The 141,793-nt window shown below is 42.1% G+C and overlaps 4 protein-coding genes across 4 annotated transcripts; 1 reads left to right on the top strand and 3 right to left on the bottom strand.

The window, feature by feature from the left end:
* Positions 1-8,074: 8,074 nt before the first annotated feature.
* On the top strand, positions 8,075-17,243 carry MFSD9 (major facilitator superfamily domain containing 9; the record flags this gene model as incomplete). The annotated part of the gene is made up of 6 exons (XM_082014464.1): positions 8,075-8,238; positions 10,566-10,653; positions 11,952-11,995; positions 13,306-13,435; positions 15,703-15,912; positions 16,465-17,243. Exons 1-6 carry the CDS (start codon positions 8,134-8,136, stop codon positions 17,241-17,243), a joined length of 1,356 nt encoding a protein of 451 aa, XP_081870590.1. The 5' UTR covers positions 8,075-8,133.
* Positions 17,244-25,218: 7,975 nt separating this feature from the next.
* On the bottom strand, positions 25,219-60,669 carry SLC9A2 (solute carrier family 9 member A2). The gene is made up of 12 exons (XM_081996418.1): positions 60,352-60,669; positions 54,257-54,720; positions 47,782-48,032; positions 39,976-40,193; positions 38,436-38,638; positions 35,090-35,179; positions 33,700-33,770; positions 32,083-32,244; positions 31,396-31,492; positions 30,356-30,487; positions 28,217-28,307; positions 25,219-26,106 (listed from the first exon to the last, which is right to left on the bottom strand). The coding sequence occupies exons 1-12, from the start codon at positions 60,617-60,619 to the stop codon at positions 25,736-25,738; spliced, it is 2,418 nt and encodes an 805-aa protein (XP_081852544.1). The 5' UTR covers positions 60,620-60,669; the 3' UTR covers positions 25,219-25,735.
* Positions 60,670-82,914: 22,245 nt separating this feature from the next.
* Positions 82,915-119,474, bottom strand: SLC9A4 (solute carrier family 9 member A4; the record flags this gene model as incomplete). Its single annotated transcript, XM_081996396.1, has 12 exons — positions 119,234-119,474; positions 115,731-116,194; positions 110,223-110,482; positions 106,852-107,069; positions 102,371-102,573; positions 101,484-101,570; positions 100,080-100,150; positions 96,163-96,324; positions 90,442-90,538; positions 88,291-88,422; positions 87,433-87,520; positions 82,915-83,216 (listed from the first exon to the last, which is right to left on the bottom strand). The coding sequence occupies exons 2-12, from the start codon at positions 116,160-116,162 to the stop codon at positions 82,915-82,917; spliced, it is 2,052 nt and encodes a 683-aa protein (XP_081852522.1). The 5' UTR covers positions 116,163-116,194; positions 119,234-119,474.
* Positions 119,475-122,041: 2,567 nt separating this feature from the next.
* IL18RAP (interleukin 18 receptor accessory protein) lies at positions 122,042-135,846 on the bottom strand (the record flags this gene model as incomplete). Its single annotated transcript, XM_082014420.1, has 10 exons — positions 122,042-122,412; positions 123,059-123,229; positions 127,070-127,207; positions 128,071-128,225; positions 129,958-130,078; positions 130,338-130,406; positions 132,613-132,787; positions 134,122-134,296; positions 134,392-134,659; positions 135,777-135,846. 10 exons carry the CDS (start codon positions 135,844-135,846, stop codon positions 122,042-122,044), a joined length of 1,713 nt encoding a protein of 570 aa, XP_081870546.1.
* Between the last annotated feature and the right edge of the window lie 5,947 nt (positions 135,847-141,793).

Genomic DNA, 141,793 nt, shown 5'->3' with positions numbered 1-141,793 from the left:
TTATGTATCTAAATAGTTCCAGCTTCAGCATAGTATCTGAGCCCCTCCTTGTACTTAAAAATAGAAAAGAAGAAAAAAAAAAAATCAAAACAATAGCAGGCTGTTTCTCTCTTCCTTTTCTCTCTTCCTTCTCTAGAGGAGAAAAAGCTTGATTAGTTTGTGGGAGGGGGAGGTTGTTTATTTGCTTGTTTATGTTTGTGTGTGATTGAGTAAATGTCGTGTGTGTATGTTTGGAATTGGCAGGCAGCCCCTTATCTGTGCTGGCAGATATGTCCGTGATCTAAAAACAGCCTTTTAGAACTGGCTGCATGTCTCACCATCCACCAAGAAACAATTTCAGCAGCTGCCTCAGAGCTGAATCTTTCCGAGACCTCATTGCTCATTTACTGTTGAAAAAAACCATTTTGAACAGCGATGGGGTATCTTACTTGCTGATTCAGATCCTCATCCTGTCCAACCTCCCCAGCTGGGCAGGACGTTATCCCATTGCACCTACCTATCAGCCGTCAGCAGCGTGCTGGGCTGACATACAGAGTATAGTACACCTTGTCCATTAAATCTTCGGCTGGGATTCATCTTGCCTAACACTAGACAGCTGCAGGGTAGCTGTCTCCAATTAAGCTGGTCACCTCAGGTTTCTTTTACAGTCGTATTGGCACTTTTATGGCACAGTCCATCTGACCTATTTTTGGATGACTACTTCAATCTGCAATGAATCACGCCCTAAAAGCGCAATTACTTTCTTTTCTTTTTTTTTCCTTCACTGACTAAAAGGGGGCCTGGAATACCTAGTTTGAGATATGACCACTTTAATCTTAATACTATAGTAAATCAAGCTACAAATCACAGAATCGCAGAATGACTGAAGTTAGAAGGGACCTGTGGAGGTCACCTTGTCCAACCCCTCTGCCCAAGCAGGACCACCCAGAGCTGACTGCCCAGGACCATGTCCAGGAGGCTTTTGGGTATCTTCAAGGCTGGAGACTCAAGAATCTCCATGGGCAACCCATGCCAGTGTTTGGTCACCCTCACAGTAAAAAAGTGTTTCCTGACATTCAGAGGGAACCTCCTGTATTTCAGGTTGTGCCCATTGCCTCTGGTCCTGTCACTAGGTACCACTGAAAAGAGCCTGGCTTTGTCCTCTTTATACCCTCCCTTCAGGTATTTATATACATTTAAAAGATCACCCTGAGCCTTCTCTTCTCCAGGCTGAGCAGTGCCAGCTCTGCCAGCTTTTCCTCATAGGAGAGATTCTCTAGCCCATTCATCATCTTAGTGGCCCTTTATTGGACTCTGTTCAGTACGTTCATGTCTCTTTTGTACTGGGGAGCCCAAAACTGGATCCAGCACTGCAAGTGTGGCCTCACCAGTGCTGAGTAGAGAGGAAGGACCACCTCCCTCAACTTGCTGGCAATGCTTTGCCTATTGCAGACCAGGATACCATTCACCTTCTTTGCAGCAAGGGCGCATTGTTGTCTCATGTAAAACCTGAGTAGAGATTGTAGAGGGTACAAATCCTCTACACATGGATGAAATCAAGCCACTCTGGACACAGGTATCACTAAGTCATTCATTTCGCATGAGGTATACTAAGCTTATGAAGAGACAGATGATGGTAACTACCCTTCTGACCAAAGGACAGAAACAGCCCATATTCCAGCATCAGCTTCAACAGGAACTCTAGTAAACCACCAAGAACAATCTTCTTTATGAGCCATTATATCTACACATTTTATGTATCCAGGGATTATATCATACACTCTGCCTAATTACTGTGTGGGAGGTAATGAATACTACAGCCTCTCCCTCCCATTTCTAGTAGCGCAACCTGGTGCAACACGTATCTGCAGGAACACGTGATAGATTTGCAGCCACCCAGATGAACAAAGCTGCAGGGTGTATATCCCATTTGGACCCTGCCTCATACCCTCTCTGTGTTCAGGACTTTGACACTCTACAAAGCATCACAGAAAGGAAGAGAAAAGTTTAGTATGACTGTGCATGGGTCACTGTTTCATGTATCCCATTCAGCAATATCTTACATTAGATCTACATTGGATAAAATAGGTAAAAAAATATGGAAAGGTACAATATTTTTAAATCGAGTCATGATACTGATTCAAGTTGTGATGAATCCATGTCCCTGCAAGTAGTGCAAGATAACTAGAACCATCAGAGGTTCAAGAAGGTGCATCCGAGTTCCTCACATCCTTGATGAGTTCTCTCAACTTTTCTTACAATTGTTAAGAAAGTCAGGCCAATACCATTAATGTTTCCTGCAGTGCTTTAAAGGAATGACTCATCCCTGCGTGCAATTTACGCAGGAATTAATGAGTTGCCTAATTTTAGGAGGCGTCTCAGGCAGTTTCCAATGAAAGCAGTTATGCGCCTGCACCCCAGAAATAGTCGGAAATTAAAAGTTGCACGCTTGTGCAACATTTCTATTGCTGTTTTACGTGTCCTTTCACAGCAAGAAGCTATGATGAATCTCACTCTGAGGCAGTAACTCCTCCCATCTACTGCACAGACACTTTAGTACATATTTTAGGATTTTATTCAGGAAGACGTAGGAACTAGCCTCCAGTCCTTCCTGTACACTTCCAGCTTCTACAGAGCTCCTGCAGTTAAAAAAAAATTAAAATCCTAGGTTCTGTGTGTGTGTGTGTGAAATAACTCATCCTGCAGTATGACAGGAAATGGACTGCAGTCAAGACGAGTCATCCAGGCCATCCTCTGCTCCAAAGCAGGATTATTAGTATCTAAACCAGTCCTGGAATATTTATCAGTTAAACATTAGTTGAAAGACACGGAAAGCGACCCAGTCTTAAGTTATACTACCATAGAAAACTCCAGAAGGGGAGAATTAGGCCCAATGCCTGAAATAATTCCTTCAACAAGATTTTTAGAAATGCTTTCTAAGTCACTCTGTCATGCCCACCAGCACTTACAGCTCTGAGGGTGGAGTCAATTAAAAGGTTTTTTCCTACATTCCTTAAATTTGCAGATCTTTTCAGAGATATTGCACTTTAAATGTCTTTAAGATTAACAGCAGTTCCCAAACTCAAGTTCATTTGCAGTACCTCTTAAAATGTTCTGAACCACTGGATTGTAACTTTTTCTGCTGGGCTAAATTTGTATATGAAAAGTTGAAATGACTGTTAAATGTTACCCTAATGATCTGAAGCAGTAAACCAGAATGAAATAAGTCATTGTTAGATTCACTAAATTTGATGACAAATTGTACATTTGAGGGTCTTGACCTTACCTATTTGTAATGCAGGAATCCAAGAATATGTTCCATTTAACTGCAATAAATTGCTGTAGTTGTCTTACATGTCTTACAAAAGTATTTTACAAATGTTATTTAAGAATTTATAAGGTTTAAAATTTTCTCCCCTGTTGAGGGAATTAAAGGATCTTTTTTTCAAAACTTGGTCACATTTCAGATGAGTTCCATCAGTGCCTTCACTTTGTCGTGGCTTGGAGCACGCACAGCCACAGAGCTGGCTGAGGAAGGGCAGCTGCAGACTGCCTCAACCCCTTGCTTGGCAGGTGACACTGATGTAGAGACATAACTATCTGCTTTTAAACACTTAGATATTGGTATTTGTCAAGGACTGACTTGCTAAACAAAGGAAGTGATAACAGGAACTACAATGATAGCCTTACCACAGAACCCACTAGAACTCGTTTAACAACTGTTGAAACCATCGAGTAAGAAGAGAGCCATGTGTAAATGACTAAAGTTCATCTAAAAGACAAAGGAGGAAGATAAGACCCCTGAAGAAGTAAACGACCACCGGAGACAGATCATTGATAACATAAACTACTGACACAAACCTTTGGAACTACTCCGCCTCACTTCATATGTTTGCTTTGCATTGCGTAATCATATGAATATGTATGCTTTTGTGTAATAAATATTTGCCTGCTCGCCGAAAGGGTGTGCAAGTTAGGAGGAGTGATCCCCCTTGCACCCGGCTCCGTAGTAAACATACGTGCTTTATAACTCTTTTGAGTTGTGAAGCTTCTTTCGCATGTCAACACGAAGCATTTGCCACAGTGGATACTTTTAGTAAAGGGCTGCAGATCCCTCAGCCCTTCTCCTCATTAGCAAACTGAACCTCAGGTATTCTCCCCTGGAATAGTTCTCCTCCCATTCATAATTTGAGGCAAGAACAGCTCACTAGGAAGGCTGAGAACAGTCCAGTCTCTGGTAGCCCGACACTGTAAGAAATGTTCTTTCTCCCAGTAAAGTATCTTTCTTTTTTTTTTTTTTAAAACTCTCTCCATTTATTCAACGTTGATCTTCAATTAGGACAGCAGAACTAGACATAATGTTGCATTAGTATTCATACCAAATAACTGATATGAAAGTAATAAAGTCTTCCTGCTTTTCTACATCAGGTTCCTCTATTTCTTATCAAAAGATGGAGTTTGCTTTTTGGGCCACCAAATAGCAATACAGTCGCTGGTTATTTACTATGACTACCAAGTTCATCTGATAATCACCAACTGCCACAACAGAGAGGTGAACCCCTTAGTGTGCATCGTGCTTTCTTTCTAGCTGTGCCTTTACACTTAGAATACTTACATATCATGAAAGCTGTATACTCAGACTGTGTTGTATCAGTAGTCTCCATCATTTTCCTGGTCCTAGCATTATCCATAAAATCAGTAATTTTTACTCTATCTTCTTCCAGGTCATGGAAAAAGGGTTAGAAATGACAGGACCAACTAGACATACACCTTCTTTGGGGAAGATTATCCATGCACAAATACAGGCTGGCAACATGTCAAACAATTCTGAATCCACGTGCTGTTTGCCATTTCTGAGTATGTATCTCAGGCTCTACTGCCTTTAAGAATCATCCAGTAACAAGTCAAACACCTTAAAGTTGTGTAAGTGTACTGCATTGATAGCATCATTTTAATCAACCAATGATGTAATTCTGCCCCCAAAGATATTAGATTGGCTGTTTTCCTTAAGACTGTGATAAATGGTCTTCATTGTATTTCATTCCTCAAACTGTTAGTCAATGCCCTTATTAGTAATACCATCACTTTAGTTGGGAACCTTTATTTTAAGATTCCTTTATTTGGGAGCCTTTATCTTAAATTTTGGAATTGCAATGACAGAACATGAGTGGAAACCTTTGAGGTAGCAGGAACCATCTGCCTTCGGTTCAAAGGCAACAGAGATATTTGCCATGTTACAATATATTAATGCCTTTTTCTTTTATATTATGCAAAAGTAAGCATGTAATATGCACAATTCTTTAATATTCAAATCAGGTTTGCCAGGAAAAAAGCAGTATGAGATCTGTTAAAGGAAGAGACACCTATATGTTTTCCAAAGTTTTGGGGTTTTTTTTTTGCTCCATGAACAGTTTGGACCAATAACGTTATTGAAGCATCAAAAACCTTGGTGATTCTCTGCTTTACAAGCCATTCTGCATGGCGACAGCTTAAAATAGTGAAACCTAAGAAAGAGTTTTCATTGTCATGGAATTCAATATTCCTGCCTACAATATTTTGTCCCCATTATATTAGATAATTTTGATCTGCAGAATCTGAGAAGAATGCAGAATTGCTAACTCTGGTTTCTGAGACATAGCAGAGACTGACATTTACATAGAACCTCAAAAATTTCACTTGGGCTCAGTGTTTGCACAAAAGTCAATCTGTCTTATACCCCAGAAACAGTATCCAAACCTTTGCAACGTCTTTTAATCATCCACCTCTAATACTTTCCTCTGAAAAATCTTCAAGTCTTTTCCATTTCTTCTATCAGAGTTAAAATGACCAAGGGTAAAATTAGTGCAATATTGAGCATAAAATGTAGTGTCAATTCCCATGATGCTCTAATATTTCACTACCTTGTAACCGTTTTGTCCATTTCAGAGGAACTATATGCAACTGTGATCTCCATTAATGTTATATTCAGAATTTTAAAAATCTCACTGAGGGGATTTGTTATTCAAAGTAGCCGCAGAGACCTAAATTAATAGGATGTATTGGTTAAGCCAACTATAAAATATCACAGCCACTGGGATATTAAACAACGGAGTTATTCTGGAGACTCTGATAACATCTTTGTCCCGATGCATATACTAGGCTAAGCTTTGCCTCGGTATCTTACAAATAAGCTGCGTATCCAGGAATATGTCTTGCTTTACAGGTTTTTTTGGGGGGGGGGGGTTGAGCTTAATTCTTCATATCCATAAGGAAACCTACATTTCCCTTCTCCTTTTTTGTGACCTAAATCTGTTGAAGACCCTCGATCCTGTGATATTTATTTCTTCTGAAAACACAAAGATAGAACTGAAGTTATCATGTTGTCCGTTATTGATTGATCAAACTTTATCAACTGGTGCTAACTTTTAAAATTTAAAAGTCATCATTATTTTTCAAAAGCTTCTTCTTACTGATGATTAAAAAAAACCTTAAAGCATCTCCTGTTCCCTCATGCATTTTGGGTTTTTTTAAAGAAAGTATTTAAAACTGCAGCCCTTTCACTGCTCCCTGGCCTAGCAGCTATACATTAAAAAAAAAAAAAAAAAAAAAAAAAAAAATCCCTGTGCCACCAACGTAAAGGTATTTTGCATCTGGCAATCGCTTCCACCTGTGCACCTCAGAGATTTAAGAACGCTGTTTTACTTCTTTGGATGCAAATACATTATAACATAACAGTCGTCCACAATTCCAGCTACCCCTGACTATAATGGACACGCAGCGCAGCAGCGCACATGCCGAGCAGAAAGAGGGATGCCCTTCTTCCCCGGCTCTGTACCGCAACCACTGGCTGCGTAACGAGGCAGGAAAACACTTCCTCACCAGAAACACTTGACGAAGGCACTGGGCTGAGCCCCGTGAGAGGGCCAAGCAACAGCAGTAGCGGTGCCACACGGCCACTCTTCCCCGTGAAGGAGGCAGGAGCAGGCTCGGAGGTGCACAGGCGCCAAGTCATCCTTCTACAGCAGCCGAGAGAACGGTGCAGGGGACCCGTTACCACGCTCCTATGGCGTATTTCTGCCTCCAAAGCCCCTCCACCCCACCTAGCTCTTCCTGCTTTCCTTTGGGCCTCGGGCCCCGAGGTGACAGGCTGCAAAACTCTCCACATGCGAACACGCAAGGAGAGACAGGAAGGGCAAAGTCCTACAGGTGCGTGTGATGGTGTGACGGTGAGAGACTTCACTGTACGGCTCAAATTAACGATTTAGTTGAACTTCACTTACAGGTCTAATAACAATATATTTCAACTTCACTCACAGATCCAATACGCCACTAGTGCAGGTTTTTATGAATACAACGGAGGAATGCACTATGGCAATTCTAAACCACAGGCACGCTAGATATTAATACCTTGAAAAGAGTGCACTAATCACAATCTTAAAGCATGCCAAATACCATACGTATGTTTCTTAATCACTTACCCTCTCTCAGGTAAGGCCTTTCAATCCCTGGGAAGTTACCTTGTACAGCGTCCTGCACAAGGGGGGAGAGACTCTCCTACAGGCCAGCTGTATCCTTGGAAAGACTGCTCAATTTCTGCCCAAACCTTACGGGTTTTGCCTCTTGATTTGATGGGTGGGGGCAGGACTCGGCTGAGTGTATGATTTTGTTTAGCCTGGTGGTGTGATGGCCCATGTCTACGCTGACACAAAGTTACCGAACAGTGGCGGAACGGTGCTCGAGGCATTTGTTAAAGGATTACTGAAGGCGCCGCTCAGGCCTCGGTTCTTACCATGATGCAGTGTTAACCCCGGGCTGAGCCATTTGTGCAGCTCTCCCCAAGTCATCTTCTGCAGAGCTGTTAAGGTGAGACGAAGCTGAGTCGATTCACAACTCCCTGCATCTCGCCTTTGTGCTCCGAAACCGGTCTAGCCAGCTGATCCCTTAGAGGGGGAGGCAGGGATCTCGACGGCCTGCGCACCCTGCGGGGATCCTTGTTCCTCCTCGGCTGAAAAAGAGGAAACACGAAGAATACACTCAACACAAACAAAACACCAGGGTTTGCCCTCGCTCCCTGCCGCACCGCCTCCATGTTCCCGCCGCACGGCCGGCACTGCGCATGCCCAGCGCCGCGCCACCGGCCGCTACGGGGCAGGGCCCGCGGCCGCCGCCGACCGGATGGAGGAGGAGGAGGAGGAGGATGGAGGCCGGGGAGCTGCAAGGAGCCCGTCAGCGGCGGCGTCTGGCCGCTTCGTGCGGTGCCTTTACGCGGTGGGCTTCCTGGTAAGCGGGAAGGCGGGGTGCGGCGGCGATAGCGCCCTTCCGGCGCGGCCTGGGACGGGCGGCCCTGCCTGAGAAGGGGAGTCTTCCCCGCCCCATACGACCTGCTGCCCGGCCCCACGGCTCCGGGGCAGGCGCTGGAGCGGCCGTGCCGGAGGCAGAAGAGGGGAGACGGCTCCGGAGCCGTGAGGTCCTCTCAGGCCTGTCAGGAGATGCTGCAAAGCCCGACGTCGGGCAGACACCCCCCACCAGCGCCCTCCTCCTCGCCTTTTCCGCTGCCCGGTGGGCGCCCCCGGGTCCCGGCTTGTAGCGGGCTCCCCCGTTACGCCCCGGATAAAGCTGCTGGGTTTCGAGGTACATCAGTTCAGCGGCTTTTTTGGAGTTAGAATGTTGGTAGCGGTAGTGGTTTGTAAGCGGCTGTGGTGTTTTTAACATGCAAACAGTCGTGCGGTCGGATACAGAAGTACGATTTTTATCCGGCGAGGGAAATGGAGTAGCGCAGCGCCCTTAAAGCTAAGTTTTGCCGTGTGCTTATCAGAGAGCTGTTTCTTCTTTCCTTGGAATACCAGTGCTTAGTGTAAACTAGCCCCCCCCCCCCCCAAAACCAACACAAAAAAACCCCCACAAAACCCTGTGCTTTAAAAAAAAACCAAAACAACCAACAACTAAACCAACAAACCCTTACTGAAAGAACATAGCATAGGCTTGTATTCTGTAGTGGTTTGTGAGCCTTGGGAAAAAGTCATTGAATTAATTTAAAACTAAAAGGGATAACTTGGAAAAGTAATACAAAATGAGTACAAATTTGCACTGTGAAATGTAGGTATATTCTGTCACTTGCCTTTAGGTTGGGCAGTTAGTAACAATCTAGCTGGTTTGGGTCCTGGAGGAAATATTCCAGGAAAAGGTGCGTTAGAAGAAGCTTTGCTTCATAGGTCGTTTTTAAACACTATGGTTCTCCGACCCTGTAATACCTTGCGGACGCCAAGCTGGGGTACACACTGAAATCAGCCAAGATGTGGGTGCCCTTTTACAGGGTGTAGAGTGTGGTGAAATATCATAATAAAGAGGTGTTGCCTGTGATGCACGCTTCCCGGAACAGCTGAGTTATCACTTGAGGTAAGAAATTATAGGTGAAATAAGAAATAACCACCCATCTAGGATAGTGGTTAATGGGTCTTGCTCCATTTGCATGCCTATGACAAGTCCAGTACTGCCAGACTATATTCTGAGACTTGCCCATTTTAGTGTCTCTATCAATGACCTGGACAAGGTTATTGCACTGCTCTTCAGGTTTGCAGATGACACCTAGGATTGTGTTGTTGAAGATATTCATAAGTCGTGTGCTCTGTTTGCTTATGCTAATTTATTTAATAATGATTCTAACCTTGTAATTCTCAATTTCAACCGTCAAAAGATATTTAATGACAGACGGTGAGAATTTACTTAGTTATACACATTGTTACAGTTATTCAGGCTTTGGGCATACTGTGCAGGTCTAGTCTAGTTCAGCTCAAGCAGTCACTGATAAAAGGTGATCTTGCTCCAACAGATCTTCTATAAGGTTCTGCTCTGATATAGGACACTGTATGCTATGCCAGATAGTAGTAGTGAAAGAACTACTGGGTCAATGTGGGTAGCTTAACAAAAAATAAAAAAAAAGCAAAAGGAATGGGTAGGAGATCCTTGATCCCTGTTCAGGATGGGCAGTGTCTTTTGCCCTCCCTAGGCAAAACGTTTTCCACATATGCTTTGCTTTTTTAAATTTTTTTTTCACGTTTCTCTCTTTTTGCTACATTTCTGAAGTTATACTCGAAGACAGTCTATAGGTAGGTTTAGATCTACCATAGCTTCTTCCCCACTGTGGTTGTGAGTTAAGATACTGTAGATTTTTGAGATAGATTCTTTTTGTGTAAGTAAGAAGTATTTTTAAGTGACTGAAATTACAGACCACTTCAAATTTAAAACACTAGTACCATGTACTCGTCTTTATAAACAGATAAATTTAATATATATTAAAGGAATATTTAATATTTAAATGTATGTCTTCAGAATGATTGTATCTGGACGGGAAAGAGGATTGCGGTTTTCGTAGTTTTAACTCCTCTGTGAGGCAATCCTTTATCTTTCAGTTTATGTGTTTTTGTAATTTTGTACATACTGGATGTATTGTAGAGGTTACAACATACCACACTGGCCATGAAAAATTTTCTTTTAATCTTCTATTAATATGTAAATAATTTTTTTTTAATAGTGACTGTTATTAAGCCAAGTTGCCATCATTTTGTAAAAGTGATCAGTTATTAAAACTTTTCCTGCCTTCTTTTCAGGATTTATTTGGTGTGAGCATGGTTGTTCCTTTAATGAACCATCATATCAAATCTCTAGGAGCAAGTCATACAGTAGCTGGAATAATAGGTGAGTTGCAGCACTTGACTGATTTAACAAAGAATGAGATAATGTGAACTGGATTATGCCTTACTGCAAATTGGACATTGTAACATAATGCTTCCTTGCTAGTAGCATAATAAAGAGTAAGGCAAATTTCCAAGTAAAACTGTGTGGGCAGCTATACTGTGTTAGACCCACAGACCTGTCCAAACTTGCATACTGACAGTAGCCAGAAGAAGGTGCTTGGGAAAGAGCATTCTTGGAAAGAACAAGGAAGTCTTGCAGTAATACTTGTACAGATGCTTTTCAAGCATCCAGAAATTCTCAGCTCAGCAATTTTGGGAGTCCGAGGTGTCAGTTTTAGTTTTATTGTTATTTACAGGCTTTGCAAACAGTACTTTTGCAGCTGGTTCCCCTGATCTTTCCAAAGCCCATGATTGCTCCCAGTTTGATTAAATTCCTTGCAGCTGTCTTTTGGCAAAATATTTATTGTCTTTAAGGAGTGTTTACAAGTAAATTCTGAAGGTTTGGAACTTGATGTTAAAAATGAAGTAAGATGAAGTTCTGTGGTTCTAAAGTTCTTATTTATATCTTACGGTACTGTTTATGGTTTGTAATGATACAAGAACAATAGTCTTTATAACTACGTGTGGTTGACATGGGCTCTGTTATTCAGTTTTTTATTACCTTGCTTTTTTGATGAAATTTAGCACTTTTCATTAAATAATTCTGGTTCTGCTCTGAGTTGTCCGAGTATTATTTTAAGCAGCAATTAATCAAAAATATGTTTTCATCTCAACAGTCTGCTTTGACTTTTAACTTCAAAAGAAACTGTGTTTTGAGGTGTGTTCTTATAAATGAAAGAGCCTGGCAGATGTTTCTTTCTGCTTCTCTTTGCTACTTCTATTCTGTTACTAACTGCTGCTAAACTCCTAGCCTCCAAAATGAAAGGGTAGGGTCTGTGGTTTCTTCAGGGCTTTGGTGGTGCTTTGTGACACCTTGAAGTGCCAAGCAGAAAGTAACTAGTGCCTCCCAGTAATTAAATTCTCTCCTAATTCTGAGAAAGCAATTATAAGTGCCTGTGTTTAATACATATAGAAAGCAACTATGTAACTTCATTACGTAGTTGTACACAAGCTTTCAGCAGAAACTTTCCTTGGCTGTGCTGAACTCCACCGTTGGTTTGTCTTGCTCCCTCTTCCTAGTCTTCTAGTAAATTATTCCCAGAATTTCTCACATGTTTCCTAATTTAACAATTTTGCACAGTTTTCATTTAAAAAAAAAAGTTTAATTTTTAACATTGGTATTTTATGTGTTTGTTTTAGGATCTCTTTATGGTATAATGCAACTATTTTCCAGCACTTTTGTGGTGAGTTCTAACACTGAATTCCTAAGTATGTTAGTATTTCTACGGATTTTAGGGGAAAAAAGAATGAGGTTAATGATAGTTTCTTGAATTTTTTTAAAATGGTTATAGTGTTCATAAACATTTTTGGTTGGTGGATCCAGTTTTTAGTTTGTGTGGAAAATGTTTGTTTCATTTATAGGGAATTATCAAATTTTTCAGAAATTAACAGAATAGTCTTTAGACAAAAACTAGAATCCAGATTTGGGGTCAGTCATACATTACTGAGTGCATCTCAGTTACACCAGTGTTGGTTCTAATAAAGCTGTTTTCTTCAGTGAAGTAGTCTGCCCAAAAAGCAGTCTCACGAGTCAGCTCTTCATAAGCCTGTCATCTAGAGTTTGCTTTCCCTGCTTAATGAGTAGTGCCCTGTAATTTGCCATATGGACTAAATTCATGCATTATGCCTTTGAGCTTTGTTTGGTTTTGTTTTCTATTAGCTTTTGATTTTTTTACATCCTAATCTAAGCAAGAGTGCAAAGACTAAACATCAAGGCTGAACCTCTTTAATGTATGTTTTACCTATCAATACCTTAGATCCTTGCATTTAGCCAGGAGCACCTTTAATATTAACCCGGTACCTCCTGTTTTTCAAGAGAGCAGATTTTGAGCATCTCATGAGAAAAACTGTTTCAGTTTGTTATGCAGACCACCTGGGATATTTTGCTTCTGTAGTCTTTGTGGCATTTTCTTTGAACTGTTAAGACTATTGCCTACTTTCTTAAAAAAACTTCCTGTCTGGAATCAAGCTGATTTATAAGCATGCTACATACTAATTTACTGTTTGCCCTTGTCATAAATATTTCCTACTTGTCTGAGCTCAGGTGACAAACTCCTTACAGCTAAGATCATTCCTTTCAGGATGCTCAACAAGTGTCTAGTATATAGTGACCATTGTTGCAAAGAAGTATTTGTGGTCGGTTGTGGTAACACTTTGAGGGCCCCTACTACTCATATTTCATGGTGCTTATTGCAGGATTGTATTTTTAAAAGAGATAAATTATTTTTTAAAAAGCTATATGCATGACATTAAATAGAATGATAGTTTCAGCAGGTCCACTGCCGGCTGGGCAGAACTCTGCTCATCACTTCCAGATTTTGACCACTTAGGAGTGTTGTGTAATAAACTTACTAAACTTTCACTGACAGTCCTTTGATGTCTCTTCTCAGTTTCATTTGGAAGTACTGGATTGTTCACTGTACATAGTTAAATGTTGTAATGTACATAGTTAAATGTTATAAAAAGCTAAACTTAATTTCCTGCTTTATGAAAGGGCTGCTGGAGTGATATAGTAGGAAGACGGTATTCCCTGCTTGCTTGTATTCTTCTCAGTGCACTGGGTTACTTCCTTCTTGGAACATCCACCACTGTGTTCTTGTTTGCCATTTCTAGAGTCCCTGTAGGTGAGTAAACGCTTGGCATTTTGCCGTTTAAATTCCCTGTAGTCTCAGATTGAGAATTGCTTCTCGAGAAATCACGGTATGTGGATGGCTACATAGTATAATCATCCAGGAGCATCAACTGAAAATGGAAAAATCTCTGCAAATCAAACATTCTTGTGACTTTTTTCTGAAAATAATTTGAAATGAATGCTCAAAACCTGTCACAACTTTTGTGCCACCTTGAGTGGCTGAATTTCATGAAAATAGGAGTGCAGCAGTTCCTTGAAAGAGACTATTGTAAAGTTAGTCATAACAGGTACACAACACACCAGGTCACTGCTGGAAATCTTGGCCTGCACTTGCAATGCAGAATGGAATGATATGTGCATTATTGTTTTTTCTCATGTTGAAAATACACCTCAAAGTGATACTACAAAATTTGGCTGAAATTTTATGTCCCTGCTTTAATGGAATATTTCTGTTGTGCAAAAGTGTGTACATTTGCAGCATTGAAGCTAAGTTTGTGCCAGGGTTCCTATCAGAGTTCTTATAATAGCTGAACACCTTTTGCATATATTCTGATAAAATAATCACAGAATCACAGAATAGTTTTGGTTGGAAGGGACCTTTAAAGGTCATCTAGTCCAATCCCCCTGCCATGAGCAGGGACATCTTCAACTAGATCAGGTTGCTCAGAGCCCCAGGTCCAACCTGACCTGGAATGTTGCCAGGGTTGGGGCATCTACCACCTCTCTGGGAAACCTCTTCCAGTGTTTCACCACCCTCATTGTGAAAAATGTCTTCCTTACCTCTAGTCAAAATCTACCCTCTTTTAGTTTAAAACCAGCACCCTTTGTTCTGTCACAACAGGCCCTGCTAAAAAGTCTGTCCCCATCTTTCCTATATAAGCCCCCTTCAAGTATTGGAAGGCTGCCATAAGGTCTTCCCGGAGCCTTCTCTTCTCCAGGCTGAACAACCCCAACTCTCAGCCTGTCCTCACAGGAGAGCTGTTCCACCCCTCTGGTCACTTTCATGGCCCTCCTCTGGATGCGCTCCAAAAGCTCCATGTCTTTCCTGTGCTGAGGGCTCCAGAGCTGGATGCAGGACTCCCGGTGGGGTCTCACCAGAGCAGGGTAGAGGGACCGAATCACCTCCCTCGACCTGCTGGCCACGCTGCTTTGGATGCAGCCCAGGATACGGTTGGCCTTTCTGGGTTGTGTGTGCACATTGCTGGCTCATGTCCAGCTTTTCATCCCCAAGTCCTTCTCGTCAGGGCTGCTCTCAATCCCTTCATCCCCCAGCCTGTACTGATACGTGGGGTTGCCCTGACCCAAGTGCAGGACCCTGCACTTGGCCTTCTTGAACCTCATGACATTCACACAGGCTTATTCCTTGAGCTTCTCCAGGTCCCTCTGGATGGCCTCCTGTCCCTCTGGCGTGTCAACCGCACCACTCAGCTTGTTGTCATCTGCAAACTTGCTGAGGTTACACTTGATCCCACTGTCTGTGTCATTGATGAAGATATTAAACAGTCCTGGTCTGTTTAACACAGACCCCCTGAGGGACACCTCCTGTCGCCAAAGCATTGCTATTACTGTGAACACATCTACTAAAGGGCATTTTTAGGGCCCATAGTCGTGATTTAGGAACTGTTTATATTGTTTCTTAATTTAAAGACAATTTGCTAATAAATTATTTGGTTAATATTTGATTACTTGGTAGAGGTAATACTTCCTAATGCTAACAGCACTGTGACTGTGACAGCATTGTCCTCGTCAGAGGGAAGGAGCATAAAAGATTGCATTATTAGTATTCCCGCAGTATACTTACTCTTCTGTGCTCTTTTGCCACGCACCAGTCTCCCATATGAATTTGGTATGTTACAATCCTGGAAATGTCCATATTCAGCAATGCTTGTACAGAGTTATGTTCATTAACAGACAAGCCATTCCTACTCCACCACTACTCACCCATAATTTCTTCTTTTAGCAGCTATTTTATTCCTGGTGTGCTCCAGCAGTCAGCTAAATTACTTCTTTCAGTGGGGCTGCGGGAGCACTCCTTCAACACAGATGCATGAATAATTTCGATTCTGAAGACCAGATCTTTGAACAGCCAAGATGATGGTCATGGCCCAACATGCTGCATGACTCTAACCTTGAAGAATTTATGGTTTATGGGATCTTAAAAATAGATTTTGAACATAGATATTTCAGATAGCTTCTGTCATTCTAAATCTTTTGGACTGAGCAATACATGTTTATTATTTTGGTTATATTATGTTGCAGGTATTTTCAAACACACACTCTCCATCTCTAAAGCTCTGCTTTCTGACTTGGTTTCCAAGAGAGACCGCCCTTTAGTAATGGGACGCTTCAATGCAGCCTCCAGTGTGGGCTTCATTCTGGGGCCTGTCGTTGGTGGCTACCTTACAGAGTTGGAAGATGGCTTTTATCAAACATCTTTCATCTGTGCTTCTATCTTCCTTCTGAATGCTGGTAAGTTGTATGTCATAGTTTGCATCTTGGGTGCCTTCATTGCTCACTTTTGTGTTTTTATGCATTTGTAATACCTTGAATTCATGGTGTGTTTATCATCGATGGTATATGTGTTCTGTATACTGATATTACACTTTCAATTTGAACCTGTGTGGAAGGATAGGAATTCTGAAACAGTTAACTTCCAGATGCTTCACCTTTGTATTGTATATATCACTTTTACATTTGGACACAGGAATGGGAATTCTTCATGTGCCCAACGATGAAGACAGGAAATCAGAATTTTGGCTTTAGCCTTTACATTTGCTTGTATGTTGCAAATGTGTCACCTCAATGTTTTCCTTCCTTGCTTTCGCTGTGTTTAAAATTGAACTAATACTGTGAATAACACTAGATTTAATCTTTGTAATTTTTTTTAAAGTTAAATAATTGTTAAAAGTCCTTTTTTGATTTTTGATCTCTACACTAAGTAAACTGTTACAATCAGACTCATGTCTTCCACGTAAAGTTAATGCAATTGAATGAAATCAGCTAATTTCTTGATCTGTATAGGTCTTGTCTGGATGTTACCCTGGAGTGAAGAAAACACTGGTAATAGGGAACATCAACAAGGTAGCAACGGATCAGTAAAAGCAAATTGTGACCTGCACCCGAAATCAGCAACTAATGGAGCTGTGGCAAGTGATAGTCTTTTCCAGTCTCCATGGATCCAAGTTGCAACAGTGCTGAAGAGGATTAAAGGAATTGCGTGCTCTGATCTGTGGGATATATTTTTAGTGCGATTGCTGATGTCTGTTGCTATACTGCTGTACTACAGTAATTTTAGTCTGGCCTTGGAGGAGAGATTTGGGGTGAAACCCTTGTTTGCTGGATACCTAATGAGCTATAGTAGTGCACTTGGAGTCCTGGCTGGTTGTCTGCTCGGACCAATAACAAGACTCTATCAGCACAACACTTACAGAATTTTGTTGCACTCCAGCACTCTTACCTGCACATTGATTCTCCTATATGCGTCAGCACTGAGCATATGGATGGTCATTTTGTCTTCTACATTCTTAGCCTTTTCAACTACTATAGGTCGTACATGTATCATTGATCTTGAATTGACCATTGGTGGGAATGAGGCCAGCGGTACACTTCTAGGTGTTGGACAATCTGTGACATCAGTGGGACGTATAGTTGCCCCGCTCCTTTCTGGAATTTCTCAGGAGTTCAGTCCTTGTGGCCCTCCAAGTCTAGGGGTTGGACTAGCTTTAGTAGCTATTCTGATAATGAACGCAAACAAACAAAAGTACTGTAGCCATGGAAATGTTAAGTTAAAAAATCAATAGCTGCAAATTTGGATTGCATAGAGGTATCTAACAGGAGAGACAAAGTGAATCAACCTGGGGTGATGCTTACACCTGCCAGACTTGTTCAGTAGTAACAGGATCTTTTAAGAGGGCACATTATGTTAATGTGGAAGCAAGTAGATATAAATGTTTCTGCTCCAGGGATGTTAATTCTAGACAAATGTTATTCTAACTGGTACCCCTAGAACACTTGTGAGAGGGACAGGTGTCGCTGTGTTGTACTGGCTGGGAATTTTTTATGGATTTTTTAACCATTTTGGAGGGGAAAAAAGTGACATGAAATACACAAATCCTGCTTGTAGCTCACATTTGGAATGGTGTTTAGATTGATAAGATTGTTAAAAGACAGAAATTTATTCTTATTATTCAGAGGTGAATTTTTATTATTTAATCAAAAAGAGAATTTGCAATATCGCTCGTTAGCCTTAATTTCTTATGCTGTGGCCTACTGCCACTTGTCTGCTGTGACAGTAGCTTAATTAACAGAGTTTGCTTATGTGATTTTGTTAAGCATACTTTGTCTACAAAAATTGCTGCACAGCGTGATCAGGCACCTTGGGGTAGCCATCTGCTCCCTGCTGATTCCTGGTCTTTCCCAGATAACAGAACTGGGTATATGCTAACTTCATGTATTAGAAGGCCTAAAATGGACAATTTTAGAATAATACGTGGTCATTCAGACTGAAACTGAGACTGAATGTAAGCTTTATGGAAACTTGACATGGTGGTTTCGTTTAGTAATAACTTCTACTGAGCAACTTTGTCATAAATTATTTGTTAATATTTCCTGTGCAATTTTTTCTATCTTCATTTTAAGAATAAATTTACTTCTTAATTCTTTTGAATGACTGTAAAGATGTGCTGGAGCAACTAGCAGTAGTTCATGGATCTGGATGCATTCTCTCTCATCTCTGGAGGCATAAGTGACATTTCAGTGACAAGAGAAAAACTGTTTTATTTGTTGATATTTTAGTCTTCATTTGTCTGCACTGCTTAACTAATGAGAGGTTACCCTCAGAGCTACGCTGAGAGTTGTAGCACTCTCCTGTGCCATTTACTGTTCAGGCTCATATCACTTGCCAGTCACCACTGTTTGCATTTCATTTGAAACATACGAAAAATGTATTTTGCAATAACAAGGTTCCATATGCTTTTCCTAGTATTACTTGATGAAAGTCAAAGTCAGCTATGTATAATTGTTAGGTTGGGGATATTTTTGATTAAAACCAATTTAGTCATCTCCTTGAACACATCTGTGCAAATAGTGTTGCTGCTTCAGGAGAATCATAGATGGTGTTTTGCCTTTTTTTTTATTCTTTACCTTTTCTGGTGCCTGCTATCATTCAAATCCTTGTTGAAAGCTCAGTGGCAGCACCATGGGAATATGTATAGAACTCTGAGTTGTTTTGATTTTAAATATTGAGATCACAAGTGTGTGTCTTATTACTGCTATGACTTCAGTACATATCCTCAGAGTTCCTTACTGTAGTAATCTGTGGTTTATTTCTCCCTAGGAACTTGAGGCATTTTCAAGTGTCTTATTTCTTCTTGTCTTGCTTGGTAGATGCCCCAAAACATTCTCACCCTAAATTTTCTGTTTTCTTTCCATTTTTTAAAAATTAGTTTTATTTTTTTTTACCTAAAACCACCCTTCTGTAAGTCAGGGACTTCTGTTTTGCAACTATAGCAAGGGGTGAAGGAAAAGGGTAAGAAAAAAAACCTCAAAAATTAATATATATGAAAGATTTAGTAGTTTTTACTATAGTTGTTGGTTATATGAGGTAACATAACATTTACCCTTCTAAGCTGCTGCACTGATTAAAGATGAATTCTGTAAACACCATAAAATTCAGATTATACTAACATATACAGCTGCCTGAATATTGCCTTTCTGCATATAAAAACTTCAAAATTTCACTGTTTTTGTTTATATGTGAGTGAAAAATGTGCTTTCCACAATCAGCAAGTATTTTTGTTTTATTTTGAAAAACAGTTCTTTGTATATGCTGAATAAAAAGGAAATTAAATAATCAAATTGAGAAATCTGTGGAAGGCTGTGGTCTCAAGGGCATGTTGCAACTGATGTTACAGAAGAAAAGTTTTTTACTTGTAGGCCAAAATGATTTCCGAAGTGCTGCAGAAACATTTCTTCTTTGTAAAGACTCAGTTATGGAAAAGTTGCCCCCCCCACCCTTTTTTTTTTTTTTTCCTTTCAGAAATAAAATGAAGTGACAATAGAAGTCCATCAAATTAAGTGACATTCTACCTCTACCATTTTGTAGCTATTTTTTCCCCTCTTCCTCTGCTGAAACTATAGCATATAATAGAGGTGTTCAAGTTGGTGCAAAGTGCAGTTGTTTGCGGGTTTTTTTAAGCTGTTCCTTAAAATGATCATTTGAATCTGCCTACTTATCACATAAAAAGCACAGGAGCCAAGGATTCAACCAAGTGTCTTGATAGTGAATGAAAAAGAAGAAATAAAAGAGGATGGAGAACTTACCAGTTTTGAGATGGAGTGCTTTAAAGCTACTGTTCCTAGTGCCTGGAGACATGTGTGCCTCATAGAATCACAGAATGGTTTGGGTTGGAAGGGCCCTTGAAAGGTCACCTAGCCCAAGCCCCCTGCAGTGCACAGGGGATCCCCTGTGTTGTCTCTTAGTTGCCATAACCGTGCAAGTTCAGAGAGTGATGGGCAAATGACATTCCTGGAGGAGACGGACTCCCCCTTTTAAGTTGAGGGGGGAGCAGTTGCAGCTATTTTTGGCTTCAGTCTAGTGGGCTTTACCAAATTACTCAGCAGTTTCTTGAATCCAGTTGTGGTATCTGAAGACTGTAACAAAAGATCTGAATATGGACTAAAGGAAAAAAGTTTCTACCTGCAAATCACTGCAAATTAAGATTTTTCTCCTGCTGTTACTTAAGTTTTGGGTTGTTTTTCTTGGCCTTGTAGGCAGGGTTTGGGTTTCTTTCTTCCTTTTGAAATTTTCACTTTTTTAACAGTGACTACTTTTCTGACCTTTATGATCAGCTGATGTTGTATACAATATAGTAATTTATTTCTGTAAAACAGCTGGTAGCATATGATATGTACTGATTTTGTTGCTTTGAAATGATGAAGCAAATGTAAGATTTATTCCATGTTGGTGTATGCTGCATACATTTGAAGAGATCCTTTATAAACATACCCGTTCTGCAGATTTCAGTTTTTTGTCCTGTTTTCTTTTCTCTGAATTTACTCACAGCAGCAGCATCAGTACCATGAGGTCAGTACCATTCTCATTTTCTGAGAACAGGTCGATTAATTGAGCAGATAATGCAGCAACAAAACAGAACAAGTGTTGCTTACTAACTGGCTTGCTCGTTACTTCAAGCACTCCATAATGCCATCGCATTTTAGCTGATGGGAACCTCTGTGGGTACGTTCAGGTGATGCCAGCCCCCATTTGGTTATGGGTGCTGGGGAAATACCCCTGGGAAAGTGATGCTTTATAGCTTGGTGCTTCGGGATTTGAGAACCCAAGACTCAACTGTGCTGTTACTGCTATAATTTTGAAGACTCATTCACAGACAGCTGATCATGAATCTTGTAAGGGAGTATATTGGAGCCTGAACTTCAAGAATCGAGTGATTGTGAGTGGAGCTCAGACTTCTTTCTCAGAAAAATGGAAGAGTTTGTGGAGCTTGTTTTAAATAGAAGCCTTGAGAAACTTCTGTTTTAACTTACAATGAGAAATTAAGCCAAATAATTACTAGTTATTTTAAATCCTAAATTAGCATCGAAGTATTTTTGAGATGTGCTACATGATAGGAACCGCTCTTCCATTCTGTCAAATTTGAGTAAATAGGAGGTCGTAGATATGAAAAATAAAAGAAGCTGAGGTATTTAAAATGCCTTTTCCTTTTTGTGGCAAAAAATGACTTTTTGAAACAAAACCTGTGGCAATGAGAATACTGTTGTAACTCACAAATCACAAATTTAAACCTGAGCACATTTCAGATCATGAACCAGTGAGACTCACTAGAGCAGCACATGTAACTATTGCTTTCTCTTCTGCAACCTCAGTCCTCATTCTGTCAAATCTCACAGGATAAAGAGGCTTCCAACACACATCAGCGCTGTGCAGGAACCGCATCAGCGTTTGCTGAATTGTGAGAGGAATGATGCTAACCCAATCTCCCATCGTGTTGTCCTGTTAGAAGATCTGTCTACCACCTGCAAGAATAATTCTTCTAATGGATAAAATTCTCAAGTGGCTCAACACAATATTCCAAAAGCGGCAATTTTCATGCCCAACTTCGATTAAATCCCAAATGCAAAGTTTCCTTCAACTGTTCAGAGGAGAAGTAAGCTGCCATGCATTTTAACAATATTTTTTAAGTAGCTCCCCATTTAGCTGGCCACCTAATAAATAGGCCAAGAGGGAGGTGAAACTATTTGACTTTAAAGTTGTAAGACAGCTTCCTCATGGTCATTCACACAACTGACAGTGCACAGCTGCCAGTTCATCTAGAAAGTGCAAATTATATCTGCTAAAATAAGGGATAAAAAAAGAAGTGTTAGTCCTCCTATCTCTCCCCAATTTAAATAGCACCCAAATCAGGTAGTCCATGAACTCTCTCTCTACTGTGTCCTAAAGCAGTTCCTCCTCATGCTTGGACTTGATACCCCCTCCGTTATGTTTTCTGGCCTGAGCCTCCAATCTACTGTTGGCCTGGCTGGGGCTGTGCATTGCAGATGCCATGTTTTAAGTATATTTTTATAGGATCAGAGCTCTTGTAGTACAAAAAGCATTCCTCCAGCCAATTTCAAAATCCTTCATCTTTTCTTCAGGAGCTGGGGGATGTTGGCAGAACAATTTTGGAAATGGTGACCAGCTAAAGCATTTCTTGCAGTGTCAGCCTTAAAACGTTGCTGGTGTCTGGAATTGCTGGACTTGGCATTTCTTGAAAAAGGTGGTGCAGGGTGCAGTGACCAGAGCTACCAAAGACCCCAAGATACTCTTCATGACAGCATGCATGTTATTTTGGCCAAATTTTTAACTTTGTTTCTCCATGTGACTTTTATGTGGCTTCAGTGGAGAAGGATATTCTCAAGCTTCTAAATTGTTATGCCGCATGGTTTTCTTTTGTTGAACAGCTGTGGTTTCAGTGGAGCTTGCATTTGATACCAAGTAGGACAGGCCTTAAAATGTTGCCTCTTACGGCAAATTATTCTCATTTTCTCTTTCAAGTATCTGCTTAAAACAGATAAATGGATGTCTATCTACTCTCTAGCCCTTGCTATACCTACTTTCTTACCCTATTTACTTTTAATTTATAGGCCTCTCAGCAGCTGAAGGGGGAAAGAAACGATCAGAAAACCCTAATTCACAGTGTAATACATGTTTTTATACTGTCTCATCCCTAAAACTGGGCAACTGGGCATCGTGCCTCCTCACGGAGGCAGTAAAATATCAATACTATGGAGTGTACTAGGGAGCCCGTCTGGAAACAAAAAATTTGTACGTGGATTTGGCGAGTTTCCCAGTCACCGCTGAAGATGCAGTTTCCTGAAAAAGTGGAAAACATGTCCCCAGTCAATGCATGACTTTCCCCATCAGATGGTGCTCGAGGACAGATTTATTTGGCACCTCATTCTCCAGATGACAAACTCTCTTTGATACAACATTAAGGAAAAGGCTCCTCTGCAAGCTGAAGTTAGATGGGCCTTTTAGAAAGATCAAAAAATGCTATTGAACTTGTTTTCTCTTTGCAGGAAAAGAAAAAAGAAGATAGGAAAAGGCAAACCTCTGACCCAAACCAGAGCAAGAGTTATGGAGACACAGCCTGTGTCACCTGCTGCTATTGTTGCTACTGAAAAGGAGAACACCCAGGAAAGGAGTTGCTAGAGGTGATGAGGGTCTGACCCGGCAGTAGTGGAAAAGAGCCTGAAAAGGGTGGGAGGAGCAGGAGTGAGGAAGGGAGAGGGCACTTGCAAGGAGGCAGCGTCCCAGGAGATTTGTGATTCTGCTTCACAGTGTAACCATGCTGGAGATCTGCCTTTGGAAAGGCAACAACATGCTAGCGTGTTTTGAAGCACCAAGAGTTTAAGACCATATTTCATTAAAAATTACCTCCAACTTGATGCGCTTGTACTATGGGATGCCCACTTCAAGTGCCAATGATGTGAGCATGCACTGTACTAGCAGACAATCAGCAAAGCAGTAAGGTTCCTGAAACCTGCATTCATTATTTAAAGTTGTGCCATAAAAAATGACAACCATTTGGAAAAAAAGCCAACTTTCCCCAGACACAAGGCAATTGCTTGGTCATTACCAGCACATGAATGAGAAAGCTCCACAGGCAGTAAACTAAATGTTGATGTGCAACATTTCACATTTATTTATTTGGTCAGATTTCAGATAGACCTGATATAAAACAACTAATCTAGACAGTATGATCTGCAAGGAGGACGTGGTTTCAAAACTGAAATCCAAACTCAAGGCTTCTTTCTTACTCAAACGGGATCCTGATAATGCAGTGACAGAGTACTTGCTGACAATTTCACTGATGAAACATATTTTTCTGTTGAAAGACAAATTCAAATTTGTTTTTAAAGCTTGCTGGCTTTGTTTGAACCCAGTTTTATTTCCAAACAGGAGATGATCATTAAAGGATAGCTAAGTATTGCCTTCCACAAAAATAATTTGCTGAGAGTAGCCATGAACATTTGACTGACATTTCTAGGGTTCACATAGCCACCCTTCTGCAGCTTCACCTTTGTGCTTGACACACAGCAGACACTTCCATAGCTGGAATGGAGGAAAAAGACTAAAAGACCTGTGCCAGTAAAACAGTTTAGCAAGGCTTGACATTTCAAACATATATGTGAAATAAATATTTTGGAAAAGCTGTTAGAAGGAGGAAAGTCTTAAATTCCCATTTATAAAACTAATTTATCAACCCCGCATGTGAACCTTTGAAAGAAGTCTACCCTGTGATTTTAAAAGGAAATTCTGATTTTTAATAGTTCAAAACAAACTTAAATAAAAAAAAATAATCTTATTGCCCACAGATTTAGAAATGTGCTAATGAAAAAGTAAAGATTTCACAGTGTACATTCTTCAATGAAAGTTATCTATCTTGTAACAAGTAGAATGAAAATTATTTCTGCATTGTGCTGAAATGTGTATCTGTGCTAAAGCAAGCTCAAAACTTAAGAAAGATTAAGTGGGACAGAAAGTGCAAATTCCTGAGAGCTACAGTTAAGTATCATTTATTTTAATGCATCCTCCCTTCCCCATATGCACTCAAATGGCGGCCATTTACACTAGGATGCAGAAGTCCGTGTTTCTTATGGGTGTTATTAAGGTGCACAGTGACTTCAACTGATTCCAGGGCCCTGCTGTGCTACTTTTCTGTACAAAAAAATTAGATGGAACATTTTTGTTCCTTGGAGTGCATAGCTTAGACAAAGAAAAGGTTATCTTTCCCCTTTTACAGATGAGGAAACAAAAAGCAAAACAAGTTGACCAGGGTCACAAACGTGAGTGAACAAGCTTTCTTGAGTCTCAGTGGTCCCTGACTCAAACAGGAGACTGCTTGCTTTGCCTATGTGCAGTGCTCTCCAACTATTCTACTGCTGTATTTGTACTGCAACCAAGAAACTAAAGTGCAAAAAAGCAATTTTGAATAAGAACATTATTTATCCGCTTGAAGTTTTCTCTTTTTAGGGTGCTCTTAGCTCTTGTTGACGTTAGTGAAAGTCAAGGTAATTTAGATCTCCTTTGGTGATCCTCAGTTCCTTTCACAGGTAACATATTGCCAAAAATTCAGAAAGGAAAAATTCAAGCTCTTCAGGTCTTGTCTCTGTTGCAACTCCCTTCTATAGACTGTATTTGCAATTCTGCTCCTACAGCTTATTCCTTCTCTCTCTTTTTCTGCATCGCAGCTCTTTGAACAAACTGGGCTTCAGGAATATATTTATTCTTTTTACAAAGTCTGTATGATAGGTGCATTGTGCAATTTTCAGTGTTACTCTTATTAAAGCTCTGGTTAAAACAAGTATTATTTGATTATAAATAGAATCTGAAATGATACAAAGTTTTTTTAAGAACTCATTCATCACTGGACTTTCAACAATGATTTTTGATGGATAATTGGGTATTGAACCTGCATGACTTGGTTCCACAAGAGATGATGTGATAAGGCACATTTCCAACCTATCTTAATAGTGGAAATAATGTAATTAAAGCATTGCCATAAGTTATTCATAAAAGGGATTTTTTTTTTTTTTTTATGTCTTCAGCTTTGCAATTGCTCCAGTATTCCTTTTACTTAGTTAATGGCATTGACTTTACACAAATGGAAGTGGTTAGACCCACATTGAGGCTTGGTGGTTTTTCAGTGGATCCCATAGTCTGATCAGATAGTTTAGAATCCTAATTCGTTACATCCATGGTTTATTACCAATAGTTCTCTTTCTGCTATGTTCAGTATGGCTGGTTCTCAGGCTTATTTCTCTGCCTTTCCCCTTGCGATGCCTGCCTGACTAACCGTGGTGGTGGCATAGGTCTTGCTGACCCGTGGTCTGCAGTCAAATCTTCCCTGCTCAAAGTGCCAAATCTTGGTCTCGTCAGCAGTGGCTGCCTGAACCCAATGGATGGCTGAGGCAAGGTGCTTGGCTCCTGCTGCCCTCCTCGTCCGTCCTGGCTCCCGCCAACTTCATTCTTCCACTCCACCCTAAACTCAGGCAGTGGCCTCTGCTGCCTCAGTCTCTGGTCTCTCAAGATTTTCCCTGCCCTTGGTCTTAGATTGAGCACTGTGGTAGCAGCATCCATCTCCGAGTCACTGCTGTCGCCCACTGTTAATTGAAAACAAAATTAAAATTTTCGGTGCAGAATATTACAGTTTCAGGAATATTCAAATAGCAGCACACTGAGCACTAACAGCCATAGAAGAAAGTTTCCCCGTGTTTCCTGAATTCAGTGCTTTCTGATTAGACCCAGTAATAGACACTTCACTCTGCCATGACAGAGGATAGATTTGACTTACAAACATCCCTCCCCTCAAAACTCTGATTTTTAGAAAGCCCTCCCTCAGCTGCTCCTTAATCGCCAAGTGCCTCCCGTTTGACTTGATGTTTCCCCAGTTTTGGCTCTGGACATGGAAAAACCTGTCTCTCTCCGAGCTGCTTGTGGTCTAGTCCCCGTTTACGTCCAAGCAGGATACAAAAATGAGATGTCTCACCCTCACATCCCATGAAATCTAATCTGAGAGGCATTTCCAGAGCACAGCATGTAAGGGGCTCTAGAAACTTGCCTTTGGAAAAGGAGTGTCAAAGGATCTCCCAAGGTCAATGTACAGACAGGAGGAAACGTCCCATCCTTTCATATGCCTGAATGTGCATAGAAAATCCATAGGGCAAATCTCACAGGTTGCAAGTGCTGCAAGAATCTTTCACCCTCTCAAAGCAGGGTAGAAAATGGTCAAGGGAAAGCTGTCATAATCATTCAGGGAATGCTCTTAAATGATCGCTATCGGGTGAACCAAGCTGGAAACTTTCTGGATGTGTACATGTGCATATATTTTCCCCAGCAGACTTCTTTTAAATTGATTAACATCTTCATCAAAACTTGCACACTTCAGTCATTTGGTAATCGTTTTAACAATCATTTATGAATACCTCAGATTTGTTCTTAGACTTAAGTCAGGTATGATGTTTTAAATATATCAAAGCAAAGAACTGCGTATCATGCAACTGTCATAAGAACAACTGCCATTAGTAGCCTACGTGTTATTTCTTTTTAAAAGGTGAGGAATGGGTCATCAAAATATATTACCACATAGTTGTCCATTCACACAGATAATTATATATCAAGGAAGGTCTTCATCAGACTGTGTTTGCAGGCTTTTTTCCTCCCTAAATATGTCAAATAATATATTTGTTGACAATTGACTAATCTGGAGGCACATTTCCTCTGTAATTCTAGGTGACAGTAGGTGACCTCTGCAGACATGACTACAGAATAAAAGGCATCCTACATTCAGGAGAGCAAAGATGTAGTTATTAACAGGCAAAAACATGTTCTATTGCTATATTAATTTGGAGGAGTGGGAAACTAACTGGGGTGGGGATCAGGACATTTTGGTGACTGTGCAGAGATTTAATCTTCCCAGCAAGAGATCTTGATGGTTGCTTGCTGCGAAAGGAAATGCTCCTGAGCATGGTATAAGCATGGTAATGCAACCAGCAATAATCAAAAGTAATATATAGAATTGGACAAAGTTTTCACATCAGATGGTTGTCTTCCTCCTGATTTTTTATTTTGTTGTTAGAACTCAAGAACTTAAATATAAAACATATGTGAGTTTAGACAGAAAAAAAAAAAAGAAGACATTTTGGTTGTAAACCACAGCATTTTGAGATGTTCTTCATAAGAACTATAAACCAGAGCTCATGCCCTCATTCTCCTCTCTGCTTTGTTTCTCAGAGCAGTGTCCTCTACCCTGACCCCGGTGAGAAAAGAAACCAAATAGGCTCATAATCCAAGAGGGGATCTGGACATTATGGAATAAAGACAAGGAGAATGAGCTATGGCAGTGTTTCTGGTGCAGGAGTGTTTCAGGCTGCTGCTTGTTCACATGAGGAGATGTGCTGGGAGGACTACGCCGCTACGGCATTTGAACTGAGAAAGCCCCAGGAGACTCTGCGTGCTTGGGCATTTCTCTACATTCAAATACCTGCTTTAGGACCCATTGCTTTTAATGCTGCAAGACCTCTGCTGAATATCTAACACCTAGAAATATGCCTTGAAGGTATTAACTCTAGAATGAAAGCATGTGCACATAAAACATTTAATATTTATTTGAAAAATAATATGCTGATTTCTCTATGTCATCATGGCAAAACTCCTTCTATGCAGGGAAAATGACTGCAGCACAGTAAGAGACAGCAGAAAATTTTTCATTACCTCTGGAAGATGTTTTATTTCTCACTCGTAGTTTCTCTGGGAGTTTAGTGTTTTTAGGAAGTGAAAGGAATCTTTTCGTATTTGCAGCAGCCTGCGTGCAAAGATATATAAGAAATGTTAAGTTACTGCAGACTGAAGTACCTGCGTAATGTATGTTAAGACACACGACTGAGGCTTGAATGGTTTTATGTAGCTAAAGGGCTGGAGAGTAGTTTGGGATTAGCTAATATGTGATCTTTTACTACACACTCAACGCTGATTGCTGGTTGAGGTCTGTGCTAACTAAGGTAAAGACTGAGTAATCTCAAGCAGCTTAATCAAAGGAAAGCCTCGTGATATGCCCTCTGAGATCAAAGTTAATAAATGTATGTTCTCTAACCTCAACCCTAACTGTACAGTTTTTCCTAAGGAAGGTAAACACTGTGAGCCTATTAAACTGTCTTTATCTCAGACCGTGAGTTTCCTCGCTTTTCCTCTTCCGATTCTCTCCCCCGTCCCACCGTGGGGGAGTGAGCGAGCGGCTGCGGGGGCTTGGTTGCTGGCTGGGGCTAAACCACGACAGAAGGCAAATGCTGCAAGCATGGCATTACTTCATACAACTACAGTTTGAAATTTTCTGTTAGTCAGCTGCAAAAATCAGGTTGAGACTGAAGCTCGGGCACAAGAACTAATCTGTATTCTGATCCTGCAAGCGCTTTATACATATAAATGACTCGATACAGTTGACTAGTCACACTGAAGTTGATGGGGAAGTTAGGCACCAGCGTGATCATTTACCAGCTCAGGGCATAAAATCCTTGTTTTCCCAAGACTAAGCTCTAAAGGCCCTGGGAGCAGAGCACACCTCATACTTCCTGGAACATGAGAGGTACTTTCCAGGACAGGTTGCTTTTTTTTAAGTTCAGAAGTTTCTCAAGGGCATCCTTTCTTACATTTGTTACAATCCTTTACAATCTTAAAAACCTTTACAATCTACCAGCTCTCCTCTGTTCGTACCATTCATTGTTGCACACTCAAAGGGAACCTGAAAGGAAATTTCTTTTCCATGAGAGATTTTTCCTCTTTGGATGTTGTTGTGCTGCCCAGGACCTCTATGCTCCCCTCTGTGGTGGATTTATCCAAGGCTAATTATTTTTAAAATTACAGCCTGTGCATTTTAAAAAGCTGTCAGACACCTTGTATCTCTCCCTGCCCCAAAAATGTCTCAGTCCTGCTAAGGCTCTTCATCAACCCACCTACTAAATCATTTCTTCTTATGACAAAGACAACATATGTAATTGTGGTTGAGAGGGAAAAAAATAATTCAGGAACAAACTGTCACAATTAACACCACAGTAGCCCCAGTAATGATCACAAATGAGATATAGCACTTATTCAGAACATCCTCAGCTGCTGAAGGACACCTGTATCAATGAAGACAACAGTTACTAAATATACCTGTAACATGAAAATACATATTCATTGGATGGTTAACTTCCCTGGTACCTAAAATGGGAAGATGATTTGGAGGATCAGCTTCCCTGCTGAATCAGTGTGCTCCATTCAAATATGGTCTGAAATTTACAGTGAAGGTATTGCAGGGTTGCCTCAGAGAGCCAAACATTATCATGCCACAGCATTTCTGGTAGGCAGAGAGGATTTTTTTATTCTGTGTCAAAAACCTGAAGTCCTGACTACATTTTATGAACAGTAAAGATCCCACAACATTTTTCAAATGAAGAGCTCACTCTGACTGACTCGATTAAAAGTTCTTTTTCCCATATGTTGGAGCATACCGTAAGTAGTTTGTCTATCTCAAAGTCATTTTCGACCTTGATCATCCACGCTTCATCAAAATACTGAGAATACTGACCGTCCCTTAGAAGTACACTGTGTACAGAGACTGTTCATCTCCTCTGAGATAAAATTATGGCAGCAGATCCCGCTCCTATATCACATTCTGCAAGACTGAAGCTTTGCTGAAGGGGTCAACACAAATTAAGGGGCCCATGTGTGCAACTCAAGGTGTAAGTGTGACATTATATGTCTAGTTGTCTTCCAAATTCAGGATTTATTTTTTCTGCATTTCAGAAGATTTTTTTCTGCATGACATTTAGCTACAAAGAACCATTTTCTGTAGAACAACTGAAATGCATGTACCGGTCTTTCTCTTGACAGGCTGTTCGTTTTCCTCAGGCTCTCCCTAAGGCTGTGCCGGCGACGGATCAGAATTTCTTTGGCCTGCTTTTCGTTTGCGTCTGCAGCCAGGCTATGTCGGTTATATGACATTGTCTGAAATATAAAAGCAGTGGTCACATTCTGAAAAGCATAATGTCAAATGTGTTGAACAATATGCCCAGTGCAAAACAGGCTTTTTGCTTTAATGTTTTAATAAGCATCGTAAATCCTTGTGAACAAAATCATATTGCAGATGATGATTAAGAATAAGACCAGTAACTATGCCAGCATTTTTTTAGTCATCTGCTTCACAAGCACCTGCTTGGTTTGGTTTGTTTGGGTTTTTTTTTTTAACCTGCTGATATTTATAATGAAAGAGAAATTAGAAAAAGCTGGCTTAATACAGTGATTACCCCCACATTGTACTGGCTCAGTCAGTATGTCCACAGAGGACGCACATTTGAAGGTGATGAGTCACCTAAGGGGAAGTCATTTTTACCTCCAGCAAACTGAAGCTTGCTCCACTTTTGAATGTTTTCCAAGGGCTCAGGCATTCAAACTACTTAGCCACAGGAGGGTAAATGTGAAATGTCCTTTTGCTTTTGTTTCGCTATTTTTCCAGCTCACCACCTCTGCTCTTAATGCAAACAACTTCACAACTGGAGGCAAACGGGAAATCTAATCCCATATCATGAAATGACCAAAATACTGATATAAGTGGACAGTGTTGGGTTGAATTTCCACCTATGATCCTTTTAAAATAATGTAAATATATTGCAGGTAATGACAAAAAAATTAAGCTTTATTAATAATGTAAGATGAAGTAAGATATTTACATAAAGGAATATGAATATGTTGCTGTACATATGATGGGACATGGATTCATAGGCAATAGAAGTAAATAACAGGTTTAATGATTCTGCTATGGTACAGCAGATGTACTAGCCCAAAGATATGTTAGGCAGGTAATCAGTATATTCAAAGAGTAGTGGATATTTAAGTATGCAAAACTTCATCCTTACTCGATGTCGTATTTGGTAGAGATTCTTTGTTAATATTTCCCGCATATTTTCCATTTCAGTGGGAGAAAGCGGCTTTATCTTTCCTTCATGATATTCACTGCAGCAGGATAAAAAAAGAAAAATAGAGGAAAGAGAGAAAGGGGAAGAAAGTTTTTATTTTTATGATTGGGAATTACATTTGAACTATTTCCTTTGTTAAGAGTTGGAAACAACATTTCAAAACAACCGAGGAACAGGTGAAAACATAACATGTAGGAATGAAATCTTGATCTCATTTGAGTCAGTGGTAAGGCTCAAAACTCAGTCTCCAAAATTTGATATAAATTACATTAAATTGTAAATTTGATTAAGGGACTTATCAAAATGCCCCTCCGGCTTCCCCCGTAGCTATTCACAGCAGATGGGCAGGCACTGGTTCGAATCCAGCTCTCCTCTCGATGGCAAATCAATGTTCCCATGAGCAGCTGCCCTCGCAAAACTACAAGCTCCAGACGAGCACAGCTCACCGAGCGCTTCGTGCACGAGCTGCAGGCAAAACGCTCTTGTTCCGTTTCCGCTTACTGTTCAGGTGACACTGGGACACAAAGTGTCCTAAATCAAAGTGGTTATCCTGCCTACAGACTGAGCTGTGAAATAAATGACGTGACCCAGCCAAAATGCTCGGCCTCGCTGGCATCACTTGCGTACCTGAGAGACCCCGACGATGGCACCTTGCTTATCATTCCGCTCTCTGCCATCTCAATGGCATGTTTGATTTCCAGCTTCTTGTATAAAGAAACAATGCTGGATTTGGGCTGGTTCTCCCGGATTAGAAGTCTTCGCAGGTATTTATTGTCAAACTTTTTAAACCTGTACGTGAGGCAAAGCAACCCAACCAGTTAATTTTTACTGTGCGTGGTTAAGGAAAGCCAATATACTGTAGCTAATGCAATTGTGAAGGAGTTTATTCCCTGGGAATGTGTCTGTTCATATTAACAACCTACTGCTGAGTAACATAAAAAAGGGTCAAGTTCATCTTTGCTTCAGATAGATAGTCTTAACCTGTGTTTTTGTTAATACATTAATGGTTAGTCTCCCTAGCAGCAACTTTTAACTTTTAGGTTTTCTGTTATTAGACAATATTATTTTTAATTCTTTATTTTTATTGAGACAAAAAGAACATTAAATATTTACTGTAATAACAAATAAAAGGTCTAAATCTGCACCAATTGCTTTTTCTTTGAAATTTTAGCCTGCTCTTACAAAACTTTGGATGTTGTCCCTTCCTCTAAAGCAACTGTAACCCTCTTTGTTGCTTAGTGAAAAAATATTGATTACAGCTGGGGTGATTTTGTTTGTCAGAAAATATTTCGCGCTCTAGCCATTCTGAAATTATTCTTTAATTTGGATCTGAAGGTCATGAAGAGGTGGGACCCTCCTTTTCTCCATAATGTTAATTAAAGATCTCACACAGACTGGAGGACGGTAAGACTGAGTAAAGGAAAGGTGTACCCCTGTCATGCATCTGTCAGGAAAGTGTCCTCACTGTGTTGCCCTCAAGTCATTTGGAGAGGGCTCTTCTCAGCCCTTCCTGCTGGTGCTATTCCTCTTTGTATAAAACACTTAAATTCTTGTTGGAGCAGCAACTAGAAGGTGGGTGAGGAATGCCCACGCTTTGGCTCAAAAGGATTTGGGTGTAAAAGAGTGTGCTTCTGAGAAAACGGAGTTAGATCCAAGCCAATGATGATGATGATTCAGCAGCTAAGGTGAAAACATGAATCATTCAGGTATTGCTGGTGGTAATCTTCTTAACTGACACTAAGTCTTAAATAATCAAGAACTGTGGAGCTGCCTGCCATTAGGATCTCCCATGTACCTCATGCCAGCTAGTGCCTTGACCTTTCTAGAGAAAGTCCCAAAGCTTTGGTAGGTTTCCCATCAAATGGGGAACTAACCCCTCAACACCACAGAGACATACGATTTGCAGGAGGAAAGCTGGGTGGGATGAAAGGCTCCGCAGACATACAGGAAATACTCTGAAACAGTCCGAGAGGACAGTCACCCTCAGAAGGTACCACACTTTACCCTGGGATCAGAGGGCTGCCTTTCTTCCCAGGCGGAGGTTTTGTTCTACTTGCTTGTGGTTTAGCAAAACGACATTGTTTTGCTGCTTTCCCTTTGTAACCCACACATTCTAAAAACAACCATCTGCTTTCAAGAGTAAAACGCTGAAAATGAAATATGATGCCCAACAGCCTTCGTTTGTTGTTGCTGAGCCAGTTCAGCCTCTCCTGTGTAACAAAGAGTTTTAAATGCCATTCTTACTTATCTCTCCAAAAGTTGTGACCCCAGTGTCCACACACATCTTCAATTCCAGTCTTCACGTGGTCAAAGAACTAAAGGGGAAACGTTGGTTTATTACATAAACTTATAGACATCACTTGGCTTCCCCTTTGACCTCATTAGCTTCTAACTTACTGCAAAACCGAAACATCTAGTCAGAATTCAGGACAATGCTTCAGTTTAACTAAATGCAGTCTAACCAAACTCAGAAACGGACTCTGTTTTGCTCCCCTGGAGCTTCCTTAGCTCACAGCCCCAAAAGGACAGAAGTTAGTTGCTAATTTCCTCAATGTCAATCTTGCTCAGCTCCTCCCTGAATCTAAAGGTTTCTCCCACATTTCCACTTCTTTTAAGTACCCTAACAAAGCTATGCCTGGAACTTCTCCAGGGACTTCCCCAGGCCTGACAGTGAACCAGGTATGACTTTGTGGAGGAGAGAGCCTGAATGGGCAGCAGCTTCCCACATTAGCACCAGCCCCTTGGGATGCACAGGACAGAGCTGAGATACCCAGCATCAGGTCCTGAGCTCCTGTTGCAGGGAACTGGTCTAGACTCACCTCAAAGCGTCCTGATCACCTAATATTAGAAACACACTCTTCCTCAGCCTATTGTGAATTACGAAAGAGTGAATCAGTTCAGCTGAGATCTCACTTGATGCCCAGAGGCAGCTCCTTTGCTCTTAATTCAAGTACCATAGTAGGGGTCTCAAACTCAGAGGGAAATCCTGATAGGTATGTGCAAAGGACAAGCTCTAAGAGGACGGACTTTTAGATGCCTATATTGACTTCTTCGCTGAAGTTTTATTCCTTATTATTCCTCATTTTTGGAACTTCAAACCACCTGCCACAGGTATGCTGCAAGGAGAAATACATTCAAGAATATGCACGGCTAATAAACTGCAATAATTGGAGATATACACATACCAAATGCAAATCCATAAAGAGGCTGATGATGTGAGTGTTAAGTAAGTTTAAGAGTGTGTTTAGGAGGAGTTTGCATTTGTTTAATTAGACTAACTGAAATGCAATGTAATGTAATTAAATTGACAAATGTTTCCTAATGTAACCAAGTTCTAAAATAGCACGTATCTCATATGTGAAACAAACTATAGAAAGTTAATTTACCTCAAGAGGTGAACAAGGAAGAAAGTGAAGATTCCAAAATAATGATACATAATAGTGCTAATTTTGGTAATTGCCAAAGTTTAAATATAAGCTTTACAGTTATTGTGCTTATAACAGCTATCAAAAAGAAATCTAAAAGGGCGTGTGCCTCTCTGTAATACTGTATGTTGAATCCTTGTCTTAATGAAAGCCACTAGGAATTTCATCTGTATGAGGGTTTCATCTATGACACTGAAGCTGCAACATACCCTGTTATAAATTTCTTCACTGACAGCAGGTTGCTTTTTATTTGACCTTTTGACATCAAGAAACTCCACCAGTGGGCGAATTGTTATTCCCTGTGAAGAAAAAAAAAAAGGCAAAGAGTTCTGGGTTTTTTTCCATACATATAAAGAAAAAAAAAGCCTTTCAGTCTTTTTCATCTCTGTCAGAGTACTGAAAATGGCTGTGGATACCTTTTTAGCTCTAGATACCCTTTCACCTTCCTAACCCCAAAATCCAGCCTGACACAATAATTGTAATAGTGAATTCCCTCTTGTGATTAGCAAGTGTTGCCTTTAGCTACGCTCCTTGTCAGCACAGACTCCACTAATGCAACAGAAGGAAGGAAGAGGCTCCCTAGAGCTAAGAGGTCCAAGAGGCGCAACCTGACAAACCCCATCACTTACCCCATCCACAGTGTTTTTAAACTTTTTTTCAGTCTGTTATGTATTAGAAAAACCCTCACTTGTTTTCTGAATTAATAAACAGATCCCACATCATTCCAAAGGAAACATATAAAGTCCTCTTTTTTAGTGATTACTTCCAAAACAGGTACCCAAAGATGTGTCAACAGGAGCACGAAAATTGCTATTCAAGGTCATGACACTAAGACCTTTTGTAAATACGTGTCCTTCTCTATTCTCAGAGAAAGAACAAAACGTTTTGGCTATCCCAGAATGATATAATGGCTTTGTATAATGATACAATTATGTGCGGAAGAATTCACATAATTTGTTCGTTTGTATAGGCGCACTGGCACAGGGGAGAGGAACGAATCTCTCATGGTGCTGAGATCAGTCCCTACTATCCCAGACAACCAGGTCACATATTTCTTTTTGTAAATGAATAGAACTTTATCTTAAAAGTAGTTAGGTTTCTTTGCCCCATTGCTCATACTGGAACACTCATCCTGAACCTCATTGTTCTGATAATTATAAAGCTGCTTCTTAATTGCATCATGGTCACTTTGTACCACTTTGTTCTTCTGCCAACATTTGTCTTTTTAGTTTAATCAGTGTTCCTCCTTCTCTGGTGTTCACTCCCTCATATAAACAGTAATTACATTCCCTCTTCTCCTTCATTTTGCTAAGGCCAAGGCATCCTGGTCTCCTTTCACACGACAGGCTTACCAGTCCTGTGATCACTCTAGAACATGACGCTATTCTCTGATGTATATACCTGTCTCAGTATGTCTTAAGATCAGATTTGCCTTTCTTCTGTCCTCACTGCATTGGTGGCTTAAACTCTGCCCTGTTACCAACTAGTGCACCTATTTCTTTTTCCCTTTCTATTTTTTTCCGAACAAAAGGCTCCCATTTCATAAGAGAAATCCTTAGTAAAATAGTCCTAGCAAGAACACACTTGCACTTATTACTGTTAAATTTCATTCTGTTTCTATTAGATTGGCCCTCAGTTATTCTCTTCTTTCCACAAGATACCTCATCTCACTGTCACCCTGAGAACACCTTCCAAAGCCTGTCATCAAAAAACATCAGCAACAAAAAGTCTTACGTTTATGTGCCATGGTCAATAACAAGAATATTAAACAAAACCATCCCCGGGAACCATCCTTGAGGAATTCCATTAGTAACATCTTGTCAGCCTGTTTTCTGACCAGGAAGGTCAAACGCTGGAGCAGGTGCCCAAGGCAAGGTGGCCTTGCTGTGGGCACAGGGTTGGACTAGAGACCCCCCGAGGTTCTTTCTGACCCAAAGGACCATATGCTGCCATTACCCTTTGTAGAAGAAACTGTCAGCTCCTTCTTCATTCACTTTACAATCATGCTAATGGCAATCTAAACCCCAGTTTAACAAGTAGTTAAGCTAACAATCTCCTATGTAGCCCCCTCTCCCGAAGATTTAACAATAGTTCAGGTAGATGAGATTACTCTAAAAAATAAATTGCCTTATCAAAGGATGATATCAGGCTTCCCTTTGGTAAACCATGTTGCATTTCATAACACATTTCATTGACCTCCTCCCCCTCTACTCTGCGCTGGTGAGGCCTCATCTGGAGTAGTGTCCAGTTCTGGGCTCCCCAGTTCAAGAGAGACGGGGAACTTTTGGAGAGAGTCCAGCGGAGGGCTACAAGGATGATTAAGGGACTGGAACATCTCTCGTATGAGGAAAGGCTGAGAGACCTGGGGCTGTTCAGTCTGGAGAAGAGAAGGCTGAGAGGGGACCTTATCAATGTCTATAAATATCTGAAGGGTGGCTGTCAGGAAGATGGAGCCAGTCTCTTTTCAGTAGTGCCCAGTGGTAGGACAAGGGGCAACGGGCACAAACTGCAGCACAGGAAGTTCCACCTCAACATGATGAAAAACTTCTTTACTGGGAGGGTGACGGAGCACTGGAACAGGCTGCCCAGAGAGGTTGTGGAGTCTCCTTCCCTGGAGACCTTCAAAACCCCACTGGATGCGTTCCTGTGCAACTTGCCCTAGGTGATCCTGCCTTGGCAAGGGGGTTGGACCAGATGATCTTCAGAGGTCCCTTCCAACCCCTACCATTCTCTGATTCTGTGATTCAGTTTTCACAGCTTACATGCTAAGGTCAACTAACTGACCTCCAGACGCTCCAGCCACCTTTTCCCCTTTCCCTCGCACAAGCACAGATACTTGCTACTTCCCATGGCACATTTATACATGCAAAACGCAGGCTGAAAAATATATTTTTTTCCCACAGACCTGAAATTCCAGGTACTAGCCTCTCACATCTCTCTCACCACTCTGGATAATGACCAGCCTGACGTGTTTATTTGAGGGGCTTAGCCTTCTCTACATTTTACTGATTTCAGTCACTTCTCCCTCCTTTGGTCACTCTTGACCAGGCCTCCATGGCCAGGTTGACACCAGAGTCAAGTTCTTCACGTTCTTCTGCACACTTGGTGCTTTTGGTTGGATGTGCAGCTGGTTTGCAGCATCACTGCCTAACACCCAGATCAAATGCTTCAGTTCACCTCTCAGTGCCCTCGGTGTCTTCCATCCCCTGCTCACTGAGCACCATATCCAACACCAAACTCCCGCGTAAATGCACAACTTCTTTAAATATTCTAACAAGGAATTAGTGCTGGGGCTGTACCCAGATTATCTTTTATCTCTACTCCAACCTCACTAGGTCTTAAATGCTTAATACTACTTACATGTTAGCATAAGTACTTAATATCTGGCATACTTTTGCTACCTGTCTGCAGTCTGCATAGCATTGTTTTTTAAACTGTGACCATGGAAAGTACCTTCAGGTATGTTCCTCCCAGCAAGTCAGGGCATTTGCTTTTCTACCCACTGCTTATTTACAATCTGTCTGAGAAAGAAGTCCGTAAGAGGAAAGGTATTACCTGGATAAAAACGGTAAAGAATATCACCACGATAACAGCAGTGATGAACAATTTCTTCCTGGGAAACACAGCAGGAGGAAGCAGAAATACAAGTGAAAAACAAATAGCTCCTCGGAGGCCTCCATAGGCAATAATAAATTGGTCCTTAAAAGTGAGAGGAATCGTCCGGAACACATTAATGATCTGAGTCAAAACAAAAACACCTGAGGGAAAAGAACAGAAATACAGGGAGGAAGGAATAAAAGGAAACTAAATTACACAGAAATCCCCCACAACTCTAGTATTTGGTTTTAAACACTTTTATTTCCTTCTTGCCTATATATTATTGAAGAAATGAAATGTTACTTAGCAGCTTGAAAACACCATGGAAGAAAAATTTCAAATGCCTAAGGAGCATCATCTTAAACATATTTAGTGAGCTAACCACCTCAGGACAGCTGGATTTAGGACCTGAAGCAGCTAACTGATCTCTACAAGACAGCTATCTGCTAGACCCTGCAACTCTAGAACAGCAATAATTCTCTGTGTCAGTATAGGCCAAGACTACTAATTTTTTTTAATAGGATTTGAGGTGCTTTTGAACTATTTGGCTTGTCACCTCCATCAATCTGTGCTTTGAACTCTGCAAACTCCTACTCACTCACTTAATTTTACCTGCAGAGACAGGAAGGATGCAGGACTGGGGGTGGAGGGAGAAGATGCCAGTGCGTGCTGGTGTACCAAAGGCAAAGTCTCCAGGGATGTGGTGGACTGCAGCAAAGGTGTAGGTGCAGTAAAGGCAGGTGAAGGGAGCAAGCACGGGGGCCAGGAGCTGGGGGGCAGCCAGGCTGCTCGGCTGCTCTGCAGCCCAAGGTATCAAGTGCGGGGCTGCAGGCTCAGGAGGGAAAACAGTCCAGCTTTCTGCACTGGAGGGAGACTTGGGACCTGAAGAGGCAGATCGGAGCATGCCTTTACACACAGAGGGACCGAATCATTACAGATGAAACTGGGGTGAGGGAAAGGTTTAAGACCTACAAGCCTGACCTGCACTTAGGTCTCAAGGTAAAAGAAAACAGCCAGTACTACAAACTCAGGAGGGATCAAGCAGTTTCTTATAGGAATTTTTTCTTCACAATATATACCTGAACAGCACTTCAGCTACGGCATTTCTTGTTTTGATGCTATTTATGCCAATAACTGGGAAAATCCCAAATCTAGTAAATATAAATTAAAAAAACCCCACAATCTGTTTAATTGTTGTACAACTGCCAATTCTTCCAAGCAAAATTTGCTTATTTTTAAATACATTTTTACTTAAATACATGTACTCTGGTTAACAAGCCAGACTGCCTCTCACTTTAGACAGGCAGGATCAGGACCAAACTGATCTTTTGGGTTCCATTTTGGGGGAAGGTGCAAGCTGACCCTGTGATCTAGGACACATTACAAGTAAGAAGGCCATTCTACAAGCTGATGAGATCCTTTCGGCATTTTCTACTCAATAAGAGATAAAAAGTTTCACTTGCAAAGAAGACTGATGTGTTCTCTCAGACTTGCTTACCCAGTGCCCTCCAGATTAAACAGAAAAGGAGGGTGAAGCTAACGAAGGCCCAGTTCCACTCATGGTTTTTCCCAACGGTAGACACTCCCATGAAGATGAAGATTAAGGTTTCACTGACACTGCTCAGCATCTTCATGAAATACTTTATTGTCGTATAGGATTTTTGAGAAACGTTTTCCTCCACATATTTATTCATAGTCATGGCACAAGCTGTAATCCTGAAAGGCAAACATTATCCTGTATGTCACTGGGTTGATTTTTTTTTAGCGTCTCTCAATTCTACAGAGTATTATTCACTTTTCCATAGTCCTCTTTAAAATACAAAGCATAACTTAATCCATAACCAATCTCAAATTTATAGACTTGGTGAACTTACAGTTTTGAGCACAAGATTTTTCTTCCACAGTGGGGAAGTCTTCTGAGAAGACATCAGTATATGGAGAGCTTTGTCACATACTAAATCCACACTATCTGTGCAGGGGTCATGCAAACTCCGTGTTTTGAAAGAGGCAGAGCTAAGGAGAGCCAGGGGAAGCCCTGGAAAACAGGGATTGCTGCTTCTATTGCTTCTGAAGGACATCAGACAGGATGGCAACTGCATGTCCTGGGCCAGGGCTTCCCTCCCTTCACACCAGCACTTGTCCCACCAAACCACTCTCCTCCTCAATGGCAGTGACAGTGGCCAGCTCCTCTTTCCAGTCAAACTAAGCAGCAAGGCTACAGTTTGTCATCCTCCACCACTTCAGGCCACTGCTTGCTTAGCCTGTGCATAGGGCTGAATCGGAGGAAAAAAACCACCAGAAGTCACGCGGGTGCTGCTGCACATTTAGAGCACCTACAAATGAACGAAGTGGGCATCCCGGCTGATACACGAGGACAGACAGGGCTGACTGTAAGTACGCCTACGTGTCCGTGCTCTTAGCCTGTGTTAGTAAACAGAGTTTCTTAATCATCAGGAAGAGCAAAGAATGACATTACTGGCTCTACATCACTTGCTCCATATGGTTGCCCACGGTACAGGGATGGCTGAGGACCACTCAGCTACAACGCTTACACGTTTAAAGATAGTTAGTGCAGCTGGCTGGAGGATAAGATTAAGGTGATGCCTTAGTGTTGTGAAGCACAGTCTGAATTGCCGAATAATTATCAGGGCGGGCAACTAAGGCAAGATGCACTGTGAAACAGCTGTCACTCCTGGTTCTATTATCTAGGGCAAAAACATGCCTTCTCTGATTTCCCAGTTAAAAATGTTATACATACCCGTGTATGGGTTCTCAGTCAAACTATGTACACTAAACCTAAACAGAGAGAGAGATGTGTATTTCTGTTGTCTTTCTGAATACAGCCCATGAGGACTTGTCCTACCGTTATTTATCCTAGTTCCAACAGGTTTTCAGTTTATAATTAATTGCCAACATAGGGGATATTTCTTTCTACTGAAATCTCCACGCTTCTCTCTCACACGGAGGAGGATGGTAGATTTGCCAGCATCTCTTTGGAAAAAAGCTGAAGTCCCTCCCATGTCTCATGGAAATCCCACTGCAGGAAGTCTTCTGCTGAGCATGCCTCTAAGCCAAGAGCCTCATCTCTGAACAACTCAAACGTCCCTGAATGTGAGTGTAAATGGGAAGGCAGACTGAGGGGAAGCTCAGAGAAAGCTCACTGACATTATGAACACATACGTCTATGTTCTTTCTTCTAAAAGAAGGGATTAAACAAATTTTTTTGCAAAGCAGAAAGGGGAATCCCAGAAGCAGCAGTAACTTCAGAAGGACCTTCGCATAGTAAACTTTCTTAGCATTTTGCAAGAGGGTGTCCCTAGCAGCAGCAGCTGAGGCTGTTAGTCACTGGCAGACTCTGAACATGCTTCTCCTAATTAATTAAAGTTAGTTTTGTCCAGAAGTTTCCTTCCCTTACATGGAGCCAGAATGACCTGCTTTGGAGGACAATGGCCAAGATCTGAAACATAGCTGTAGATCTCTGACCCCACCATCACATCCGCATCCCCAAAGTGACTGGGAAGCACTGCTTCTGAGGGGTGACTCTGGGAGGACACATGGACACTGGGAGAAGGCACAGTGTTCTTCACTGACCTTTGTGAAGCCGCACAGCAGCTGCAGGCACATCAGGGTGAATAAAACCCAGGGAAAAGGATCTGATGTGGGGACAGATGCAGGACAATGGGGCAGGTAGTGGCTTACAAATACAGATGTAGAGGGTTTGCTAGCAGAACAGTGCATGTAAACTGGCCTTCATCCTGCATTTTCGTTCATCTACACTTGGTGATAGAGAGGCAGATCTAGTGGGCACAAAATAAAATGGCCACTGCCATGCAAAAACTAGCTCCAACCCTACGCAAACTCCACGACTAAAAAGAAGGAAAGCTTGACTAAAACTATTCCAGCCCCGCATCTACATTTAGTGCTGACATAATTGTCAGCTCTCTCCTCCTTGTCAGATGATTTCATCATGGTCTTGAACAGAAAGATCCTCGGTGTCCCAAGAGTAGCATGCTGTCTGAGAAGCAGAGCTCATCATGGCTACATGGGACGCACCGCAGAAGAAATGATGCAGATTGCATGAGCGTGAAAGCTTCCTCCCTGCAACACTCAGGGCTTTAGGTAATATTTCTAGTTTGAGCGTGTGGCTGGGATGGAGGTCCTGCATTCTTGCCAGTGCAGACAGACTGCTGATGCTCTTCACAGCTCTCCTCCTTGTTCTGATCTTACAGTTGCCCAGACTGGGGACTTGTCATAGATCCCACAAACATATATGCCTGCATATCTCCGGAAAAAAAGTGGGAGAGGACCAGGGCCCTACATGGATTTTGTCCTGACAAGGACTGCTTACTTGGCCAGGACATCCACCCAAGCCCAGAAGCTGTCAAAAACTGCCAGGTTCTTCAGTTTACACATAGTGCTGGTTACCAACTTCAGAAGTGTATGTGAAAAAGGGTATCAAATCTACTTGACACTTTCACCCTCCAGAACCTCATATTCAGTGGCAAACCAGTTCTTCACACCGCACTGACAGACCCACAAATACCTCAGGTCGTGTCACGGGTCGTGACAGCTCTCCTGTGCATGCACAGCTTATCTGTACAAGTGTAACAGGTCCGATGCATCCCGGCTGCTTCCAGCCGCTGGCACACACAGCGGAGCTGGCAAGTGCCGGGGCAGCAAATGCGATGTAGTGAGAACACAGCAGGCAGGCTGCAAAACAGCCACTTCCAGACCTGCGCTCCCTTTGGAGTCTCAAAGCTGCAGCTTACTACCCGAAGCATTAGGGCTGTCAGGTCTACATCAAAGACACACAAAGCACTATTCATTACCCTCTTAAAATAAATGGTTTTCGTTATTATAGTCATTTAGGAAAAGCCCTGCAACTTGGAGAGTTGGGAAGCATGCTCCGGACATGGTTTGTTTTTGGATGCTGAGGTAATGGAGACACTGTAAATAGATGTCTGATAAGAATCTGTCACCAGATTAATCAGGATCTTTTCAAGCTGTAACTTAAAACACCCACAATGCTTAACCACTAGAATTTAAAGGGACGACACTCGTATATGCAATATTATTTTCAGTCACATTTTGCATTCATTCAATTAGTGTCAACTAATTGATGAGTTGGTTCACCACTATAGCAAATAGTTCTGTACATTACTTGTTACTCTTCAGGTAAGTAATACTCCACAGCTAACTGCTACTTTATGAATCTGGTATCTATTCAGAATACTTAACTACATTAGAAAAACCCTGTTGAAGTCTCTTTAATTGGAAAATAGTATGCCAATATAGTGTTAGAATTTAATACAAAATCAATTACTTTAAATATGCAATACTTTATGTACATTATTATAATATGTTCTTCCCAAACTAAATTTTTACTGTCATCATAATCTAAGCAAAACTTAGGTGTCTTTTATTTTACATTTCTTATCCACACACATTAATTCTGGCTTCCACTTCTGTGACCTGAGGTAGCTGCCTTGGTCAAGAAGGGGAGAGAAAAAGCAGTTAATTGCAATTAACCTGCAACCTTCTGTGCTTCTGAAGAATAAAAGTCCTCCTGTACAAACAGTACAGTTTCTGTCACGACTGCAATAAACTAGGCCATTAGGTTCAATCCTCAAGTTTCCTTGACCTACTAAATTTACAGTAGTTTCAATGTTTGCTCCTTTCCTCCTGCTAACTCACTGTTACCAAAAAAAAGAAACACATATTAATAGTTCTGCTGCTCCACAGCCTTTATGAGAAATTAGTAAGCAGAAAATGCAGCATTTTGACTAGATATTGAACAAAGCAAATAAAGTTCAGGTTCACATCTGTATGTTTTACAGCCATGCTCATGATTCAAGCCTGGCTCTGATTACAGTAGAAGCCTTTTCCTTTTCCTTTTTTTCCTTTTTTTCCTTTTTTTCCTTTTTTTCCTTTTTTTCCTTTTTTTCCTTTTTTTCCTTTTTTTCCTTTTTTTCCTTTTTTTCCTTTTTTCCTTTTTTTCCTTTTTTTTTCTTTTTCCTTCCCCCTCTCCTCTCCCTCCCCTCTCCTCTCCTCTCCTCTCCTCTCCTCTCCTCTCCTCTCCTCTCCTCTCCTCTCCTCTCCTCTCCTCTCCTCTCCTCTCCTCTCCTCTCCTCTCCTCTCCTCTCCTCTCCTCTCCTCTCCTCTCCTCTCCTCTCCTCTCCTCTCCTCTCCTCTCCTCTCCTCTCCTCTCCTCTCCTCTCCTCTCCTCTCCTCTCCTCTCCTCTCCTCTCCTCTCCTCTCCTCTCCTCTCCTCTCCTCTCCTCTCCTCTCCTCTCCCTTCCCCTTCCCTTCCCTTCCCTTCCCTTCCCTTCCCTTCCCTTCCCTTCCCTTCCCTTCCCTTCCCTTCCCTTCCCTTCCCTTCCCTTCCCTTCCCTTCCCTTCCCTTCCCTTCCCTTCCCTTCCCTTCCCTTCCCTTCCCTTCCCTTCCCTTCCCTTCCCTTCCCTTCCTTTCCCTTCCCTTCCCTTCCCTTCCCTTCCCTTCCCTTCCCTTCCCTTCCCTTCCCTTCCCTTCCCTTCCCTCCCTTTCCCTTTCCCTTTCCCTTTCCCTTTCCCTTTCCCTTTCCCTTTCCCTTTCCCTTTCCCTTTCCCTTTCCCTTTCCCTTTCCCTTTCCCTTTCCCTTTCCCTTTCCCTTTCCCTTTCCCTTTCCCTTTCCCTTTCCCTTTCCCTTTCCCTTTCCCTTTCCCTTTCCCTTTCCCTTTCCCTTTCCCTTTCCCTTTCCCTTTCCCTTTCCCTTTCCCTTTCCCTTTCCCTTTCCCTTCCTAACCTTTCCTTTCCTTCCGGAGAGGACTTTCTCACTGCAGCGCACGGGGCCACGGTTCGGTCCCTTCGCTATTTCAGTCGGGTAACCCAGTGCAGGGTTATACCAAGGTCCTTCAAGAATCGTTTGTCCCCAGAACGAGAACACAGACTTTTCAGAAGAGGGACAAGCACCTCTCATGCACCTCTATTCCTCTGCCCGTCCATTCCTACCTGCACAGAAATGAGGCACTCTGTATATATATCTATCTTATTTATTTGATGACACTGTACGTTCCTGCTCATGTCCTCCACCTAAAGTATGGTACAGCACGTAACTGCAAGGGCTTGCTGAGTATCTTTATGAAGCTGTTTATGAAGTGGAAATCAACGGAACTGGTGTAACAGAATCACGTGGATATGGGTGAAAAAAGGGAGATCAGGCCATTATCCCCTATAGGCTGAACTATAAATGGCCACAGAATCATACAATGAATAAACAACCCGGTTTGTAAGGGACACTCCAAGGTCATTTGGTCCAACTACATGCTCAGAGGAAGGCTGACTTTGAAGTCAGATCCGGGCAATCCTGCCGTCAGCCATCCGCTGCAGAAAACGACAGGAACTCAACACCGGGGCATGCCGGGCTGCGACGCCGAGCAAAATACTCGCTGCGGTTCAAAGCCTAACAAAACGCAAAGAGCACGGGGTGGATTTACTGCGAGGGGACGTGGAGGTTACAGGAGCTCTAAAGGCCCCCAGCAGCGCTGCTTTGTGTCTCATGGCAGCCGAGACCCTACGCGGCTGCGACGAGCCCTTCCTGCTGTTACTGCTGTATCCGGCTCCCTTAGCTGGTACCAAATGCCTTCAGCGTCAAGACAACTTATTTCCTTGTTGTGTTTGTTGGAGGGAAAAAATACTTTGTGTTTCTTCTGCTGTTTGGCACCCACCCAGGGGCAAATGAAAAGGAAAAGGTTGCCAGTGCCACGCACAGCACTGGTGTGCTGGTTGCAGGCACCGGCGTGCGGTGGGTCCACCGACCCACCAGCAGACCCGCCGTGCCCCTTCCGTCGTATCCTGGACGCAGCATGTCCAAACCAGTACTTTCGTGCACACTGCTACAATTTTTTCCATGTACAGTTTAGCCACACGTTTTTGGTTTAGAAGCCCTTTAAGTATTTGATCATAGGAGTCAAGGACATTTGACTTAAGAAGTGGAGGAAACTAGAAACCACACAAATGCTATGAATAGAAGCGAGGGAAAGAGATGGCACATTTACGAACTCGGTCAAAGTGGATGCATATGTTACTTTATTTAGGCTCATATCAGAGAAAAGAAACCCATGCAATCTTTAACTCTTTACTTATATTAAGGTACTAATTCCTCCCATTTCATGGCATATTTCTACTCTTGTACTACTGAAATCATCAGCTGTAAGTTTCCACGTAAATTGCTTTCCAGCCCCAGAAAACCTTATACTGGCATGACTATGATATCAAGCCTATCTTCACGTTCCTAAAAGATAATCATCAGATAAGGTATTATCAAGTGTTAGTGATACTCAGAAGCAACACCTAGGCTTTCATAAAAAGCTATGCTCCTAATGCCTGAATGACTCATATTTGCCACTAGAACAATACAAAGTCATTAAAGAAGGTTGGCCTTTAAAAATATTACTTGGACCAGAGCAAACGGTTTAAGTATATCAAATGTCATAAAGGCTCTTTCTAAAGTTGAGGTTGTTACAGTATAAACAGCATCAAGCGACAGGATGTGCTCTCCCTCTCTTTATTGAAGCCCAGGAATGAAAAACCAGAAGTGAAAATATTTTTATCTGTTGGAAGTGGGAAGAATAATATTACTTTATACATGATGTATACAGAGAGCATTGTAACACACAGGCACATGTATCAAGATGCAAAAGGGTTATACCACCACAGGACTGGATTCTGCAAGTTTTACATTCACCTCGGCACTTACTGTGCTTGTAATCCAGCAGGAGTTTGCCTTAATGATATATACATTGTCTTCATTGAATGGTACTTACTGGCTGCTCACATGACTAAGTGTTAAGACGTAGTTTCACAATATATTGGCATCAGAAGTGAAGCCAGTTCCCGAAGTTCCCAGCTACCACTCCCACGCCCTCCCAGCCACCGCTTCCCCCACATCACTGTGGGCCACCCCTCAGCCATGCCCCATGCTTATGACTGGTCGTAGGGTCACATGAGGACACAGCTCACCAAACTGATCTGGGTTAAAAATAACCCCACCAAAAATACAAGGGATTATTTTTAACTTGGAACATTTCAAAGATACGGTTTATGGTGTGATGCCACCAACAGTTTTAGTGACACAGCTGTGTGGTGGCAAGCCGAGAGAATGGGACAGAAGCAGGAGGGGAGAGGCCGGAAATCCTCACGCCAGCATCGCTGCCATCCACAGTGGAATGGTGCTGCGTGGCAAAGTTTGCAAAATCTGATGCTTTCTGCAATTTCCTTTGGCATTCTTACTTGGGTGCTAGTATTACTGAAATTTGGGGTACTTACGCCATGATGCCCGAGAGATGAAACATTTCAGCTGTTATGTATGACAAGTAACTGTACAGGAAGACAAAGAGTGGCTCAATCACTCGGATTTTATGGGTGAAACGGGTGGTAAAGGCTGCTACAAATCCCAAAAGGATTCCAATCAATACTCCACCGATCCCCACTATAAAGAAGTTAGCAATCCCAGCGAATATGTCAATAACCTTAATTGTGCGCATCTGGCAGAAAGACTTGAACAAATTGTACAGGACCTATGAGAAAAAGAAAGCACATTATGTTTCTGAACTCTTCTTAATTTCACTTCATGTCATTATGTTCCTCTACTTCAATGCTGAACTTTGAATTTCTCGATCTACCTTGAACTCACTTTTGAGTTATGCTGTTGTTTACCTCTGGCATATTACTTGTTATCCATAAATATGAGGGACATATATAAAGAAAGGTAAATATAAATATTCCCATTTTTGCAAATGGAATGGGTTTCTTAACCCATGCCATTCTGCAGACCAGGAGCATAGATTTATCTAATCTTTCTTTAAATTCGTTTATTTGCAGAGCTCCTAATTTGTCCACAAATGGCCATTTCAGATTTTCCCCAGAATCAAAGAAATAAAAAAGAGGAAGAAAAAATACAGTTTCACAATCAGTGAAAAATCAGGTTATTTTCAAATGTCTTTGATCTACATAAGACACCAAGAGCTGCAGTACTGAATTAAATCATAGATCCATATGGCATGGGAGCTGGCAGGGAGAGGATGGATAGTGACCACCCCAAGGAATACGAGAAACACGGCATCCATGGAGTGCTCTTTCTCTGACTTATTAACCATTAGGAATCCAATGTCTTACAGACTTTTCAAACTTTAGATTATTTCTAGAGATTTGGATTTAATTCCCATTAAAAGACCTGCTACCATGTGTTTGCCCAGTTTAATTTTCAAAGTGTTTATAACCATCGTCCAAAACCAACTGAGTCAATGGGTTTACCCCATTTTCTCAGCCAGATAGCCTTTTTGTTTTACACAGGAAACAGAACGATGTAAAGCCCACATTTTTCTAATACCCAGTATTTTAGTTACTACAAAACAGACAACAATGGAATCAGTTACTCTTAAAGAAACCTTAAAGGGTCTCCTCATTTGCAGAATTACTTAGGAGATTGAAGCATTGCCTGGTGCTGCATGTACGTTCCCAGCCATGGGACACCGTGATAGCTACACAGTCACCTTGTACAAATCTAAGCTTGGTCATAGGCATCTATTCCTACCACAAAAAGTATCTAAGCCAGAAATGGAAAGTGGGTTCACAGGCTAAACCACGACAGCCACCTTGGTCATAATAAACACCTGACTAGTCGTCTTGGACAGCCTGCAGGAGTTACACCTCTGCTTTCTCTCTGGACTTCTCAGTAAACCAAACAGGTGTCTCTATCAGAAATGCTGTATGAGAGAACAATGTTTTGTCAGTACTTGCATCGTGCCAACAATGTAGGTGTTTGAATAGCAACTGGGAGGCATTTCTCATGCTCACAATCTTGTTCTGTCTCATATGACAGAGAGTCAGTTGTACAGCTCTTCTTGGTCAGCTCTTCTTGGCCAAAATTTGATAGGTCTTACAGAGGTAAAAGTTCTCACTATAGACTAATGCACAGACATGGCCTATTACGGGTCCTTTGGGCTAAGTGAAAGGAAAGAACTGAAAAAGAGAAGAAAAAATGTATTCCAGAGCAAGCATGAAAAAAGAAGGTTAAATCAAACCTAGCATGGTCACCAGTAATTTCCCATTTTCATTACAAAGCGACAAACAGGGCAAAAGCAGGAGCATGAACTATGTATTTGATAGGAATGATGCCCTCAGGATAAGTCCACCTAGGAGAAGCATCCTTTTTCACCTAGACAAACCCCTTTATCTTGTTGCTCTGAGGCAGATTCACAGCTTTTTTGCCCTGTTCCTTGTTACTATGTCCTGTGCAGGACAGGAAAGTAATGTCATAGGCTCCGCTGATTTTCAACCTGTTTTTATTTGTGGACCTTATGGATTTGCATGAAGAGAAGTATACCAGAATTAAGCCTATTGACAATAGGCATGCCTTTGTTGGTCACTTTACAAGGACTTCTCAGTCCACAGACTCCCAGGAGTCTCCGTGAATTACAGACTGAAGAAAAAATACTGTTGGTTTGTGTTGTTTGCAAGGAGAGGAGTTCCCCTGAGTCACTTGTTGAAACTTGGGACTACCCAAGAGTTGTGTTACTTTTCGAGACACCTACAGAACCTGAGCCAGCAGAATACTCCCTTGGTATGTATTAGGGAAGACGATTATTTTCTTTAATTGGAGTTTTAAATATCTGGGTTTTATATTTTAAAAAGTAACTATATAAATATATAGAAGGCAAGTCTCCAAAGTAAGGCCACTGAGAGCTGCTTGTAAAGAAGTATATTATTTTGATCTACTCAAGTAATAGCTTCTCCATCACCTCATCCTCACAGCAAAGTAAACAGAATGGAGACTCCCTGCAAACAGAATGGAGCCTGTTGTTTCCACGTACAGACATCCCCATAAATCTCAAGTCTGTTGCCATACGTCATTTGAAAGAAGAAAAGCAATGTTCTCCTTTGTACCGCCTATCAACAGTGTGATAGAAGCAGCAGCTAGGACTCTGGAATGTCATGAACATGATTTTAATCTCATTCCTACTGTTCTTTATTTACACTGCTGTAAATTAGATCTAAATCAGGTCCACTTCCTTTTTACTCTACAGCAGTTCAGTTTTACAGCTCTCCCTAAGCTTTCAGGTGAATTAAACAGCATCAACTCTGGTCACATTTTGTAATGTGTTTGGTATAAGAATGTGGGGTTTTTTAAAGTTCAAGATTTCCATTTACTCAATATCCTTCAGCTGAACTTGCTGAAGGCCACACCAAGTAATATTAGTCACCAATCACTTTTTAATCCTGTCGCAGAGTATCTCGGCTCTTCCTAGACCCTAATTGCTTATTTTCACCAGTCCTCAGTTACTAGTTTTTAATTCTGAAATTACTTTAAAGCACTCTAATGTTTTCAGTAGAGATGGAATACAGAGCACTGCTGTAATGTTTTCTAACATGGGAATAATATTATTGTAATGACACTTGCGCTTTCTTTGTGATTTTAAGCCCAGAACTGGAATTTGAACTGCTAACACTCAACTTCAACTGTGATCTTGCCATTTAATATCACTGTGCTAGTAATCACTGACCCAGTCTTTCGGAAAAGGACCAACTCTGAACAAGAAGCCAACTGGCAAACATTGTCCTCAGCCAAATTCAAGTTCGAAAATTCCATCAAGTGGGGGAAAGGGATCACCTAAATGCACAGGCATATCTCAAAAACTATCAGGCATGAAAGACCATCTGAGAAACAGAGCAGAGCTGAGATTCCTGAGAAAGCACACCTGGCTTTTTATCCAAAATGAAGGTGTGGTAGTACATTTGCTGAAAAGGGAAAGCATAATGACACTGCTATCCTAATAAAAGCTTTTACTAGGAGCAGCTGGGCAGTGCAAGTGGGATAGCAAGAAGAAGGGTTTAAAGTATTTAGAAAGCATGTTTACTAAAGCCACGTCGTTCTGCACTGCCCGTCCGTGTAGTGCTGCGCTGGGCAGGGGAGGCGAGGGCCCCTACGGGCACCCCACGGGGGATCTGTGTGAGGGCCTGGGTCACGTTTTAAGTATAATCACATGATTTCAGGTGTGCAAGATCATAACAAGGAACCATCAGCAGACCAACGCTTAGCATGTGGAAACCACTTGATCTCCGGCCAAGTGCTACCTTTAAGCGACAGCTGGGAAGCAAGACTGAACATACTCTAAATTCCTTTCACTCTCTCATGAATATACGTGTGGCCAGTGCATGTGCTGGTCCGGCCCTGCAGACTCCCCAGAGCATCTCCCCCCGCCAGGGAGATGGGCAGGCACGCCGTGAGGAAGGACTACCTCCAGAGAAGGCAGCAATGACGCCTACACGAAAGCCATGCATCACGGTTATTAAATTGCCATGCCAGAGCCTATAAAAATGGTGTTTCGGAGTAGTTTGCCATCGGGCAATGGCACGCATGGATACTTCCGTCATCAGGATACAGTATTTTCCTCGCAAATCTTGCTGGATTAACTGCTGCTCCAGTGGAAAGGTGACTGATTTTGTGATTGGAAAAAGTGATTTTGGTTGGAAAAAACACCAAAAAAAAGCAAAAAGCTTTACATTAACGTAAAAATAGACCTTTTTCCCCCAGAAAAAACTTGTATGAAAATAATTCCTCTGCATGAGTGGCCATTAAGAGTGAACAGACACAGCCATGGCTGAACTGCTAAGTAATTTCAGACTCAGTATTTACACCCACTTATTTTCAGTACTGGCTTAAGTTTAGCAAGCAGAGGAAGTACTGGCAGAGGCAGGCAGATTCAGTTTCAAGCTAATGAGAAAAGCTAGGCTTTAAGGCAAGCCCCTAAGAAAGGATGCAATTCAGCTCGCTGGCTAGCAACAGAATCAGGTAAAGCATGAAGTGTAAGTAAGTGAAAAAAAACCAGCAGTACTCCCATGGACACACAAGAAGTTATCGGTATGAAGGCTCAGATTAAATGATGACATATACATGTGTTAAGCAGGTGAGGCAAAGTCCTAGAAAAGGGGAAAACGGAAGCACAATTGTGCATAGAACAGGACAGGAATGAGAAGCCAAGGTCAGGAAAGCTGCGGACCCAATTCATGAATCTTTCTGATCCTTCTGGCATATGAAAAACTGGACCTCCATGTCTCACAAAACAGAAAGCATGCCAGGACATAGTTGGCACAGTCAGGATTTCAATTAAGGCATGGATAAATGGGAGTAATGTCCCAGACATGGTGTCATCAGGTACAAACAAGGGGCATTGCGGGTGTTAATGGAATTTCCAGACTGCTGTCCTCAGGTCAGCACCACCACGCCAGCTCAGCTAGTTAATGATTAGAAATTACTTCCTCCAGATGGCTGTCCTATCTCATCTGCATCCTGGGACAAATACATCAGTGGTCTCAGTGCTGTTCCAATTGGATAGGCACATGCAAAATACTGGCATCAGCTGAGTCCTGTGCTTGTGGTATCTCAGTGGTTTGCTCATTCTCCTTGTGAACACCCTGGGACACCCCACATTGGCTCTTTTCCCTCTCCTGTGCAACAACATTTCTGCAGGTGAGGAAAACCTCCAGTTTCAGATTACAGAAGCAATAGAATTCAAAGATACAGAAACTAAAGAGATCAGATAGTAAAATCCCTAGAGCAAATATGCTACCATTACACATCACTCTGATGTAGTAAGACTACCACAGTTTCTAAATCTAAAGTTTAGAGAATTACATAAACACATTAGCACCACATTAGCAAACTGTAATAACCATATACAAAGAGATATAGCACCCACATCCACAAGTGGGGTCCCCCAGGGATCAATATGGGGCCCAATGCTGTTTAAGATCTTCATAAATGATCTGGATGATGGGATCAAGTGTAGCCTGATAAAGTTTTCTGATGATACCAAACTAAAGGAAGGAAGAGCCACCCTGCAGGAAGACCTGGATATGCTGGAAGAGTGGGCTAACAAGAATCTTAGGAAATTCAACAAGGACAACTGTAAGGTCTTGCACCTGGGAAAACACAATCCAGGAATGCAGCACAGGCTGGGATCTAACCGGCTGGGGAGCAGCTCTGTGGAAAGGGACCTGGGGGTCCCCACAGGCAAGCAGCTCAATACGAGCGAACAGTGTGCTGCTGCCGCTGCGGCAAAGAACGCCAACAGGGTGCTGGGTTTCATCAGCAAGGGCATCACCAGCAGAGATAAAGAAGTCATTATCTCACTCTACCCAGCGCTTGTCAGGCCACCCCTGGAATACTGTGCTCTGTTTTGGCCCCCGCTATGCAAAATAGATGTGGACAGGCTGGAGAGGGCCCAGAGAAGGGCCACAATGGTGATCAAAGGACTGGGCAGCCTGCCACGTGAGGAAAGGCTGAGAGAACTGGGTTTGCTCAGCCTTGAGAAAAGAAGGCTGAGCAAACCCAGTTCTCTCAGGAGAACTTATCACCACGTTCCAGCATTTAAAGGGTGGCTACAAAGAAGATGGAGACTCCCTTTTTACAAGGAATCACATGGAAAAGACGAGGGGTAATGGGTACAAGTTACTCCTGGAGAGATTCCAACTGGACACAAGAGGAAAATTTTTCACAATGAGAACAATGAGCCATTGGAATAACCTCCCCAGGGAAGTGTGGATTCCCCAACATTGGACACTTTTAAGACTCAGCTGGACAGGGTGCTGGTCCGCCTTGTCTAGACCATGCTTTTGCTAAGAAAGGCCGGAGCAGGTGATCCTTGAGGTCCCTTCCAACCTGGTATTCTATGATTCTATGATAATGGAGTGGCATGCAAAAAATCATTTGTTAGTTTTTATCAACTAATCAGTAACTTACCACAGTTATAGCATCATTCAGCAAAGACTCTCCAAACACCAGGATGTAAAGCTGCTCATTGACATGAATATTTTCAAAAACGGCTAACACCGCCACAGGATCCACAGCTGAAATGAGACTGCCAAAGAGCAAATTCTGCAGCAATGTGATATCAGTCAAACCAAACGCACTGATCTGGCAAATTCCATAAAGTGAAATTCCAATGCCGATGGCATTCCAGAGCGTGCCCACCACGGCATACCAGAATATGGTACCAAAGTTCTCAAAGAAAAGACGAGTTGGCATAAAATATCCAGCGTCGAGTACAATGGGTGGCAAAAGATACAAGAAAAAAACATCACTGTTCATTACAGGTGGGGACTTCTCCTCTGCTCCAAAAATAATCCCACCAAGAAGCAATCCAACCAGAATAAGGAGACAGCTTTCAGGTACTATTGAGGGCAACTTGTGATAGAGATGAAAGCCTTCAAAGGAAATTCAAACACAAGAAAGTGAAATGGTTATTTGTACAGAATCCAAAAGATTATTATGGATTCTGTTATCTTAGTTTCTATAGTAAACAAGCAGCAATCGCAGGGCAATTTCATTTTCATTGCAAAGACTGAACTGGACCACCACAACAGGTCAAGGCTAGGCTACCCTAGCCAAAATCTGTTGGCTAGGGGAGTTAATTCAGTTAATTTGGTGGAGAGACAATTTAATAGTTACACATTCCAGTTAGTAGCTAGGCTGGCTGGAGCAACTGTGTGCAATGGTTGTGTTTGTGAAACTGGGCCGGGGGGGGGGGTGTTATGTGGAATCCTCCAGAAACACAATCCAAACACTTTTCTAGGGCAAATTACACCTAGATAGAGAAAAAAAATCATGCTAACCCCCTCTTCCTCCATGCACAGCTTCACAAAGGAGTTTAAGAAGTACATTCACTTCATTTTTAGAAGTCTTTTAGAGTCTCAAAGCTAGGGAGGGGAACGAGCACATGTGACCTGCACCCAGTCACCCATGGTCACTTCCCCAGCCACCAAGAGGAAGCATTTACAGACACAATAATTCTTTTAATTTTAGCGGAGCCTCCAAATTAATTTCACAAGAAGCAACATGTTTTCCATAAAGTGACAATAAGTCGTAGCCTGTATTATCATGCTCATTCTTCTGTATTATATGAATTGTGGTAGTGTCAGGAGTGTCTCATAAAAATCTGTGCAATGTACTGAAAAAATGAATAAAAAAAGCTTCTGAATGAGGACTTAATGGTTGAATGTTCCTTAGCCTACTAAAACTCTCGAAGCCATGCATTTTTGATTTAAAGATTCCCATTATTTGTAGAAGTAAGTTGGCTGTTGTAAGAATAATTTTGTTAATGAATGGGAAAAGTTTTGAAGGAACTTACTCTGGCCAATCTAATGGAATGATCAACCTTATGCACTGAGGTCACATTCCAGGTCCTGGCGATGCCAATCTTTTCCAGGCTCCTCCTTATCTATATTTGGCCCACATAATTATATAGAAAACTATCCACACCCACAAGATCCCACAATTCCTGCCTAACTAAAAAGCATTTAAATTATTTTAAATGAGAGCTGCACGGAAACACTGGGTGTGGTAATAACGGGCGTCTATTTCAGTAAAACTATTTCAGTAAAAATCACACCTGTAGTCGAAACAGTTAAACTAGTGCAAGCTTGGTATAGTTCACATCCAGTTTCCCAGTTGCAGGCTTCTGTATCTTGTAACGCCTATTTTGTTAATTCTCAGTTCATTAGAGATTTTTTCCAGGTAAAAGAAAGCCTGAACTTATAATTAGGAAAAACAAATGGTTAAGAAGGACCAAGGGGAAAGCTGTTTTAATCTACACATTCTTTATCATTATTCTGTATTTCTGCATGTATATATCTTTATTACCCTGTAACTATGAAAGCTATTTTTTAAAGCAGCTCAAGCTGCATTTTTTTGCTTTCTGGATGAACACAGACTGTTTTTTAATATTTAGAAACACAGCCTATGTGACTTGTTAGAAGGACTGCCAAGTTCACTGTCATTCTTCAAAACCAGAGCCACCAATATCCTATATTGGCAGAACAGGTAACGACCCTGGAAACACAAGAATTTGCGGTTGGAGACTTTACTTCACCTTTCAGCCACTTCCACATAAATTGTTTATGGTTTGTCTTAGTTTCGGCAGTGGCAGGATGCCAAAATTTCCAATACAGTGATTGAAGGTTCCCTGAGTAAGTAGATTTTGCTAAAAGAAAAGTTTTTTTAAGTCCTTCAAGAGGATCTTAAATCATTTTCTCAATAAAAATTAGAGGGAATTTTTGTAAATGCAGCTTTTAATGACAACAAAAAACATCCCAACCAGTTGTAATGCAACGGCAATGAAATGCCTATTGTGAATATAAAAATAAAAAAACTTTTCTGCTTTACAAGTCACTCTTGGGAAAGTTCATATCCTCTCAGAGCCTTTGGGACTCCACCTCATCCTTAAAGGTAATGGAAAGGCTGTCGCTAAGTTAAATGTGCTTTTTATCCATGTAAACAACATCAAAACCCCTAAAAGACTGCCTGCCTCCATGAAAGGCATTCACAGGTGAGCAGGAACAGGCTGTGGTTCCCCATTTAAGGGCAGAGACCTAGGATTTAAGATCCGGTGCACATCACATCAGGCGCAGGTGCCCTGCAGGGTGAGGGACACCTTCCCTGCTCTGACAGATCCACAGCTACGTGGTCAGGAGTGCCCAGGGAGTAGATCCCCTGCAGTACATGAAAACTCAAAGCTTTTATGCTGAACCCAGGACAACAGCTACCTTCTCCTCCTCTGACCCTGTCCTTGGGCTCCTGACTACGCAGTGACCCAACTTCAACAGCATGGAAGATGTCTACCCTCAGGCCATTGGGCATTAGGACACTTGCCTAAAGTGCAAGTTCAGTATTCTTCAAGCTAAAAGTCCTCAGAGTCCTGGTTTCCTGCTTCTTGGGTGAAATGCAGTGCACTCTGATGCTGGAAGTGCCACTGACACGCATGCCTCTCATTATACGTGAGTTTTCCAAGGGCCCTCTGAACAGCTTAAGCCTTTTTTCAGAAGTGTTGGAAGGATATCAGCTCAGTTCCCAGAAGTAGTACTTCTAATCATGCATTTGTGATTAAACGTAGGAGTAATCGGAATCTGGATCAGTCAGACAACATTTTGTAGGTTTAGTAGCATAAGAATTAAGCAAAACCGGGAGGTAAGGAGACTAGTCTCACTGCCTAGAGACTGCAGTATACTTCAGGTGCACAGGGTCCCACCTAATATACCCATGGAGTCCATCAGCGTGTTAGTAACATACCTCCTATACGGTATCACTAAATAAGTAGAGGTAGCCAGAAAAAACCAAAATTCTGTTCAAGGCAATTTCTTAGATTTCAGAATGTGCCCTTCTTCTATGCTGGAATAAAAATCATCATGTTTCTAATGTCTTTGTGAAAATGTACCTTGTCAAAATGTTCAAGTTCTGCTTGACAACTTCAGGTTTTCCTTTCTTGTGCTGTCTCTTTGGCTCTTTGTAAACTTAGTCTACAATGACAGGATCACAGGCAGGATCTGAGAAACCTTTCAGATAAATCCCCTACAAAAATTAGCATACGCTGGAACAACTCAGCTCCAGTGAAACTGCACTTCTGTGAAAACACATTTGTTCAAAAAGGCTCCAGTCGGGCGATAAGCAGGTGCTGCAATACAGTTGTCTTTGGGATCCTTCACACACTGTGAGAGCTGCTATTAAATGCGACCCTATCTTCTGAGCTCCTTGCAGCTGAGAAGAGCTCCGGGCTCCGTCCATAAAGGTTTGCTACTCGGCAGTGCCTGGCGTAGGCATTCAGCGCCTAGCCCCAGAAAGGAATTTGCGATGCCAGGTTAAGCACCGAAGTTTCCCGGGCAGTCCGTGAGTCTCAGGGTGGATTTCACGCTGCCCGGCATGACAGGGGCGAGATGCCCATGCTGCCTGGCAGGAAAAGCTGGGGAGAGGAATGTACCAGAGAGCCTCCTCTCTCACAGGGCCGTTCTCAGGGCCATAGGCAGTGAAACGGGCTGGAAAAGCCCTCTCCAGCCCTTCGAACAGAGACACGTGGCCCACTCTTCGTAACACAGTAGGACATGGCAGAGCCGACATTTCTGTATCTCGGTGGGTAGAGAGCTCTGCCCATCTGGGCTACCTTCAGTATAAAACAAGGCACAAGCGAGTGAAGAATTGACGCTGTGGGAACGTGACTTAGGAGCGATGGGAGTCTGTCCTGGGAAGCTTTACCTGATGCACTCGCTGGATAAGGAAGCACAGAGGGAGCTCCAGGAGCGAGAACGGGATGTTCCTAATTCCAGTCCCAGAGTCAGGGTGCCTGCAGATAGGTGTGGTGAAGCTGAGCACTGCCACACCTAGGGCCTCTCCTGGATCCAGCCTCACTGCTTAGCGCACGCATGCTTGTAACCGCAGAGGTAATGCCCTAGATTAGCCACACTAGCTTTTTTTTTTTATATAACCAAAGGAATTTAAAAATTATATGCATTTTTCCTCATCTACACTGTTTGCTCGTTTACTGTACTGCAGTCAGCTTGGAAAATTAAAGTAGTCAAGTCATTTTTTTTTTTTTTACTTTTTAGATGTCTATGCACTAGCAAAATCTCATGACAGTCAGAATGTACAGTCCTACAGAAATATTATTGTGTGTGTATGTGCATTTACATGTATCAAATGGCTTCCCTGCAATCTTTAATAAAACAGAAACTTTTTCACTAGTCTTAGCTTATTCAAGAGTTGATGCTGTATCTAAACTCAGAAGCCAGACTAATTTAACAATACTGAACTGGCTGAGGTAAGTTCTTTACCAAACTGCATATTTTCTGGCTATTACACTTCATGATATACTTGAGCGTATCATATTTGAACTCTGTCCTGATTCTGCAAACACTTAAAACACATACTCAAGACTAAGCATGCATCTTTAATGCGTTAAGATACATGCATCAAGATACATGCATCCTTAATGAATGTACCATACAGTATTTCTGCAGAAAGTAACGAAGCCATAGCAAATTGCTTGGGCAGAGGATCAGGCCCCCAACCACAATGCGAGCTATGACAGGAGTTGAGTACAAATTTTTGTTTTTGCAGAATCCTAATTACCTGATCACTAACTAGAATGTGAGACAACCTATTTAAATGTCACAAGCAGAAGTCAAAGGTTTAAGCTTTATCAAAATGTTTGATCAGAATGAGTATGACCATAGTTTTTAAGGTAATCTGCGCTGCAAAATCAGAATCAAACAATGGGAGTATGAGTAGATCTTTTTTTTTTTGTTCGCACAGCTTTAATCCTTACATGAAGATTATCTTCTAGGTAAAATGATACAATGTTCATAATTTATAGAGATTTACTGATTTTTCAATAGCTCTCTAGCACACCATTACCTGACATTCCTTAGATTATTATGCTGTACTCATTTTTCTGTTTGGGACAGAGACAGCTAATTAAAAGCATTATATAAAAGCTGCACAAAACACAGTGAAACTATGCAATACAAATATTTTCCACATGAGGGAAGAGGTGGCCTTTCCTACTCTTTCAGTGTTGTCTTTTTTGTCTTTCTCGGGACATAAGTGACGGTGGGCAAGTAGGATGAGGAGGGCTTACTCTACCTTCATAAATATTTGCTTTCCATCGATCCGTTGTTCTGTTCTGAACCTGTCATTATACCCAGCGTTATTTTAAGGAGAAGAAGATAGCGCTCAAATGACAGTGGGGCCATCAGGGAGAAGTCACTGCCGCACCGGGTGAACTCTGGGTTTTGCCGCCCTCACGCACAGCCCGGGGTTCACGCGTTGCTGCAGAGGGCGGGAGGCCATCTCTTGACTTCCTCCGCACCTTTCCTAACCGAGAAAACCCCAACTTCTGCCAGCCAAATCACGCCCGGTCATCCCGCCCCGCGGGGGAGCATCAACCTCCGGCCGCCCGCGCCCCAGCCGCCGGGCGCGGACCGCCCCAGCCCGGCTGCCCGCGGCGCGCCCGGAGGCGGGCGGCCCGGGAGGGCAGAAGGAATGGAGGGTCGCCCGACGGCCCCGCTCACCGATCTTGGCGAGGGAGGCCAGCAGGATCCAGAGGGTGATCTCGAAGGGGATTTGCACGTGGGGGTAGTCCAGGGTGAAGACGTGGAGCCGCGTCTCCTCGAAGGCGGTGCCGCTGGGGCTCGGCGGGGTGCCGGTGCCCATCGCCGAGGCGCCGGGCAGCTGGCTCTCCGAGGTGGCCCGTGCCTCCGCCGCCGCGGCCGCCAGCGCCGCCAGCACCGGCACCAGCAGGGGCGCGGCGGGGCGCGGGGGGCCGCCGCGGCTGCCCATGGCGTCCCCGCTCCCGGCCCGGCGCGCCGCTGCCCTACGGCCCCGCGCCGCCCGCCGCCACCACCATCCCGCCGCCGCGGGCACCTGCCGCCGCCGCGGCCCCGCCTCCTCCCCGGTGACTGGGCGAGTCCCGGCCCGGCGCCGCCGGCCGGCCGCGGCGCCCCGCTCCCCCCACCCCGGGCCGCCCCCGGGGCCGCCCCCGCGGGGCAAAGCCGCGGGCCGGCCCCGCCGCGCCGCACTCGGCCGCCGCCCCCGCCGCCCCCGGGCCCGGGCGGCCGCTGTCAGGCGCCGCGGGAGGGCGCGGGCGGGGGCCGGCTCCCAGCCGCCGGCAGGTGCTGGGGCTGGGGGCGGGCCAGCCGCCAGCGGCGCTGCGGCCGGAGGCGTGTGCGGGCAGCCGGGCACCGACCCCTGCTCCCCGCGGGTGCAGTCGCGGCCGGGGGGGGTATTCCTTCAGCGGTACGTGACTGTGACAGAGAGTCGCACGCTGTCGTGTGAATACGCGTTCTTATGTATTTATTTAGATAAACTCATCTAGAGAGTTGACACACTCTATGTGGATACGTACACGCCTACATACACCTGTACATGCACACATATGTCGTCTCTAGATACGTATCTCTAAATTACTTTTATATATATACATATATATCCATGCCTATAGATACATGCATGTTCGGACATATCTATATACATGTACATACATACGTGTATAGTCTTTCTACATCTAAAAGTAGTTTCTATATCTAAATTTTCTATATCTATATCTAAAAGTAATTTAGTAATCTAAAGTAATCTAACTTTAGTAATCTAAAGTAATCTAAATTACTTTTAGATGTATGTACAGAAAGACTATATACGTATGCACATGTATATACATATGTCTGAACATGTATGTATATACATGTGAATGTGTATATTTATATCTATTTTAATAAAGTAATTTTTATATATGTATGTGCATATGTATGTTTGTGTGTGTATATGTACATATACATGTTGCCATTAACCAAATGCAGGAAAGTTGCTTCTACTAAATGTATGAAAGACAACATTCTGTTCCCACTAATTAAGAGTTAAAGCCTGTTAATTTAGAGAGATAAAAGAACACCCTCTGTATACATATATGTATATGTTCATATATAGGTACATACATACTATATGATATATACTATATGTTTTATAATATATGGTGTATAATTACATAGTGTACAGCATATTATAGAATATATTTTATATATAAAATAACTTATAGTATATGAATATATATTATCTCTATGTTGCCCCCATCAAACACGATAGGCACAATCCCATTCCTGTTAATTGAGATTCACATTCTGTTTAAGTCAGAGAGTTAAAATAACTTACTGTATAAACATCTATGAGTGCTCATACATATATTCTCATATATGTGTGTATTAATAATATATTTATACATGTGTATATAAGTATATAACTAATAATGTATTTACACGTCTGTGCATGTGTATGTGAGTGTTGTGTTGCCAATATTGAATGTATGATTAGCAAAATCCTCTTCCTGAAGGCGTTGGGAATTTGCCATGAATTTCAGCACGGCCAGCGTTCCATCAGATACTGCTGAGCACCAGCTTTCTGTATTCCTGAAAGAATGGAATCTCAGCCACAATGTGCTCATGACCTCACCACTTGTGAGTAAGACGGTCAGTATTCCAAAGCTCAAACTCTTAAAATCTCTATAGCACACCATTCTGTCTGCCTTTATAGCAAAGCATGTCTCTCTCAACTTCAAATAAAACAGAAGCAGGTAGTAAGAGTTCTCCTTTTTTCCCCAACTGGTAAAAAGCAACCAGTGACTACCATTTCTGTAGTGAGTTGTTAAAGCTCAGAATCAATTAGCTGAATATCTGTAGCTGTCATTTACCCCAGAACCTGAACACAGGGCACTAAGCCTATGGTTTTAACCACAAATTCAAGAACATAACGCTAATAAAAGGTTTTTCTTTATTTTATCTACATGTCAGCCAGGATAACATGTTTGAATATCAAACCAGTGTATATACTATCTAACCCTCTAGCTGCCTGCAATATCTTCATAGGTCCCTTTATTTGTTATATCAGATTCTCTGAAGTAAGAGAAACAGATAAATATTGCCAATTCCAAGGACATTTCCTTTATACGGAAAAAAAATGCAAAAAAGAAACCCCTCTGTCATTCCTGATTCTCCTGGTCCCTGTGAAAAGACCATCCATAAGAAGAGAAGTCTAACCCTCAGGTGAAGGAGACAGCATTATCTCTCACATGCAAATCAGACTGTAAATGATAAATTTAATTCAGTCTAAATCAAAAGATCTGTAATTGTACTTGCATGTCTCATTTTATGACCTTTCCTGCAGATGAAGAAAGCCTTTCTGAAATACACAGTTATGAAAGTGTCAATACTTGCTCTCCTAAGAGCAGTGTTACAGATCTTCTCTAGTTATCTGGCCTGTGCCTTCAGGATATTGCACTGGACTGAGAGTTATCTTCGATAATGTCAGTGAAAAAGCATTCACAAGAGCACACTGGCCAAGGCTATTGGAAGTATGGTTATTTATGTACTGTCCCATCAATCCTTTTCTCTAATATCACCTCACAATCCCCCTCTGTGCTGGGATTCATATCCCCATTCAATAGTCACAGCAGAAATATCCTGTAGAGCAGGGAACTGGACCACTGTACGATAGCCCTGCAGGCATTTGGAAATCGTGACCAACTGGCTGAGGTTTTCCAGTTTGCCACCAGAGGGGAAGGAAGACTTTGGGTGGGAAAGTGCTGAGGCATGAGAAGGTGGAGGAAGGTCCCTTCTCATGGAAAATGTTCTTCATTTACTGCCCTTTTCATTACAGGCAGTGAGGGATGACAGAGCCCGGCTGCTGTGGTCTGGCAGAGACAGAGCCATGCTCTGGCACCCAGGTCATGCCTTTGCAGTCACAAAGTTTCTCCCAGACACAGGAATATAGATCTTTCCTCAGGGCACCATCCACATATTTGCCATTATTTGTTATCTTACTTTCCTCCTCTCCAAACATAAAAGGGCACACACAACAGAAATCCTTCTAGCTCTGACACTGCTGTGGGTCTGGGTACTAGGCTTTTTTTTTTTTTTTCCCCTAATATTATGAGAATGAGAAGTTGGTAAATGGGAAGAAAAAAAAAAACTAGGGAAAGACATCATTAATCCTAAGGCTGGTGACTTAAATGCCAGCAATAAAAAGGGAAACGATACATTGATACAGCCCTCAAAAAACTGGGAGAGCTAAGAAAACTGGAGTTGAGATTAATTACTAGAGTTGATACCGTCTATCGTTACACCAAAATAACCTATTTTATGGATGGATTGTATGGATGAGAATATCCAACATTTGGATAGGAATTGCCTTTACAGTATAGCATGATACAGCAGGGAGGTGGACCATATTTGACTTTGGAGTTTGGTGAAGTAGATGCAGTGAAGCTCAGTACGGTATAAGGTGCTGAACGTCTTGCGGAGTTTCTCTCAGCTTTTGCAGCACGTGCTGCTTTGCTTTGCCACCAGCCCCGTGCAGCTGGTCCCACAGATGGCTGAAGGGATTCACCACCGGTGGGAGGTCTTTAAACCCAGGCAGAGAGTTGCCTGAGACAGCAGGGTGGGGTATGATGTTCCCACCACCTCTGCTTCACCCAGGCTGCATGAGACAGCGGCAACAGCTTCGCTCCCCTCTGCCACCTCTCGCGCTGCGCCCAGCCCTGCTGTGTCTGCGCAAGACGCATCTCCTCCTCGGGGCACGGCCGGGGACATTGCCATGTGGAGAAAAATATTCCCGAGGCTCAAAGCTGCCCGAGGAGGGGAAGGAGGGGGGTCCCCTCAGCCAGGGAGAGCAACAGAGGAGATGTGGAGGTGTGTCCCTGGCGCCACGGCGTCTGGTCATGGCTCTGCCCCTGACAGCTCAATGCATCTGCTCCCACTTCAGAACAATTTTCTGTCGGGTCACTCTGCACCATTCCAATGATAGCACAAACAGAAAGCACGTACGCCGCACTTGCCTGATCGCAACTGATCCATAGAGGACCTTCCCGCAGTGCCCCCACCAACGCCTCATGGCCCGCGCTCTGCCGTGCCATCTGCACCCGGGTGCACTTTCATCTCTCTAATCCTGCTCGCAGGCATTGTCTGTTTTACCAGATACAGTGCTAACAGCATTTCACGTGACAAAGTGCATGCTATTTTATACATCAGGATGGTAGCTGACATAATTTGGTTTGTTTACCTTTTAATCCATTTATTGATTAGTACTGGAAATTACTACCAGAGCAAGGAACTGCTCAGGCTACCCACAGTGTGCTGTTTGGAAAAGAGGCACTGGTAGTCACACCACAGAGGTTTGCAAGAGTTCAGATGGTTCATACAGGTGTTATGACAGTCTAGTTTTACTTTTGCTGTAGTAAGCATAGGGACTTTTTCATTGTAGGCATGGCTTTGAGTTACAGGGTTGTATGTCACCCATTAACATTAATCCAGCTTTATCTTTGACACCATTTCCCACAGCATACTCCTGGAGAAACTGGCTGCTCATGGCTTAGACAGGTGTACTCTTTGCTGGGTAAAGAACTGGCTGGACAGCCAGGTCCAAGGAGTTGTGGTGAATGGAGTCAAATCCATTTGGTGGCCGGTCACAAGCGGTGTTCCCCCGGGCTCAGTACTGGGGCCAGTTCTGTTTAATATCATTATCAATGATCTGGATGAGGGGATCGAGTGCTCCCTCGGTAAATTTGCAGATGACACCAAGTTGGGTGGGAGCATTGATCTGCTGGAGGGCAGGAAGGCTCTGCAGAGGGATCTGGACAGGCTGCATCGATGGGCCGAGGTCAACTGTATGAGGTTTAATAAGGCCAAGTGCCGGGTCCTGCACTTCGGCCACAACAACCCCATGCAACGCTACAGGCTTGGGAAGGAGTGGCTGGAGAGCTGCTGGGTGGAAAGGGACCTGGGGGTGCTGGTTGACAGCCGGCTGAATATGAGCTGGCAGTGTGCCCAGGTGGCCAAGAAGGCCAACAGCGTCCTGGCCTGTATCAGAAAGAGTGTGGCCAGCAGGAGTAGGGAAGTGATCGTGCCCCTGTACTCGGCACTGGTGAGGCCGCACCTTGAATCCTGTGTTCAGTTTTGGGCCCCTCACTACAAGAAGGATGTTGAGGTGCTGGAGCGTGTCCAGAGAAGGGCAACGAAGCTGGTGAGGGGTCTGGAGCACAACTCTTATGAGGAGCGGCTGAGGGAACTGGGATTGTTCATTCTGGAGAAGAGGAGGCTGAGGGGAGACCTTATCGCTCTCTACAACTACCTGAAAGGGGGTTGTGGTGAGGTGGGTGTTGGTCTCTTCTCCCAAGTAAGCAGCAATAGGATGAGAGGAAATGGCCTCAAGTTGTGCCAGGGGCGGTTTAGATTGGATATTAGGAAAAACATCTTCACCAAAAGGGTTGTCAAACATTGGCACAAGCTGCCCAGGGAAGTGGCTGAGTCACCATCCCCGGAGGTATTTAAAAGCTGTGTAGATGTAGTGCTTAAGGACATGGTTTAGTGTTGGACTTGGCAGTGCTAGGTTAATGGTTGGACTTATTTGATGATCTTAAAGGTCTTTTCCAACATAAATGATTCTATGATTCTATTCTGTGATCTATACAGTAGTAAAAAAATCTATCTTTATTGCTATTATCAAAACTCGGCTTTCACAGTGAAAAAAACAGGTTGATTTGAATAAATGAAAATTTTCACTGTATCATAAATTTAGCTCTATTTTTAGGGTTTCCTTAAAAATCATGAGGTCATATTTTTTTACTTAATTTTCTGACCTCTCTTTGATATCAAGGAAGCATTTCTGGAAAAATGTTACTGTGACTATTTCAATAACTGGATCACCTATGAGCAATGTTTTGGGTATTCTCTAGTAAACACAATCAAAAAATGAAAATGTTTTGAGGAAAAATCATAGATCTATTAATACATATTTTTCTGCAATTTTCATTGCTGTTTTAGTTTGACAGACATTTTCAGCAGATAAAAAAAAATGTTAAATTCTACTGCTGATATTTTACTTCAATGGAAATTAACTCTGTACAGAGGAGCTTTTAGGTTGCTAAAAGCTTAAGGTTGTACTTCTTAAATTTTCCCTGACACAGTCCAGACAGTAATATTGTAAAATCTGTGTTCTGGGCTCAGAAGAAAACTATAAATTTCACCCTTCTTTCTAGCCACTTCTCTAAAACAGACAGAAATATTTTCTCCAATTTTCCCCAAAAATAAAGGACAGGAGACTTAAGCCCATCTTACTGAAATACGTCAGTGTGTGACTAAAATACATTTGTTAAAAATTACAGTATTTCCATTAGAACAAAGAAGGAAGTTTTGAGGTTACCTCAGGTAAAAAGGTGGTTCTTCCTGACATCTGCAGCTGCGTGGGAATCACCTGTGCCTGCGGTACATGTCACCGGGATGTTCAAAGAATTGAAGGAGAACAGATACCAAAGTGACATAGAGCTTTTTCACTTATTTAGAAATAGCTTCAGTGGAGATTTAAGGATTATAAAATACAAACATGCTTGATGCAGAGTTGTTTTCTTTGGGGGGCAGCTGGTTGCTCACCTGCATGCATTACGTTAACAAACATTTCTCAGAATCTCTCTTCCATTAGGGGTTAGACTCTTTTTATGAGGGCTATGTCATCAGGGCCTTGACCATGTAACTCTGTCTCCAAATCCATTAATTAGTGAAAGAATATCTCAGCTATCGAGTCATTTATTATATGAAATCAATAGTCCATTGAGGATGTGTTTTTCCACAGACTTTTCCAGGGCTGCTTAGCAACCGTCCCCATAAACCAGGTCTACCAGAGGCATTATACCTTCTTAATATGGGCACTTTAATGTCAGCAATTTACTTGTGCAGGTCTGAATTTTGGTAAGCCATTTTTAAGGCCCTTCAGATGTTAAGTGTCATGTCTGCACATCTCGGTTTTTAAATTGGAAAGGGTTGAGAATGGGCACAGGTACTGGCACCCGCCTAATTTTCCAGAAATGGAGCAGCGGCAGGAGTAGCAGCCTACACGACTACAGGCACGGAGCGTGAAGGAAGGAGCACAGCTATTTTTTTAATCTTCAAAAGCAGCCCCATGAACGGAGCAGCAGCCAAGCTGAGCACGAGTTCGTGACACAGAGCAGAGACAGCCAGCACTGAATTCAGAACGATAAACTCTGCTTTTTTGGGGTTCCCTCAGGCTGCATGCAGAAGCTGCCGCCCCGCAGCACCGCTCACAGCCATTCCAGCGTGAAGCCCTGAGGGAGCAACGTGCTGCTGCTTCGGCAGATCATGGGCAACCACCTCCCCACAGCCAGAGCTCATCTGGGCATCAGAGTAATCGCACATGTGTGAACGCTCTCCCAAAGACTTCTCCCAAGGGCTTCCCCCGCGGGGTGGTGTGTACAGAGGCACTTTTGCTCACCATGAGTAAGCACTTCTAGCAGGTTCAGCCCGGAAGCTCTGGAAGAGCATTTTGTGCCTCATATCAAATAATGGAGAGGTTTTTGCAATGCCACGGGGCATCAGCATCATCCCTAAGAACAAAAAAGGGACCTGCTGCCAGCTACTGCAGGAGGGCTAAGTGATGTTTCTAGCTCTAGAGGAACACATAACCGAGGAAGGCTAATAACCCATGAAGTTAATTTTTGCCCCTATTAGAAAGTAAAGTGCACTCCTCCTGTTCATAAGACAGGACAAATTGAGAGGGGCTCCCCAGAAGGGGTTTGTGCTGTTTTTCCTTTCTTTCATTACTTGTGTTCCAGGTGGTCTGAGTATCGCTGGAAAATGACGTTGTTTGGCACATTTGCTGGAAACCCAGAACCAGAGATGACAGACTGGTCTCCATCTCTTAGGGACTAGAACAATCTAATTGTTTAATAGCTAAGCAACATGTTTAATGTTTAAACTGTAAATTCCCTCTTTAGCTCATTCTGCACCGGGACACTTAGTCATTGAATGATTTCTGAGGCTGTGTCCCCACGCTGGCTGTCAAAAGTAGCCACTGTTCTCAAGCCTAGTACCTGTCACTGCCATGAATACAGAAATACTAATTTAAATGTTGAACTTTTGGGGGAAAAAAAGTTAATGACTAAAAGAATGCCTCCGGTTTCAGCCTTACAATGGCATCATAACTGAGAATGAGAATTTTTCTTTGAAAACAGAGTTTGAGAGGTTTATAAATATATTTTTAAATGTGTTCCCATGAGTTCAAGCGTTGGAACTCCCAAGAGTTCCTTTAGTGCTCTAGCCTATATTTACAACTCTGGAAACCTTTAAAACATAGAGGAGTAACCTCTGTTTGCAAAGAACAAGGTAAAAGCTGACCCAGTCCTAGAGTCCTGGGAGGTCTTCTGCTAAGCTACATTTCCTACTCGCTCTTTGCCAGTAGGATAAGCACAGCGTAAAGTCTGCTTCCCCCTTCACTGACACAAGCTGGTTTTTATAGACGTGGCAGGTTAGATTTAAGCCCTTGATAAGGGCTTTTCTAAGAGGACTCAGATCTTCGGAAGGAATCTAGAAATGTCTATTGGGGTGCCTTACAGAAGAGCATCCTGTAGCCTGTGTTGCAGGTCAGTTTATAACCAGTAGCTGGATTTGCTATGCCTGTGTGGGTGGTGCAGGGAGCTGTTAAAGCTTTCTCAGCTGCCCTCTTGTCTCTCCCCTTTGTACACAGAATCTACCTGCAAAACACAAATACATGCACCCTGTGCTTGCTCAGCCAGAAGTGAACAGCCCTGGTCGTCACTGAGCCCAGGGGAACCATCCTTTAGCAATGGCATAAAAAACTACCTTAGATCCTGCACAACCCTCAAAGCTGACTCCCTGTCCTGAGTGATGCTATATGTATCCCACTGAAGCCAAGGAAATGTTCCCGACAGCTGAAGCTGGAACAGCCCAAATAGTAAGAAGGTGTTTTGCAGTTTCTGTTCGAGTTGAACTTAAAGGTAGTGTGTGAATTGCTGCAGTGGCCAGTCAAAGAATTAACTGCCTGTATACTGATACTGTGTATGCAGGGGTTAAACACTGAGCATATGTTATCTAGAAAAAGAAGAAACCTAGAGTAGGTGACATTTTCTGAACTCTGTGTATGAACTTTCTGTTAGGGTTCAGAAAAATACATTTCAAGACTTAACAAATTCTTACTTCTTTTCAGTGGGTTGAGTCTATGTCTTGCTTAACTGTCCCCAACTTTTCTTACTTCTTATTTCTCTTTATCCAGTCTACTCGCCAAAGGTAATTAGCCATTGCTTGCATCTCTTAGGTCACCATGTTTTCATTGCAGAAAGTTAATAAACCCTTGCGGAATCTTTAACTCTTGATCTCAGCTGACTGGCTTTAGGATCAACAGACAGCTGACATGGATGTAAATTTTCCATATGATTTGGTGGAAGTTTGGCTTTAAATTTTACACAGAATTTTATATATAACTTGTTCTCAATAAAAATTAGTCCAGTTCATTGTTGTTCCAAAGTCATGTGTAAAACAAACCTTCCTCACTTCTTCACATAATCCTGCCCTTGGGAAACTTAGCACAGAACAATCAGGTAAGAAATTAATGATAATCATTCATTCATTCAAGAAGAAATACCATGGGAAAGTCCACCCTCCACATTGCTACATAACGACAAAGTCTGTTTGGGAGAATGTTGTCAGTGAGGCTGTGAGAGTTAAAAGAAAGCCTTTGGGTTGACGTTCCCTGTAGGCACAAGAAACATAGAGTCAAAAGGACTACAGCAGTTAAACTCTGCCTCTCTGCTCTGGAGATAAAGGGTACCAGCTGTACACAAAACCCTCCCTAACGTACAGACTGGTTTTTAGCACTTTTGTCTGTGCTGGGTGGAATAGCATCAGTACGTGGGGTTAACAGAGCCTCACCCTAAAATATTCAATGTTGCAGTGGTTAGAGTGAGCAGCAGCCAAGCATCAAAAGCCTTTGTTTTATAGAAAGAGCTTTCTCTTGATCTCAGAGATGATATGGTTGAACCCCATGCCTCATTTAACCTTCCAAAAGAGTGTAAAGAAAAATGTACAATATTTTCATTATCATAATTTTCCAAATGAAAAAATAAAAGTAATAGGATGAATTACTAATATTACAAAACTTTGCAAAGAATTTTAATGGCATTTTAGTTGGGAATATGGATACAGGAGCTTTCAGGAATGGAAAATGTGGACACTTCACTGGAAAACTTCCAGATGAGTGGAAACTTTTGTTAAAAAACTAATGGCTGCTGGCTGCTATAGAAACAAACCGGACACATTGGCATCATAAGAGAGATGGCAAATTTTCTTTGTCTCGGTGAAATGACTTCAGTTAACTTTATCAGCATTTGGTAAACTTTTTAAATGCAAGACATACGCAACTTACACCATTGGAATGATCTGACAAACCTTTTCAGTGGTCACAATCCTTTGATGATCATCAGTATCACTTTGACGCCCATACCCTCTGTATCTACCTATATTCTGGGTTTGATTATACTGGAATACTAATAGTTCAGTAGAGAACAAATTTACTGCTTCTGCATGGTCTAACAGCCAGCCTCTTTTCCTTTTATATATACATTCACACACACACAAAATTTTATTTGTATTTTATATATCCTCCATGTCATTAGCTCTGATCAAAGTCCTGCGTTTTAAACTATATCTCCCTTTTTTCATGAATGCAGTTATTACAACTGGAATCTGCTCCTGTATTTTTAAATCATTTCAGCTAGGCATAGGTACTTGAATGTTAGAGTTCCCAACTTAATCCCAAGCATTTACAAGTTCTAAAAAAAACCAGTAGGATTTGATCCCACAATTACATATGGGGATCAAAATGTGAGCAAAAGGCTGCACAAGGAAAAAGAACCAACAAACAAACTAAAAATCTCAAGAAAACCATTTTAATAAGTAAAGCAGGAAAGCGTGGAGGAATGGTAAAATGCTTTCCAACGCCTACAACAAACAAATCTACTCACAGGAGCCGTGTCAGGATAGCATTACTCTACTGAGAAGTTTATATCCATTTCCTTGTATTTTAACCTGCCTCTGATCACTTTCTTGTGCAACAGTCTTTCGTGGAACATTACATCACGGAAAATAAAGGTAGAACATTTATGTTCATAGTCATTAACTACCGGTGTTTTTTTGAACTCCTCCTGCTTGACGCTCCATCTATACCTCCTAAGGAAGGAATGTACTGCCAAAAAACGGAATTAGCAAAATTTCTAACAGAGTTGGCGAAACGTGTTACCGCCTCTTGATACACAGAGATAGATAAATCCTCTTCTCCACTTGCAGGTACCTTGAAAAAAACCAGGAAAATAACAAATGCCCGTTCTGAGGAGAGGAGCAGAGGCTGCCAATCTGCCCTGTGCAATCAACCTCTGCCTGGCTTGCGGTGCAGTAAGTTTGTCACATAAGCAGTTTGCTTCTCATCTCAGCTAGACCAACATGTTGGTGCCAGTCCTGTAATGGTAGCAAAAACCATCCCACAGTATTTGAAATAAACCAGAGCAGCTAGCTATCTGAAAAACCTCAGAATCAGTCTGACCTGTGTTTTCTATTGTAGAAGTCCAATGCCTTAAAACTGGAAGCTGTGTGAAGTCCAGCAGTGGGGGACTAACAATTTTTTGATCCTACAGGTAGTGCAGCCCCGGCAGCGGGATTCCCGGACTACCTCAGGACAATACAGACGCGGGCAAATACCTTCTTAGGGCAAAATATCTGGGCTGCTTAGATGAACATGGGCACAGAGCCCATACAGATGTTGATAGATGTTCTGGAAATGGCTTTTTTAAAGCTGATGTAAGTATCTGGGTACAGAACTACAGTAAAAAATATCAGCATATTTTTAACAACTGCTTACAAGTTTAGCCCCACCATCACATAAACTATGTACAGATGCTGCTCATAGAAAGACCAAAATCCATTAAAACCCCTTCAACTCCTCAGTAAAACATAGTCATAATTTTATTTTCAGTGCGGCTCATCTGTCCTTTAGCAATGGCATCTGTGTCCCAGCTTGTCACCCGGGGCTCTATTTAGGGCTCCTGGAAAGCAGCAGGCACTTCACAAGGGCTTGCTTGTTGCTTCCCAGTACAGGCCCATTGATCACTGCCTGTAGCTGCTGCCTCTTACAGCTGAACGTGAAAGGAACCCCGGGCTGATGGGCTGGCACACCTGAAGCCAGGTGTGGTGGATTCCAACCCCTCATTTGTCCTGCTGCTGCTATTAAAATCACGGGCCACGCTGAGCAAGGTGCCTCCTCCCGCATTGCTCACCACACGTACCTCTTTTCACGATTGTTTTCTTACAGTGCTGGGACGGAATCTGAGTTTTGGCCATTGCTAAGTGACTTGCAGCTATGTGCATTGTCCAGGTCTTCTCCAAGTGATTACTCACAAGAAGGAAAAAGAGCCATGGACGAGGGGTTCAACTAGATGATCTCCAAAGATTCTGTGATTCTGTGATGAGAAGGGATTTTACCGATCAATTTTGCAGTGGTTGGTACTCTGGGAGCTTTTGACGAAGCCTCCTCTCCTGGGATTGAGCCTCAAGTTTGTCCCACCTGCAGTGTGCTAAAACAGGATGAGCAGAGAGATGTAAATTGCCAAAATCACAATGGCTAAAAGAATGGCAGCTTCAGATGCAGTTTTTGGAAACAGGCATAATTGTTAGGGTTCAGGGCTGGCACTGAGCAGAGAAGTTGGCTTCTAACTGAGGAGGTCACTCAAACTCTGGGTTTGGACTGTCCAGTTTACCCTAAGAAATCATGCCCAAATGTTTCTGTGTGAGGCCAAAACCAGAAAGTATGTAAGTCTCCTCACTGTAAAAAATCAAGCAATTGACCCAACCATCAATTATTGCAGGATCCAGATAATCTCCACATACACAGAGAAGGAGGAGTTTGGGGCTGTTTGAAAAAGGAAACCCTGCCTTGCTGAACTCAGTTGCAAAAAAATCCAAATCCAAATATGATTTCACCCTATATTATACTCTTGCCAGTGTAGAGATTTTTGGTTATAGATAAGGATCAGCCAGGGTTTATTGCAAAGTTTATTTTGTAGTAAGTCTGTAGCAGTAATTAAAGTTCCAAAACAGTTTTCACATACTAGTAATTTAAAGAAAAGTACATCTCTGAAGATGTAATTTTCCATTTTTAATCTCCATCCAAAGATATTCTTTAACTTTGAGCAAATTCCTGTCAAACAGTTATAATTGTATGAAAAAAGATACTTTTCCAGATGTAAAAAAAGATGACTGCTGACTTTTTCCTTTCTCTTCTATAAGATAAGCCAAAAGAGCTGACCTCTGAAGACTGGTACACAAATAACCACTCAGGAACATGTTCATAAATGCACTGTAAGAGTAAACTGGAGAAGAACTAAATTATAAAGCCTGAATGAGGGGTAATAAGAATGCACAGTAGAAAAATGGCAATAAGATATTTTGATTCCTTTTGAGTTACAACTTTCGTCCTAAACTATACCTGGGGTTGCAAAGCTTAATACACGTGGAACTGGGGCTCAACTTTAGGACAGATATCACAGCATGGGTGATGTCAGCCTTCAGTGCAAATGTTGTAGCTATATACAATATTAAAAATGTTCATTTTGGAATTATGTCAAGCAACCTAATAACAAATAATTTTCCTATCACAAGGTAAGGTTGGCAGAAAATAATTGTTCTTTATATCGAATGGTTCTATGTGCTATTCTGACGTAGAATTAATGTACTTAATGTATAAACTCTCCCACGATTAGAGCCTTTTCTTGGCGTGTCTTTAGAAGAGTGAGTGGGTAACTGGAGACCTTTAATATGTAGAGATCTTTGTAGGATGCTAAATATACTGAAGAAAAAAAATCATTGATCCATCCTACCACCCATCTGTGTTTCGCATCCTGACTACTCCCCACAAAACTTTGTCAGACTCATGCAGAATGAAAAAAACCCCCAGATATATTTTCCCAGAAGCCAATGAAGGTCTTTGCCAGGATGATTAATTATATATGGAAGATACATCAATACTTCCTTCATGCCTGACAGCATGAAGTTCTCAAATAGGTAGCTATAGTATTTGGGTTTATTGTGAAATTTGTATAAGATGCCATAACATTTACGGCTTCTATAACGTATGCAAACTAGGATTGATTTTAATACTTTACATTTTGTGTATCTTGATGTCCTTAGACTGGCAGAGCAAGTACACCTCTAACATCCAGTTAATGGTATCATAATGTACTGATCTATTATTTCATTTTCTGATTTTATCTATATCTAAATAACATATTGTTTTATGTACAGCTTTTCATACTTTTTATTAAAAACAGAATTAACTTGGGTTTTTTTCCTACTTACACTTGCAGAAATTATTCTTTAGAAAGCCTGAATGAAGATACTATAGTGGATACTAGTAAAGTGTCATTACCAATATCCATTTGTTTCTTGTGAGAAGGATGTTACAGGATCAGAGGGACAGCAGTGGTTCTGGAAAGTACACTAAAAATAAAACATCTCAGGCTTTGGTGGAGGCATTAACAAATTAAAATACCTGAACTGGGAAAACTCCCAGTTTTGTCATCGTGGTCAGACACTGGACATAGAACGAAAAAGATACCAATCTGTATTGCTGTGGCTCCTAGAAAAGCCAAATGGTGAGGGTACCAATTCCTTACTGGACAGCACAAAAACTTAAAGTATCTTTGACAGTACGAAGCCCTGATTCTCATTTTATGCCCCTGTTTAACACTGAGTAGTCCTTAGCAAAAGAAGTCGTCTGAAAAAAAATACGGACATAATGCCCTGATTTCCACAGAGCAGCTCTACTGAGCTCTTAATGGAAGTTTTCTTATCGATTTCAATAACTTTAATCATACAGGATCAATCCTTAAATGCTTGGCTTTACTGAGGCTACTCTCAACCTTGAAGTTAAGCATTAAGGTCCAGATCCTTGTGGGTATTTACGTGTTTAATTATTTTCCTGGATCAGAACTAGCCCATAAAGACATGTTCCAAATTCTTGGTCATAAAGGCATGACAGTTCCTAGATACTTCTCTCTGCCGCAGGCAGCCTGCCAACTGGAAAGCTTCTTTGCCTCAAAACTTCAAGAACACCGTGTGTTAGGCTGGCGGAGGGAACTGGTCACTAAATTCAGATCACGTAATACCTACAGGCATGATGTTATCCCTTGGTGGTATAAACCCCAGGAATGCAATACAGCACTTGAAGGAAACACATCTACCCCAGTGTGTTATCTCCTCTATCCTTGAGCCAATAGTTTTTAATTCCATGCTAAAAAGGAACAAGCTGTCCAAAAATCAGTTTAAAAAGGCAACTATCCTGATCAGGATTCTGACTTCAGTGGGTGTTGGGAAATAGTCGTTTTCATGTGCAACCTGAAAGCCACTCCCTCTTTGCTCAGTTTACTTTTGTTCCTATTTAATCCTAGCAGAGGATTTGAATGTGTCACCTTTCCTCTTTGGCTCTATAAATACATTGCTTAATTCCATCAACAGAGGTCACTGCAGCTCTTTTCCTCTTTGGCGGAAGCATGCCTTTTCCAGCAGATAAAGCATAATTCATGCTCCCATCTAGCAGAGTTTTACTTTATCCGTTAGAGACTGATACAGGAAAATCTACACATAGTGGGAGGCTGGGAAAAAATAAAGAACAACAACAACAGTGGTAATAATGAGAGCTCTTTTGAGCTTTGGAAGTTAACTTAATTCACGCAAACTTGTTTGTAGTGTTGTTTGGAATTTTGTTCCTACATCTATGTTTCTTTAGGAAGAAGACCTGTAAATCTGGTCTTGGCACCAGCCATTATACCTGCTCTGCAGTGCTTGATACATCAGTATCAGGCATTTTTGCATTAGGGAAAAATACGGAAAAAAGCTCCTGAAAGAGCTCCTTCAAATTGCTACGACTTAACAAATTTGTCAGCAGTCATCACTTTCATTTGAATCTATGTTTGCATACTTATGAAAATGACGGGGAGAGATTTGGGGATATTTATCAGTAAAGAATTCAGGCCAAAGGGTCCATTTGAGCCCACAGTAATGTGAGCCTCGCAATTTTCTATTGCTAAACCCATTACAGCAGTTTGAGCCAAGTATGCTTGCAGCGAGTCCTTTAGAAATAAATAGAATATAGGACTTGTACACAGTGAGACACTGTTAAAAAAAAATATATATATATTACATTTTTACGTGTACTTTCAGAAATAGCTTAGTTTATTGAGGAGGAGAAGACGATTAATCTGAAAGCCTAGCTTTGAAAAGATGCATTTCATTCATAGGTGCCAAGATGGCTTAAGGGATGAGGACAGTGGAATTCCTCTTCAGACTCAGTAGGCTGCGTTTTGATGTTCACCACAAAGGTGTCTACATGTGAGGCAGGTGTTTGAGCTCCCGCTGGAGTCAGTGGAGTCTCAACCGTTCATCAGATCACTGCAAGGTGGCCATCCACATGTGTCCAATGGATTTGCGCCATTGGCTGCCCTGTGCACATTCCCCCGAACACCAGCCCCAGGGGTGCAGTCCAGCTGCCGTAAAGGTGCCTCAAGGGACCTCCCTGGCCTCCGGCATTGCAGGTTCCAAGGAAGAAGTATATTTGCTGTAGTATATTCAGTTTTTACAAGCCCCTTCAACATTACCAAGTTTTTGTAACTGTGCAAAACATGCAGAACTTATGTAGTTTTTTGAAGGAAACAACAGCGAATGTACTAGGGAACAATAAGTGAAGAATTACATCTTTTTTACATCACATGTATTTTATGCATAGATCTTAAATATGGCAACATTTTCTGATGTCTTTCAGGACACTGTAAACAGCAGGTCATGAAGCCTGGCTTGAAGCACTGCACAAACAACATAACTTCTGGCCAGGTTGTTCCTTTTTTGTGGTGAGAGCTGGAGGAACAGTTTCAGCCTGTTCTTTTGTTCCTTTCTGTGGGTTTCAGTCACCTGAAAGCCTAAGGGAAGTAAAGGTAGACGTGGGGTCAAGGGACCAGGGTCTCATTTTGGGTTCCTGGCACTGTTCCTGTGTTACGTGTACACACGGCTCATTTGCTTTGTGCAAGTTTCTCCACCTTTCACGTGGGGTTTTAACACTGGCGTAATTCTCAGGATGCCCTGCCTCTGAACTGAACTGTCTGTGCCTTGTGTTCACGCAGCACCTGGAAGACACTGCACCACTGCAAATATTATCAATATGCAGCATCCTGCAATATTGAAGCTGAATGTATGTGGGCAACTGGATTTCATTTATATTTTGTTTTCTCACACAGTGCAAGCTTCTGTCATGGGAAATCTACCCTTAAAGAAAGGCAGGAATAAAGCTAGCTAGAGGGCTATAGGTTTTATTCCAAGATATCTTTAAAAAATAAGAGCCCTTTTATTTTGGCATTTGTGCGTAACTCGTTATTTTCACCCCTTACCACTGCTGATAATACAGTAGATGAAGGAGCAAATGGAGTTAAGCCCACTACCAACTGAGTCTAAATTAATACCTGACATATATACCAGCAAAAAAAGCATTTTAACTTCAAGCTTCTTTTATGATAATATTGTATTTAGCAGAATAAGTTACTGATGGGAAAGCACTGAGCAGATGTCTAATGATCCGACCTATGTTTGCATGTGTGAAAGGGATGTTGCAGATGACTAATACCTGTGCCCCCAGCTCACTGTGGCTATTCTTGACAGATACTTCTTTTTTCCTAGCTTGCTCCTGCAAGGACAGTAGAAAAAAACTCAGGGTTGATGTTCACTTTGGGCGTCTACTCCTGACCAGCTGTTCACTATTGGTGTGGCGGCAATCTACCTCGCGGAAGAAAGAAAACTGAAAATCAGAGTTGTTTTCTTCAGTCCGTACCTCATTTCTTATGATTGAAAGGTAGTAGAAACTCAACCTTTTCCAGGAGGAAGGGTGGACTAGGGATAAACAAGAACCGATATTAACTTTTGAAATTTCACACCTGTGAAACCAAAGCAGGAAAGAAAAAGGAGTTTCAGTTGTGATTAACATTGAGACAGATTCTCAAAAGGAAATAAATTTGGCAGCATAGCTCAATAGATTTCCAGTACTCGTAGCTGGTTCAGAATATTACTCATGCTACCTTACACCTCTAATTGTAAGGTTCTTAAGCACAGTGACTTTGGCAAAACAATAAACGTAATTGTCCTACCTAAAAAGCAAACAAAATATAAAGATAAGGTAATCTGTTTTTCCACTCTTAATGTTTGTGTTTTATGAATATACATAGATAGAAAATTAGAAAAAGTACCTATGAAGAAAAGAAGCTTGGAAATATTTGTTATGTTTTCTAGTCTCTCACCGGCTTTTAAATAGCAGTTTCCATCGATACTTGACAATAAAACATGAGTTTTCAGGATCTAACGGCAGCAGGAAAAACCTTGAAAGTGTCAGTTCTCAAAACCAATATACCAACAAGAAAATAAGAATGATTTCACAGTTATTTTCATCTCCTGTTATGTAAAAGTCAAGTTGTTCATCAGCAGCAATTTGATGACTTCCCCTGCAGGCCCTCTTTCTCTGACTACCTCGTTTGCAAAAATGGATTAAGCTATCCTTCTTGTGCTGAAGATGGTCACGGTTACTTCTTCCCTACCAGTCTCTCCAGTCTGAAAGCCTGGCCTACTTTTCTGAATCTCACATAACCTTCCTTCATTGCTCTACACACGCCTGAACTAAATTTTGCCTTTTAAGTTGGCCGACTTTCTTGGCCCACACACCGTAAATCAGTCCATTTAGAGCTGCCACAAGGGCATTTGCTCTTTTCCATCTGTTACAGCTTCTCCTCTCAGGCTCTGATAGACACATGCCCACTCCACACACTTGAGTTTCAAGCAATGCTACGAGGCAAATTATTCCCCCTGCTTCTGCACCCCTTCGCGGATGTCCTCCCCACATGTGGCACACGAACCGCTTCTAGGTCCTTCGTCGCGTCCTCCCGTCCTGCTCGCTGGCGTTACCACGCAGCCCGCGCGTCGCTCCCGCCAGCGCCGTACAGACGGCAGCGGCAGCCCTGACTACGCCCTTGCAGAGGTTCCCCGTGGGCACCATTGCCCCCGGAGGAGGGACCACGGCAATGCCTTCTTGCCGTGCACTCCCATCACCGGCACTTCTGGAGGCCACAGCTCCCTGTGCTGGCTGCTGTCGTGTCCTGACTGCCGTCCTCGGTGGTAAGCCCTCTGAGGAGGAGATTCCCCTTTTACTACACCTTCCTACTTGCCTGGGATATTAGTTGAAGAGCAACAGCTGCAGCAAGAACAACAGGATCGAACAGTTAATCACACCGTGCAACAAATAGGAAAGTATTGCCGGTTGCTCACAACATACTATTGACCTTGATAACTCTCTCCTTTTTCCTGCAATATTCTGTCTGACCGTTGTTGCTTTTACTATTAAAATATGTTCTCATTACGACTGTCCTTATTATGGTCTTATTTTTCTCATTGGTTAGCAAGTTCTGTTCAAGTGTTTTCTCTGCCATCGAAGGTACAGGCTATTCATTATTATTCCTTCCTGAAACTCACCTGCCCTGCGCTATTCTCCTGCCCCAAGAAAATAGTCTTAATTCCCTCAGTTCTTATTTTCTCTCTGGATTCTGAATAATAATTCTTCACCTTCTGGGCATGAGTTTCCTGTGCCAGTTTACCTTAAATCAGAGTACAATTTAAATTCCCCAGTAAATAGCACCGTACCAGTCTGAAAAAAAATGAAATCTTGAATTAATTTACCTTTGCAAATTATCAACACAAGTTTCCTGGATGTGACCCAGGTTAAGGAGTTTAAGAATGCCCACACACATGAGGACTTAAATCCTCCAGCAGTGGATTTAAATTCATGCCCTAAACCACTTCAGTTTTCTTTATGGACCAGGCCTGAGAGCCTATAGACGCAGAGTAAATTACTTGTAGTGAAACATTGCTGTAGTTATTGCTATTTAAAACGTAAGCAATGTGCTTCTTTAAGGACAACTCTTTTGCCTACAAGTATGAAATACCCATGAAAACAAATAAACAGTACAACTTTATATATTAGAACATATTTTATATAGGCAACTGCAGCATTGCTTCTTGGCTGATGGCCAGCAAAACCATTAACAGCAACTAATGGCACAGAAGGAAATATTCTTCCAGTCCTATTTTCTAATTGCTAGGAAAGAAAACTAAAAATAGACTTTACAAGTTTGGGGGCCAGACTGCAAAAGCTGGAAGAGCTTTATTAACTTCTAGATGTTCTATGGCTTTACATTCTCTGAAAATCTGGCTCACTGATTTCGTCAGAGGAAAGACTGGGAATGAAGCAAAAAAGGGAGATTTGACTCCAGTTATGCACTAGTTTTATTTGTATTTTATAAAGACTTAATTGGTTTTCTCTAATTCTAATATAAACGGTCATTAGAAATTGAATGCTTTGCTCCCTACTTACAATGGGCAGTTATATAAATGCTCCATGACTTTTAGAATATTTAATAAAGAATTTGGGAGTAAATTTTAAGTATGCCTGTCAAACATACCCTGACCAAATTGCACAGACTCCTCTTTTTCATGATGTATGTCTAGTCCCTTTCCATGCCACTCCAGACATCCCATTAAACTCCCTCTTCTCACACAGTTTGTATCTCTCCAGTTCCCCCAGACAACCCGTTGATTAAAGCTTCTTAAAGAGGAAATGCTGAATTTGCAGCTTGCAGTATTTCCTCTGTTTAATCTCTCTCCTGAGCCTCCCTTTGAAGATGAGACACTATCCCTTCTTCACCCTCCTCTCAGGTTTCCCCTTTCTCTTTATTGCTGTCCCCAAGGATCGCCTCCAGTTCAGGTCACCCACCAGCCAGTTTTGAGATCCCACCCCCTCCCAACTCTGTGATACAGCAGCAGGTCCCACACCTCCATCACCTCGCTCCACCCACCTATCTCAGCTCTGTGGCCTAAGGACCACATCACACAGGCACTGGTTTTGCCCTCAGTTAAATTTCATACAGCAGCTTGGTAGCTCTCGGTGCAATTTAAGACCCGATTTTGTATGATAACTCTTTCTCCTAAAATAACATTTTCACTGAGATTTATAATATGTCAATGTAACTTGCTATAGGATTGAGATCTGGCACAAGGCTTTTGTTTAAAAACTACATGGAGCACTTCCTCTTTCGGTGGAGCTGGGTTTATTTGTTGATTTTCAGGTACAGAACTGTATTTCATTGCTTATTCAGTGTCAGTACAAAAGCTGAATCCTGCCCTCTTTTAATAATGTGCCACTGCTTTCAGAAAAGGAAGTTGTATAATTTCTCTGGCACAATGAGGAAGTGCAAACAGAACTTAAGCTTCATAAAGCTTTGCACAATTTCTTTAGAGATGATTCATTATGATCTGCTAAACATAAAAACTGAAAACATGAGAAAAAGGGAAGAAGGGCTTTCATTTTTTTCCTCTAGTGGCGTTTTTCAAATTTGTTAGCTTAGATTCTACCTGTCTTGAGTCAGAAACCCGTTGTAAGAAATGTGATGAAGTCATAACTTAACAGTTAAAAGTTTTTTCCAGACCAGAGCATACAAGTGCTTAACAGTAAGAACCAAAAAAGCCCCAAACCATAAAGACGTCACTGCTGTCTTTAATTCTTACCTCTCTGACTCTTCCAGTAGCATTTACAGACCTTGAATTGGGCAGCTAAGTAAGCTAAGTAAGCTCGGAGGAGAGGGAAACTTGAAGAAAGCATGACTGAACTTGATGCATTTCTCAGCTGCAGATTTGAGTTTAGTGCAGCTGTCAGGGTGAGTTTCTGGACTCAAATCATCCCTTTGAAAAAAAACAGCTCACCTACAAGGTGCTCCTGTGCCAAGCATGTCCTTCAGTGTTTCTTTCTTCTGGATGCAGGCCATAGTACAGAACAGAGGAAGACAATACCAGCTTCCACCCATAGCATTGCATGTGCCCAATGCCGCCATTTAAATACATGTCCAAACCTCTACAAAGATCATGTTCCCCTCTTTCCTGTGGTATTTTGTTGAAAAGAAAGCTTGATATAATCATATAAGAATTTGAGTCTTCTCTAAGCCACTAAGTACCTTGATACAGTGCTTGAAAGTGATATGAGAACAAGTGCACTAGTCCCAAAAGGAAAATTGTGGTTTGGTTCATGTAAGAGCTTTGTTATTTTTTCTGGAGCAGTGCACAAAGGGCCCTAGAGATGCAAACATTGCTCTTCTCTCCTCCTCATATGTCTAATGGCCTGGCTGGTGCCATGATTACTGTCTCTTCTTCTGACTCATACCCCTCTACTTCTCCCACGGTGAATCGAGACTTTGGCATTAGAGCTAGATTGCCTGCTCTGGTGAAACGATGCTGGCTGATTGAATTTCCTCTTCGACCTGACAGATTGGATGGGCCTGCTCGTCTATCCAAGCGTGCCATTGGAATCAGCTCTTCCTGGCGGTGCTTTGCTTCAAGTGGACGTAGTCGGGGTTGGGGTCTGAATATTACCGGGAAGGAAGCATCAGAATCACTTCTGTGGTGATCTGAAGGAAAATTGATAAAGAATTCATATTTTGAAGAACAGAGAAGAGAAACACCATGGTATTGGCAAGGACAGTTGAAGGGTATTCAATACAATACAGTATTACAGTTTTAAATCCTGGAACTGAAGCATTTTAAATCATTGCTGTAGAATAAGAGAGCAGTCAAGAACTAAAAACATTCCTAAATTTTTATTTTCTTCCCAAAGCAAAGAAGATGCTTAAAAGATTTTATTGATCTTGCCTCTACCCTGAAACCCCAGCAAATAAGCACATTCAGCTATCTTCTAGTGCCTCGCAGAGCTGCCCAATGCCTTCGCAGGGCAAGAGTGCTCCTTTATGTAGCTTTCAATTTTCTACAGATTTCCCAAGTATAGCTAGCACTGTGGTTGGAAAGCGTTGTGAAACCCACAGCAGAAGACAGAATTGACCAAGGAGAAGACTCTAGTGCCACCGAAAATCAAATTTACTAGTCACCTGTGATTAACAACTGGGAAGAAAGCAGTTTCACCTGAAACCAGGGGTTTGACTCTAGGGCGCTTTGATTACATTGGGCGTGTCAGACCTGCTCCTACCAGCTTTCTTTGCCACAAGTACACAGTAAAAATTTGCCTGCAAAAAATTGCCTGCAAAAAAACTGGTGTCTCATTCTGTTGAGTTTAGAGAATATACTTTTTTACTTTTTTTAAAGCCACTTGTAGTCCGACTATGCACTACCAAATTAGTTAATTTAAGAAACAGCTCATAACAAGCTAGAAGGTTTTGGGAGATAAACACAAAGGTCCATGAACAATAAAATCAGACTATATCCTGCTGCACTTAAAGCGGATGTGTATTGGGTATAGTAACACAGTCAAAATTTATCAAGTTTTTGCAGCTTAATAACTATTAAATTATTTTAAGCTAATGTTTACTTCACGGTTGGCACAAAGAGCGCATGCACCAGCACTTACCTTCCACTGAACAGGGGCACAGAATTCTTTAACAGCAGAACCTGCTTCTGTTAGGCCATGTGGGCATACCACACCATGAGCAATATAATAGGACAGGTATTCTTCTGCTTAGCCCTTTGGGGGCATCACTGCTACAAAGTATGAATGATATATACTGTCAAAGAAATCATCCATTTGTATGAGTGGCAGGAAGAGCTGGTAGAGGGTTTAAGGATCTATTTGTGGTCATTTCTGATCTCTTAGTTACTAAACTTTCTGCACATGCTATATATAAGAGCTAATATATAAGAGCTAAACAAAGCTTGCTGGAGGATGCTTATTCCAGGAGGGCTTCCAGGCATAGACAGAAGAGGTGGCATTTATCTCTGTAAATGCGTATGTGCATATATGAGGTTGTCATCCTAATTTCCCACACAGTAAGTATTTCTCTTCTTGATTCCCAAGTGCAATTCATCATGTCCTAATTTACGAGTTTACGAGAGGAGTTCAGGGTGGCTTCTTCCTGCTGCGGACATTCAAAGGGGTGTGAATAGCTATGCAAAGCACCTAGGATGGGGCCAAAATCTGGAGTCTAATTATTTGGATAGTTCACAAGGCGGGGCTCAAATTCAGGCCCAGCTACTAGTAAAAACGTACCTGTGTTCACTGCCTCTGGATTTACTCTTCTCCCTACTGAAAAAAATGTGCCTGTCTGCTATACTAGGACTTGGTCTCTTGAAAGTGTCTGAAATGCTTTTAGGTCTGATACAGCTGTGTAGGACAGTGTGAGTCTTTTAGAAAGACACACATCCCCCACTATGACCTCCTGACAAACAGATGGGAAAAGAATCGTCTATATGAAAAAAAACAAATAAAAAATCGCCTTGAGTAATTTTGATTTTCCCCCCTGAATAGATCCTAGGGTTTTCTGTTCTGCTGCCATCACATGTGAATGCCCAGCCCCAAGGGGATGGTTTGCCTAGAGAGATCTCTTTTTCTTTCATCTTTTTCAGAGTAAAACAGAAAGGGAAAAAAGAAAATAATTTTGCACCTGCAGGAAACAAACTTTGTTGTCCAAGTTTTTGATACAAAGAGTAAAAATATGGTTTCAATTGCTATAGCTAATTTTGCCAGAAATTAAAAGGAAATTTTCTAAGGAACCCATTTCAGGTTCACTTAAATAAACACAGAAAGGAGTTGGGGAGATTACAGATAGAGACAATGATCAACATTCAAGTGTCCTAAATTCCATATTTTCTCTGACACTGTCCTGCTATGTTTCCGTGGGCAATTCAGTTGTTGCTCCATCCCTAACCTCTGTCTCCTTACTTAGAGTGTGAGTGAGGATGGGTCTGCATTTTGCTGTGTACATATGATAACCGGAGACTGGCTGATAACTTTCTGGAGGAATACCAGTATTACTACAGAAATGCTCAGAGAGAGCAAGCTGAGAAAAGGGGAGAAGAGACCAGCTGCCTGGGGACAGATTCCGCCAGGATTTTTTGTTAGGTTATGTGATTAGAGGCTCACCTCCACAGGCACAGAGGAGCCCCGAGGCACAAGGGCAAGGAAGGGGACCCCCCAGTCCCTCAGTCAGAGGAACGAGCCTGAGCCCCTGCCCTCACCCATGACGGGGGTGACCAGCTCCGCGGGCAGGGTGAGACCCACCGCGATGAGCCAGCGGGGACTTTCCCTGGGGCACCTCACGGAGTGAGAGGGGACAGCCGCTGAGTACGGGGCTCCTTGTGGGATGCCGGGGGAGAGCATTTTGGGACTGTACAGGACTTACGATGGGATGTTTAGGGCAGGAACCAAAGGCAGGGAAAGGAAGGGATCAAGGTAGTTTGGGGACGAACATGTGCAGGAAAATAGAGAAAAAAGGGGACAAAAAGGGCTGCTTGCATGTAAACGGGGGCTGGTCAGTACATGTGGCTGGCAATGCCCTGTGCCTGATCAGAACAGTCTTTCCTGTCGTCTCATTCAACTCCACCTCTGACTGTGTTCCTGGGTGAGCAGCTTCCTATACTGTGTACTTCCTATACTGTGTACTTCCTATACTGTGTGTGTGGGTCTGAGTGCCAGCAGCTGGAGGCACTGGGGCGCATGCATATTTTGTGGGTGCATATGTCAATGAGAAATCACCAGCAACCACTGATCCAGAGTAGCCATCGAGTAGGACAGGAGTATTGGGAACCGACTGTTGAAGCCACCGTGAGTCTGGGACGGACACTGAGGAGAGCAGTGTCTGTGAGCTGACTTACTGGAGGGTACAGGAAATCCAGACCAGGGACTGAAGAGCTCATGGGGTCTGTGGTTGGCCATTGCAAAGGCTATAATCTGGAGCAGGTACCAGAAAGACCTGTTTGCACATGTGTGTCCCTGTGTGTGGGGCACAGGGAGACCAGGGGATCCAGGAGCCCACTATGGGGAAGATTGGGTGTCCAAGACCAGCTACTGGAGGGATCTACAGTGCATGGGGTGGGGTGGAAGACCATCCATGTGTGTGTGTGCGCGCGCGCATGTGTGTAGTTCTGAGTACCAGAAGCTGCCGTGGGGCTGTTTCTCCAAGGGTTCACATGACCAAGTGCCACCAACTGGGAAGATGGAGGGTCCAGGCCAGGGCCAGCTACTGGGCAGAGTGTGTGCCTAAGGCCAGCTGCCGGGGGACAGCAGGTGTGTATATATAATTTTCCGCTAACAAGCTATCATACCGATCAGCCAGGGAGGCGACCAGGCTGAGGCCGCTGGTGCTGTTTGTGTTTACATGAGTGCTGTGCCCTGTCTGTGCTGCCCTGCGTGTCTGGCCGTGCCTACCCGTACCCTCAGTTATGGTGGGGGGTGCCTGTTGGGAGTACCTGCTCGGCCGGGCTACCGACGGGACCTGGGGGCACGGAGCTGCGGCAGCCTCGCTTCGACTGGGCTACGGGTTCAGCAACTCCTGACACTTTTGCATGCCATTGTGTCTGGGGGCAGCAGGGAACAGATAATTTGCTTTCTCGGGCTTACACGGATGCCCTCACGGCCAAGCCAAACTGCAGGAATCGCAGGAATATATGTGCAAGAGGGGAAAAGAGAAAAATAGGCGGTGCTGGAATGAGATAGAAACTGCAGCAGTAATGACCATATAAACAACATAGATAAAACAGATAGGGGAGAAGGGCGTAGCTCATTTAAAGAGGCCAAGGACTTCCATGGGAGTATTCGTTTAGTACTGTTAAATCCACCGAGCAACTGGCCACGTTTCTTTCACTGCTGGAGTAGGATACAAAGTAAAGCACTTCCATTACCTGTAGAAGTAACACGCCTGGCTTTCCGTCTAGTGGGCTGGCTGGGGCCCTGAGGCAAAGAGAGGTAGCGTATGCCCATGGTGCTAGCCTGCGTATGGAGACAGAAATGTGTTCAGTGCCCGCAATTGCCTCCGCAATTTGCATTTATTTGGTAGGATGGTAAAAAGGAATGGTTATATGCTTTTGCTTCTGTGCCTCTGCACCTTTACAGCCAAATTTAGAGAGGTATGAATAAGATCGATGCTTGGCTTGGGTGGGTTGAACTCAACATCAGCTCCAGTGAAAACGTCTGCGTCATATAATAGCCCTAGGTTTTTTCTACAGTCAATGGAAATACGTTCTTCTAAGAGTCACCTTTCGGATTTCAGGTGACAACTTCAAATAAAATTAATATACGCAGTAAGAACTTATTTCTCTTCCTTAACTGTGATTATCTCAGCTGTGTCTATGCTACCCAATGCCTGCATTTGGTCTGACAAATCTTACTCTTACTGACTGAGAGCCCAAATTGCCAGTGCAAGGTGTCAAGGGGCTTTGCATCAGGCCTTTTGTGAATCCACAAATTCACACAGCTGCAATTATACTATGTTTTGCACATGCCAAAACAATGCAAGTTGAGTTATTTTACTACTTACAGACATAGTAGCTGATTTCTGACCAATGTATAGAGGTAGGATATAAACCTGTTGCTGTCCACATGCTAAGTGAAGCTCTTTCTTCTTAGGTGCTGCATGAGGACATCGGGGAGAGTAGCTACTTTAATTATTACGAAAAGCGTATAAAAATGGGTGTCTCTTTCCTTATTTAGAGAGAAGCAGAAGCGTTTTTTACATGAATAGTAGTTTACGTGACAGGTACCGGTCTACCCCAAGGTAAACTGTTTCCCTTCCTGCAACTCTGCCTCAGGCTGTGCTGCCGACGGATGAGGATTTCTTGGGCTTGTTTCTCATTTGTGTTGGTAGGCAAGTTGTGTCGGCTGTATGCCGGTGCCTGAAACGGAAAATACACCCGGTTGATTCTCTTTGCACTTGCAATGTTAATAACCTTGTGCAGTCTGGCCAACCACAGGGCGAAGGGAACACCTGCCCCTGCTCAGCCACCAACTCACCACAGCTCGCTCTGGTATCGTGTGGAAAAATGCAGCCTCCCACTAACCTCGCTCCTGCAGAGCAAGATGGGAGGAAGCGCGAACACAGCTGTAAGTCTCAGACCTCAAGGGTTACATTTTGACGCCATTTTTGATAGACCCATGCCTGCTTGAAATGTACCGTAAAAATATATCCACCCACACAGGGCTGTTAACATCTCTGGGCTTGCTCTCCCTTTGTCAGCCCTCTTCTCATCACTAGTTGGGAGCTACAGATCTGAGACAGGTCCCAAGAGAGAGATAGCTGGCTAACCCACCACCGAGCCTTGGTGCTAACATTACTGAGCCAGGAACAAGTTGCAGATGTGCCCCACAGCAAAAGATTATGTTAAGAAGAGTACATCTCTAGAATGAGATGCACAGCTGAGTTTTCTTTCCATACTTGGACAAACTACACCTTAACATTACCCTAAAACTGAGCATCTTTTAGGACAAGCTTTCTAATTTATTGCATACATCTTGTGAAATAGGGGAAATAATTACCTGCCTTAAAGAGAAAAATTTGCTTAAGTTTATAAACCTGCTTAAAAAGCAGAATCCGATCTCAGTCTCACTTGCAGGGGTCCCTGTAAAGTTGGTCTGGTGAGCCAGAGCATTACCAGGCCTTCACAGTTGAAAGTAAAGTATTGAGTGGCATTATTTTACTTCTGATTTTTCATTTCCAAAAGCACACAGTTCTCAATACCACCTAGGAAGTGACTGGTGCAAATAGTCATTAGTGTAATTGATTTTGAAGAGAGACAGTTCATTTCAGTTATCTAAGAGGAAGCTATATATGCAAATTGTTGCTGGTAAGATAAGAAATTAATATCATAAGGATAATTGGCCATGGCAAGTCAAACAATATTAGGAACGAATATCATACTAATAATGAGACATTTAAATGAGCAGGGCCTAGCATTTTCTAGTAAATGTGTGTTACATGAGTTAGCACCGTTTATCTGTGTAATTTCAAGGTTACTGTAATACGTCCTCTACCACTCGTTGCTGTAGGAGAGCACTCAGTCATATATTCCGGGGCCAAGATTGGATTAAGTAGATATTGTACACCGGGCTGCATCAGAATCAGTACACATTTCTGCAAAACAAAGCCTCGCTGCCGTACTATCACCCCCATTTTACGGGGAAAAAAACCCACCCAAACGTGTAAAGTGAAGCTCCAGAGGAGGTGGATTTTTTTTTTTTTCCTTCCTCCTGTGGCGAGGGTAAACTTCTGCTCCCACACAGAGGGAGGATTCACCAGCCTGATTTTCGGCTACGCCGTGTTTACCGCCGCTGGTCCACCCACCTCCACAGGCGAGTTTCACTGCGGCTGGCCACCGCCCGCCCGCTGCCTCCCGTGAGCCCTGCTGCCATCCTCTGCCCAGCCGCCGCCCCACGCCGCCCCACGCCGCCCCACGCCGCCCCACGCCGCCCCACGCCGCCCCACGCCGCCCCACGCCGCCCCACGCCGCCCCACGCCGCCCCACGCCGCCCGGGGAGAGGACCTGGGACCTCAAGACTCCCCGCGGGGATGTTTGGCAGCCTCGGGAAGGCGGTTCCCGAGTCACGGGTGGCTGTGCAGCGGGGGAAGCCTGACCTCTACAGACTGTCTTGGCTTTTCGCGCAGCCGTCAGCGTGAAAAGCTGATGGGGGCGAAAAAAAACAACCTTTTTTCTAAGCCTTTTCTAAGCTCCTTCTCCTCCTTCCCCTCCCGGTGCAGCTCCCGGGTGGGAGCGGCTGCGGGCTCCGGGCCCGCGTCTCCTGCCAGCGTGACCCCGGGGCCGGTCCTGGTGCTACCACCCGCCGTGGCTGTGGCACGGGGAGGGCAAACCGGGGCTTTCCGTCTGCAAACAGTGAGCGACGGCAGGTCGCTTACGCACCCTTTGTCGCACTTGGTACAGATTATGTGCCAGGACATCTCTCATGGACTCCACCTCTGCGGGGGACAGCCTGTGCACACGCCTCTTTCTACCGCTCCTGTAAATAAAAGAGACGTTTAAATATTATATTAATGAGTTCATGAAATACTATTCGCATGAAATGATGCCTGATCTATTTTTAGTGCTAAAACAAAAGGCTGTGAAGAGCCTTTCAGTGACCGGTAACACCACAAAATCTTCCAAAGATGAATAAAAAAAAGTCAGTTTTGCTCTTTTCTGGCTTTTACCAACATACTGGGTAGTCAGAATGGGCCCTAAGCTGTCATGCATCTGGCAGCAGAAAGTCTCCTTTTCTTTCTCAAAGCTTCATAAGGAAGTTTGTATTTAAGGATTAAATTGGGCAACAACCAGCTATATGATCAGGAAGGTATTGCAAGTTTCCTCCTCTGCCTTAAAACGTTCTTCAACATGGTCTAGCTAGTCTGGGCCTTGCAGTCCTAATGGTTTTAACTCTTTTGAGAAAGTACAGCAAATCCTTAATAACTAAAGCACATGCCAACAAAGGAGTTCGAGAGTCTTGGCCCGTGGTGAGGAGAACATAAAGGGTTTCCTTACTACTGAGCCTGTTTCTCCATTTAAAATGAAAGAACTACCTAAAAGATAATCATCGTCATGTTTTTAACAAACTGTGACAGGAATCCCACAGTCACTTGTAGCTGCCTGGCTTTTTCACTAGCATGGCAATGGAGGAGGGCTGCTGTGAAATGTTAACTGGTTTTGCTAAATTGGTCAATCTGTGTGAGAGTTAGCATTTGGCTGAATTCCCAAGAAAAGAAAGGGAAATAGAGAGTGATAATCCAGGATGAATCAGTCTGATTTCATCATATTGTTTCTGTTTTTTTCCTTTCAGGACCATCACGAGCCGCCTGGATTCTACCTATTATTGCCTTTTACCATCAAGTAGACAGTGACGACTGGTGGTCTGGCCCTGTCCAAATTCCCTTGAATAGAAGAATTAATTCCTGATACGTTTCAAGGTTTTGGAATGTGTTTTCATTCTGCATCAGACCAAAACTGAGATCTGCCAAATTTTTCATGAAGTAAAAAGAGAGACATGGACAGTAGGTTAAGGTGTGATGTTAGAGGTAGGGCTGGGGTAACCAACAGGTCAAGAATCTCAGTGAGGTGTGAGAGACTCATGAGTCTACCATTCAGCTATTGGCAAGCCAGAGTGACAGAAAAAGACTTCCTTGCTGGATTTGACCAGAAATCTTATCCTGGCCCTGATAAATCCTTCCCATTGAATGTTTAACTGACATTCATCAGTCTCAACAACAGAAACAACAACAAAGCTAGGTATTTTCCATCAGGGAAAAAAGACCATCACCACCACTTAATTCCAGGCCAGCTGTGTGGGCTCACTGGTTGGTTGCTTGCTTGGTTGCTGCGTTTTCACTTGCTTTCAGCTCTCAGGGATAACACTGAAAGGATCCAGGGATGCCACCAAGTTTCCAGGCTTAGCTGTAATGCACCTTTATTCTGTGCTGGGTCTGGCATGTCCCAGGCTGTGGGAAAGCCCATGTATGCTACTTTTCACAGCAAGGAAACCAGTCTCTTTGCTGCCAGCAGCCCCTAGCTGCTGTCCCTTTGGACAACAGGGAGACCCTAGGTACACCTGGGAAAGCAAACACAAGCACAGCCCCTGGGGACTAATGGCCATCTAGCCTGTCAGCAAGTGGTGGTCAATAAAATACAGGCTTGGCTCATTTGATTAATGCAAATCAAACTGACATACTTGATGCAAGTAGCTTTGACATGGTAGGAAGTCTGGCCCTGGAGGTCTCTCTGGCCCGCACTTTCACTGAATGTCTCCATGGGGTCTTTATACCTTCCAGTTGGGAATAAATAGGGGAAAGCAGCTACATAGGAGAAAGCAGAAGTCCACCAGGAAGACGTCAAATAATCTCTCTACTTTTCCAGCTGCATACCTGACCCCCTCCACATGCCAGCACAGAAGTGGCCAGTCCCAAGTCATTTAAAGGCTTATCATTTTGCTCTTAAAGTGACTTAAATAGAATAAATACATTTCCTTGAGTTTCAGCTGAGCTGGTGTAGCAAGAGAACAAACAGCATGAAGATAGTCTGTATTGTTCTGGAGCACAAATAAAAAATGTGTATATTTTTCATGGGATTACATATTAACCTACCCAACCGATAACAATGCACAGGTATGGTAATAAGGAACAGGTTGCTTTTACACTTTGCAATACACAATACATTAAAAAAGAACTTTCAAAAAAACCCAAACAAGTTTGGTATGTTACCAAACCCATAAAGCAAACCTTATTAAAACTATTTCTTTGTTCTTATTGAAACTTCCAGCATGTTACAACAAAGCACAGCACAGGAGATACATTTATGAAGAAAATACTGAAATGATAATATGCCATGAAAACTGACTGCCTCTTTGTAACGAGTATCACGACATTATTTCTTTCTTCTTTAAACAAGGAGTTTCTCCAACTCCAGTTGATACATGGAGGAAATAAAATGCCTTCCACAAACCTTGTAAGATTGTTTTTTATATATTATATGTAAAATTTTGAACTTTGTGAACTCTCCACCAATCTTCATTAGTCCTGTGAAGGAAGTAACATTCATCAGGCACAACCTTTGCACAACTGCGTCACCACAGATGACAACATGGCACTTGATTCTGATCTGTACTGTATTGATACTTTCTAAGATTTATTCTTGCCAAAGTCAGTATTGCAGTAACATGAAACCAACATGAAGTAAGCTCAGCATCAAACCATCTCTCTCCAACGGGCATATTTCCTCCAAAAAACAGCCATACAAACACAGTTTTGATAATAAGTGCTTGACTCTGCTTTTGCCATTTCTCTCCATGTCTCTAAGACTTATATTCTCTAAAACATCATAACAAAATGCTCAATTTTCATTCCAATGTGGATTGTTTGTTGCACAGTCCATGGCCAAATTTCTCCAGTCCGCACTGGAAATATTTACTTGTATATTGGACACCCACTCCACCTACAGGAATCACACCAGCATGAATGCAGTTTCTAAGAATAATGCTAATTCACAGCAATGGAGGCCTGCTTTGATTGTTACAGAGTTTTTCACCTGCCTAAAGGCTGCAGATCTGATCGGAACTGCTAGTGAGAGAGTTTTCTCACTACTCTGGCACTGCAAATATTGCTTTACATGCCATACATTGGAATTTTATTTCAAATCTGCATTTGCTCATGGCCAGATTTTTGTATCCTCACTGAAGACAAGGAATTTAGGTACAAGCTATCTCAATGATAACAATCAACCATTTACAAATTAATTTAGAAACCTTTTAGTCTTAAGGAGGTTCACTTAATTGCTCAGGAGAACAGAGATGTAAGAACTGCTTGCAGTGGCTCAGACCAAAGATCCAACAACCAGCTCACTATCCTGCCTCCTCCAGTGCTCAACTGCGGACACCTATCAAAGAACAGAGCAGGGAAAACATATATTTTCCTAGAACATGCTCACAGCCTCCAAGAATCAGAATGTTTCTGAGCCACAGGCTGCACTCTGTTTTTTGAAGCTGACACTTCACTTTTAAAAAGGCTGTCTCAGTAGAAGAATTTGTGCATCAGAGATTGATGCACAGTAAAATTCAATTACAGCCAGAGTAGAGCTGGCAAAAATTAGTCCATCATATCAGCTGTTTATTATACGATATTTTTCAATCTAAATTCTCAGCTCAGGAGAGGATTTCTGAACTATGCTGAAGCAATTTGTCTTATTTTCTCTTTCCCTCAAGAAAAGAAGAGGAATGTCATTTGATTGCCATAGATGGTCTACCAACCTTGCACATTTTCTCTTGGCTCAGAACAGTTAGGGAATACAGCAGACAGAAAGGAACCCGAGATACACGCAATCTGTTTTAATGTCATCCGTTCAGCAAAGAATGATTTAGAAGGAAAAGGGATAGGTCTTATGCTGCATGCTGACATCAGTTTCAAGAAAGCAGATGAATCTTGACATGATTAAGCCAAAGTTTCAAGAGACTTTTTAATTTAATGTCCAGTTGGTATTTGGACTTTCTGGTATGGGTTGAGATGACCATTCAAAACAGAAAATATGCTGGGGCCTGCCAGAGGCTGCTGCAAAACAGAGAGGGGTTGAAGGATGGAGCAGCAGACAGCAGGCAGTAACAGCAACAGTGGCCAGTGGGAGCCTAGGAAAGAGTTTGTGAGGGCAAGTACCATTAGCAATACCCACACTCTGGACAGTGGGTTGCAAAGTGAGGATAAATACATGCACAGCAGTTAAAGTATGCAGGAGTGAAGATTTGCACAGCCTTCTCTCCTAGAGGGTAGTTCCCTCCATGATGGCTCTGGAGATCCCACCATTTTTCTGCCCTGGTCTATCTGATGCCAAGTTGCATTACTGTTTCATAGAATCACAGAATCACAGAGCGGTTTGGGTTGGAAGGGACCTTTAAAGGTCATCTAGACCAACCCCCGTGCAACTAGCAGGGACATCTTTGACGGGATCAGGTTGCTCAGAGCCCCATCCAACCTGACCTTGAATGTTGCCAGGGATGGGGCATCTACCATCTCTCTGGGCAACCTGTTCCAGTGTTTCACCACCCTCAACATAAAAAATGTCTTCCTTATATTCTCATCTAAATCTACCCTCTTTCAGTTTAAAACCATTAGTCCTTCTCCTATTGCAACAGGACTTGCTAAAAAGTTTGTCTCTCTCTTTCTTACAAGCCCCCTTCAAGCACTGGAAGGCTGCAATAAGGTCTCCCCACAGCCTTCTCTTCTCCAGGCTGAACAACCCCAACTCTCTCAGCATGTCCTCACAGGAGAGGTGTTCCAGCCCTCTGATCGTTTTGGTGGCCTCCTCTGGACCCGCTCCAAAAGCTCCATGTCTTTCCTGTGCTGAGGGCTCCAGAGCTGGATGCAGGATTCCCAATGGGGTCTCACCAGAGCGGAGTAGAGGGGCAGAATCCCCTCCCTTGACCTGCTGGCCACGTGCTTTGAATGCAGCCCAGGATGTGGTTGGCCTTCTGGGCTGTGTGTGCACATTGCCGGCTCATGTCCAGCTTTTCACTCACCAATACCCAGCAAGTCCTTCTCGGCAGGACTGCTTTCAATGTTTTATTGTACAAATTTCGTACGGAAATACGAATATATCAAAATATGGCAAGACACTTTGTTGGACTGCAAACTGAAGTAGCAAAAATTGCAAATGCTACAAAGGAAATCTGCTCACAGCAAAAATTTGTGATTAAGATAATTATGTCGAGACTTGTGCTCTAAGCTGTCTTGCAGGTCTCTCAGCACCTAGCAGTGATGACCAAAACCCACTGGCCAGCTAAGTGGCAGGTGCAGCCACCTTAAACCACTGCTGTGATTTAAAGCAGCCAGAGTGGCTTCCGCCCCTGACTCATGACTCCTCTTCAGAACTGCTCATCATTGAAGAGAAACAAAGAAAATGTCCCTGGTTGTCATTTTCAGTCTGTGAATAAAGAGCCAAAGTTCAAATATGATGAGCATCAAAATGCCAGCACAAAACAACAACTTCTCTTTTCATAACTTTCTTTTTTTTCTTATATTTCTATTGAAGTCATAAAACCCATTGGGCATTTCCTCATTTTTGTCCCTTTCCTTCCTGTCCCTGCTCTGCAAATCTCAGGAGGTTAGTACTCACTGTAAAGAAGCTGTGGATGCTTCTGAAATTTTCATGCCACTCTCAGCCATCTCGATGGCCAGTTTTATTTCCATCTTTTTGTACAATGACACAATGCTGGATTTGGGCTGGTGCGCCCGAATTAAGATTTTCTTCAAATACTTATTGTCAAACTTCTTAAATCTGCAGAAGAGATATTAAAATCAAAGTGTAAAAAAAAAGGAAATGTGTTTTTATTTCTTTGGTACAGGCTGATCTTCATTCAAATGCACACATACATAATTCAGTGGTGGGAACTGAATCCAAATTGGAGGCACCTGTGGACTCCTGAAGGCCAAGTGAGTGGAGACCTTTAGGGGACATTTGGCATGGTCTACTGGTCCAGGGAGATTACAAAGCCCATCAGACAAAAGAAAGAAACAAGCTGCAATCAGAGCATAAAAGAGGGCTGGGTGCGTGTTTGCATATAACGCCACCACATTTGTCGGAAAAGAATATGGCCAGTCTCCACGCTTTTGTACACATGTTGTACTCTAGTAGGGCATAACAGCAGCAGCTGCTCTTACAGTAATCCTGGCCTATTCAGCCAGCCACCAATGGGGCTCTAAATGGCCCAGCAGTTACAGTAGTCTGGGCCCATTATGATGCTGATAATTTTTAATTCTGACAATCAGAGCAGAGAAAATACATTCCTTTGTATTCTGAATGACAGAGAAATTGAATGGACCACAAAATACTATATGCTCGCATGCTGCAGATTGTAAAATATCACTAATGTTGGCGTAATTTGAATGTGAATGTGTGTGTGCTTTGGAACAGGTATGGGCATTCAGGCAGGTGTTTAGCAGAACAACAACAGATCTTCTTATATGTTTCTTTCAAATGAACAGTTTACCACAGCAAGGTAATAAGTTCCACAATGCTAGCAAAAGCTCTAGAGTTTGTACATTTCTTCTTAACAACAGCTAGTTTTTATACATTAATAGCAGAGATAGGTACACAAATGTTTCCACTGGGATTAGAGCTCTTTATGTTTTCCTATGTAACAGAAAGCTCCCTGGAGTGTCACCACTTAGGTAATTAATTCTGATATACATATACTAAATGTCTTTAAAGTTGCGTAGGAAAGTCTAGGGAATACCTTTTAATACAATCTTCTTACGTTAAATGTCTTCATATATAGTGTGTTTATCTAATTTTCCCCTGAACTGAAACATTATGTTATGGCTAGTTTGGATGAAATTCTCTTTGCATAGCTGTTGGGTAGATGTGACATAAGGGGATATTTTCTCAGAGATATGTGTAAATGCGGCTGTTTCAATTCAATTGATGCTCCAACAGGGATCTGTTTAGCTTGTTGACTGCACAGACAGTAGTGTGGTCCCAGCAGATGTCCTGAAGCTACCTCTGTACTGTGAGAGCCAAGAAGACATTTTAGCTTCTGGGTCCAGGTATGTGCCCTACCACCTCACATCATTACTCCTTGTTGGGACGAGAACTGGATGAAAACCAGCTGCTTCCTTCCCACTCTTAATTCTTGATTTCCATAAGGAGAAACACAGTCATGAAAGGAGTTGCCACATGACCCGACAGACCCCCTTGGCTGGGTTACTGGGGTCCAGTGCTGAAAGGTGAGACAGAGGACTCCAGTACAGCAGTCTAGGCATTGCTAGGATAACAAGGGATAACTTTTAGCCCACAGCATCATATCACAGAATCACAGAATCACAGAATCACTAGGTTGGAAAGGACCTTTAAGATCATCAAGTCCAACCATTAATCCAGCACCACCATGTCCCCTAAACCATGTCCTGAAGCGCCACATCCACACGTTTTTTGAACACTTCCAGAGATGGCGACTCCACCACCTCCCTGGGCAGCCTGTGCCAATGCCTGACCACCCTCTCGGTGAAGAAATTTTTCCTAATATCCAATCTAAACCTCCCCTGGCGCAACTTGAGGCCATTTCCTCTTGTCCTATCACTAGTTACTTGGGAGAAGAGACCAACACCCTCGTCGCCACAACCCCCTTTCAGGTACTTGTAGAGAGCGATAAGGTCTCCCCTCAGCCTCCTCTTCTCCAGACTAAACAACCCCAGTTCCCTCAGCCGCTCCTCATAAGACTTGTGATCCAGACCCCTCACCAGCTTCGTTGCCCTTCTCTGGACACGCTCCAGCACCTCAACATCCTTCTTGTAGTGAGAGGCCCAAAACTGAACACAGGATTCGAGGTGCGGCCTCACCAGTGCCGAGTACAGGGGCACAATCACTTCCCTACTCCGGCTGGCCACACTATTCCTGATACAGGCCAGGATGCTGTTGGCCTTCTTGGCCACCTGGGCACACTGCCGGCTCATATTCAGCCGGCTGTCAACCAGCACCCCCAGGTCCCTTTCCGCCGGGCAGCTCTCCAGCCACTCCTCCCCAAGCCTGTAGTGTTGCATGGGGTTGTTGTGGCCAAAGTGCAGGACCCAGCACTTGGCCTTATTAAACCTCATACAGTTGGCCTCTGCCCATTGATGCAGCCTGTCCAGATCCCTCTGCAGAGCCCTCCTACCCTCCAGCAGATCAAGACTCCTACCCAACTTGGTGTCATCTGCAAACTTCCTGAGGGAGCACTCAATCCCCTCATCCAAGTCATCAATAAAGATATTGAACAAGACTGGCCCCAGAACCGAGCCCTGGGGAACACCACTTGTGACTGGCTGCCAGCTGCATTTAATGCCATTCACCACAACTCTCTGGGCTCGGCCATCCAGCCAGTTCTTTACCCAGCAAGGAGCAAACCTGTCTAAGCCACGAGCCACCAGTTTCTCTAGGAGAACGCTGTGGGAGATGCTGTCAAAGGCTTTACTAAAGTCCAGGTAGACAACATCCACAGCCTTTCCCTCATCCACTAGGCGGGTCACCTGGTCACAGAAGGAGATCAGGTTGGTCAAGCAGGACCAGTCATGAACCCATGCTGGCTGGGCCTGATCCTTTGGTTGTCCTGCAGATGCCCTGTGAGCACCCTCAAGATGAACCTCTCCATAATCTTCCCTGGTACAGAGGTCAGGCTGACAGGCCTGTAGTTCCCAGGATCCTCCTTCCGGCCTTTCTTGTAGACGGGCGTCACATTGGCAAGCCTAAAGGTATCGATAAGGTATTCGTGGGAAAGGAAGATTAGTCTCTCCCCACATTTCCCTTCTCATGCTGCAGTGGTGGCCAACATGGTCACAGGGCTCCCTTAGGGAAAAGGTGAAGGGAACGGCATCTCAGAATGGCAGGTCCATCTCTTCTGGGCAATGCCTGGAAGAGCTACAAAGCTTCACAGAACCACCTCATCCTGCTTATAGAAAACACAAATGCAGGTCCTGTGTCTATGAGTGAAGACTAGCTTGAAAGTATCTGCTTATGCTATTGGATATTTAAATTCAACCATTCCCTTCAGTACTCTTATTTTAAATATTACTGAATGCAAAGATCTGTAAGGCTAGGTGACTAATTATTATTGAATTTGTATTCTCCAGCAAGGGATCATATTTGCTGTGAAGGCTTTCAGCAAAAGTCAGTGAAGCACTGACACCTTACGTAGCTTCTGTTCTAAATCCAGACCTAAAGGAGCGCTGCCACGGATCTAAGATATAGGCCAAAGCTATATGCACAGGCTGATATCTGCAACATGAGTTCCCATGCTATGTTTTTCTTTCAGAAGGCTTATTTTCTGCTTGTTTGTGCAGAAGCAATTTAGCAGGCAATATATGAGCACTGCACTCCCAAGAGATAACAGTCACTCAGGAGTTCACTTTTTAAAAAGAGATATTGCACATGTCCCAAATATTTTCATGCTATTTTAGCTTTATGGGGCACAAGATTGATTTCCTATTCTATTTACCTGTTGTATTTTACATGATAGATATGTTATTTTATTATAGTAGGTTGCAATAAGAGATGCTTACTTATCTCTCAGCTGATAATGACTCCAATGTCCACATATGTCTTCAATACCAGCCTTTAAGTGATCCATCAACTAGAGAAACAAACATGAAAAAATTTTAAGTGGTCATTATGAAAAAATAATGTCACTGTAAATACACAATTGTTGACAGGATTTTGAGATTTTTTTAATTGGGAAATGTGAGTTAATTCTGAAAGTATCTGCATTTCTCTGAAAATCAAGGCAAAGATCCCACTGTGGCAGCTCCTATGCTTGGCTGCAGTGGCAATATTTTGATGGAGGTGACAGGTCTGTCAGTCTGCTATCATCTCACCATCACTCAGCAACATATAGGTGCAAGTAAAGGACTATGTCCAATGGAAGGTGATACTGAGCATCCAAATTGCCTGGTCCTCTTTGTCTACTAAGACCAAAAACTAAATTCTTGGTTCTGTCAATCAAGTTTCCCTTTTGTATGTGTGACTGTCCTGAGACGGACACAGGGCCAGATACCCTAAACCATTGCTTTGACTGACAAGTCCTATGAGGATTTTGCAAACTGTCATGAGACTGGTAAGTTTATCACTGCTAACTACCAGGTTTTTCACTTTTGTGTGTTTCTAGCATTATAGAAACAGACAGAAAAATGGCCAATTCTTACATACATATTGTTATAAGTGGTGCTTTTAAAACATAAATTCCTTTCCAAGTTAAGTGTAAAGGTTGAAACAGTAAGAATTAAATGCACTTCAAATTCAAATCAGTTGAGATGCTCTAATTTTGCAGAGTCTCTGCTTATGTTTAATTTTAAAGCACAATGTTTCTGTTAATTTCAAATATATTCCCTATTGTGAAAATGAAAGAATGTACGTATATTTTGTATAATGTTGTTAAGTCAGTTTAAGCAGCTTTCTGTTATTTCATGTAGTGGTAATTTGAGAGCTAAAGCAAATGTTTGAGAGGTGAAAAGATCATTATTCAGAATAATTTGAAACGAAATTTGCAGACCAATGTTTCAACTCATTTCAGTTCAATAAAGCTTGATTAAAGACTTTTAAGGTCAGTGTGTCTAGAAACAGTCAAAAGATGGCAAAAAAGACATCTGACAAAACTAGCTGGGAAAGATGACGAGTGTATTTTGTAAACGCTAGCGTTATGTTTCCTTCCTCCCACAGTCACAAGGATCAAGAACTAAGGGCCCTGCTACACCGTGACACTTGTGGTACGATATTATAATATGACAATCACTATGAATATAAATTAGAAAATTATGCCTAGGATTTCCTCCAAATGTTGTTAAAAGGATTCAGTGTCCAAAGCCACTGGATGCCAGTGCTACTAAATGCTTCCCTCTGTTCAGCTCCTTTGGAATACACCTTCGTCTTCTCCTTTTTAGGATACCAGCTACTGATATAAAAAAACTTACTCGCACATGAATTTCTTCGTTGATAGACTCCTTTTTGTTGGTCTTCTTAACATCTAGATATCTGACTAATGGTCCAATTGTGATTCCCTGCGTTTGGAACAATGAGTTGAAATGTTAATTATGTTTTAGAAAAAAAAACAGAAAGAAAGCAAAAAGATTTAATTTTAATCAATTAGGAAAGCTGTGTCTTAGACACAAGAATGACCTATTACTTTTATGGAGAGCTACAGAAGAGGATTAAAACTCAAAAATTTAAAAAAAATTGCACACCTTTTTTTTTAAAGTGAGCTTGTATTTGTCGACATGTTTTAACTGTGTAAAGTAACTGACTCATTGCTAGACTTCTTCAAAATAACACTCACTTGAAAGAAAGCATTACCTTTATGATGTTCTTACAATCCTGAAGCCTCTTACTTCAACATTTTCAGAATTAAATATTTTGGCTTTTTTTTTTCACTTAGAAACCATTTTCAGCTGTTCCAAACTCTTTACTGCACTACTACAATGTAGCTTTTAAAAAGGGGAAATAGAAACAAAATGATTTTTCCTGAAACATTCTGGTGGAATTGAAGTGCTTAACCACAAGTGTGTAGTGCCCCATTGGCACCCTAGAGTATGGGAAAATACAAAACATGGGATGCAAGACCTCTAGAAGATCCAGTTCTTCCAGCTACCGCAAGGCACAGGTTTTCAATACCGACTTTCTGAAAAAGTTATTTAGTAATACCTAAAAAGCCCTGAAAGGGTAATTACACAGTGCAGTGCTAAATCAGACCATAAAATATGGTAGCTTGTCCTAGTTCAAGAGTGAATTCAATGCACTCTTCACTATGAAGCTTTCAGTCACCTCTATTACATGAAAGCAATACATGAAGAAATATACTTACTTGGATGAAGACAGTGAAATATATAACTACAAGAGTAGCAGTAATGAACAATTTTTTTCTTGGGAAGAGATTTGCTGGAAGCAAGAATGCAAGAGAGAAGCTGCTGGCTCCTCGAAGGCCACTGTAGGAAATAATCAGTTGGTCTTTGAAGGTGAAGGGATAAGTTCGGAACTTGTTACTGATGTAGAAGAGAGCAAATACACCTAGGAAGGGAAAAAAACACAACTGTTATTAATCAAGGAGAAAAAGAAAATATTTAACGCAAAACAACCTCTTGTCTCGGGCAGCTGTTGACAGACCTTTCTTTTCAATTCTGGGTTCTCGGAGCTTCTCTTCGACCAACTGCTGAATCTGTTTTGTGTGAAATAATCTTCTAGAAAAGACTGTGGTTCCTAAATGCTTCAGGATTTAAATTCTCTTATGTTGTTTAGAAGTGAGATTAAGGGAAATCATTTACTTTCTATATTCATGTTGCACAGTTCTTCTCTGAAGTGTTCTGGAGACAAGACAAACCGCTGGATGAGAGTTTTTCCTGTGCATTCCCTTGCAATGTTTCCTGCTTTCTGCACAGTATCTGCCCAAAGTGTTTGGACAGTGCTTTACCAACAAGTCCTGTGGACAGGTTCACTGAAAGGCAAAGAGTAATAGCATTTTCATTTTTAATCCTCTGGTTTGTCATGTCTCTAATTTTCTGTTTATTTCTCAAATTTCATTTTGCTTTTAATAAAAGTTAAAATTAATCAGACAGCCTGCAGCTTTTCTTTATAGAGTGCATTTAATGATTTGCTTGATTTTCTCTTAATCTTCTTCATCTTCCATACAAAATATATATCCTATGTTTTGTGTTGAAACTGTTACATAACTGAAGTAAAAGCTGGCAAATGCTGGTAATTACTGGTTTTATTTTACACAACTTTCACTGATAAACTCAGTGGATTATTATAGATAAGGCCAGTTGCAGTATTCTGTTACGTAGGTTGCTGGATACCACTTCATATAAGACCTTTTTTGGCTACTTATAACTATGCTAGACATCAGCTACCCAGACTCAAACTGCGTATGTGAGGTATCGCCCTCAGGCCAATTCTCTTTACTTTATTCAAGCTTCAGAGAAAATGATATAGTGGAAAAATGATTTAGTGGAAAATATTTTGGCCTTCCTCTGGAAAGCTCTAACACTCCCCTTGGTGTTTGAAACAAGGATGGACATGTGACAGCAAAATAGCTTTTTTTATCAGGAGAGCATTTTTTCTGTCTTGATTGGAAGGATATTCCAATACAGACTCCAAAAGTAAGCCTTTAAAAACTGAGCTACCATGCTTGGTCCAGGATTAGCAAGAAAATATTTATTTACTTTCTTTTTGCTGTAAACCCACAAGAATCATATCACCTCTACTGTTGAGTACTTGTGTCATCCCTATATAATAGAGCTGTTCAGATGCACATACTTGAACCTTCACAGGTTTCCTCTTTCCTGTTCTTCCTCTGGTTAAATGTCTTCCTCCAGGGCTTCCAGGCTTAAAAGTCAAAGGTCTTGAAATATGTATGGGCTTTGAGGGTCAAGCCAACATCTTCCTCCTGCTCTAGTATTCTTTTTTGACTGAGGGATAAGCCACCTGAGAGATTTAAGAAATAGCACCTTAATCTCAGATGTTTGATGCCAACACTTAGCTGGTCCCAAATGTTAGACTCAGAGTACTGTAGGCTGGAAAGAACCCTTAGAGGTCATGTAGTCCAAGCCCCTACTCAAAGCAGAGCTAATCAGATCAAGTTGCTCAAAGCTCTAGTCAAGTCTTGAATACCTTTAAGAAGGGAGAGCTGGGCCACTGTTACAATATTGGATCACCCTCATGGTAAGAAATGAGTTCCTACTGTCTAATCAGAATTTCCCATATTCCAGCTTGTGTCTGTTGCTTCTTGTCCTATTGCTGTGCACCTCTGAGAAGGGTCTGGCTCCATCTTCTCCCTCTTCTCTGGTGGGGTACTTGTAGAAATTAATAAGGTTTCTCTTGTGCTGTGTCTTCCCCAGACTAGTAAGCAGATCTGCTTACTAATCTCCAAGCTTGTACTGGTACATGGAGTTATTTCAACCCACATGTAAGTCCTTGCATGTGCTTTTCTTGAACTTCATGAGCTTTCTGTCAGCTCATTTCTCCAGCCTGTCCAAGTCCCTTTGAATGGAAGTCATCCAGAATACTGACTGCTCCCTGCAATTTGGTGTCAGCTACAAACTTGCTCAGTGTGCACTCCATTCCATCTTCCAGGTCATTAATGAAGACACTGAAACAATATTTGTCCCTGTACTGAGCCCTGAGGCATGCCATTAGCCACCAGCTAGACCAGTATTTTGAGCTCAGTGGTCCAGCCAATTCACCTCCCACATTATCAACCAAATCAACTAGCCAAAATCTACTCTTTGAAGTCCAGGGTTGTAATTCTGCTGTTTTGTCGGCTGCTCACTCCTCTCAGGATCTTAGCATCCACAGTCTCATGGTCACTGCAGTTAAGACTGCCCTCAGTCTTCACATCTTCAGCCATTTCTTCCTCCTTTGTGAGTAGTAGAGAAGACAAAGCATATTCTCCAGTTGATTCATCAACCAGTCTCCAGCAGCTATCATCTGCTTTTTCCTCTCAACCCCTTTTTACCTTCCCCTTTAGGGCATAGCTGGCCCTGATGAATCTTGTTCCTCCTCAATAATGTAGCCGATGATGCAGGGCCAATGCCCAGAGCTCAAGCCTGGGCTCTGTTTGTAAAGGGAACACAGACAAGGGATGAAGGCTAGAGGAGGTGGTGGCAGGTGGCCAATGTAGATTTCTGCCCCACAGGATACTCCAGAGAAGCCCCCTTTCATTATAAATGAAGCATGAGGGAACTAACCTACTGACTTACTTAGCCAAGGTAGGCACCTAAATTTCATCCCTCAGAATGTCTCCTCCAAGGCCACCTGATGCAATATTTTGCCATCTCATTTTCTTTAAAAATATAAATTCCTCTGAAAAATCCTACTGAAATTCAAAAAGAATGTTATTAAGATGATCCATTCAGGCACTCAGAAGTTAAAAAATGTCAGAAAGAAGGTTGCCTGTATAAGCTTTTTTTTTGACCCTCTCATGTATACTATGTCTGAAACATCTTTCATTACAAAAACATCATTCACTCATATTTTTAACTAAATTTAAGTGACAAATAACAGTGGCTGAGTAGGCTGTGTTCCATAATTCATCACCTCTCCAGGAGTAAATGTGTTTGCTTTCTGTTGCAGTGGTTGTAACTTAACCTGATGCAGAGTATTCAGGTTCAAAAAAAGGACGGCATAATTCATGGGCAACAGGTCCAAAGACCTTTATATAGCATAAGCAAGGATTGTACACTCTCACATCCCTGACACAGGGACTGTAGATGCTGAGGTGAACAGACCTCGGAAAGTGTCCAGGCTTGCAAGCCTTTCCTAATTAGCATCTCCTGCAGGCTCTGTTGAAGGCACCGCTAGAAGGTTGGTCTAACCCAGTAGGTCACTCTTTCTTTTCTTATGTCAGCTAGAGTGTTTGGCTGGGTGGTACTAGTAGATGAGGGAGAAGATGGCAATGTGTTGCCCCTCTGCTTCCACAGTTGCAGTAATTTGTCTAACAGGCACAAAAGCAGCCCATATGAGAAATCTTCCACGACTGCTACTACCTCCAGAACACCACCAGCCTTCTTATTCCTTCTCCTTTTTCAAAGTTACTGTCAATCCATCCTGGACATTAGGAGAAGATGAGAAATTGTGTCCCACAGCTCATGGTACATCATCAATAAACTGTCCTGCCCATGCTGGAGGAATCCCAGTCTCACAGCTTAGGGAGTAGGAGACCTCGCAGGAATGGGTAGATACTGTGTGTAGAAACGGAGTAATTTCAAACAGGCACTCTTTTCCAGAAGTTTAAAACTTCACTTGTGAGGAGCAGTAGCATAGCGTGGTTGGCCTAGACATGGTATAAAGAAGGCAATGGATTCCCTGCTCAGTTATCTATCAGTGCTAATTTTTGCCTTCCCTCCTTTTTCAATGCCTCCGGCACTCCTGACCCAGGATCTGTAGTGTTATAACATCAGAAGTGTGGCGGTGTACATTATCTAATTAGTAAGTTAATTACAGTGTGCGATGAAATCATTATGAAGTCCAGTTACCCAAGGGCATGTAGTTAACTAAGATATAAATACCTATATATGAATAATCATGGTAATATTTTAATTTTGCTTAAATTATTCCATTCCCACCTAATCATAAAGTCTGTGCTTGAAGACTGGCATTCAAATTTTTGGGGGCTTCCCCCCACTTTTTCCCCATGTGTAGATTTGTGAAATTAACTTGTCAGTAACATAAGCCTAGCAAATTCCTTATTAAAGTGGTTATGCCAGTCTGCACGGACTTTTCTAACATACCTTCGTTCCAAAGGGTTTCTCTCAGAGGTGCAGAGCAGGTTGCCTGCAAAAGCTGACTTACTCAGTGTCCGCCAAATGAAGCAGAAGAGCAGAGTGAAGCAAATGAAGGCCCAGTTCCACTCGTGGTTTTTCCCAACTGTAGACACCCCCATGAACACGAAAATCAGGGTCTCACTGACGCTGCTTAGCATCTTCATGAAATATTTTATTGTGGTATAGGAATTCTGGGAAACATTCTCCTCCACATATTTTTTCATTGTCACTGCACATGCTGTCATCCTGTACCACACAAAACATCAAAGATCAGCCACAACCTGTTTTCCTTTTCATTTAAGAGCAACCTCAAGCCTTCATTACTTGCACTCTCCATCACCAGCCTCTGACCCTCCTAATATCAAGAAGCATCTTATTTCTTCAGTAAAGTTAGCTATCTCATTAGATAGAAGAGCATCTTACTTCAGGTTACAAATCCATTTTGCATACAGGAAAAAGGAAGCAAACCAGTCAGCCTTCCTGACGAGGAAGTGAGGGTATCATGTTCCAGTTCAAAGTCCATTTTATCTTGAATGCCTAACACACAGCCACTGAGCACCAAATATTTGACTCTCAAACAAAGGGTAAGTCAGTTTTGTACCAGCCTACAAATGGATCAGTTAGAGGGACATAACCTGCCTCTTAGTGATCATCTCTTTTTCTCTTTTGAGGTGGTGGTGGGAGAATGTGGTGGTAATCTTATGGCGGAGCCAAAGTTTAGCAGATCAGGGTAAGCTTCAGCGACTGTCCTCCCACAGCAGCCCATTGCTGTACAGCATTCAGTTATCCTACAGAGGTGTCCTTCCTGCCTTTTGGTTACCCAGGGTGTGGGGAATGTGCCTAAGGAAGCAAGGGGATGCTTTCCACCTCTTCACTGCTAGTGAAGACTAGAGCCTGCTTCAGAAGCATCAGCAGCCACCCAGCACAGATGCTGGTAACACTCACATGGAGCAGGAGCCTTTGAGCATCCCTACTGAAGTGGGTTTCCTCTTCCCCCCTTCATTTTCCATAATCATAGGTAATAGATATATTGAGTGCTATGTTAGTAACATATTCCATCATCTATCTAGTTTCTACCGATATTATTTTAGTCTTTGGGGGCTTCTTGTGATGATATTTTTCCAAACTTGTGAATTCAGAGAACGCTGACTGTTCATTAAATAAAACTTCATATAGTTGCTGCTCATTTAATTTCTACTGAAAAAATCTCAAGAGCATTCTGGTGGAGCTGAGACATTTAGCAGGTCCAAGGACACTCTAAGACAAGGCCATTAGGCATTAATGTTTAATGCTGTTGACTTTCAGACACACATGCATAATAGACTTTCATGATCCAAGTGAAAAATGAATGAATTCCTCAATAATTCAGAAGGATGACAATAAGTTCCCATCTCTAAAATAAGCAATAATTTCCTTAATGAAGCAGTAAGAATAATAAATCCCAATTATATTAATGTTCTTTTATTACTAATAGTTTCAGCACTCTAATGAACATAAGAAGCAAAAGAAATAGAGCGCTATATAGTCTAGTGTAATGAATAGGCAGGGAAGTAGTATTTTGGGCAGTGCAGGTAGGAGAGGGTCTATGCGGTATTAGTGCTCACTACACAGTAGTTCTAACCCTGCTGAACTGAAGCCGCCAGTCACCTCAATCAGACCAAATGTGTTGGATATGCAAAACATAGTACAAGACTCATCTGCTTAGTCTAATTGCTCAGAAAAACATATCTATCTCCTGTATATCTACTTATTTAACATGGTTAAATATTCAAATACTGCTTCCCAAGGCTATTCCGCAAAGATTGTTTTTACAAAGCCAGTTCTGCTTTGAAGCTGAACAAATTGGGGTTGTTCAGCCTGGGCAACAGAAGGCTCTGGGGAGACCTTATTGCAGCCTGCCAGGACTTAAAAGGGGCTTATAAGAAAGATGGGGACTGACTTTTTACCAGGGCCTGCTGCAATAGAACAAGGGATAATGGTTTTAAAATGAAAGAGGGTAGATTTAGACTAGATATAAGGAGGAAATTTTTCACAGTGAGGGTGGTGAAACACTGGCCCAGGTTGCCCAGAGAGGTGGTAGATGCCCCATCCCTGGCAACATTCAAGGTCAGGTTGGATGGGGCTCTGAGCAACCTGGTCTAGTTGAAGATGTCCCTGCTCATTGCAGGGAGGTTGGACTAAATGGCCTTTAAAAGTCCCTTCCAACCCAAACCATTCTGTGAATCTGTGAAATGAAGGTGATGGGTGGAGCTGAGTAAATGCACCTGTCTGGACATCAACAGTCACACTCTTGTATTTGTTAGGTTCAAACCAATTTGTCCTCAATAAAGAGAACTCCTTCCTGGAGCACCAAGGCCCACAAGAGCTGGCATGCAAGCTCAGAGCCAACACAGGCCATGCAAGGCTGCTGCCACCCGCCAGCTGGGCACTGAGCCTGCCGCAGCCAGCAGCAGCTCTAGCCGGAGCATTTACCACCATCAGGTTCCCATTTCTTTACACTTTACCCTGCTGAGGGGCTGTTTGCCCTATCTTTGAAATTCACCTACTAGCAGTTTTCTCGTAAAGTCTCTCACTTTCTCCCCCATTTCCTTCCTTTTTCTTCCGACTCCTTTCCTGCCACCATCCTCTTTCCTTCCCACAATACTCATCCTCTCCGCAGTCACAGAGGTCGATAGACCTGCCAGCTTTCTCTCTGCAGCGGGCACCCATGCCATCACAGCGCTTTAAGGAAGCAGCCCCCAGCGTTACAGCAGTATCAAACTATCCTGGTCACATCAAAACATGATTGTCAATATCTATATACATGAGTATATGAATGCATATGTGCTTGATGTTCTCGGTTGCCTGTTTTTGCCCAATCTCAGTTCCAGTGATACTGATGAAATGTAATGTAATTCCAGTAAATTGTGTTAGAGCTGATGTTCACAGCTGTATCCAAAAGGAAGAACTCAGAAGTTCTTTATGATGTTTTCCATACTCGCTACTTTTCATCTCTCTTGTAATCTGATAGTGATGCTGCTTAGAAAGAAATACAGATACACAGATCTATTATCAGATCGTTCCCTCATTCTGCTGATCTTGCCAGAGGCAGCAGACAGATGGTGGCAGCACTTGATATTTTACCCACAGCTTGCAGAACTTTTTCCAATGGGCAAAAATCTGAAGAAAAATTCAGAGCAGATACGCACTCCTCAGTAGTACATCTATGCCTATGCTACCTGTGGGTTTGCTTTTCCTATTTACCACTGCATTTTACAGATCCCTTAGAAGCCATCCACTGCAGATGTCTGGGCCAGAGACTGAAAATGCCTGTATTATACCAACCTCGAGCAAACCACCTCCTCACAACGATGCCACTTCCCTCGAGAGGGCACCCAAAAAGCCATATGGGATACTCACGCCAAAATGCCTGAGATGTAAAGGGTTTCAGCAGACAAGTATGACAGGTAGCTGAACATGAAGACCAGCAGAGGTTCGATAGCAGAAACGTTGTGGGTGAATCGAGTCATGAGCGCTGAAACAAATCCAAAGACGATGCCGAACAATATGCCACCCAGCCCCACCACGAAGAAGCGAGCGAAGCCAGCAAAGACATCGATGGATTCAATTTCTTCGTACCTGTGCATCTGGGTGAAGGCGATGAAGATGTTATATAAAACCTACGCATGAAAATAAGGAGATAGCAGTCAGGCATCTTTCAGCACCTGGCAGGATTACTCATTTCATAGTGGGAGGGGGTGTATATATGACTGAAATTGCTTTATACAGCTCAGCAAAGTAATAGTTGAAAGCTCAGCTGGTTCTTAACAAGTCTCAGAATTAGGGGTCTGTTAAGTGCCCTGAAAAACAGGAAAAAAAAGAAGGGTAGATGGTTATGTAATAAGAGTAAAACTCTGGGGGATCAAATGCAATTGAAGTAACTGAAAAGTACTGTTTTGTTTTCTGAAGGTAAAGTTAATTTTTGGTCTTTGTAACAGATATTGAAAGCCCAGCTGAATACCTTGCCAACCCCAGGCTCTCCCCTCCATGTTCTCTTTTTGACTCAGGATGGGGCAGGGCTGTGAATAAGAATCACACTTTTTATTTAAATCCCATTTACATTGTCTGTATGATCAGTAGACTGGACACACTTCATTAGATGGTCTCTGGACTGTTAAATGCTTTTCAATAGTATTTGTTGCATAAAAATCCTGAGACATCACTGGGAATGGGAAAGGAAGCAGGAGAGGGAAGGGAAGGCAAGGCAAGGCAAGGCAAGGCAAGGGAAAATGATAGCCTCAGTTTCATAATGTCTCTATCTAGATAAATACAGCCTCTCTATCCTCACATGCTTTGGGTTTGATGCCACTTCTCCTCCTTCCCCAGAACTCTGTGACAATCTCAATGTGGGAACCAAAAGCTGTGGCACTCTAAATGGCCTAAAGACTCTTCACGAATGTATTTTGACTAGAAAGCTTGAAATGAAAAAAAATACAAAGAAAACAATGTCAGATTAGAAGAAAGATTGAATTTGCTATATTATATAATTTGGTCTGTAAAGATAATTTCATTTAGTTCAGAGCAGGTAAGTTTACCATACTTCTATTATCAATACTTTTCTTCTGCAGAAATTTGTGATGGAAAGTCTTCAGTATATTCCACTTTCATCCATCTTTTAGAAACAAATAGAAAGTTTCCACAGTAATGAGTGGTGTAGTAATAAAAGGATCTTAGAGGTTGCTGACAGTCAGTTAACATTAAGTCCTGCCAGATCCGTTTACAGGGAGTGTAACACATGAAAGTGACCTTTCAGTTTTGAAGAGAATTTGGAGCTCTCCAAAACTGTTGCACCAAAGCATTAGTTCAAAAATGCAAAACGGACCAAAATAATTTGCCTTATCTTGTCTTCTTTGGTCTTTCTTCTTCACACAGTTAACTCCAGAAGGCTATTAAGAAGATTAAAGCAGATATTTGCAGGTAGAAGAGTCAAGCTCATTAGTATAATAATTATTCCCCAGCTACTGTCTAATCTTAAATTGCTGCTGGGAATATATGACCTTGAGCTGTCACACAGCCTGTTCTCCAGGAGGCTCGTTGCTAATATCCCTGGCAGACAGCAAAGCATAACAAGATGTTTCATGTGAGAAAATACTCAGAGCTGCTTTTTCCTGATGACTTTGTATAAAATTAGGCTCTTCAGTGCCAGACAAGGAAAAGACGGTACATATCTTCGCAGTAAGTAAACCTTACTGTACTTACAATACAGCTTTTAATTACAAAGCCTGTTTTCTCTCTGTTCCCCCTTTCTTGCAGACTTCAACCTCTTTCTAAGACTTGTAGTGCTTTATTAATGATACCAAGGCATGAATCTATGCTGACTTATGAAAAAAGCAAATTATCCTCAGCAAATGGCTTAGTTTTTATCTCTTATTCTAGTTCCTAAAGTGTCTATGTGATACAACTGAATTGGCATTAAAATGGAAACTGTGGAAATATGACATAATTTTAATTTTTTTGCAACACGCTTTGTGGGAGTAAACTGTTCTGTACAACACCCTGCACTGCGTCATACAGGTAAGGCTCCAGTGACTGCTGCTTGGCTAAGTTACATTGCAGGGTTTATGCCAGTAAATGGAGTATTGTAATTCTTTATACGGCAGAAAAGCCTGAATCAGCTTAGGATGCCCTTGTTCACTCAAAAAGGAGGGATGGAATGATAGTTGGCCTCATTTAACAGCTCTGAGAATGTCATGCTTTGGGTTTTTTGGAGGGGACATTACCATGTAGTGGTGTACCACTGGCTGGCTGTTAGAAGAGAAAGCGTGACACTGTCACCCTCAGGGGATCTCCCTGGGGTCTGGTCCCTGTTCCAGATGTCTATATGATTAAACATTGCACATGCCATCCACATCAGAAGCACTGGAAAAAAGATTTTCAAGTGACTGCCTTGAGCACCAACACAGGCAGTCTTCGTAACTCTTTCCACCCTGATAACTCTGACTACATGCACTTAATTTTACTCTAAACACAGTGGGTCAACTTCAACAGGAGGAGCAGAGCGTATCCCATCTCCATCCTCCTTGCTACCACCCTTACACCCCAGTGGTTGAAGCCTTCCTCAGCAATATCAGAGGTAAATTCAAATCCCCTCAAATAAAGAAATTAATTTTGCTTGGGTCTTGATCATGCAGTAGATTTCTTTAACAGCTCTGCTACTGCTCACAAGGAAGAGAGGGCACCATTAGAGAAAATAGGTACTGCCACTTCATTTTGACCACAGCATGATGCATAGGTGTCCTCAGTGTTTCTAAAATCAAGCTTCAAAGATGAAGTAGTCTGTTTCCTGATGCACACAGGTGCTCAGCTCCTGTTGAGACAGAAATGGTCTATGTATATGCAGAAGCAGAGCTTCGGATGCCTGAAACACTTTGCAGCACAGTCTCCCACCTGTGTTCACGTTTGAATGAAATCTGCACTGGATTTACCAACATCACTGTTTTGAACAGGGCTTTGAAACTCCACTAATGTATGATACATGCTAGGACCAGTCCTGTTGCTGTCTGTGCTGTTCTGATGCTAACAGTCCTCTCAGAAGCAACTGGGAAAAGAAGCAATTAATAGGACCTGGAGCCTTCTTGTTCCATCCATGGACATGACCCTACTGAGGAGAATGGGAAAAGGTACAAATGAGTTAAAAGGGTAAATTATCCACTTTTGTCCCAATCCCTTAAGTCAAAGGCGTAACTCCTAAATCATCATTCTAATTCCACAGTGTGTTATTTTGTGAGATTTTTATACCAAGACATTGAACTAAATATAGAAGAGGGAGCTATTGTTGCCTTAAATGTAATACACAAGTTCAGCAAAATTCATACCAGTTTTTCCTGCTGGGGCAAAAAATGTTCAAGCTGATAAAGACTGTAGATAACCAGGGGATATTTGTATTTAAAGAATCAAAAAAATATGTATGCTTAATATATCTTGGTGATATTATCTTTTTAAACACATAGAGTTAACTGAAAGGAAACTGTTAAGAGAGAAATGGGGAGGAAATGGTAAGATAAGACACCTGAGATAAAAAGTTTTAAAGCCTTTAAAAAAACAAGTGGGGTATCAGAGAGGAGAAAGCCATCTGTTGGGCTCCATCCAGGTGACAAACATTTCAGTCTTCTCAAACATGAAGCCAGGTAGAGATTTTGAAAACTTGAATGCCCAGAAAAAGGGTGAGAGGTGGCTGATGCAGAGATGCATCCGCAGGAGCTGACAAACTGACTGCAACACAGCTGCTGTGAGAAGAGCCCCGAAGATGAGGGTGCAAGGGGCAAAGGGAATTCGCAGTGGTGTAGCCAACACTCCCCATGTATAGCCCTTTCAACTCTTTTGCTAACACACCTAGTGCTGCTGAGGAGTGCCTAAATACCACTGTTTTTAAAGGCTTTCTCTCACTACACATTTATGCTGTAACGGGATCCTGACTGAAAGCTCATGTAAATACCGACACGAGTTGGACCCACATCATAAATAACAGCTGGGAGCGAAGGCAAGGCAAGTAGAGAGCCAGTCAAAAAAAGGATGAAACAAGGTCTTTCAGAATGAGCATGAAGAGGTATTACTTTTTGAGGTCTGCATTTGAAGGAACCAAAAAGACAAGTGGAATTGATAGATGCATTGGGGATTTTTTTGTTAGAACTGTAACGCATAAGCAGTTTGCATATAAATTTAAGTAACACTTGTCCCTTAGTTCTACATCAGCCCTACATCTCTGATTCACCAAGAGGAAGGATTTATGATCAGTAGACTGTGGCTACAAGAAATCACTTCATTCCTTTTCCTTTTCATAACTGCACTTCTCCCATGAAGCCTTTCAGCAATGAACTCTGTACAGATTTTACAAGTCCGAGTTGTGCTGTGCCTCATATATAACAGTATCTGGGTAGTTTTTATGTGTTTTAGATTCCTGTGATTTAAATTCTGTAAAGATCTTATCTAGTAAAACTCCTTAACCTGCAGTTAACTTGCAGCACATGAGCAGCCCTCTTGGTTTCTGAGCAATGAATTTCCTGCTTGAAATTTCTTCCTTGAAAAACATGCATATTCTAAGTGTTTTTGTCAATTATGGTTTACAGTTAGAATTTCAGGTTGCTCCAAGTTTTAGTAGAACTAACGAGAAAAGGGGAAAAGTATTAGCAAAAGGAGCTCCATAAAAACACTCTTTTCTTATTCAAAAACAAACAAAAATCCCCAACCAAAACCAAAAAACAACAAACAAAATCTCTCTTATTGCAGAAGCATTGTTTCTGGACACTTGAGATGAGACAGCCAAGAAAGGTGAACATTTGTCAGATGTCAGTTTTTTACTGATAGAAACAGAGTTACACAAAGTTATTAGTGGCTTTTGGAATTCCTGTCTAAGGTCTCTGGGGAACTTCCTAGAAGGGGCTGGAGGAAAGAGTGTGGCCTCCAGAGGTTGTCCACATCTGCCTTTTTTTTTATTTTTTGCAGAGGGTTCTCTAAGGCATGTGACAAGGCAGCGTCTCCTGTATTGCTACTCCTGCTGCCTTCAGTCTTTAAGCAGTACAGTTTTCTATTTATTTGCTTGCATGATGTCAAGAACATTCCTAGGTCTTACATTGATCCTACCAGCAAAATCATCTGTAGCTTATCCATTCACTTCAGTAAATGCAAGAGCAAGATGTGATGTCTAATGTGTATGCTTTGCTCTTCCAGCAGCTCTAAAATAATGTTTTTGAAAGATTTAATAGAAGATGTAATCTTTACATATATTAACATTACTTGTGTGTAATAGAGTGGAGTATCCATAACATAAATAATGTATCTAGGATCTCCTTAGAGCTGCTCTCGTCCTGTGCCCAATAACCCTACGAGCCACAAGAGCACAAAGAGGACAAGGAGTGGATAGAAACTCACCACAGTTATGCCATCATTTAGCAATGACTCTCCAAAGATCATCATGTGAAGCTGCTCATTAACGGAGGCTTCTTCAAAAACTACGAGAGCTGCCACAGGATCCACAGCAGAAATCATGCTGCCAAAGAGCAGGTTCTGTAGCAGGTTCAGGTCGGTCAGGCCAAAGGCTTCAATCTGGCAGAGTCCGTAGAGGGAGAGGCCAATCCCAAATGAGTTCAGCAGAGATCCCAGCACAGACCACCACAGGATGGACCCAAAGTTTTCAAAAAATGGGCGAGTTGGCATGAAATAACCCTCCTCCAGGACAATGGGAGGAAGGAGATACAAGAAGTAAATACTTGTGTTCATCACTGGTGGAGATTTGTGATCAGAAGCAAAGATGATTGCTCCTACTAGTGCTCCAATGGCAATCAGGATGCAGCTTTCAGGCATGAGTCTTGGTAATCGATGATAGATATGGAAACCTTGAATAAAACATTAGCGTATTATTCAAGTTTAAATTAACCTGAAGTCAGACAGATGCTTTGCCTGCCTTTGAATACTTTGTCTTCAGACAGACAAGTTTTGCTCTTAGGATTATGAATGTAATAACAGGCAGTACTGTTCCCTTCAAAATTAAACATTCCCAGACTTGCATCACTAAAGCAGGGGAAGAGTTTGGCCATGAATCTCTCTCTTCCCGCTCCCCAGGTCTCGATTTCTACGCAAGTGTGCCTGAGTCTAAGCTCCACTTCTAGGAATGCAGAAACCTCTTTGAAAAGGTACTCCACAATTTGGAAAGAAAATATTCTTCAAGAACCCTTGTTGCCCAACCGCTACTGCCAAACCTCTGAGGCACAGTATTGTCCCTCCATCTCAGAGACCCGCATCCCTGGCTGCTGGTTGAAGGCAGCTCCCCCCCAGTGCTGAGGAGGGTCCCTGGCTGCAGAGCTGCTGCTGGATTTGGGCTGACCAGGAACCTGGAGAAGCCTAAGGGAGCAGGGAGCAGCTCAGATGCCACGGTCTGCTCAGCTCTCTCCACTTCCAGCACTCCCCTGAAACATTGCATGGACTTCAGGTGATCCGCAGGCAGAGGGAGTGAGAATTCACCACCAACAAAATTTCCAAAGCAGCAGAAATCAAGCCACAGTAACATAAGGCTTTGTACAAGTTGATTAACCTTGCTTTTCTGGGAAAATTGCCGTTCCTACATAAGGTAAACAACATTTTGTAAAGAACCTTATGAGTTAGTTTACTGAAACAACAGGAGTGATTTCAGCAGAGCTGAGACAACTACCAGCAGCCATCAAATATCTGAGAAAAATATCTCCTGAGGGATTTTTTTTTCCTCTCTAGAATAAAGGCTGAGTCTACACTAGCAAATTAAGCAGGCCAAAGACTTTTCCAAGCAGAAAGGATCAACTTGCATCCATACAGCCAGATTCTCTGCCCTACCCCAGCAAGAACTGGTCATACCCAAACTGACAGTGGGAACAGGACCTGCAGTCTGCCCGGGCACTGCCTGAGAGAAGGCTTGTTGACGTGGGCCAGAGCTGAGAAGGAGCAGACCAACACTGATGTCCTACGGACAGCCACACACAGCTTCTTGACAGGGTGCTTGTTAGTTTACAAGCCAAGCAGAGAAAGGGCTACACTTACCATCTAAATGTTGTGGATATGAACCTCTTCCTGTCCGCCCTGATGTACCACTACCGCAACTGCGTTCATATAATTCTTCCCATTTGACACGAATACTGATACCAATCCTAGAATAATCTCTTGCAATGGCTCATCTAGTCCTTATATCAGGAACTGTGTAATCACATTGCGAATGAGAGGTGCCTCTACTAGAAATGTGAGGAATTTTTCTGAATTTACAAGAATGAGAATAAGGTAGACTAAGAAACCTATAAATCCAATGGCTGTGTCTTCCATGCCTGAAGCTAAGTCAGTCTTCATCCCATAACTCTAGAAGCTCATACCATGACTGCATTTCTGTGACCCTCAAATGAACAATGTTCAAAAGTAAAGGAAATGAAAAATATTTTTATGAGATTTTAAATACTTTATTTAGGAGACTATTTATTTTTACCAAAAAGTATGTTAAGATCATAAGTCTACTCACCTTCTTTTTTAATTAAAAAAATAATGTTTAAGTCTTCTTTCTTATTCTTACAGAATAGGGGGATCGTTTTGCCTTTCAAGATCTCAGAAATGTTTCCCACTCTGAAATCTTGAAATCCAGAAAGAAGATAATACCTGAATAAAACACTGAAAGTTTTTAACGGTTTGGAAATCTTCTTCCGTGGGTAACCATATTATTCAGACTAATGCTTTCTTACAAGTAGATTTGAAGTCAGCAGCTCCACAGTTTTCATCAAAAATAATATTATTTGAAAACTCCCAGCTAAGGAACAGGTCTGCTTAGGAGGCATTGCACAGTTCTTCTAAAGTATCTATTTCTTGCTCAAATCAAGAATATTGAGTCAATGTCCCACATGGCAAGTCCTGTGCGTTTATGGATGGTGAATAAAGCAATTGATCAACATGCTAACACACTCTGCTGATGCCATAACAACAAATTTGATTTGTGAAAACTTTTATTATTATTTTAACAGTGAAGAATTGGATTGAGATCATCAGCTATTATGAAACTGGCAAATCATGGTCAGTGGTAACACCTACCAGCCTGTTTTATACTAATGTTTGAAAATTCCATGGAAAGATCAAAAGGACGGGGACATCACATGTGTGCAGCTCCTCACATTATTTCCATCTTCTTCATTTATTTGTTATTGCTGCATTAATTCTGAATGGTCAAAATACTTTGAGCCCAGCCATGCAAAGATGTAAGACACATGGTGAACCATTTTTGCTATGTTAATTGCAGTCCCTACTTCTCCACGAGTTGTCTTTCTTCATTCAGATACCTACACGGAGCTCCAATAGAGGCTAGATGCATTGGTATGTACTCAAAAGGCATACTTACCTTACATCTCTGATGACCTACACCCTCTTAGACTCTCAGTCTCTCTCCTCTGGCATTACTTTCTGAGCAAGTTTCAACAGCAAACATGCAAAACAAAGACTCATAGGGAAATGTTTCTTGTTATTCGCACAATGGAAACAAACTTCCCACTTTTCTCCACCAAATTCAATACCCTTGAAGTCTGGTGTTACTGTTTTCTACAGCTAAGGCAGGTTGTAAATTCTGATATCTCGTGATGTTTAAATACTAGAAAAAGGGATGGACAGCACTGTGTGGAGCAGCTCCATTGCTATTCACTAGCATAGACAACCCAAGAGATATGAGGGTTAGAGATCATGTATTTACTTCAGTAAACTGGAAGCATTCAGGGGTGGAATTTTGTCATTGTCATGGTAATGAACACACCTGTTCTTCTGAGGGCAGAAGCTGTGAAAACAATCCCAGCTACAAAAATGCATGGAAGATACTTGGTTACATGGTACATTTTTAACTTCTTGCTGAGGTAGGAGGACCCAAGATCCCATTTTCTACTTACCTATTTTTGCAAGAGAGGCAAGGAGGATCCAAAGAGTAACTTCATAGGGAATTTGCACATAGTCATAGTCCACTGTGAAAACGTGTAGCCTTGTATCTTGTGAAGAGCCAACAGCACTCCCGTGATCAGATTCATACTGAGGCAAGAAACTCTTGCTCAGGTTGGGCTCATCCACATCAGCAGCAGCAGAACAGCACACCAGACTTGACAGTGACAGCAACCAGTTCAAAAGCTTTGCATGTGCAAGCCCCATGTCTGGGGCTCTGTGACTATTTTATTACAGATATAGCATATAGTGGGTGCATGAAGGTATGCAACACTCACTCCTGTTGATTTGCGCTGCTCGTAGCCACGGCCGCTTCTTCCTCAGGGCTGCTTCATTTGCCTGTTAGAGGTCATTTTGAAAGCCCTAATGTGCCTGTCCTGTTCCTTGTGTTACAGATGGACCTGGAGGTTGTATGAAGATACCGGTTCTGCAGGTTCCTCCGACCCAGGTAAACCTTGGCCACAGCATCACCTTGTTAAGGAATAAAAAGCCCTTTCCAATTACGTTATTTATCCAGCTGCTCAGATTTTTTTTCCACTGTCAAAAAAAGAAAAAAAAAAAAGGCTGCAACGTGCACCATTCGGGCAGCAAGCGCAGCACGAGTAAACAGCACCAGGTGGGAGAGATGGTGGCACCCTGGGCAGGCAGGAGAGCTCGCTCCATACCTTCCTCTCCTGCCCTCAGTCCCCGTCTGCCTCCCCAGTGCCACTGGCACCTCGGGTACCGCACTTGGCACTGCTGGCTGGTCCTGTCTCACCGGGTAACAGAACTACTTGGTGTGTAAATAAACGGATTCTGCAGGGCTTACGGTAAGGACATCTGGTGGAGGACCACGCAAATTACGTTCTTGTTTAGAAATGCGTTCTCTCTCTTAAATGCGTATATGTAACTTAAGACATTATAACAACAGAAAGAGGAAGGTCTGAGTCACATCACGTGCCTAAAACTGTATCTTGACTTGTCTTGTATTTGCCATTTGTTTTACTTATGCCAGCAAGACATTTACTGGGCAACCCCATTATCCTCCTCCAACACGACATTCATCTCTATGGAACACTTTTTTACACTCTCAGCCTCTTCTCTCCTCCACTAAACCCAACATGTTTAGTGTTAGGATAACAAAGTGTGCAAACATGGTAGTGTTGATTAGAAGCTGCTGAAGCCTGTATTACATCCATTAGAAGTGAGTAAATTTAATTTACTGATAAATTATTCAAATTGCCTACTGATTTGATTGTGTTGGAAAACAGTGCAAACTAATGAGAACAGAGATGTACCCCAAAACAACCAGTGCTGAGGACCCCACATCCACCCTGTATGTGTTTGGGAGGGGATTCCTCCAGGCTAACTGGTCCCATGGACTGGACATCCCTTCATGGAGAACATCTTCCACTTGACTTTCTGTGGAAATGGATCCAGTCTGTGCACCTGTGGTGCTTTGTAGTACAAAGCAAAAGGCAACAAGTGGTGACAACTGGGAAATTTGCTTCAAAAGCTCATCATGATCTGAACTAAATCCCCAGTGCAAGTGCAACTGCAGTGTCAAAATTTTCTGTGGTACAGCCAGTAATGCCATTTGATGTTCTGTTTCTACACGAGGCACTATCTTCTGCTTCTTCCCCACAGCACCACCACCAGTCCTCCCACCGAAGGCTTTGAACCCAACACAAAGTTAGGTAGATGATGTTCAGCCTGCTTGCAAAGGAGATGTTCTTTTTTCAGTATGCTGATCCTGTTAACAGAAGTATTTCTTGAAGTCCCTTTCCAAGAAGGAATCCGGCAGATGAGCTATTTGATATTAGCATTATAAAAAACAAGGATTTGTTAACTTGAAGGCCCAGTGAAGTCAGCAGAACACCAGATCAGTGGCTCTTCTACTCAGATTTTCTTAACACTAACCATTGCATTTCACTTAGCTACAGCCATACACACACAGGCTGCAAGATGCCTTGAGAGTAAGCGATAGGAACTCTGGAGAGCTAGCAGCCAGAAGACTGCAAGGGGAAGACATCAGCGTCCCTGGAAGTCTACTACATGTGACAACCAGGCCTTTGGTTTACAACTGCATACTCATAATACCAACAGGTTCAGTGGGACCCATGAGTGACCAGCACCAGGCAGGATCGGCAGTGTGCAGATGTCTCGGAGTGTGAAATGTTTCACAGCTGGTAGGAATGCTTGCTCCCATTGCAGGAAGGATGGAGATGCCTGGGATCAGTGCTGACACAGTGCTCCTTCTTTTCTCAACCCCTTCGACATATCCAGTTGTAGCAGTCTCCCATGGTACTTCCTTGGTGCTCCCACAGGAGGAGGTAACTCATTTAAAGAGTTTGGGTTTGTCCCACTGGACCGCACAGGAAAATTAAACTGCGAGCTTCCTCTGGAGTTTCCTTTTTTAATCTTTTTCTAGAAAACAAGTATAAAAGTGTTCCAGAAGAAATACAGTCCAAAGAACAAATACAGCCCAAAGAACAAAACATTCACATGTATGTCACAATATCACAGCGAAATAATATAATAAATATAATAAAGATATAAAATAATAATTTACAAAAGATGCCTCACGTTTACAGTTGTGTGCAGTGCCACTTAGTTTTACTGTGGGGCTGCAGCACTGTCACACTGCAGTCGTTCTCACTGTTCCGGAGCCAGGTATGTCACCGCAGTGGCAGTCCACAGTGGTCAGCCAATGTAGAAAAGGTCTTTTACAATCATGTCATCTTTCCTGAGCCTGCTGTCATCCTTCTGTGAATTTTCTGCTATCAATATACCAGGTTGAATAACCTTTGGAAAAAACCCTTTAAGCTGCAATTTCCCAACACCTTACTAGTTTTTACTGGCATGTGGTAATGCATATATTTCCAGAACTTCTTGTCTGGAGCAGCAGAAATAGAAGACTTCCAGGTAATGACTGGTAAAATCCGAAGAGCTTTCTTCACTACTGGAGGCAAAGTCTCTGGCTCTTGGAAAGCCTGGAACTTTATTAATACCACTTTGATCTTTTTGTCTTCTAACGCACAGTTCACCGCTGCCTGCAGTTCAAAGATGCTTGGTCCGCTGACGTAGGCTGGGCTCAAAATAATTATTGCTCGTCTGCTTTGTTTAATAGCTGTAACAACTTCATCTGTGTATGCTGGAGAAGAAATGGTGATCGTTACTGCATTCTGCAATGGACTTTTTATCTTATCAGTTCAATAGCTAAACCCCAGACACAAGGAAAACCAAAAATAGGGATGCTGAGCGATCACATAACCCCTGGGAATGTATTTGCTATCAGGGAGTACCGTGGCCATTCTTATGCAGCCTGGAGAACACAACTTGCTGCTCAGGAGGTGGAGGGCACAGCTGAGACTTCAACAGAATTTGTTGCTGCTCAAACAGGGTCTCAAGGCACACTTGGACTTGTCTTTGTCTCTCACAGAGACAGATACTGGGGGCTTTCTAATTACTGCAGGTAGCACTGACTAAAGTTGCTCAGAAAATAACAACTGAAATATTTGGGATCTTCTTTTCCTTCTTCTCCAGGGAATGGAGTCTGCTTGCAAAGAAATTGTTGGACAAGAAGCTTTGTCTCAGCCTAGTAGCTCCCAGCGACCACACTAACGTACGTATTCCTCAGGTGCAGGGGCCAGATATAAAGATCAAAACACCATGAGATTTGAGCAGAAACTCCAGTCCCAAAATATTCCATTTGCTGATCTGGTGCATAAGGTTTTTTGGAAAGTAAAAAACAATTTTATAAAGAACTGAATATTTTCTACCATCCACAGGGACCTTACCTCCTCCTGGAAGAATATCTCTTTCAAGAATACATAACTTGTATCCATATTTATTTTCCAGCATATCTGGAAGAAGCTCCAGGGCAAATTTTCCCTCACTAATTAAAGTAGAGTCACTTTCAGAAGATTCTAGTTTTGCATAGGACACAAACGCATCAAATTCTTTGCCATCTAAAATAAATAAAAAGTAACACTCTATACATTAACAAGTCTGTCTAAAGCATCCAGCTTCTTTCTTAATGCTCAGTTTCCATTTATATCTAACTAGGCAGAACACAAACCTAAAATTATCCATGAAGTACAGCCATCCAGTTACCCAAAGGTCAACCCTTACTCCTCACTGTCTTGCAAATTTTGTAGACATACACTACCAAAGCAAATAAGGAAGCTACAGATGATTGGTGCAAGAAAGTTTAAATCAGGCATTTTTCTGCATTTTCACAAATGTGGTCCAGTTTTCATCAGTGGAAGATCTGGTGCCTTCCAGCAAAAATCCATTTTGTAGACAATGATTCCAAATCTCTCACTTGACCAAACGCTGATTCCAAAAATACTCATCAATGCACAACCTACTTTGAAAGTTTAGTGAATTTTAAAAGAATAATGTACTTAAATATTAACTGCTTGCAAAAGATGTACTGTTCTGTTTCTAATCAGAGAGACTGGTACAAGTAGCAAAGCCTAAATCTGATCCAAGTATCAGCTCAGACACCAAGTACTGACCAGTTCCTGAACTTTGTTTCAGTCTCATTAAAATAATATGTTTGTAAAGTGCAGATGAAAAATACATAAAGAAATTTTCTCATCTTTGAAACACCCTGGTACCAATGATCTGAGTTAGGCTCATTCTTAAATACAAGGCAAAAGCAAATCTTATCTATTTGCTGAATAAAATTTGAACTACACCTGAGGGAGGAGGAAGGAAAATAAAAAGAATTCCCGGTGAAAGAAAAAGGCACAGTCGACTCAGTCCAGTTCCCCGTATGTAGTTGCTTGATGTCGTTGATGAGACTGCAAAATTTGATGTTGGACTATTGGAGACTCAAACCTTTTGGGATGGCAGGACATCCTCAGGCAGCCCAAATGACATCGGACACCTGTGTTCAATCACCTGAGTTGTATCATGTCAATACAGTTATTAGGAACCAGAAAGAAATTCAGCTGTTTATCACCAGGCCTGCTGCAGAGTGAGCCAAGAAGATCTCTAGATTTCACCATATTGACTACGTCTTCATTGCATGGTTCCCATGAGACACCTACCTCCAGCACAGACACCTAACTATAATGGCTAGATGTCATGGGTGATCCCCATGCCTCAGTGTTAACCTCCTGATTTCTATCCCTAGATGTAAGATTAGGATCACAAACCTGAGCTAGAGTCATCAGGTTCCCACAAGATCTAGAAGAGCTCATATGGATTCCAGGGAGTAAAGGAAATACACACAGAAAACTAATGACATGTATGTGCTGGGGTTGAACACCTACGTTCAGAACCAGCATGCAGCAGAAAGTATGTCATCAAAACAAAACATAGGTGTGCAGATTAGGTTTGGAGGCCAAGGATGTGATTAGACAACACACGTTACACCTCCGCTCCTCCCCTCTGCTCCTGGCCACACACTTTCACCACTTCCTTCTACTGGTGTTGAAGCTCTTGTGGTAACAGAGGAAGCTGGTTCACTTTGCTAGCTATTCACCGTCTTTCACCGAGTTATTTTTCTGCTAAGTTGAGCCAATTTAAGCCTACAAGAGCGAATTACCAACAGCAGGCATGCAGGACTAGTGTGGGAATTGCAGGTGGGGCAGAGGGTAACTAGCTTGGTTTAGCTGAACTTCATTTCAGCTACAATCAGAATTGAAGCTCCTTTGAAAACAGTTTTTAAATGACAATAAATTGCACTACAAGCTAGATATTCCTCATTTCACCCACAGAGGTCACTGCAACCTTATTAGACAACAACCATTAATAAATACATCACTTGTTTTCCTTTATAACATTACTATTACAATAGCAAGTTAAAAACAAATACACATTAAGCACCACTAGGAATTACTTTTTTTTTCTCAGAATTGTACAGAAGGACAGTTACAATCTGAAGAACTTTTGGCACAAAAATACCCAAGTTAGTTAAGCAAAGTGACTGCATACGTGGTCTAAAACTGTTAGTACCACACCTTCTGCATTGCTTCTCTCTCCTTGTGGAAGAAGGCAAGATTTTTAAGAGATATATCTGAATTGGCTAAGGAGGAAGCCCAAGGGTTAGAGAGGCATGAAAAAAAAGGTGACCTTACTGCTGTCTTCAACTACCAAATGGAAGGGTACAGAGATGATGGACAGACTCTTCTTTGAGGTGCACAGTAACAGAAGAGAAGGCAACAGACACAAGTTGCAACAAGGGAAATTCACATTAGATGTTAATGAAAACATTTGCACTGTGAGAGTGGTCAAACACTGGAGCATGTTGTCCAGAAAGGTTGTGGAATTTCTGTCCACAAGGTCCTGAGCAACCTGGCCTAGGCTGGCTCTGCTTTGAGCGGGGTGTGGGATCAGATGACTCCCAAGGGTCCCTTCCGACCTTGTGGGATTCTGCAATTCTCTGATTCTGTGTTAAGAGGGACGGGAGAGAAGAAATGATGGAAAGGAAGAAACAGCAAAATTAAGTCATAACTATTGCTTTGCTGCCCTGTGAGCAAGTCCTTTCAGACCTCAGATAACTTGATATGCATCCACATGAAGTGAGAAGGACATAATCCTGTAGGTGAGGACACATTTTATGGCCAATCACCTTAGGCAGAAAACATCTGGGTAAGCACAGCTGGTCTGCACACTCCATGCCCCCATGCTGCAAATGGTGCTGTGTGCATGCAGCACATGAGAGTCAGGGAGCGGGACAGAGGCTGCCACGGTGGAACCCAACGATGTCTTCAACTTCAATCTGTCTCTGTCCTCTTGACATACAGGGTGAGCTCTAAGGGGACTTTCCAGAGGTTCTTAAATCAATTTGTTACCAAATAGAGGGGAAATTTTGCGTGATTTCCCAAATCGCTTTTGCCAGCTGCCTCAGGGCTCACAAAAATACTTTCTAAAAGGACAGTTAATTGTCTCATTGCGTATGTATTTATAGATATCTAGATACAGTTATTTCACACGCAGGTATAATCTGCATATACAGATGCAAACACAAAAGCAGACTCAGGCACCTATACCTCAAGCTGCATCAAGATTCAAGAATTTTTAGAAAAATTTCCTTGGGCACCTACTATCAGATTTCTTTCAATCCATGTAAGAAAATAATATGGTAAGTTCTTTGAAGTAGGCACTGTCATTTCTGATATATTTTTACACTGCCTACTATGTTGGAGGCCCATTTTAGCTGAGATGATAGGGAAATGCTACTACGGATATTTGAAATATTGGAAGCTGATCACTCTTGTGTAAATGTCAAAATGGTCAACATAATTTTTAGAAATGAAATATGAGTATTTTCCAAACATACACATCTTGATGCCCTATATCATCTTATTTCTCTCCTTTGTTTATTCTTCTAAGAAATTATTTGGATTCAAGTGAAAAAGGACTCTGGAGTCCTTCACTTAGTTCTACAGGGACATTTGATTCTTGTCCACAGGTTCTGTTGAACACATTGGGAGAATGAAGTTAAAATGTTGACGATGCTCTATTATTCCCTGCAAAAGGACTGCCAAAATCCAACTTCCTGCTCTAATTTTCTGTGGGGAAATTAGGCAGCTTGTAAAAGGCTAACTGTGAGTGTTAGAGCCAATCTACTAAAGGCTAACAGTTGGGTTTAGATATTTCCTCCACACTGCCTGGCTTTTTTCCCATCTGAATGCAGTGAGCATCTTGCTACCTTTAACAGACTTTGTATCAGCTCAAAGAGAAGAGGGTCCTTAAGAAAATGTAATTAAATGGTTAACTCACACCAGATTAACCCATATGGCAAAAGGCAGTAGAAAAACTGGAGAAAATGAATATTATATAATGTTTCTTACCTCCTGTAGTTTCGCTGTGGACCAGATAACTTCGGTACATGAGCACTATTTCAATCCAGTGCTGGTAAATAAAGGCAGTGCACAAAAGGAATGCAAATAGAGTAGAAATGGCACTGCACAGTACGTATAAGAGAAACACTGTAGAAAGAAAAGGGTCTATCATAACTCAAGCTTTCCAAAATAATGTTGACACTTAGATGAAAAACTCAGTCCAGAAATGGGGGCAAACCATCTCACAGTATTCATTCTTGCCCCGCTGGCAAACTTTAGGGAAGTCAGGAATTCATTTAGCTGCAAACCTTAACATAAAGTTTCAGTCTACCATCAGGGACCTTTTTTGACTGGTATGAAAAGCCAATCTGTGATGGAAAGCACAGAGAAAACGGTCTGTGGTATGCTCAGCAGGGCAGAAAGCAGTCATCACTTGAGATGGAAAAATCACATCAGAACACACAGAGCTGCACACAGTGCCCTGCTGGAGGCTTCCTGTGCTACTCCAATGATGAATCTCCACTGTGAACTACGATTCAACGGTTTAATTTCCATATTGATTCTGGTTCTGGCCTTTGCTTGAAAGGCTGCCACATTCATATCAGTAATGGTAACTTCTCAGAAAGATGCATGCTAAGGACTGGGGAAACAAACAGAAATGACCTATGAAAATCAAGGAATACTATTGCTTTCAGCAGCTGCTCTGCTTCAGTTTAGTAGATTGCCTGTTAATGTTCAGAGATGCTACTCTCCTCTTCTTCCTCCCAGTTACTCTTGAGCTTCTACTTGGGCCACCTGCCTGCAGAAAGTCCCCAGATACCCCCATCCTTCTGAGTAGTCCTCAGAATAATGCGCCTTTCTAGACATCTACAAATCAAACTTTTCCCATCCAGCTTCAAGAAACTTCTGCAGCTGGCTAAAAAGCCAGTGTCAATGGGAAATGAGTTAGTAGCAGCAAGTAAATCAAAACGTGTCTCCAAGGGCAAACAGTCATCCGTCAATAGTTTTACCTCTCTGCTTTCTTTTCAGCTGGATCACAGCGGTGGCATTGCCCACCGAATTCTCAGCAAAGCATGTGAAGTTGCTTCTGAGGTCCCTTTCGGTAACTTCTTTCAGTTTCGCAACATGAAGAAGTGTGTGCCCCTTTAAACCTTTTGGATAAACACTACAGAGAAAAAAAATATATTTGCATGATACTTTTGTTATTCATTCACACAATACTCAAGTGTCTTAAATAAAAAGAAAGAGGAGTTTGCAACTTCTTAACATTCAGCTTGAACTTTTAGCAGCGATCCAATATTCTGGTTTGGAACTTCAATTTGGTTTTTACATTGTAAGAAAATACTAACGTCAAAGTTCTGCAGACTGAGAGGTTTATTCTTAATACATCAGCTGAGCAAAATGCTTAAGCACTTGCCTAGTTTTAAAAATATAGCCCCCTTTGTCACCTTTAAGATTATTTGTGTTTTTCTAAGATGTAAAACATTCCCCAGTGGAGATGCAGGGAAGTGAAACTTCAGAAACGAGTCCCAAGAGAGAACTAGCTGGGCAAAAAGATTGAGCAGCACAGCCTCTTGCACAGAGGTAAAAAGTCCAAGGGCAGGATAGATAAACAGAATAAGAGAGATACAAGGCTCAGAAGTATAGGCAATGAAGCGGTAACAGAGGAATCCCTTTGGAGCTGAGAGAGGGTTGTGGGGTACACATCTGTGTCTGCAGCCACTCATGAATACCCAGGGTTTCTGAGTCTCAACATTTCTCTTTGAAAGCCACAAGTACAGGAGTCTCTGTGTGGTCCTGAAGGCGCCTCACATCATGCTATTGCAAAATGAGAGTCTACCATGGCCCTACCTCTGCTAACTCAAGATACACAGGCATGAGCATGGGCAAGGATTCAACCTGTACTGGAAGTCTGTTGGGGATGTTTTATTCATTCGGGTTTTAAAAAAATAAACAAACAGAAATTGTATGCATGCAGAAAGCAAAAAACTTGGTGAGAAGAACATTACGAATCTAAACATTCAAATGTTAGGAAAATCCAATTTCCAATCTACTTCATGACTGAGTGTGTGTGTGTGCATGTGTGTGTGTGATACCATAATTTGCTGGGGTTTTTCCCATATGACTCCTATTAAGAACTTGATTTTAGCAGTGACAGCAGGGCTTTTGCTTCCCCCAGTGTACAGAAAAGTTTTCCCATAAAGATGACTCAGGGCTTGCCCGTGTTGCCTCCACTATGTTTCTTGCCCAAGTCGGACACTGCATAAGTGAATGAGACAGGCAAGTACAGGAAGGAAAGAGAAGTGTGGTGACTATTTGGGTTGTCCCCAAATCACAGGAAATCTTTCCCCTACGTGTTGCTTCTCTGCAGGGTCCGGTTAATTCTTGCCAGGGAAGACTCCTGAAATTCAGTGTCCTGAAATTTAGTGCTGTAAGTCCTCAGACTGAGTCAATAAGCACACCCCAATGTCTGAGGCACCCAAATTCCTTTCAATGTCTGCAGTACTGTTTTACTGATTTGGGTTATTCCCCACTTGGAGACAGCTTCCAAAGACAAATTGTGTGAGTTGCCAGCCGGGCACAACAGAATGAACACTTGAAAAGAGCTGATGCAGGCATAGGCCACCAAGCACCATCCGTGTTGAAGCCGTCCATGAGCTAAAGCTTTAGGAAGAAGAGCTAAGATTGCACAGAAGGTTTGCATGTATGGCCATCAATATGTGCTTCTGTATGTGAAGTGCACATGCCTGTCACATGCTCATGGACCTACATTAACATGTTAAAGAACAGAGGCTTCTGAGTTTCTTTCAGTAAAATGTATTCAGTAAAGCTGTTGTAGAAGGATTTTTGCAGTTGCTGACTGTAGTAGTAATCAGACTACTGTTTTTTTTTCTTACCTTGTTTCCTGATTCAATTTCTCATTTATATTTTCTTTGTTGTTTCTTTTCCATGTTACCCTCATCAGAGAAACTTTTTCAAACCCAAATTGTACACGGCATTCCAATTCAAGTGGCTTTCCTGGAACAAATTAGCACAGGAAAACCATACGTGGACGTCACCAGAATATTTTTCTCTTAAATAGCCTGGGATCTGTATAACATACGATGCTTCCTTTAATACCCACAAAGATATATATCAAGAAAAAAACTTACATTTTATATACAATTCTCATATTCCTAGAGAGCAAAGCTGCTTTGCTTTGTCAAGATCTATCATTATCTCACCATACCTCATTTAAACATTTTCTTTCACTTCCAGATGAGGAATCGAAACTTACCAAGCTCTGCCTCGAGAATCACCACACCACTGGGATACAAGAAGTTTGGTGGATGGATAGTGGTTTTTGCTGCAATGAGCAGGAATACTGTTAATAACTATAATGCTATCATCAGTGCAGAAGACCAGAGAAAATATCTTACAGAATTTTCTTTCTCAAATGTTAGGTGGAATTTAGACACCTAAGTCCATGAGTATATTTACAGTTGTTGAGGTGTCTGAGAGTTCACAGATAAGGCAGTTTTGACCACAAAACTTGTGTAGCTACTTAAAGACCTGCTGTCTCTGCTACTCTGAGGCATTGCCATTCTTACACGGGGAGCTCGCCGTCTAGCCTGCACTTCAGGTTATTTAGGATTCAGAAACCAGGTCCTCCACTTGCAAAACGCCCTGAAGGACTCAGTCCTCATACCAGTTCCCTGCCAAGCCCCATTCCATGCCCAGTAAGCACGCATACAGTGCACACACCTCATTCACAAGCACAGGTACTTGCATTAAAATAATCTTTCTTTTTTCTCCCCTTCCCCCCCCCAAAAAAAAAGAGCTGCCAAAGGACACAGTTAATGACATCCACTGGCTCTGATATCCTAGGAAAGTCCCATACTGCAGGAAATGGTGCCACATAACCTTTTTTTTTTTTTTTCAACCCAAGCCAAAGCACAGAAATGTATGCAAGATGCAGGGGGAATATATATTTATAAGGCACGCTTCAAGTGTTTTTCTGACTGTGCTGTGGAGTGAGGGAAAAGAACTGAGAAGCACAGTGCATTAGCTCAGATTCAGCCAGATCAGAATAAAAGCAGAGCTAGTTCAGACCTGCTTGGAAAATATTGTGGGAATATGGCCAGAGAGAAGAGTGAAGGAGCGCTAGACATTGTAACCCAGCACATAGAGGTCTCAAAAGTTAGTGAGATGTGGTTTCCAGGCCCTGTCCTGATGGGGTGTATATATTTTTCCCATAACTTTTTAGAACCATACGTATCAAATATCTGCAAAAAAGAGACCAGCTATTTCAGAGGAGTGCTGTCCTCACTAGACCATAGAACCAGATTGCCTCCCCTGACATCTTTCTTTCACTCCCTAAATCTTGTCTCTCTTCCACAGAGTGGCCCACTTTCTACCAGGATGCTGAGAATAGGTCCTGTGCTACTGTCATACAGAAACAGCTGTACTGGGTCCATCCAGCTCAGGGTATAGAACAAATGTACCTATGCTTTCCTCTGGGACCTCTGATTGACTGGAGTGACTGGCACGTCTGACGAGAGTGTCTTACAACACTCAACCACAGATATCTGGAGAAAAGCATAACTACGTCCCTTGTGTAGCAAACGAAACAGTCTCCCTCGCTTGTGATCGTGAGTTGTGGGCACGCTCCCTCGCACCGTGTTGACATTGTCCAACAGCACTCTGCCAGGCAGCACCTGGGCTTCCCCTGAACGGCAGTAGAGAACAGTAAATATTACGGAAAAGGTTACCTGAATTTGAAGGAGTATATAAAGCCATGCCATATCACTGTGCCATAGAGTTCTGCTCAGTTTTATTTAGTAATCCATCCAAAGCCTAAAAGAGTAGGTCATGCAGGCAGAAATGCTTTCCCCCAAACAGCACAGGCCACAACAAATGGCTTGTATGTTTGTTTGTTAGACTGGTCGGAGGTCTCCTGTTTCCTCCACTGTTAAAAAGTCATGTGGGAGATGGGCAGTGATCCCACCAACATCACCTTTCTCATCATCCTCAAGTGAAAAAAATGAAGGTCTCATCCATGCCACAAGGAACAATTTTGGTATCTAACTCCTACTTTCACTTAAGCCTCTACTTCAGGGACAGAGGTAGGACTGCTTTCGTCCACATTCCCCATGCAGGATTAGCACTCCTCCCTCCTAGCACGTCAATATCTTCCTAACACTCCCCATACAGTACGTGGCGAACATTGGCACCAGTTGGAGTTTCATGAATTCTACTCCCAGATCAGGACATCTAAATTCTTTTCTGGATTTGATCCCCACTGTTAGGAACTACAATAAATCCAAGGCAGAATTAGATCTCAAAAGTTATGGTTTTGTATGCTACGTGTTATTACTGAACATTGATGGTTCTAGTGAATGTCCCAAGATGTCCACAGAACGTTGGAAGATGATTTTAATGATTGTGTAGCTAATTCAGTTTATGGGTTTTTCAGAACAAGAGCCTGAACAAAAGACATAAATAAAGTAGGAAAGAATAGAGAAAGCATACTTTACCTGAGGTATTTTATTCTGAGTTTTTATATTACTCACCAATGACTTCTACTGTTACTGCTGTTCTCACTGTCCACTTGGTAGTGTTGTCATACAGAGTGTAATCACACACATATATTCCAGCATCTTTTTCATAGGTTGGATTCAAGTAGATTTCATCCTGCTTAAGCTTTAGGCTTTGTCTGCTTTTCCTATGTTTTATCTGATGACCATCCTAATGAAAAAAAAATATAGAGGAATTCAAAGTCTTTTTGTTGTTGTTGTTGCTGTTATTAAATTATATTTTAAGATATTTGGATAGGATTACCATGGCAATAGGGCTAAGTCAGACTCTTTCCACTGAAGCCCCAAAAAAGATTTATTAGGAGCCTGAGAACTTTTTTCAGTTACATTAAAAAATTGTGGTCTATAATACATGAATACCATTGTCTTTTTTAAAAAATTATTTAAAATTTGTGGTTGCTGAGAGAAACGTGAAATCATGAACCTAATGTGAATTAAATTCCTATTACTAAAGAGCAACAAAAAGCATCACTTTTTTGATGGACTGGGTATTTTTTATTTTGTAAATAAATTATTTTGAAAGCATTTTCATGTTATTTTATGAGAAGTAAATCATGGGTTTGGATTGTCTGAGATAGATTGACAACACTGTCACTAGTTTTAAAAGGATGTAACCTGACTATTTTTTGAAAAGTACCCCTATTTTTCATCTTAGTATACTCATATTCTCTAAGACCACTAAGAGTTTTCCTTAAATTAAATTCCTGGAAAAAAATCCACTAATGCAAAATGGAAAGAATCTTCCTAAATTCAGTGGGCTTCAGGACAAGATATAGGTAAAGATGTACCTCATTTAAAGTTTGAAAGTAAATGAAGAGTCACTTTGACTAGATCATAATTCTACTTGTTAGAATAAATAATAGCAGGTAGTAAAATGCACAATTGAAATTCCAATCATTTTCATTTGCTCATTTATACAGGTTTAGATGGTACATTACAGTCCTTACAAACACAACAGAAATAAATTTTAGCTTGTAAGTATTTTAGTGGTCATTTGAAAAAAAGTAAGTCAATAATGTTTCAGTGGAATAGTGTTTCATTCAAAACAGGAATTTAGGAAAGAATAATTTGAAACAATAATCTTAAAATAATTTTGTTTCTAACAAGGCCACTTTTTCTTTGGTATATTTGATGTTTTCGGGATTTAAAATGTCAAAACAAAACTTAGAATTTTAAATTTCAATAATATGTCAGTTTTGTAAAGAACTTATTTTGATTCTCAATTACTTCAATTTCTTAGCTGAAGAGAAAGCACTTCTAGGCTTCTCTTTCATGGATTAATATTTTGAGTGAGGCAAATTTCTTCAAAACTCTTACTTACAGATTTGATGTATTGCAATTCAATATTCTACTTTTGGGTTTAATTTCTCATGCTGCATTGTCTGCCAAAGAAAAGTTCAAGAACCTATGGCACTTGAGCATTAACTAGACCTAAAGCTATACCTCCACTGAGCTCTTACAAATGCCCAAGAGAGTGACTCTTACCTTGTACCATTTTACATCTTGCTTTCTTATATGGCTGTAGCATTTTGTCCCAGGACAAGTTATTGAATTCCCACTGCCAGCAAGAAGATATAGCATATTTGTGTCATAACCTGAACATTTTGCCGCCTTCTTTGTTTGAACCTCCAAAACAATTTTGAGACATGGGAATTTTTCCCTGAGTGATACAGAAAAAGAAGTTAAACATTTAATACACAAAACAAAGCAATTAATTCTTGCATAGAAATACCAGCTTTTTGCTCCATTACATACCCTATCACACAGATGTACACTCCAGAAGCACTGCCCCTTACTGGCTTAAACCACAGTGCACCCCCTTGGAGAGCAGGATTAGAGCTTTCCTTGATAGCCTTCAGTGGCTCTTTATCTTTCTGATGCCAGAACCATTTCACCTTATGTTCTTTCAGAAGTGAGTTCTTATAAACGTGGGTAGTGTCTCTATCCGGTAAAGCACATTCTAAAACAAACTCCTCATCGCTAATAGCACGATACCATATCTGAGGTTCAACATGGGGACATCCTGAAAAGCAGGACAATAAGATATCAGCACCACCTGAAAGAACACACAGTCAACATGATTAAAAAAAAAAAATTAGGAATACTACAAAAATACTACTTTACCTTTCTTTGTGTTAAATAATTTTTTATATGGCCAGACGCTAGGCTAATAGAGAATTGTAAACATGAAATTTGCCAATGTTCTCAAAAGCTTATTCAAAGGTTTCCAAAGGTTTATTAGGACTTTTTCAAAAGCCCAATGTGAAAATAGCTTAAGATTTTTAAGCAACTGAAGGTTTTCACATAGGTGCTAACCTGTTAAACCTCAACCCTGTAAAAAAACAGATGTAGGTCTTCTAGCTCTCCTCATATTAACGAGAAGAGATTGACATGAACCTGAAGAAGCAGACCCTGCTCGTCACACTCCCTATTGAGGGTAAGACTGACAAGCATTATCATGTCACTGCTTTCAAATCTTGCCGCTCTTATGTTTCAGTTACAGTCACTAAAATTAGACAAATTTTTGGATTCTGAAAGTTGTGGTCACCCAGTCTTATCCCAAATGCTCTCAGGGCTGACCGATCTTGCTGTGTAAACCCTCCTGCCAGTCAGGATGTGGTAACCCCTGAAAGTATGGCAGGACTTCACTTCAGCAGAAGGGAGGGCATGACTTCTTCGGTTCCTTGCCCGGCCACCTGGGAGACTCTTCGCAGTTTCAGTTTCTCTCTGCGAACTGAATTGGATCAAGCTCCTCCAGAGAGATTATGTGGGTGGAAGACTTTGATACATCCATCTCACCCTGCCTTTCTCTTCCTTCTTCCCCCCAACAGGCTTGGAACAGCTGCTGGAGACTTAAAGGAGTCACAGAAGCAATTCATTTGCTCCATTTGGTTCTCAGAAATTCTCCTTTACATTTGCCCTTTTCTTTTCATTGGGGAACTGAGTTTTGAATCATATTAGCATCAACTGTATTACCAACACTTAAAAAGCTTGCAGAAAGGCTAGAAACAGCTCTTTCCCTGACACAAGCATGAACAGGTGCACAAAAAGCTCAGGAAGGCATGGCAAAATGCAGATCCATTTTTCTCAGCTGTCAATAAGCACCACGAACACCAAACTTTACCAAAACAGACTCTTACCTGGCAAGTTAATCTCTCTAACTTCTGCCCCACTGACAAACAATGCTAGGATCCAGCACAAAGTGAGCATGATTATCAATTTTGGTTGATATTCTGAGACATTTTCTTTAAGAATCATCTTGCTCTCTGTAAAAGAGGAAAGCAGATCTTTTTTTTTGTAAATAACACTCCAGTAAGGTAGATGATAGGCAGTTACATATTTTGTCATGTAGCTCTATAAAACTTAGTGGACAGTATTTCCTAGATATTATGCTTTTAAAAAATGGGGTTTGCAGCACTCTTCCTGCTCATACTATTTCACACAAATGCAGGATAGATGATAAGAATATGCAACAGTCTCATTAAATACATCTTGCATAGAGTTGCTCACAGATGGATTTCCAAGTTATTCCTACAGCAATACAGAACTCTACAGCTGGAGTGGAAATGCAGGTCTTTCAGCACCTGTTACTGTTAGAGGAGGAACTGGTCCTCTAAGATGAGTGATAAGATGTCAAATAACAAAATCAGTTTTACTTAATGACAACTATCAGCAAGAAACTGAGAAAGGCATAACTGGCACCAAAATCCACGGAGCTCTCTTGCATCTTGAAGGCAAACAGGCCCACAGTGTGTAAACTGGATTCCTTTGGGATTACACCAAATCTGAAGACTTGCTGCAGCTGCAAATGGCATTGAGTCCATGGGACTATGCAGAAGTAAAACCCTCAAAGCATGTACTGTGTGGACACCAGGTCTTTGGTTCTAAGTCTTTCACCCAAGTGACATGCTCTTACTGGGCTTTATTACCAGCTAAAATGGACATACCCTAAGATGTCCACTAGGGTCAGCAAAGCAACCTAAAAAACCCTTCTTCTCCTTCATGACTTACGTGCATGTGCAGCATCAGGCCTCACTCTGCACCACAGTACTGTGCTGCACTGCTTGAATGACCTTAGCAGAAACCTGCTGAACAGGGTAACACCCGCGCCATCATAAGGTGTCAGCTCTGTGGTGTGCCACCCGTGAGCTGAGACCAGGAACACCCAAGGCATTTGCCACAAGGCACTCAGCTGCACCCAGATCCCTATATTACAGCACCCTGTCCAAGGTGAAACCCCAAACCCTACTGTATGAAGTGTTTTGCCTCTCCTATTTAAAGATTTGATCTGTGTCCCACAGCCTTCTGAGCCACAGGGATAGAGGGAAGGCAGGCTGTCAAGCATGCATATTCAACAGCCATGGCTTAATTTGGGTATTACATAAGAACATATCCAACACTTGTGACTGACATGTCTGGAGTGCCTGATTCAGGATCTCGGTGAGTAAAGGCTATGTGCACATCAAGCATCTGAGACCTCAAGGAGCTTTTTTTCTTTTGCTCATGTGGCCGCAGAGTGACTCTGCATTTGCACAGCTGCTAGAGAGGCACTGAGTCAGCCCGAGGGAAAAAGAAGAAAAGGTCAGGCAAAGGCTAGTCCCTTGTCTGCTGGCACCTCATGCAAATCAGACACGACTCACACAGGCAGGCAGCAGGAGAGCATCCAGTGCACACTGAGCTAGCAAGAGCCGTGAAGAGAACTCCCACTCGGCACTTTTTCAGGCAGCTATTCTATGTAGAGAGGAGTACTTTAGTCACCATTCTCTTCAGCATGTTTCTATTCCTTTCAACGGAATGATCTATTTTTACGCTCAGAGGTCACATGGAGTAGGTTAACTCATTTGTCTTAACCCACCCTGGTGCTTTGTTACAGATTGGCTGCTGCCAACAGTCATCGGCCCATACATCTTTTAAAATCATCCTGAAACTCCAAGCCGATGAGTAAGTCTGATTAAAGAGACAATGTTTCCTACCAGCACTGGACAAAAGCCATCCTAAACTTTAAGACGACTGTTCTTATCCACTGCATAAAGTTTAATGGATCCTGACTCTTTTGAATCTGTGTTTATGCCAGTTGTGAAGACCTCTCTCAAGGCATTCATTACAGCTGTAGCTCGGTCCCTATTCACGCTGTATAAAACAAAGGATGATGTTTTGAGTTATGATGTCACCCATCAGCCCAAATGACAAAGGCATATTGGTGCCAGTAGCAAGCAGGACCCAAGGGCCTTGTGTGTGATTCACTGCTGCAGTCCGTTCGGCAGGTGAGACGCTGCAATGGGTCCCTGTTGTCAAAACTGGAAGGTCTTGTCTACTTTTCCGTCCTTCCCACTTCCCTCTCCCTTGATCCCAGAAGAACATTCCAGCCCCTCTCCTGTGACAGCTCTGGCCCTCTCTGGTGACTCAGTTCAATCTGTTAAGCCATCAGAAGCTATCCGAGGAGTGCCTGACCTGGCACAAGATAAGCAGTGGAAGCGTTTACTTCCCAGCTGCCCGTTTGTCTGTAATCGGGGACACGCAGGCTACGTGTAGCAAAACCACACCGAGTCACCATTCACAAAGCGTTTAATAACACCAGTGATGTATAATCTCTCTGCTCTCCACTTTACCACCATACTAACAAAGCCCTCTTCAAGCTCAAAAGGTCACCACAAATGGGGAAGCAGTGTGAAAGGGAGGGTTAACTAATGAATGTTATAACTTCGGTTAGCCATCTCTATAATTTTCTGTTGTCCTTTGCTAGCCATGGGAAAACACACTACCGCCAATCTTTCTGCTAACTGATAACACTTCTATTAGAGAACCTCAGAAACTTTGCATTTTTCTAGTGCTTAAAAAGTATGGTAGCATGTGAAATTAAGTGTCATCTTGCAAGTGTGCTTGACAGGAAGCAAGAAATTCACAGCAGAAGCAGACAGCAATTACTCAAGGAAGGGGATACCTGAAACAGGATAATCTAAAACTGACCATTCAGGTGTATTTGCACTGCAGGTGGACGCAATGTGATTCAGTGACTCAATACATTCAGTGACTCATTTTATCTTTGTCAGTATCTGCCAGAAAAAGAAAAGCACTCTACTCTGGGCAAAGTATTATCAAGGGTCTCTCTGCCTTCTCCTGCCATGTACACACACATTTTATCATACCCTTAGTCTAGGAATTTAGGATGCCATTTAACTGGAAAGTAACTTATATACAAAGGAAACTAATGTGGTCTTACATAATTTCCTTTGGTAAAAAAATGTAAGAGAGAAGAATAAGAACTGTATTATTTGGCCTATGTTTCAACTTAAAGGACTCTCACAAGAAAACAGTAAATCTCTATTTCATAGCATTTTGTGTGCATTTACATAAAACATAAGCAAAAGAAATCAAAATCAGTTTCTTAAGAGCTGCACCGAGTTTCATGATATCTCTGAAGTGTAGTAAAGAGTGCCGTGCCACTATCTTACCATCAACTATTCTGATGAAAATCACTTCAGTGTCAGAGCTATCAATTCCTGTGTCTTGTTTTGGATTTACATCATGGAAAGGCAAACCTAATTTGATTCTAAGAGTAAGATTAGTAATAGTCACTCAGAAGAAAAAAGCTTCATCATGTCTATAAAGCAAAAAAAAAAAAAAAAAAAATCTAATGAAGCTACTTACTAACACACTACTGTTTGGTCTGACCAAGAAATTAAAACCAATTTACTTTAAAATGCACATTCAAAGACAATAAAACCAACTCACCTGTCAAGCAGATGGGGTAGGGAGGGCTAAAATCTGAAGCTAAAAGCTATCATTAAAAGAAATAATTATCTGAAAATCTTACCTGCACATCCTACTCTACATGATAAGAATTGTGGTTAGTTTTAGCTCTGCACCGTGTTGAGTCTGTTTCCTTTACAGGAATTTCCTCTACCTCACTGTCATCATCCCTTCCTTTCTCAGTTCAGTTGCGTTAGGTTCAAAATTTCTGGGTCATTTTCTTGTAAAAAGAACAGGGGAAAAAAGTTTGCCCCTAGTAAAAGATCAAAGCCTTTTGGGTTTTAAAATCTTCTATTTGTGTGCAAAATGCGTTGGACTCTTTATTTTGCTTCATTTAAGGTCATGAAGGGTAAAAGTTTATTTCTTTTGTGCCCAAATGCTGGCACTAGATGGTTCCAAAAAAGTGTGTAATATCTGAAATCTACAAGAGAGCCATATTTCTACCCAACACTAAATAATATTCACTAGAAGAGCAGAGGTCTCCTTATCCTTCATTGCCTCAGCTACTTTCCACACCTACTGCAAGCAGGGACTATAAGGGGGCTGTGACACACATTTTCTATCTGTGTCCTCCCAGTTAAGCCCTGTTGGTTACCCCAGTGCAGCTTTGGCAGAAAGAGAAAAGAGAAGCCCTGACGAGTATGAGCTATCTGTGACTTGCCCCTTGGACCTGCTACGCAGGCAGAGCACTTCAGCGTATACAGTCCCACATGGTCCAGCCCCTCTTCCAGGCTTCCTGTATGAACGCGAAACCCACCAAAGACAGGCTGCACAGTGGCTCAAACTACACAAAAGCATCTGAGAGCACCTTGTCATCAATTCAGACCCCACTTCTCCCTATTTCAATAGAGGTCATGTAAATATATAGGTCCATCGGTTTGCACCAGACTTATTTCAAGAACAGGATGACATTTCTTCTTTTCTTGTGTGAAGTTCACTCTCCCAACTGCAAATTGGATCAATTGCTCTATCTCCACAACAAGCATCTAAAAAAGGCTTTTTGCTATGTAAGAGGCAATTGTAATGTTACCTCTGTTTATACACGTACCTTTAGGCAATGTCCACTATTAATGCTTGGTTATATTGGGTCCTGAGTGTTTGGAAATTTAAAATGTCTGTTCACAGCTTCTGCCATGTGTTTATTTCTCTTCCCTTTCCAGAACAGAGCCCATTGACGATCAAGCTTGGTGATTGCCTCCCAAACCATCTTCAGTGTTTTGCCCCAATACAAAATATGTTTGGTATATAAGTTACAAAAGGCTCCAATACATATCCCTGGAGGTTTCAGTATAAAGAGTTAAGCTTTTTGAAGGTGTCCTTTCTGACTAGAAAAAAAACCATTTTACTCTTCTCTTCTCTTGAAGGAATTATAGAATGCAACACAGATAAAGTCAAGCCCATGCCACCTTCAAGCCACTGCTCAGACTATCAGAAAGAGAGGATGGTTCTTTCCCAAAGATGCATCTCACAGACACAAAATATACTTCATTCATTTTAAGTACTAATTGTCATACTCTACAAGTAATAGGTTTATTACGTTCCAAAAATTAAGTAGAGCAATCCAACTGCTAGAGCAGATCTTAGACTTACAACAGAAGCACCAGTCACGTAGAGTTTTGAAATCTATGCTGCCAGAAAACTGAGTGGTATGTCATACTGGTTACAACACTACGAAAATGTTGTCAAATACTAACAAATATTTGGCTGAGCCTCTGCTCCAATTCACCCCTTTATCTTTTGTAAAAGTAATATATATGCTAAAAAAGCAGCTTCACACACCTGTACTTCCCAGGTTCAGATCTACCATTTGCTGCTAGAGCACATTTATAAAGGAGAGGGTAAAGGAGTGCTCCAGAATACCCTCCCTGCTTCCTCTCTCTCCCTTCCCTCTCCTCCCACTCACTCACTCACTCACTCATCTAATATATTTTATACTACATCCCCAGGAAATTGCAGGCTGCGTTCTCAGGAGTGCTTCCCCACCCTTGTGGAAAGTCAAGGTAAGGGTCCATATCTTACCTTGTCCATCTCACTTTTGCTCAAACGTTTTGCCAGCCAAGAAGCGGGGGGGAAAATGCACCATCTCAGTGTGTATGTAGTGTAGTCTTATCGTACTGGGAGGATTACATCTCTTTATTATTCTGTCACTATTCTGGCTTGACACATTTACACATCACCTCCTCCTCTGCCCAGCTATGGTTAACACTGAGTGGTAACAAATTTTCCGCTCCAATTATCTTCTACACTGAGTCAGTGGTGTTGGTTCTGCTGTCACAGGAGGTGTCTGAACAATATCTAAACATGAACCTCTGTCCGTTTTGTACTAGGTTATGCAGTCAGTGAAAAGGCATACAGTCAAGGGCATCTTACGGAGCAGTGCGGTGACTCGCCTATTATTCCTCTGTGA

Source organism: Phaethon aethereus, assembly GCF_964289735.1.
Source record: "Phaethon aethereus genome assembly, chromosome: 1".
Classification (NCBI taxonomy): domain Eukaryota; kingdom Metazoa; phylum Chordata; class Aves; order Phaethontiformes; family Phaethontidae; genus Phaethon; species Phaethon aethereus.
This window is presented reverse-complemented; position numbering and strand designations above follow the sequence as displayed.

Excerpts from the sequence above, each read along its gene's own strand:
- SLC9A2 (XM_081996418.1), bottom strand. The coding sequence starts at position 60,619 with ATGGGCAGCCGCGGCGGCCCCCCGCGCCCCGCCGCGCCCCTGCTGGTG. Across the intron at positions 38,639-39,975 it reads TTTAATCTGGAGGGCACTGG|GTGTTTTTGTTTTGACTCAG; the intron begins GTAAGCAAGTCT and ends CTTTTCCCTCAG. Across the intron at positions 26,107-28,216 it reads AAATAAAACATCTTCCAGAG|TGGGCGACAGCAGTGACTCG; the intron begins GTAATGAAAAAT and ends TTCAATTAACAG.